The sequence below is a fragment of the Coregonus clupeaformis genome, chromosome 24, assembly GCF_020615455.1.
Source record: "Coregonus clupeaformis isolate EN_2021a chromosome 24, ASM2061545v1, whole genome shotgun sequence".
NCBI classification, from domain to species: Eukaryota; Metazoa; Chordata; class Actinopteri; order Salmoniformes; family Salmonidae; genus Coregonus; species Coregonus clupeaformis.
Genome location: NC_059215.1, coordinates 33804936 through 33949114, shown reverse-complemented (window position 1 = coordinate 33949114; position 144179 = coordinate 33804936). Strand labels below are relative to the sequence as shown.

General features: G+C 43.2%; 2 protein-coding genes across 3 annotated transcripts; both read right to left on the bottom strand.

Moving 5' to 3' along the window:
• Window positions 1–52121: 52121 nt before the first annotated feature.
• Window positions 52122–85358, bottom strand: LOC121538268 (EF-hand domain-containing protein D2). Its single transcript, XM_041846130.2, has 4 exons — window positions 84808–85358; window positions 56029–56176; window positions 55579–55713; window positions 52122–55284 (listed from the first exon to the last, which is right to left on the bottom strand). The coding sequence occupies exons 1-4, from the start codon at window positions 85101–85103 to the stop codon at window positions 55153–55155; spliced, it is 711 nt and encodes a 236-aa protein (XP_041702064.2). The 5' UTR covers window positions 85104–85358; the 3' UTR covers window positions 52122–55152.
• Window positions 85359–94688: 9330 nt separating this feature from the next.
• On the bottom strand, window positions 94689–143673 carry fhad1 (forkhead-associated (FHA) phosphopeptide binding domain 1). Of its 2 annotated transcripts, none has more exons than XM_041870349.2 (29): window positions 143566–143673; window positions 143079–143180; window positions 142522–142728; window positions 142029–142296; window positions 141729–141826; window positions 136643–136870; window positions 126101–126224; window positions 125870–126000; window positions 124738–124809; window positions 124522–124626; window positions 124013–124102; window positions 123760–123846; window positions 123287–123439; window positions 122820–123015; window positions 122431–122501; window positions 121827–121925; window positions 121545–121631; window positions 120793–121075; window positions 108138–108252; window positions 106627–106733; window positions 105762–105921; window positions 105265–105391; window positions 103175–103325; window positions 102718–102797; window positions 101527–101622; window positions 100804–101030; window positions 98510–98678; window positions 97487–97567; window positions 94689–96329 (listed from the first exon to the last, which is right to left on the bottom strand). In XM_041870349.2, the coding sequence occupies exons 2-29, from the start codon at window positions 143172–143174 to the stop codon at window positions 96156–96158; spliced, it is 3882 nt and encodes a 1293-aa protein (XP_041726283.2). In that variant the 5' UTR covers window positions 143175–143180; window positions 143566–143673; the 3' UTR covers window positions 94689–96155. The 2 variants fall into 2 exon arrangements, with proteins under 2 accessions (XP_041726283.2, XP_041726284.2); XM_041870350.2 differs by having other exon boundaries at window positions 122820–123003.
• Between the last annotated feature and the right edge of the window lie 506 nt (window positions 143674–144179).

Genomic DNA, 144179 nt, shown 5'->3' with positions numbered 1-144179 from the left:
GTCTGACATTTTCCGCATGCACTGTATGTGAGCCATTGCGTCGGCTGACCAATAAAGATGTGCTGTGGGCATGGCTTCCTCAACATGATGCTGCATTGGAGCGAATCAAGAAATTGGTAAGCAACCAACCAATACTGATGCTATCAAACTCATTCACCAGAGGACAAGACTTCTCGAATGCTTCAGTCTTATATCCGAAGAGGCTGGCCGGACACAAGAAAGAGTACGCCCATCCTGGTGAGGGACTACTGGACATACATAGACTAACTCACAATGCAGGAAGAGGTTGTCTACAAAGGCGACAGGGTGGTAGTGCGAAACTCTACGCCTGATGATTCTCTCTCGTATCCATGCAGGGCACTCAGGGGTCGAAGCCAGTCTCAGGAAAGCCAGAGACTCTGTATTTTGGCCCAACATGACCCAAGAAATGAAACAGATGTGTGGCAAGCCATTTTGGCGTGGAGAAATACTCCCACAGAGGGCTTCGGCAGCAGACCTGTACAGCGCTTAATGTCTAGACGCACTCACTCTCTGTTGCCAACCACTCCCAAGCTCCTCGCACCAAAAGTCATTAGGGATGTTCAGGCACACAAGCGTGCACGTCAGGACAAGTCAAAACATTACTATGACCAGCATGCAAAAAATCTGCTTGTAATAAAACAAGGCCAAGCTGTCAGAGTGATCCTGTCACCTCAAGCCAGGGATGCCACATGGAGTCTTGGCACATGCATAGGGCACATCAGCACAATGTCATATGAAGTGGAAGTAAAGGGCCAAAAGTATCAAAGGAACATACGCCCAGTTCAGGAGAGCATAGGGCACAGGAGGGCTACAAGGGAAGACTGTGAATATCTTCTGGATGGTGTGGGCAGGACACATAATGAGGAGACGGGGAAGACCCCACCAGGGCAGTTATCTCTGCCGACCGTGCCTCCACAATTTCACAATGTCCCAGAGGTGCCAGGAGAGGCCCTGAGGATTCCAGAGGTGCCCAACATCCCAGAGGTGCCCAACGTCCCAGAGGTGCCCAATATGCTACTAGTGTGACACACTAGGACAAGGTCTAACATAAGACCGCCACTGTGGTACGGGGACAATGTCCCTTAAGAGATGGACATTGAATTTTTGTATCTCATAAAAAAATAAGAACAATAATGTTGATAATGTAAATAGGTATTTTCACTGTGGTATAAAAATGGTATGGTATGTAGGTCCCCTGTAGCTCAGTTGGTAGAGCATGGCGCTTGCAACGCCAGGGTTGTGGGTTCGTTTACCACGGGGGTGGCCAGTATGAAAAATGTATGCACTCACTAACTGTAAGTCGCTCTGGATAAGAGCGTCTGCTAAATGACTAAAATGTATGAAGTGCTCGAGCTAATTCTATATGAAAAGGAAGATGTTGAGATAATGGGCATAATGCCAACCCAGAGATGGCGCTAGTGGGGCACCTATCTAGGATAGATAAACAGGTGCATTATGAGTGTCTGATTAGGATGTCGTGACCTGTAACATGTAATACCTGAGTAAAGGATTATGCTTGCATTTTACCAAACTCTCCGACGTGAGTTATGGACATACGCATATTAACACACGTTCCCTCAAAACTTGAGATATCTGTGGCATTGTGTTGTGTGACAAAACTGCACATTTTAGAGTGGCCTTTTATTGTCCCCAGCACAAGGTGCACCTATGTAATGATCATACTGTTTAATCAGCTTCTTGATATGCCACACCTGTCAGGTGGATGGATTATCTTGGCAAATCAGAAATGCTCACAAACAGGAATGTAAACAAATATGTGCACAACATTTTAAAGAAATACGCTTTTTGTGCATATGGAACATTTCTGGGATCTTTTATTTCAGCTCATGAAAAATGGGACCAACACTTTACATGTTACGTTTATATTTTTGTTCAGTGTATGATGTGGCTGTGTAACGTATACACTAGGAGTCAGGAAGCAGGTGCAGAAGGTGAGTTTAATAATGAGAATAAGCAGATAAAGAAAACAGGAGAAGCATACTGAACGTAAACAAAACCAATACTGCCTGAAGACTGAGGCTACTAAGGACTAAATAAAGGGGAAGTAATCAATGTAATGATGAAGTCCTAGTGTGCATAACAATGAGGAGCAGGTGTGCGTAATGATGGTTGCCAGCTGTGCGTAATGTGGGTTGCCAGGTGTGCGTAATGTGAGTTGCCAGGACCGGTGGTTAATAGACAGGCGCCGGAGAGTGGGAACGGGAGTAGGTGTGACAGTGGTAGGTAGACCAGAGCGAGGGATAAAACTGCAAGATTTAGAGAATCTGTTAACAACGACCATAATAGTGGTAAAACCATCAGATCAGTAACAAGTCTATGAACAAATGTGACCAAGGCCACTAAGGCATGGGAAGGTTAAGTCGTTTCCCTGCTGGAGCGTGCCGGGGAGATTTGGATTGGATACATACGGTGCATGAGTTGACATAGTGGGCGATGTCCTGCGCCAAGGTGGGTCATCAGTATTTATCGGAGAGGGATTGGATGGTGTAGGTGATAACTGGGTGTCCAGTGGTGTGGGGCGTGTGCCCAGGTCAACAGCCGATCTCTCACCCCCGTGGGGATGTAGATGCGCTCTGGAGGGCAGGTAGCATGAGCGGGTTCCTTCTCCAGAGCCTGGCGGATGTCCACATCTATGTCCCAACACACAGGGCCAACGATACGAGAGGACAGATTGATAGGCTGGAGGGCACTCACAGGACCCTCCACCAATGTGGAACCACAGGGTGCGGGAAAGCAGAAAGAGGGAACTGGAGTAGGCATGACAGGCTGACCATGCTACTGATTTCTGTGTGTGTGTGCGTGCTTGCAAGTACAAAAAAACATGTTGACTCACCCTACTTGTAGAGAACCACCAATGCCATCCTCTTCTTTCATATTGCCGAAACGGTCTATGAATCAGTCATACAGTAGCCTATACTCTTTTAATTTTTGTTGTCATAGGCTCCTGGCTAAAATGCTTGATCACTAGCCTAACTTCCTTTCAGGGGCAACAATGAGCCAGCTAGTTAACATTAGCCTACTACATCTAGCTACATATTGAACTTCCGTCCTCTCAGGCAAGGGGCACAATGTATGAATTTATGGTTGGATCAGAATCAACGTTATAATCATTGATTGGCCAGTACGGAGAATTAAGTAAAACCACAAGTGGGAAACTCGACTATCATCCCTCAGCTCTGACTTCTCCCACATGCTGACCTCTGACGTCATCTACTAAGGCAGGGGTGTCTAGAAAAATTACAACATTGTATTCAAGTCAATTATTAAATCTTCGGTCGTTGTGGGAAAGACGCATCCTTAAAACATTTGTAACAACTGCTTGTAGTTCTGAGCCAACCTGGATACTAAGGAGATCCTGAGGGAAATCGACGAGTATCAACAGCTTTATGCCTTGGAGGAACAACATATTCCATCGTGGAAAGATCCGGCTACCTCACAAAATAACTCTAACCCGACAAAAAAAAGAAAGACAGATTAATCTACAGACACGGACGATTTACTAACCATTGAAGTAGAGGATAGTGCTCTTGCTGGAATCCATGCAACACTTGAAAAGTTGTGTGAGGAGGTAGCAGGGCTGAGGGGGAGCTTGGAATTTAGTCAGAGTGAAATTCTCACGCTCCAAGGAGAGAACAAGGCACTCACAGCCAAGGCAAAAACCCTCGATTCCAACATGGATTGTCTACTCAGGGAAAACAGGGTGATGAGGGAGTCGCTACTAGACATACAAACACGAAGCGTGCATGAAAATCTAATATTTTCTGGTATTCCTGAGGACACATCCAATAACCAGAGGGGGCGATCAGAGTTCATGCAATCTGCCTTGAAACTTCCTCTTGAGACTGTAAACAAGGTGGCTTTCCACCAAGTGTACAGACTTGGAGTTCGGAGCGACAAGACCAAGGGTTCCTGACCTATCATCGCAAAATTCTAACACTACCAACAAAAGGAGCTGATCAAGCAGGGGAAGGGAGCTTAAAGGGACCAAATTCGGTCTCAATTACCAATTTCCCCGGGAGATAAACGAATGTCGCAAGAGGCTGCATCCTGTACAGAGGCAACAGAGGGAGAGGGGTAAGCGTGCCTTTCTCATTGTGGACAAACTCTTTATAGACGGACAGCTCTTCAGAGACAGCTCCATAACACGATGGCTGTACTAAATTCTACGGGGACGTCAGGTTACAGTAAAAAATTATGGGGACTGTAAAAATATCTGAACACTATGAAGTTGATATGCGCACACACGCACTCAAGTACACACTCGCTTACACATACGGACGCATACACACACACACATTTGATCTCTCTCTCTTTCTCTTCTCTTCTCTCCCTCTCTCCTCTTTCTCTCTATTGTCAAGAACCTTTCTATAATTTGTATATGTTTTTTGTTTGTCTATCTTTTGTATGTCTTTGTTTACAACAAGCAATGGGAAGATATCAGAACAAGGACATTGAGGAATAATAACATATTGTACGGGATACATTTGTACTGTAGTGAAGCCATCTCTATAGTAATGCAAGGTCTCTTTCATAATCATGTGAAACGTCAATTGCTATGGAAATGCTGGGATGCGTTTTTCTATGAAAATGATGTTTAATGTAATTATGATGCAACTATGATGGTGATACGATATGGATTACAATTATCATCTGGAATATTAAGGCTATACTCACGTCATGTTACACACAGACACAACCATGCAAATTGGCTGGGTTATTATTTATTTAGACATTGCACATTGCTCACAGGCAGACAGGCAAGGGAATAAAACAAATGTTGCTAGAACCTGTTTCTTGATTTCTAAACATCAGACATTTGAAATCTCAAATTTTGACCATCATAGTACCTCTTATGGCAGTAACTTTACAAGCACTAATTATGGTCAATTTGACTGAGAATAGTATCTAGTTATGGTAAGGCGTGAAATAAGTATAGACAGTTATAATTGTAACAGGTTAGCAGATTATAAAAAAAGAAGATCAGTCTTTACGGGGCTAAAAGAAAAGGAATATAACATATACTGTTTACAGGAAACTCACTCTACATCCTTAGATTAAGTTTTGTGGAAAAGGAATGGGGTTGTGAAATAATTTTCTGTCATAGACAAAGGAACTCAAAAGGTGTGATGATATTTAAAAAAAATCGATCTGAATGTGCAAATACTCAGGAATGATTCACAAGGAAGGTGGATCCTTTTGAATATGAAAGTGGATGAAAAACAGATTTGGCTCATGAATCTATATGGTCCAAATCAGGATGATATTTATAACAATTTATTGAACTTACAGGCAACAAACGATCAAATCATTATGGTGGGAGACTATAAAACAGTGTTAAGTAACTAAAGTGTGTAGCGGTAGGACGGAGTCAGGCGCAGGACACAGAGCTAGTAAACAATGTACTTTACTCGTGAAAATAAATGAACATAATCTCCACGTAGGGAGTACAAATCCCGCTCACCAGTCGATGACATCAAACATAGAACAAACACGCACACAACACAGTGGGAGCCAGAGGGTTAAATAAGGAACAAATCATGAACATAATGGGAACCAGGTGTGTATAATAAAGACAAAACAAGTAGAACACAGAAACATAGATCGGTGGCAGCTAGTACTCCGGTGACGACGAACGACGAACGCCGAAGCCTGCCCGAGCAAGGAGGAGGGGCAGCCTCGGCTGAATTCGTGACAGTACCCCCCCTTGACGCGCGGCTCCAGCCGTGCGCCAACACCGGCCTCGGGGATGGCCAGGAGGATGCGGAGCAGGGTGAGTCGGATGACGACGGTGGAAATCCCTCAACATGGAGGGATTGAGGATGTCCCTACTAGGGACCCAGCACCGTTCCTCCAGTGCGTACCCCTCCCACTCCACGAGATACTGCAGGCCCCCCACCAGACGCCTCGAATCCAAGATGGAACGGACCGAGTACGCCGGTGCCCCCTCGATGTCCAGTGGAGGAGGAACCTCCCGTACCTCAGACTCCAGGAGTGGACCAGCTACCACCGGCCTGAGGAGAGACACATGGAACGAGGGGTTAATACGGTAATCAGGAGGAAGCTATAACCTATAACAAACCTCGTTCAATCTCCTCAGGACTTTAAATGGCCCCACAAACCGCCGACCCAGCTTCCGGCAGGGCAGGCGAAGGGGAAGGTTTCGGGTCGAGAGCCAGACCCGGTCCCCCGGTGCATACACTGGGGCCTCACTGCGGTGGCGGTCGGCGCTCACCTTCTGTCGCCTGATAGCCCGTTGCAGGCGTACATGGGCAGCGTTCCAGGTCTCCTCCGAGCGCCGAAACCATTCAGCCACCGCAGGTGCCTCGATCTGGCTCTGATGCCATGGTGCCAGGACCGGCTGATAACCTAATACACACTGAAATGGAGAAAGGTTAGTGGAGGAGTGGCGGAGGGAGTTTTGGGCCATCTCTGCCCAGGGGATGAAAACCGACCACTCCCCCAGCCGGTCCTGGCAATAGGACCGCAGAAACCTACCCTCATCCTGGTTTACTCTCTCCACCTGCCCATTACTCTCGGGGTGAAACCCTGAGGTCAGGCTGACCGAGACCCCCAGACGTTCCATGAACGCCCTCCAGACCCTTGAGGTGAACTGGGAACCCCGATCAGACATTATATCCTCAGGTATCCCGTAGTGCCGGAAGACGTGTGTAAATAGGGCCTCCGCAGTCTGTAGGGCCGTAGGGAGACCGGGCAAAGGAATGAGATGGCAGGACTTAGAAAACCGATCCACAATGACCAGGATCGTGGTGTTCCCTTGTGACGGGGGAAGGTCTGTAACGAAATCCACCGATAGGTGTGACCACGGCCGTTGTGGAACATGTAGGGGTTGTAATTTCCCTCTGGGCAGGTGTCTAGGTGCCTTGCACTGGGCGCACACCGAGCAGGAGGAAACATAAACCCTCACGTCCTTAGCTAAAGTGGGCCACCAGTACTTCCCACTAAGACAGTGCACTGTCCGACCGATGCCAGGATGACCAGAGGAGGGTGACGTGTGAGCCCAATAGATCAATCGATCGCGGACATCTAACGGAATGTACATACGACCCTCTAGACACTGGGGGGGAGTGGGCTCCGTACGTAACGCCCGCTCGATGTCCGCGTCAACCTCCCATACCACCGGTGTCACCAGACAAGAAGCCGGAAGTATGGGAGTGGGCTCCATGGACCTCTCCTCTGTGTCATACAGCAGGGACAAAGCGTCTGCCTTAACATTCTGGGAACCTGGTCTGTAAGAAAGGGTGAACACAAAACGGTTGAAAAACATGGCCCACCTTGCCTGGCGAGGGTTCAGTCTCCTCGCCGCCCGGATGTACTCCAGATTGCGGTGGTCAGTCAAAATGAGGAAAGGGTGTTTAGCCCCCTCAAGCCAATGCCTCCACGCTTTCAGAGCCTGGACAACAGCTAACAGCTCCCGGTCCCCCACATCATAGTTGCGCTCCGCCTGGCTGAGCTTCTTCAAAAAGAAAGCACAGGGGCGGAGCTTTGGTGGCGTACCCGAGCGCTGAGACAGTACAGCTCCTATCCCAGCCTCGGACGCATCCACCTCTACTGTGAATGCCAAGGAGGGATCCGGACAAGCCAGCACAGGAGCTGAGGTAAACAGGGCCTTCAGGTGACCAAAAGCCCTTTCCGCCTCAGCTGACTACTGCAGTCGCACCGGTCCCCCCTTCAGCAAGGAGGTAATGGGAGCCGCTACCTGACCAAAGCCCCGGATAAACCTCCGGTAGTAGTTGGCAAACCCTAAGAATCGCTGCACCTCCTTAACCATGGTTGGAGTCGGCCAATTACGCACGGCCGAAATGCGGTCATTCTCCATCTCCACCCCTGACGCGAACAGGTGGTACCCTAGGAAGGAGACGGACTGTTGAACAGACATTTCTCCGCCTTGACGTACAGGTCATGTTCCAACAGTCGACCAAGCACCTTGCGCACCAGGGACACATGCTCGGCTTGTGTAGCGGAGTATATGAGAATGTCATCTATATACACCACTGCACCCTGTCCGTACAGGTCCCTGAAAATCTAATCGACAAAGGATTGGAAGACTGATGGAGCATTCATCAACCCGTACGGCATGACAAGGTACTCATAGTGCCCAGATGTGGTACTAAATGCCGTCTTCCACTCATTCCCCTCCCGGATACGCACCAGGTTGTACGTGCTCCTGAGATCCAATTTGGTGAAGAAGCGCACCCCGTACAATGACTCCGTCACACTAGCAATGAGAGGTAGTGGATAACTGTACTTAACAGTGATCTGATTGAGACCGCGGTAGTCAATGCACGGGCGTAAACCTCCATCCTTCTTCTTCACAAAAAAGAAACTTGAGGAGGCAGGTGAAGTGGAAGGCCGAATGTATACCTGTCCCAGAGATTCGGAGACATATGTTTCCATAGCAGCCATCTTCTCCTGTGACAGAGGATACACATGACTCCGGGGAAGTGCAGCGCCTATCTGGAGATTTATCGCACAATCCCCCTGTCGATGGGGTGGTAATTGAGAGCCAAATTGGCATATTCGGGGGGAATGTGCGTAGTGGAGACCTGGTTTGGACTTTCCACCATAGTTGCACCTATGGAAACACCTACACACCTCCCCGAGCACTGACGTGACCATCCCTTGAGAGCCCTCTGTTGCCATGAAATAGTGGGGTCATGAGAGGTTAACCAGGGAACCCCCAACACCACTGGAAGCGCAGGAGAATCGATCAGAAAGAGACTAATTGTCTCCTCATGACCCTTCTGCGTTTTCATCCAGAGTGGAGCTGTGACCTCCCTAATCAGGCCTGACCCTAAAGGGTGACTATCTAAGGCATGTACAGGGAAGGGCACATCAACAGGAACAATAGGAATCCCTAATCTACGGGCAAATATACGATCAATAAAGTTCCCAGCTGCGCCTGAATCTACGAGCGCCTTATCCTGGGAATGCGGGGAAAACTCAGGAAATTCTATGTCAATACACGTGCGCAACAGGGAGCTCTGGGTGAGTCGGGTGCCTACTCACCTGGGAAGGTCCACCAGTGCTCTGCCTGCTGCCTTGACTCCCTGAGGACCCTCCCCAGGACCCTTCCCAGCACCGACCCTCTGCGGCCACAGTTGGTGCAGGAAACGGCCCCCCTTCCGGTCTCCCTGAGAGCAGCACCTCCGAGCTCCATCGGTGTAGGGTCGGTGGTGCTGGGGGATGGAATGGACGGACCCCGATCCGGACGTCCGCGGGTGGCCAACAGGTTCTCCAGCCTTATCGACAAATCCACCAGCTGGTCCAGGTTAAGGTTGGTGTCCCTGCAGGCCAACTCCCGACGAATGTACTCCCGTAGGCTGCATTGGTAGTGGTCAATCAGGGCCCTCTCATTCCATCCCACACTGGCTGCCAGGGTCCTGAAGTCCAGTGCGAAGTCCTGAGCGCTCCTCTTCCCCTGTCTGAGGTGGAACAGATGTTCCCCCGCTGCTCTCCCCTCCGGTGGATGATCAAATACCGCCCGGAAACGGCGGGTGAAATCTAAATAGCGCACAGACGCCGCGTCTATTCCTCCCCACTCGGCGTTGGCCCACTCGCCGCAAACACGCACACAACACAGTAGGAGCCAGAGGGTTAAATAGGGAACAAATCTGCGCATGCTCTGAGGACTCGGCTAGGGATGCCATCTGGGCTTAAATGTCTTACTCACATCGGCCACGGAGAAGGAGAAACCACAGTCCTTGGTAGCGGGCCGCGTCGGTGGCACTGTATTATCCTCAAAGCGGAAGAAGAAGGTGTTTAGCTTGTCCGGAAGCAAGACGTCGGTGTCTACGATGTGGCTGGTTTTCCTTTTGTAGTCCGTGATTGTCTGTAGACCCTGCCACATACGTCTCATGTCTGAGCCGTTGAATTGCGACTCCACTTTGTCCCTATACTGACGTTTTGCCTGTTTTTTATTAATTTGCGGAGGGAATAACTACACTGTTTGTATTCTGCCATATTCCCAGTCACCTTGCCATGGTTAAATGTGGTGGTTCGCACTTTCAGTTTTGCGCGACTGCTGCCATCGATCCACGGTTTCCGGTTACGGTAGGTTTTAATAGTCAGTGGGTACAACATTTTCTATACACTTCCTGATAAACTCAGTCACCGTATCAGTATATATACGTCAATATTATTCTCTGTAGCTACCCGGAACATATCCCAGTCCGCGTGATCAAAACAATCTTGAAGCGTGGATTCCGATTGGTCAGACCAGCGTTGAATAGTCCTTAGCACGGGTACTTCCTGTTTGAGTTTCTGCCTATAGGAAGGGAGGAGCAAAATGGAATCGTGGTCAGATTTTGCGAAAGGAGGGCGGAAGTGGGCCTTGTATGCATCCCGGAAGTTGGAGTAGTTTTGGTCGAGTGTTTTAGCAGCGCGAGTACTACAGTCGATGTGTTGATAGAACTTCGGCAGCCTTTTCCTCAAATATGCTTTGTTAAAAGCCCCAGCTACAATAAATGCAGCCTCAGGATATGTGGTTTCCAGTTTTCATAAAGTCTAGTGAAGTTCTTTGAGGGCCGTCCTGGTATCGGCTTGAGGGGGGATATACATGGGCATGACTATAACTGAAGAAAATTATCTTGGGAGATTATGCGGTCTGCATTTGATTGTGAGGTATTCTAGGTTGGGTGAACAAAAGGACTTGAGTTCCTGTATGTTATCACAATTACACCATGAGTCGTTAATCATAAAACATACACCTCCACCCTTCTGCTTCCCGGAGAAATATTTATTCCAGTCTGCGCGATGAACTGAGAACCCAACTGGCTGGCCCGACTCGGACAGTATATCCCAAGAGAGCCATGTTTCCGTGAAACAGAGTATGTTACAATCCCTGATGTCTCTCTCGAAAGAAACCCTCGCCCTGAGCTTGTCAACTTTATTATCCAGAGACTGAACATTAGCGAGTAATATACTCAGAAGCGGTGGGTGGTGTGCACACCTAAGTCAGACTAGAAGACCGCTCCGAGTACCTCTCCTCCGGCGTTGTTTTTGGTTGGCCTCTGGAATCAGTTAAATTGCCCTGGGGGGTGCGAACAAAGGATCCGCTTTGGGATAGTCGTATTCTTGGTCGTAATGCTGGTAGTGCTGGTGAGTTACCGCCGCTCTGATATCCAATAGTTCTTCCCGGCTGTACGTAATAACACAAACAATTTTCTGGGCTAATAACGTAAGAAATAATACATAAAAAACAAAATACTGCAAAGTTTCCTAAGAGCTAGAAGCAAGGCAGCCCTCTCTGTTGGTGCCATTTTAAAGAACCGCAGCCCTCTCTGTCAGCGCCATTTTAGTCAAAGTCTACTGGACGACAATGGATGGAATATGGAGAAAAATGCACTAAATTCTTCCTGAATCTCCAACACAGGAACGCTACCAAAAATAATTTGTAGAAACTTGTTACTAAAGACAGTCATCTATGATTCTCAAAATTATATTTAAAAGAGGAAGCTAAATATTTTAAGCAGATGTTTTCTTTTCCGTCTCATCCTCACCCTTTGAATGACAATTACTGTAAGGAATTCTTTCCAAATAATAAAAAAAATGGAAAATTAACAAATGTACGAAAAGATCAGTGTGAAGGCCAAATTACAGAGGAATAACTTTTTGAGGCTATTCAATCCTTTCAGCTTGGAAAAACCCAAGGGCTTGATGGTATGCCGGTAGAGGTATATCAAGCCTTTTTTGATATACTCAAAGCTCCCCCTAACTGGCCCCCTCCCAGTTAGGGGGAGTGACGAGCTCTACAGCAGAGTCTCAGCACTCAATCGCTGGTTGAAAACTGTTTTCTGCCCCTCCCAAAAGATAGAATTTGTAGATAATTGGCCCTCTTTCTGGGACTCACCCACAAACAGGACCAAGCCTGACCTGCTGAGGAGTGACGGACTCCATCCTAGCTGGAGGGGTGCTCTCATCTTATCTACCAACATAGATAGGGCTCTAACTCCTCTAGCCCCACAGTGAAATAGGGTGCAGGCCAGGCAGCAGGCTGTTAGCCAACCTGCCAGCTTAGTGGAGTCTGCCAATAGCACAGTCAGTGTAGTCAGCTCAGCCATACCCATTGAGACTGTGTCTGTGCCTCGACCTAGGTTGGGCAAAACTAAACATGGCGGTGTTCGCCTTAGCAATCTTATTAGGATAAAGACCTCCTCCATTCCTGCCATTATTGAAAGAGATCGTGATACCTCACATCTCAAAATAGGGTTACTTAATGTTAGATCCCTCACTTCAAAGGCAGTCATAGTCAATGAACTAATCACTGATCATAATCTTGATGTGATTGGCCTGACTGAAACATGGCTTAAGCCTGATGAATTTACTGTGTTAAATGAGGCCTCACCTCCTGGTTACACTAGTGACCATATTCCCCGTGCATCCCGCAAAGGCGGAGGTGTTGCTAACATTTACGATAGCAAATTTCAATTTACAAAAAAAAATGGCGTTTTCGTCTTTTGAGCTTCTAGTCATGAAATCTATGCAGCCTACTCAATCACTTTTTATAGCTACTGTTTACAGGCCTCCTGGGCCATATACAGCGTTCCTCTCTGAGTTTCCTGAATTCCTATCAGACCTTGTAGTCATAGCAGATCATATTCTAATTTTTGGTGATTTTAATATTCACATGGAGAAGTCCACAGACCCACTCCAAAAGTATTTCGGAGCCATCATCGACTCAGTGGGTTTTGTCCAACATGTCTCTGGACCTACTCACTGCCACAGTCATACTCTGGACCTAGTTTTGTCCCATGGAATAAATGTTGTAGATCTTAATGTTTTTCCACAAAATCCTGGACTATCGGACCACCATTTTATTACGTTTGCAATCGCAACAAATAATCTGCTCAGACCCCAACCAAGGAGCATCAAAAGTCGTGCTATAAATTCTCAGACAACACAAAAATTCCTTGATGCCCTTCCAGACTCCTTCTGCCTACCCAAGGACGTCAGAGGACAAAAATCAGTTAACCACTTAACTGAGGAACTCAATTTAACCTTGCGCAATACCCTAGATGCAGTTGCACCCCTAAAAACGAAAAACATTTGTCATAAGAAACTAGCTCCCTGGTATACAGAAAATACCCGAGCTTTGAAGCAAGCTTCCAGGAAATTGGAACGGAAATGGTGCCACACCAAACTGGAAGTCTTCCGACTAGCTTGGAAAGACAGTACCGTGCAGTACCGAAGAGCCCTCACTGCTGCTCGATCATCCTACTTTTCCAACTTAATCGAGGAAAATAAGAACAATCCAAAATTTCTTTTTGATACTGTTGCAAAGCTAACTAAAAAGCAGCATTCCCCAAGAGAGGATGGCTTTCACTTCAGCAGTAATAAATTCATGAACTTCTTTGAGGAAAAGATCATGACCATTAGAAAGCAAATTACGGACTCCTCTTTGAATCTGCGTATTCCTCCAGGGCTTAGCTGTCCTGGATCTGCACAGCTCTGCGAGGGCCTGGGATCGGGAGAGACACTTAAGTGTTTTAGTACTATATCTCTTGACACAATGATGAAAATAATCATGGCCTCTAAACCTTCAAGCTGCATACTGGATCCTATTCCTACTAAACTGCTGAAGGAGCTGCTTCCTGTGCTTGGCCCTCCTATGTTGAACATAGTACTCCTGAGTGGCGCAGTGGTCTAAGGCACTGCATCGCAGTGCTAACTGTGCCACTAGAGATCCTGGTTCGAATCCAGGCTCTGTCGCAGCCGGCCGCGACCGGGAGACTCATGGGCGGCGCACAATTGGCCCAGCGTAGGGGAGGGAATGGCCGGCAGGGATGTAGCTCAGTTGATAGAGCATGGCGTTTGCAACGCCAGGGTTGTGGGTTCGATTCCCACGGGGGGCCAGTATAAAAAGATATGTATTCACTAGATATGTATTCACTAACTGTAAGTCGCTCTGGATAAGAGCGCCTGCTAAATGACTAAAATGTAAATGTAAATGATAATAAACAGCTCTCTATCCACCGGATGTGTACCAAACTCACTAAAAGTGGCAGTGATAAAGCCTCTCTTGAAAAAGCCAAACCTTGACCCGGAAAATATAAAAAACTATCGGCCTATATCGAATCTTCCATTCCTCTCAAAAATTTTAGAAAAAGCTGTTGCGCAGCAACTCACTGCCTTTCTGAAGACAAACAATGTATACGAAATGCTTCAGTCTGGTTTTAGACCCCATCATAGCACTGAGACTGCACTTGTGAAGGTGGTAAATGACCTTTTAATGGCGTCAGACCGAGGCTCTGCATCTGTCCTCGTGCTACTAGACCTTAGTGCTGCCTTTGACACCATCGATCACCACATTCTTTTGGAGAGACTGGAAACCCAAATTGGTCTACACGGACAAGTTCTGGCCTGGTTTAGATCTTACCTGTCGGAAAGATATCAGTTTGTCTCTGTGAATGGTCTGTCCTCCGACAAATCAACTGTACATTTCGGTGTTCCTCAAGGTTCCGTTTTAGGACCACTATTGTTTTCACTATATATTTTACCTCTTGGGGATGTTATTCGAAAACATAATGTTAACTTTCACTGCTATGCGGATGACACACAGCTGTACATTTCAATGAAACATGGTGAAGCCTCAAAATTGCCCTCGCTAGAAGCCTGTGTTTCAGACATAAGGAAGTGGATGGCTGAAAACTTTCTACTTTTAAACTCGGACAAAACAGAGATGCTTGTTCTAGGTCCCAAGAAACAAAGAGATCTTCTGTTAAATCTGACAATTCATCTTGATGGTTGTAAAGTCGTCTCAAATAAAACTGTGAAGGACCTCGGCGTTACTCTTGACCCTGATCTCTCTTTTGACGAACATATCAAGACTGTTTCAAGGACAGCTTTTTTCCATCTACGTAACATTGCAAAAATCAGAAATTTTCTGTCCAAAAATGATGCAGAAAAATTAATCCATGCATTTGTTACTTCTAGGTTAGACTACTGCAATGCTCTACTTTCCGGCTACCCGGATAAAGCACTAAATAAACTTCAGTTAGTGCTAAATACGGCTGCTAGAATCCTGACTAGAACCAAGAAATTTGATCATATTACTCCAGTGCTAGCTTCCCTACACTGGCTTCCTGTTAAGGCAAGGGCTGATTTCAAGGTTTTACTGTTAACCTATAAAGCGTTACATGGGCTTGCTCCTACCTATCTTTCCGAGTTGGTCCTGCCGTACATACCAATACGTACGCTACGGTCACAAGACGCAGGCCTCCTAATTGTCCCTAGAATTTCTAAGCAAACAGCGGGAGGCAGGGCTTTCTCCTATAGATCTCCATTTTTATGGAACAGTCTGCCTACCCATGTGAGAGACGCAGACTCGGTCTCAACCTTTAAGTCTTTACTGAAGACTTATCTCTTCAGTAGGTCATATGATTGAGTGTAGTCTGGCCCAGGAGTGTGAAGGTGAACGGAAAGGCTCTGGAGCAACGAACAGCCCTTGCTGTCTCTGCCAGGCCGGTTCCCCTCTCTCCACTGGGGTTCTCTGCCTCTAACCCTGTTACAGGGGCTGAGTCACTGGCTTGCTGGTGCTCTTTCATGCCGTCCCTAGGAGGGGTGCGTCACTTGAGTGGGTTGAGTTACTGACGTGATCTTCCTGTCTGGGTTGGCGCCCCCCTTGGTTTGTGCTGTGGTGGAGACCTCTGTGGGCTATACTCGGCCTTGTCTCAGGATTGTAAGTTGGTGGTTGAGGATATCCCTCTAGTGGTGCGGGGGCTGTGCTTTGGCAGAGTGGGTGGGGTTATATCCTTCCTGTTTGGCCCTGTCCGGGGGTTTCTTCGGATGGGGCCACAGTGTCTCCGGACCGCTCCTGTCTCAGCCTCCAGTATTTATGCTGCAGTAGTTTATGTGTCGGGGGGCTGGGGTTAGTTGGTTATACCTGGAGTACTTCTCCTGTCTTATCCAGTGTCCTGTGTGAATTTAAGTATGCTCTCTCTAATTCTCTCGTTCTCTCTTTCTCTCTGAGAACCTGAGCCCTAGGACCATACGTCAGGACTACCGGGCATGCTGACACCTTGCTGTCCCCAGTCCGCCTGGCCTTGCTGCTATTCCAGTTTCAACTGTTCTGCCTGCGGTTACGAAACCCCTACCTGTCCCAGACCTGCTGTTTTCAACTCTTAATGATCGGCTATGAAAAGCCAACTGAGATTTATTCCTGATTATTATTTGACCATGCTTGTCACTTATGAACATTTTTGAACATCTTGGCATGGTTCTGTTATAATCTCCACCCGGCACAGCCAGAAGAGGACTGGCCACCCCTCATAGCCTGGTTCCTCTCTAGGTTTCTTCCTAGGTTTTGGCCTTTCTAGGGAGTTTTTCCTAGCCACCGTGCTTCTACACCTGCATTACTAGCTGTTTGGGGTTTTAGGCTGGGTTTCTGCACAGCACTTCGAGATATTAGCTGATGTACGAAGGGCTATATAAAATAAAATTGATTGATTGATTGATTGTTTTAACTACTCCTATGGAAATGGTAGTGTGTCAGGTACTCAGCAGGAAGGTATGATTTCACTATTATTAAAACAAGACCCAGATGGCAAATATACAGTTGAAGTCAGAAGTTTACATACACTTAGGTTGGAGTCATTAAAATACTTTTTCAACCACTCCACAAATGTCTTGTTAACAAACTATAGTTTTGGCAAGTCGGTTAGGACATCTACTTTGTGCATGATACAAGTCATTTTTCCAACAATTGTTTACAGACAGATTATTTCACTTATAATTCACTGTATCACAATTCCAGTGGGTCAGAAGTTTACATACACTAAGTTGACTGTGCCTTTAAACAGCTTGGAAAATTCCAGAAAATGATGTCATGGCTTTAGAAGCTTCTGATAGGATAATTGACATCATTTGAGTCAATTGGAGGTGTACCTGTGGATGTATTTCAAGGCCTACCTTCAAACTCAGTACCTCTTTGCTTGACATCATGGGAATATCAAAAGAAATCAGCCAAGACCTCAGAAAATAAATTGTAGATCTCCACAAGTCTGGTTCATCCTTGGGAGCAATTTCCAAACGCCTGAAGGTACCACATTCATCTGTACAAACAATAGTACGCAAGTATAAACACCATGGGACGACGCAGCCATCATACCGCTCAGGAAGGAGACGTTCTTTGGTGCGAAAGGTGCAAATCAATCCCAGAACAACAGCAAAGGACCTTGTGAAGATGCTGGAGGAAACAGGTACAAAAGTATCTGTATCCACAGTAAAACACGTCCTATATCGACATAACCTGAAAGGACGCTCAGCAAGGAAGAAGCCACTGCTCCAAAACCGCCATAAAAAAGCCAGACTACGGTTTGCAACTGCACATGGGGACAAAGATTGTACTTTTTTGGAGAAATGTCCTCTGGTCTGATGAAACAAAAATAGAACTGTTTGGCCATAATAACCATTGTTATGTTTGGAGGAAAAAGGGGTACGCTTGCAAGCCGAAAAACACCATCCCAACTGTGAAGCACGGGGGTGGCAGCATCATGCTGTGGGGGTGCTTTGCTGCAGGAGGGACTGGTGCACTTCACAAAATAGATGGCACCAAATGGACAATGACCCCAAGCATACTTCTAAAGTTGTGGTAAAATGGCTTAAGGACAACAAAGTCAAGGTATTGGAGTGGCCATCACAAAGCCCTGACATCAATCCTATAGAACATTTGTGGGCAGAACTGAAAAAGCATGTGCGAGCAAGGAGGCCTACAAACCTGACTCCGTTACACCAGCTCTGTCAGGAGGAATGGACCAAAATTCACCCAACTTATTGTGGGAAGCTTGTGGAAGGCTACCCAAAATGTTTGACCAAAGTTAAACAATTTAAAGGCAATGCTACCAAATACTAATTGAGTGTATGTAAACTTCTGACCCACTGGGAATGTGATGAAAGAAATAAAAGCTGAAATAAATAATTCTCTCTACTATTATTCTGACATTTCGCATTCTTAAAATAAAGTGGTGATCCTAACTGACCTAAGACAGGGAATTTTTACTAGGATTAAATGTCAGGAATTGTGAAAAACAGAGTTTAAATGTATTTGGCTAAGGTGTATGTACACTTCCGACTTCAACTGTAAAGATCCAGTCTATCTAAAAAACTGGATGCCTCTTACACTTCAATGTTGTGATGCAAGAATACTAGCAAAATGCAGCACACTCAGAATTAAAAAGGTTTTACCAGGTATTGTTCATCCTGTTCAGACAGGTTTTTTATATTGGAGATAATATACAGCAACTACTATAAATAATAGAACAACATGAAACATCTAAGAAGCCAGGCCCGGTATTTATAGTGGATTTTGAAACGCCTTTGATAAAGTAGGACTGGATTTTAGCTATATACAGCTAATATATGGCTAATTTAGGAAAGGGCCAATTTTAGCTACAGTGAGGGGAAAAGGTATTTGATCCCCTGCTGATTTTGTATGTTTGCCCACTGACAAAGAAATGATCAGTCTATAATTTTAATGGTAGGTTTACTTGAACAGTGAGAGACAGAATAACAACAAATAAATCCAGAAAAACATATGTCAAAAATGTTATAAATTGCATTTTAATGAGGGAAATAAGTATTTGACCCCCTCTCAATCAGAAAGATTTCTGGCTCCCATGTGTCTTTTATACAGGTAACGTGCTGAGATTAGGAGCACACTCTTAAAGGGAGTGCTCCTAATCTCAGTTTTTTACCTGTATAAAAGACACCTGTCCACAGAAGCAATCAATCAATCAAATTCCAATCTCTCCACCATGGCCAAGACCAAAGAGCTCTCCAAGGATGTCAGGGACAAGATTGTAGACCTACACAAGGCTGGAATGGGCTACAAGACCATCGCCAAGCAGCTTGGTGAGAAGGTCACAACAGTTGGTGCGATTAATCGCAAATGGAAGAAACACAAAATAATTGTCAATCTCCCTTGGCCTGGGGCTCCATGCAAGATCTCACCTCGTGGAGTTTCAATGATCATGAGAACGGTGAGGAATCTGCCCAGAACTACATGGGAGGATCTTGTCAATGATCTCAAGGCAGCTGGGACCATAGTCACGAAGAAAACAATTGGTAACACACTACGCTGTGAAGGACTGAAATCCTGCAGCTTCCGCAAGGTCCCCCTGCTCAAGAAAGCACATATACAGGCCCGTCTGAAGTTTGCCAATGAACATCTGAATGATTCAGAGGAGAACTGGGTGAAAGTGTTGTGGTCAGATGAGACCAAAATCGAACTCTTTGGCATCAACTCAACTCACCGTGTTTGGAGGAGGAGGAATGCTGCCTATGACCCCAAGAACGCCATCCCCACCGTCAAACATGGAGGTGGAAACATTTTGCTTTGGGGGTGTTTTTCTGCTAAGGGGACAGGACAACTTCACCGCATCAAAGGGACGATGGACGGGGCCATGTACCGTCAAATCTTGGATGAGAACCTCCTTCCCTCAACCAGGGCATTGAAAATGGGTCGTGGATGAGTATTACAACATGACAATGACCCAAAACACACGGCCAAGGCAATAAAGGAGTGGCTCAAGAAGAAGCACATTAAGGTCCTGGAGTGGCCTAGCCAGTCTCCAGACCTTAATCCCATAGAAAATCTGTGGAGGGAGCTGAAGGTTCGAGTTGCCAAACGTCAGGCTCGAAACCTTAATGACTTGGAGAAGTTCTGCAAAGAGGAGTGGGACAAAATCCCTCCTGAGATGTGTGCAAACCTCGTGGCCAACTATAAGAAACGTCTGACCTCTGTGATTGCCAACAGGGTTTTGCCACCAAGTACTAAGTCATGTTTTGCAAAGGAGTCAAATACTTATTTCCCTCATTAAAATGCAAATCAATTCATAACATTTTTGACATGCGTTTTTCTGGATTTTTTTGTTGCTATTCTGTCTCTTACTGTTCAAATAAACCTAACATTAAAATTATAGACTGATCATGTCTTTGTCAGTGGGCAAACATACAAAATCAGCAGGGGATCAAATACTTTTTTCCCTCATTGTATGCCTGGATTTAAAAAAATTCGGTGAGTCTCTTATAAAATTTGTAAAAGTAATGTATAGCAATCCCAGGTGTGAAATAGTAAATAGCTGCTACTTCTCAGAGAGTTTTGAATTGTCAAGAGGAGTTAAACAAGGGTGTCCGCTGTCACCATATCTATTCGTTATGGCCATCGAAATGCTAGCTATTAAAATCAGATCAAATAACATTTGAGGATTAGAAATCCAAGGCTTAAAAAGAAAGGTGTCTATGTAGGCCGATGACTCAAGTTTTATATTAAGTCCGCAAGCTAGATCCCTGCAATTTCTCATTGAAGATCTAGATAACTTTTCTGGGCTCTCTGGACTAAAACATAATTATGCTAAGTGTACAATATTACGTATTGGCTCTTAAAAAAATACAACTTTTACATTACCCTGCAGTTTACCGATAAAATGGGCTGACATTGAAGTAGACTTACTTGGTATTCACATCACAAAATATATAAATGAGCTCTCCACAATGAATTTCAATAGAAAACTAGTAAAAATAGACAATATCTTGCAACCATGGAGAGGCAAATACCTGTCTATTTATGGAAAAATTGCACTGATTAACGCCTAAGTCATTTCTCCGTTTAATCACTTAATTATGGAGCTGCCTACTCCTGGTTTCATTTTTCAAATCATACGAGCAAAAAATATTTAGCTTTATCTGGGATGCTAAACCAGACAGGATAAAGCGTGGCTATCTATATAATGAATATGAACTGGGTGGGTTGAGATTATTAAATATAAAAGCACTAAACCTCTCTCTAAAAGCTTCACTTATACAAAAAATTTACTTGAACCCTAAATGGTTCTCAAGTAGATTACTAAGAAAAGCTCATCCATTGTTTAAAAATTGCCTTTTTGCCTTTGTGCAGATTGCCATGTCTCATTTTCGATTAATTGTATCTGTCTTTCAAACAAGCATTGCAGAGCTGGTTACAATTTCAATTTCATCCCCATGAAAAGATAGAACAAATATTACAACAAATATTATGGCTGAACTAAAATGTGCTGGTTGGATGTTTGAGCATGGAAAATATGTTTGAAAAGGTTATTTTGTTTTTAAATGATATTGTAAATTGGAATGGTAGAGTTATGTCTTTCAAGGAGTTATCAGAATTGTATGGAAAGGTATGCTCAATCCAAGATTACAACCAATTGATTACAGCATCACCCAAAAAATGGAGGAGGAAGATGGCAGCAGAAGGAGGTAGGGAACTGGTCTGTCTGCCCAATATAAATGATCAAAACTGTAGGAGGAATACAAATAGCATAAATAGGAAAGTATACCAGTTTCATTTGAGGACCAGGATGTTGACAGCTGTGCCATACAGATTGCAAAATAGTTGGGAAGAGATTTTTGACGTACCGATTCCATGGTACAGGGTGTATGAGTTGATATATAAAGTGACGCAAGATTCAAGACTTCGTGCTTTTCAGCTAAAATTATTGTACATTTTGAATATTTGGGACATACAATCATCGCAGCTCTGTAGATTTTGTGGTGAGGATACAGAATCAATAGACCATTTGTTTTGGTATTGCCCTCAGGCAGCCTGTTTCTGGACTCACGTTCAGGAATGGCTGAAAAAGCATAACATTAATCTAAAATTGACCCTAGAAATAGCATTGTTGGGAGATCTGGAGAGACCTGGTCAGTCAATTACTAATACTCTTAGTCAAAGTATTTTTCTTCAACTCGCAATCTGTGGATTCTATTCGATTAGATAGATTAAAATGGTATGTTAAACAGCATAGTTGAAAGATATATGGTGTGTAGAAATCCGAAGAGGGTGGCCAGCGGGGTTTGGGATGTGGAATTGGAGACAAGTGGGAGTGGAGTTGCTGGGCGGGGGATAGAATGACGGTCAAAGATAAAAGTTAAAAAATAAAGTTAAAATAAAACAAAACAAAAAGTAAATTTGATGGAATTATTTTATATCTTATAAGGATTTATTTTTCTAGGGGGGGGAAGGGGGGTCGGATGGTTGAGGGTCAGCTCTCGGGGGAACTGTGGGAGGGATCTTGGAGGGCTGGCGGTTGGGAGCTTGGGCTGGTGGCTGATAGGTTGCTGGTTCGGGTCCCCGTTTTTTTGACCTTGTGGGTGATCTGTCGACGTGCCCTTGAGCAGGGTGTTGACCCTGGTTACTTCTGTGGGTCGCTCTGGATGGGAGTCTGTTAGATGACTTATGTAATGTTAATGTTGATTGTATGTTATAATATTCAATAAAAATCCCTATCTCCATCCAGGACTAATTTAGGAGAGGTCAACAACTCAATGAGATGCAACAATTCAAGTTTTTTTCTGTCAATGACATTTGGATTTTGTTGTGATGTGATTGGTGTGAAGCCAAATCCAAACTGGCTTCCCTTGAAACTTGTTTTGGGTGTGCCAGGACCATTCACAGTTGAGCTTGCTTAGTTTAGCTCAACGCTGATTGGCTATTATTTAATTAAATGTTTTATCAAGGAAAGCCAAATGCTCGCTGGCTTCCCTTGCATTCAATCGCAGCAACAATATCATACTATTTTTGACCAGACAGGATCAGATAGATGGGCTACACATACAGAGACAGAGGGGCACTGTTTCGCTCACTCGGATGCTTTCTCTTGTGAGATACATTCAGCCTCTTGTGAATTGAAGGAAAATTATGAAACACAGAGAGACAAAAGATACATGTGTATGTTTCTTTTTCTTTTGTTCTTGGAATTCTTACCTGTCCAGTACAAGCAGATGGTGAAACATCTTCATGATGACATGGGTCATGTTGGAACAGAGAGAGTCCTCAGTCTGGCACGAGCAAGGTTCTACTGGCCATTTATGAAGAGAGACATTGAGGAATATGTAACCAGACGCTGCCGCTGTATCAAGCAAAAGAAGCCAGTCACACAGAGTACCGATGGGCATCATCACCACAAGTTCACCCCTAGAGGTAGTCTCTATCGACTCCATACATCTGGAGGCCAGCAGAGGAGGCTTCGAGTACATACTGGTCGTAATAGACCATTTCACGAAGAAATCGCACAATTGATCCAACCAAGAACAAGTCTGGAAGAACAGCAGCTGAAAATATATTTACTTACTTCATCCCAAGGTTCGGATAATCTCCAAGTTGCACCACGATCAAGGTCAAGAGTTTGAGAATGAAATCTTCAAAACACTGCCGCAAATGACAGGATAGGGTCACTCAAGGACATCTCCCTATCACCCTCAGGGTAACCCGGCCAAAAGATTAAATAGGACCCTACTTCAGATGCTGAGAACGCTTGAGGAAAAGAAGGAGGACAGGTTGAAAGAGCATCCTCCACAAGTTGTACATGCCTACAACTGCACCAGACATGAAGCGACTGGATACTCACCTTTCTACTTACTGTATGGTCGCCAACTGCACCTACCTGTAGACTTGTTGTTTGGCCTGGCAACAGGAGAGGAGTCATGCACACCTAAGGTTATGCTGAAAAGTGGGCTGAAAGAATGACCGAAGCATACAGAATTGTGTCCGAGAACAGCAAACAGTCAAGTGCAAGAGGCAAAAAGTACTACGACCATCACTTGAGGGGAGTGGTTCTGCAACCCGGCGATAGAGTCCTCGTTTGAAACTTGAGCGAGAGAGGTGGTCCTGGAAAGTTAAGATCATACTGGGAAAGGACAATATATGTAATGAAAGAGCAAGAGTGACAACCCAGTGTACAAAGTCTGTCCAGAGACCGGTGGGAACAAGACCCGTGCCTTACACCGGAATCTCCTGCACCTAGTCAACAACTTAACTGTAGACTTACCGCCGCAGCCCACACAGACAAACCCACCTAAAGAGAAAAGGGGAAAAAGCATAAACAAAAGAGCTGAACAAGAGAGAGAGAGCTGACCCAAAACAGTGATACAACAGACTCAGACGACGAAGGCTCAGGAGCACATTACTGGCTGAGAATACCTGTAAGAAAAGAGCAAAGAATAGACAATGTGAGACTTACCTGTGATCCTCAGAGAAATCCAGCCCATGTAGGACCCACACAAGACACTGTACCTACCCGAGTTGTTGCAACCAAAATAGAAATCCGAAGACCAGAAGACTCTGAAGGAGAACAAGAAGAGGAATACTTACCTGCTGAACCAATACGGTCAGACACAGAAGATGGAACTGGACGAAGAACACCGGTAGAAGAGAGAAGACACATAGTGAGCCCCCAACTAGTTAACACTCCGGTTGAACAGGCTAAGAGGTTCACACGTGAGAGAAGGCCTGCACAGATGCTCACTTACCGGACGCTAGGTCAGCCATTCTACCAGCCACACACCTCAATCAACACTGTAGAGGTTTATGGGGTACCACCTACGACAGTCTGGGGAATTACACCTTACCACATTGCACAGCCCTACTAAACCCTACCTTACCCCACACTAGTACCTTACCATATTGCCACTTATGTATTAGGAAAGCAATAAATAATCTAAAGTGAAGCACTTATACTTGAGATGTAAATAAGGGTTAAACGTCAGGAGCCATTTTCTTTTTGTCAGGGAGCGTGTGACACACACATATATGTATGGTCATATTTTTTATGTTTTATTTTGTTTGTTATTTTATGGGGACATCCCTTGTAACCATTTCTAGGCCTTCCAGGTATTTGCATTTAAAGTAATGTATATGATTGCTGCCGCTAGGGGAGATGTGACGTCAATGGGGAGTGTTAGTTAGATTGTGAGGTCTTGGAGGTTTCTTCTTCAATCTTGGAGAATACCTACCACTGAACACTACTAACGTTTCTCCATCTCGTCATTTTACCCTGTTGATTCAGGTACAGTGGGGGAAAAAGTATTTAGTCAGCCACCAATTGTGCAAGTTCTCCCACTTAAAAAGATGAGAGAGGCCTGTAATTTTCATCATAGGTACACGTCAACTATGACAGACAAATTGAGAAAAAGAAATCCAGAAAATAACATTGTAGGATTTGTTATGAATTTATTTGCAAATTATGGTGAAAATAAGTATTTGGTCACCTACAAACAAGCAAGATTTCTGGCTCTCACAGACCTGTAACTTCTTCTTTAAGAGGCTCCTCTGTCCTCCACTCGTTACCTGTATTAATGGCACCTGTTTGAACTTGTTATCAGTATAAAAGACACCTGTCCACAACCTCAAACAGTCACACTCCAAACTCCACTATGGCCAAGACCAAAGAGCTGTCAAAGGACACCAGAAACAAAATTGTAGACCTGCACCAGGCTGGGAAGACTGAATCTGCAATAGATAAGCAGCTTGGTTTGAAGAAATCAACTGTGGGAGCAATTATTAGGAAATGGAAGACATACAAGACCACTGATAATCTCTCTCGATCTGGGGCTCCACGCAAGATCTCACCCGTGGGGTCAAAATGATCACAAGAACGGTGAGCAAAAATCCCAGAACCACACGGGGGGACCTAGTGAATGACCTGCAGAGAGCTGGGACCAAAGTAACAAAGCCTACCATCAGTAACACTACGCCGCCAGGGACTCAAATCCTGCAGTGCCAGACGTGTCCCCCCTGCTTAAGCCAGTAGATGTCCAGGCCCGTCTGAAGTTTGCTAGAGTGCATTTGGATGATCCAGAAGAGGATTGGGAGAATGTCATATGGTCAGATGAAACCAAAATATAACTTTTTGGTAAAAACTCAACTCTGTCGTGTTTGGAGGACAAAGAATGCTGAGTTGCATCCAATGAACACCATACCTACTGTGAAGCATGGGGGTGGAAACATCATGCTTTGGGGCTGTTTTTCTGCAAAGGGACCAGGACGACTGATCCGTGTAAAGGAAAAAATGAATGGGGCCATGTATCGTGAGATTTTGAGTGAAAACCTCCTTCCATCAGCAAGGGCATTGAAGATGAAATGTGGCTGGGTCTTTCAGCATGACAATGATCCCAAACACACCGCCCGGGCAACAAAGGAGTGGCTTCGTAAGAAGCATTTCAAGGTCCTGGAGTGGCCTAGCCAGTCTCCAGATCTCAACCCCATAGAAAATCTTTGGAGGGAGTTGAAAGTCCGTGTTGCCAAGCGACAGCCCCAAACCATCACTGCTCTAAAGGAGATCTGCATGGAGGAATGGGCCAAAATACCAGCAACAGTGTGTGAAAACCTTGTGAAGACTTACAGAAAACGTTTGACCTGTGTCATTGCCAACAAAGGGTATATAACAAAGTATTGAGAAACTTTTGTTATTGACCAAATACTTATTTTCCACCATAATTTGCAAATAAATTCATAAAAAATCCTACAATGTGATTTTCTGGAATTTTTTTCTCTTTTTGTCTGTCATAGTTGACGTGTACCTATGATGAAAATTACAGGCCTCTCTCATCTTTTTAAGTGGGAGAACTTGCACAATTGGTGGCTGACTAAATACTTTTTGATAACAAGTTCAAACAGGTGCCATTAATACAGGTAACGAGTGGAGGACAGAGGAGCCTCTTAAAGAAGAAGTTACAGGTCTGTGAGAGCCAGAAATCTTGCTTGTTTGTAGGTGACCAAATACTTATTTTCCACCATAATTTGCAAATAAATTCATAAAAAATCCTACAATGTGATTTTCTGGATTTTTTTCCCTCATTTTGTCTGTCATAGTTGACGTGTACCTATGATGAAAATTACACAATTGGTGGCTGACTAAATACTTTTTTTCCCCACTGTATTTGCATGAAAATAGCGTTTAACAGTTCGCAAGCTTGATGCTAACTAAATATAGCTTGGCTAAGCACTATTTAGGCTAGTTGGTTTCAGTCAATGTTATTTTACATGTCAGTGGTTTATAATGTAATGGTTGTAGCATTGTTTCACGCATTGTTTCACACAGGCCTCCAGTAATTTATAGATTTTTCAAAATTGACAGTGATAGTACGGTGAGTTATATACAGTGGGGAGAACAAGTATTTGATACACTGCCGATTTTTCAGGTTTTCCTACTTACAAAGCATGTAGAGGTCTGTAATTTTTATCATAAGTACACTTCAACTGCGAGAGACGGAATCTAAAACAAAAATCCAGAAAATCACATTGTATGATTTTTAAGTAATTCATTTGCATTTTATTGCATGGCATAAGTATTTGATACATCAGAAAAGCAGAACTTAATATTTGGTACAGAAACCATTGTTTGCAATTACAGAGATCATACGTTTCCTGTAGGTCTTGACCAGGTTTGCACACACTGCAGCAGGGATTTTGGCCCACTCCTCCATACAGACCTTCTCCAGATCCTTCAGGTTTCGGGGCTGTCGCTGGGCAATACGGACTTTCAGCTCCCTCCAAAGATTTTCTATTGGGTTCAGGTCTGGAGACTGGCTAGGCCACTTCAGGACCTTGAGATGCTTCTTACGGAGCCACTCCTTAGTTGCCCTGGCTGTGTGTTTCGGGTTGTTGTCATGCTGGAAGACCCAGCCACGACCCATCTTCAATGCTCTTACTGAGGGAAGGAGGTTGTTGGCCAAGATCTCGCGATACATGGCCCCATCCATCCTCCCCTCAATACGGTACAGTCGTCCTGTCCCCTTTGCAGAAAAGCATCCCCAAAGAATGATGTTTCCACCTCCATGATTCACGGTTGGGATGGTGTTCTTGGGGTTGTACTCATCCTTCTTCTTCCTCCAAACACGGCGTGTGGAGTTTAGACCAAAAAGCTATATTTTTCTCATCAGACCACATTACCTTCTCCCATTCCTCCTCTGGATCATCCAGATGGTCATTGGCAAACTTCAGACGGGACATGCGCTGGCTTGAGCAGGGGGACCTTGCGTGCGCTGAAGGATTTTAATCCATGACCGCGTAGTGTGTTACTAATGGTTTTCTTTGAGACTGTGGTCCCAGCTCTCTTCAGGTCATTGACCAGGTCCTGCCGTGTAGTTCTGGGCTGATCCCTCAACTTCCTCATGATCATTGATGCCCCACGAGGTGAGATCTTGCATGGAGCCCCAGACCGAGGGTGATTGACCGTCATCTTGAACTTCTTCCATTTTCTAATAATTGCGCCAACAGTTGTTGCCTTCTCACCAAGCTGCTTGCTTGTTGTCCTGTAGCCCATCCCAGCCTTGTGCAGGTCTACAATTGTATCCCTGATGTCCTTACAAAGCTCTCTGGTCTTGGCCATTGTGGAGAGGTTGGAGTCTGTTTGATTGAGTGTGTGGACAGGTGTCTTTTATACAGGTAACGAGTTCAAACAGGTGCAGTTAATACAGGTAATGAGTGGAGAACAGGAGGGCTTCTTAAAGAAAAACTAACAGGTCTGTGAGAGACGGAATTCTTACTGGTTGGTAGGTGATCAAATACTTATGTCATGCAATAAAATGCACATTAATGACTTAAAAATCATACAATGTGATTTTCTGGATTTTTGTTTTAGATTCCGTCTCTCACAGTTGAAGTTTACCTATGATACAAATGACAGACCTCTACATGCTTTGTAAGTAGGAAAACCTGGAAAATCGGCAGTGTATCAAATACTTGTTCTCCCCACTGTATAATGTGAATGTGTAGAAGTACGGTGATAGTTTTTGAACCTGAGACTTTTTAATTTTTTTTATACTGGAATATGAAATGTGAAGATGAAATACTACGATAGAGTTGTAATGGATAATTGATTTTGACAACAAAAAAAAGATGAACAAAAGTGAACAATATTTTAATACATCTTGGAGAATGCCTACTACTGAACACTACTAACGTTTCTCCGTCTCATCATTTTACCCTGTTAATTCAGGTATATTATCTGCTGACCACGTCTCAGTCCGAGGCGTGTAACATCAACGCTGGTTGGCTATTTTTTAAATACTTTTTTTGTCAAGGGAGGCCTGATGCTCTCTCGCTCGGCTGCTTTCTCCTGTGAGATACATTTAGTCTCTTGCGAATTGAAGGAAAATTATCAAACTAAAGATAAATTATTTAATAAAACAAATATATATATTGGTAAATTTTTTTGGGGGAAGCCTGGCTTCCCTTGGCATACATGAATACACACCACTGAACATGGTGAGATTGTAGACTCCTAAATTGATAGTGCAGTTTGTTTAGCCGATTTTACTGCTAACTAGCAACTTTACATGCTGATAGTGTCTTTGGTATTATTGTGTGTCGCTACACATAGAGAGAGCATAGCATTGTAGATTTTGTAGTTGAGTGGAGCTACAACAGATTTCCACAACGATTTTCCATGTTGCTACCAACCTTATTATAACGCCAAAATGAAACATTTGTTCACAACAAAATGTGGTTCTCACATTAGTGTTATTTAACACTATAAATGAAAGGAATTAGTTGTTTAGGGTGGAATTTTCCTTTAATAATAAAGCACAATTGCCTGAAAATAGCCTAACATTAGTTTTTTGAAGTTCGTCCAAGGCTTTCTTGCACAGAGACTGAGATCCTCTGTCCAGCTTTCATCACTCAAACTCTCCTGTGGGATATATCTATAGTTATGCGCAAACAGTATTTATTTACAATTATAAACTGGGTGGTTTGAGCCCTGAATGCTGATTGGTTGAATGCTGTGGTATATCAGACTGTATACCACGGGTATGACAAAAAATGACTTTTTACTGTTCTAATTACGTTGGTAACCAGTTTATAATAGCAATAAGGCACCTCAGGGGTTTGTGGTATACAGTATGGCCAATATACCACGGCTAAGGGCTGTGTCCTAAGAACAGCCCGTAGCCATGGTATATTCGCCATATACCACACCTCCTTGGGCATTATTGCTTAATCATAGCAGTAAAAAATCGACATCCATTGATGGAAAATGATCTGGTGAGTTTAATAAGGGCAAATTATATTTTCTCTTGCGACATATTAATTATTGATGGAAAACCAAATTTTGCTTCATAGCTTACGTCGTTACAAATTACGTCGATATTCCCTCTTAATTCGCTCAATAATGTTATGGAAAACAGGTTTATTGAATACATGTGGCAACTTATCCCTTGCTGCAATTTTTTTGGGGGGAAAGTTTTCAGGCCTTGTGGGCGGATTTTGAGAGATCATTGGGCTAGAAATTTTAGCAAGACCTGGCAACTCTGCCATTCACTACCAAATAGGTGATGAGAGGAAGCCCAGTGGCAGGCAAGTGGGAGAAGATGGCGCAAGATGGATTTTGGCCAACATTCTGCACATTTTCTCATCTATGAAACATTTCATCTCAGGTCAGGGAGGTGACCAAGAACCCGATGGTCATTCTGACAGAGCTCTAGAGTTCCTCTGTGGAGATGGAAGAACCTTCCAGAAGGACAACAATCTCTGCAGCACTCCACCAATCAGGCCTTTATGGTAGAGTGGCCAGACAGAAGACACTCCTCAGTAAAAGGCACATGATAGCCCACTTGGAGATTGCCAAAAGGCACCTGAAGACTCTCAGACCATGAGAAACAAGATTCTCTGGTCTGATGAAACCAAGACTGAACTCTTTGGCTTGAATGCCAAGTGTCACATCTGGAGGAAACCTGGCACCATCCCTATGGTGAAGCATGGTGGTGGCAGCATCATCCTGTGGGGATGTTTTCAGAGGCAGGGACTGGGAGACTTGTCAGGATTGAGGCAAAGATGAATGGAGCAAAGTACAGAGAGATCCTTGATGAAAACCTGCTCCAAAGCGCTCAGGACCTCAGACTGGGGCGAAGGTTCACCTTCCAACAGGACAACGACCCTAAGCACACAGCCAAGACAACGCAGGAGTGGCTTCGGGACAAGTCTCTGAATGTCCTTGAGTGGCCCAGCCAGAGCCCAGACTTCAACATGATCAAACATCTCTGGAGAGACCTGAAAATAGCTGTGCAGCAACGCCCCAATCCAACCTGACAGCGCTTGAGAGGATCTTCAGAGAAGAATGGGAGAAACTCCCCAAATACAGGTGTGCCAAGCTTGTAGCGTCATACCCAAGATGACTCGAGGCTGTAATCACTGCCAAAGGTGCTTCAACAAAGTACTGAGTAAAAGGGTCTGAATACTTATGTAAATGTCATATTTCCGTTTTTTATTTGTAATACATTTTCAAAAATTGATAAAACCCAGTTTTTGCTTTGTCATTATGGGGTATTGTGTGTAGATTGATGAGGAGAAAAAACGATTTAATCAATTTTAGAATAAGGCTGTAACGTAACAAAATGTGGTCAAGAGGTCTGAATACTTTCCGAATGCACTGTATATAATCATTAACCAGATTACCTCAGATACCAGACTTAGATGATTGATATCTCAGTTCTAGAATGTTGTCATTGATGAAAATTAACCTACAAATCCATTGATATTCAGAATTTACTTTGTTTAGACATCCAGCCAGTATTGTAGTTGCATGACCAGAGACAAATCTTCAAAGGCACAGTATTTATTTATTCGGAATGGTACATGCATTCACACAGTCTTGATTTATAGGATCCTTCCCACTATATGATTAATATGTCAAGTGATAAAATCCCAAGTTATCAATTAAAAGTTTATGGAAAAACTGCACTTGTCCTCATATGAAAATTACAATTGATTAAATATTCTACAGCTGTAATATCATCAATCAAATCCAACTTTATTTATATAGCACATTTCTTACAACAAATGCATTTCAAGGTGTTCAAAGTCATGCATTGAAAGGCATGTGGCACTTCACATCCTTCCTCTTGGCAGATCTCAATAGGTGACCAGCAGTGGCGGTCGGTGTCGTTTAAGATGAGGGAGGACGATTATTCTTATTATGAGCATGGCCTTATTTCTATTACAGCATATTGGATGACTGTCATTCATATTCCATTCACCCAGTTCAATGTAACATCGATAGGTTTAGACTACTACATGATACTCAAATTTTCCCAATACTCATCACGAGGTTGCTACATCCTAGCCTATGAATGAAAGTTTACAACGTAGGTGCACACAGGTCGAGAGACACATTTGAGGTGACAGACAGTGACATTCAATACCGCCTTGCACACTCTTGCCTGCATCTAGCTGATATATGGTGTAATCATTAGTCCAACAGTTACAAACGAGAGTTTCTTTTGGACAAATTCAGGTATGTTTATCCCTGTTTTGTTCCGTTTGCTTACGTTTAAGAATCGTTTTAACAGAATCGGTGTAATGATCACACATAAACACAGTTCACTTTCATAGCAGCCACGTTGTATTCCTTCTCGCATCTGCACACTCTCCTCCTCTCACCTTTTCCCTTCACTTGTGGACTTCAATGCACAACACATCAGCTGTCTGTGACCAGGCGAAAACAACTTTCCAAGCCAAACCATATAATAACCGCTAACCGCTACACACAGCCTACATTGTAGTCACCATATTAGCTAAAGTAACGTCATAGTCAACATAGCTAATAGAACTAACACGTTAGTAAACCCACTACAATCATGCAGTACAGTGAGTCAGTAAACAGTTTAGCAGTTAGATCCGCGGGCCCCGGTGGCAATAAAAGTAAAACCAAAAGCTTACCTTGACCTGGAAGAGTTCCAGTGTTGGATAGTCATAACCAGCTAGCTAACATAGCATCCCTCTGTTTGAGCTGGGTGTTTGAGTAGGCTAAACTAGCTAGCTGCAGTTGCTAGCAAATTGAAAGTGAAAAAATCTGACGAAATATAGCTCTCTCTCTTGCTTCTCATTTTTGAAGAAATTAATTTGTTCAGAACAGTTCAACTATTGTCTTTCTCTCTCTCTCTCTTTGAGTCAACTGCTCATCCTTTGATTGGGTGGACAACGTGTCAGTTCATGCTGCAAGAGCTCTGATAGGTTGGAGGACGTCCTCTGGAAGTCATAATTACTGTGTAAGTCTATGGAAGGGGGAGAGAACCATGAGCCTCCTAGGTTTTGTATTGAAGTCAATGTACCCAGCTACACCATGGTGCTACCCTACAGAGTGCTGTTGAGGCTACTGTAGACCTTCATTGCAAAACAGTGTGTTTTAATCAATTATTTGGTGACGTGAATATATACAGTTGAAGTCGGAAGTTTACATACACCTTAGCCAAATACATTTAAACTCTGTTTTTCACAATTCCTGACATTTAATCCTAGTAAAAATTCCCTGTCTTAGGTCAGTTAGGATCACCACTTTATTTTAAGAATGTGAAATGTCAGAATAATAGTAGAGAGAATGATTTATTTCAGCTTTTATTTCTTTCATCACATTCCCAGTGGATCAGAAGTTTACATACACTCAATTAGTATTTGGTAGCATTGCCTATAAATTGTTTAACTTGGGTCAAACATTTCAGGTAGCCTTCCACTATCTTCCCACAATAAGTTGGGTGAATTTTGGCCCATTCCTCCTGACAGAGCTGGTGTAACTAAGTCAGGTTTGTAGGCCTTCTTTCTCGCACACGCTTTTTCAGTTCTGCCAACAAATGTTCTATAGGATTGAGGTCAGGGCTTTGTGGCCACTCCAATACCTTGACTTTGTTGTCCTTAAGCCATTTTGCCACAACTTTAGAAGTATGCTTGGGGTCATTGTCCATTTGGAAGACCCATTTGCGACCAAGCTTTAATTTCCTGACTGATGTCTTGATGTTGCTTTAATATATCCACATAATGTTCCTTCCTCATGATGCCATATATTTTGTGAAGTGCACCAGTCCCTCCTGCAGCAAAGCACCCCCACAGCATGATGCTGTCACCCCCTTTCTTCACGGTTGAGATGGTGTTCTTCGGCTTGCAAGCGACCCCCTTTTTCCTCCAAACATAACGATGGTCATTATGGCCAAACAGTTCTATTGTTGTTTCATCAGACCAGAGGACATTCCTCCAAAAAGTACGATCTTTGTCCCCAAGTGCAGTTGCAAACCGTAGTCTGTCTTTTTTTTATGGCGGTTTTGGAGCAGTGGCTTCTTCCTTGCTGAGCGGCCTTTCAGGTTATGTCGATATAGGACTTGTTTTACTGTGGATATTGATACTTTTGTACCTGTTTCCTCCAGCATCTTCACAAGGTCCTTTGCTGTTGTTCTGGGATTGATTTGCACTTTTCGCACCAAAGTACGTTCATCTCTAGGAGACAGAACGCGTCTCCTTCCTGAGCGTTATGACGGCTGCGTGGTCCCATGGTGTTTATAATTGCGTACTGTTGTTTGTTTAGATGAACGTGCTACCTTCAGGCCTTTTGGAATTGCTCCCGAGGATGAACCAGACTTGTGGAGGTCTACAATTTCTTTTCTGAGGTCTTGGCTGATTTCTTTTGATTTTCCCATGATGTCAAGCAAAGAGGCACTGAGTGTTAAGGTAGGCCTTGAAATCCACAGGTACACCTCCAATTGACTCAAATGATGTCAATTATCCTATCAGAAGCTTCTAAAGCCATGACATCATTTTCTGGAATTTTCCAAGCTGTTTAAAGGCACAGTCAACTTAGTGTATGTAAACTTCTGACCCACTGGAATTGTGATACAGTGAATTATAAGTGAAATAATCTGTCTGTAAACAATTGATGGAAAAATTACTTGTGTCATGCACAAAGTAGATGTCCTAACCGACTTGCCAAAACTATAGTTTGTTAACAAGAAATATGTGGAGTGGTTGAAAAACGAGTTTTAATTACTCTAACCTAAGTGTATGTAAACTTCCGACTTCAACTGTATATATTTAACTTTTTTAATGTTTCACTATTTTTATGAAATTCACTGAGGATGATGGTCCCCCACTTCCTCCTCTGAGGAGCCTCCACTTGTTGATAGGTGAAAAGCAACTTGACAGGTGAAAAGCAATATGGTGGAAACCTACCCAGGCCCTGTCACTAATGTGATCATCCAGGCCAGGAGAAGAGAAGGGCTGGGTGTATTAAGTAGGAACCAAACGGAAGCAAACTGAAGCCAACAAAACAGGAAGGGTCCTACGGTCCTACCAAAAATGATTGTTTCCGTTGCAAAAAGTAAATGGTTTTTCTATGGTGTATGACTAACAAATACACCCCTGGGTGAAGGGTACTCACCTTCCAAGCTACAGAAAGTAACGATAAACACACAATAAGCACACAGCTAGAGAGGAAGAGAGCTGGGAGACATTAAAGGAAGGAGACAACACTAACAAGATGCACAAAGCTAGTTGGACATAAAGAGCCCAAGACAAGGAACACACACAGCTAGAGAAAAAGGAGACACAATGCCATCAGTTGAAGATGCATTTACTAAAATGAAAAGGAAACATCCTATTTTCCTGGAATAATGCTGATGACACACACAGCCAACATGAAAAGAGGAACATCAATGCTAAGCCTGCAAGACAAAAGCGTCCTCATAGAGCAGGGTTCCCCAACTGGCGGCGCGTGGGTGGTATTATTTGGCCCCCCAAGTTTTCTGAGCAAGAAAACCCACCCACTTATATTTATTTTATTTTATTTTATTGTTGGACATAAAAGACTGTAAAAATACCAAGAAATCAGCTCCAAGTGATTTTCATTTTGGAAATCTGTTCCCAAGTATTCCCACGCATAATAGACATATCTGATCATATACAAATGTAAGCAAGGTTTGAAATTATTTATGTTTTAATCAAATATGTTATCTGTTTGGGCTTCTTACGTTTAATTTGCAGTCTACAAATTATTGTAATTCTGTTCAAGAAAAAATCTGCCTGCGGCTGAATCTAGTTGATGATCCCTGTCAGAGAACAGCGGACATGTGTGTACCCATACCACAGTGTGTATGTTTAGTTATTTGCACTCATTCAGGATAACCCTTAGGAAAAGTATGGTGTATGACTGGTTAATCAAAACATCACGCACACACACAACACACTGCACTGAAATAGGAGAGGTATTACTGAGGTGAGATGTTCCAATCCTATCCTGCAACATACCATTTTTCAGGCCCTTTTTTTCACAGCTAACCCCCACACACACTTTGTTTAGTGGTTGCTGTATATTATCTGTACGTTTAGGTCTGATTACTTTAGTAAACTGCTATATATTTTAGCAAGCACACTCATGAAAAACTTAGGCTGAACTATGCCTCTGAAAAATAAACTGTGCCTCAAACTCGGCCGGGACATACTTTCAATGGTGCTATCCCACTTCTGATACCGTTGTAGTTAATTGGGTGGTATGCCGACCGGGACTCAAACCCTGGTCCCTGTGACTGCCATTCCAAAACCTTAGCCATTATACCAAGAGTTAAGCCAACATTATTAAAAGGCTAAAAGCTCCTTGGGGGTAAAAAAAATAATTCCTGCTCGCTTGCCTCAATTTTCAAGAAATTAAATCCGTTAGTAAATCAACTTTGTATTGCTTCAGTGTATATAACAAGTTGGTGACGGTGGTAACATTTACTGTATTTGTTGACGGTGGTAACATTTACTGTATATAACATGTTTTTGACATGGTGGTGACATGTACATAACTTCTTGGTCACAGTGGTGACATGAAGATCAGTGGCGTTTAAGATGAGGAAGGATGATTTTTTTTTATGACCAGGCAAAAAAAACATTCCAAGCCAAACCGCTACACACAGCCTACATCGTTGTCACCATATTAGCTAAAGTAACGTCATAGTCAGCATAGCTAATAGAACTAACGCGTTAGGAAACCCGTTACAATCATGCAGTAACATTACAGTGTACAGTCAGTAAGCAGTTACACCGGTGGCCCCCAGGGGCAATAAATTAGTAAAACCAAAAGCTTACCTTGACTTGGAAGAGTTACAGTGTTGTGTTGGATAGTCATAGCCAGCTAGCTAACATAACATCCATCTGATTGAGCAGGGTGTTTCAGTAGGGTAAACTAGCTAGCTGCATTTGCTAGCTAAGTAAGTGAAACTGAAAAAAAAAATGAAATCTCTCTCTCTATTTCTCTCTTGCTTCTGTGATGGAACATTTTTATGTTGGTGCTTTTCTATTTTATACATTTCTGTGTTCTATGTTTGTGCTTTTCTAATAACCGTTTTCTGTGTTCATGCAAGTGAGTGATTCAACGAACCCTCACTATCAGTATCTGCAATTTAGCAGTATGCCCAGACCCTTGTTTTGATATCTCAGTTTCAAGGTCTCAGCTTAGAGAAGAAACCTTGTGAGGTATTGGTCTGTCACATGCATGACCCAGTATTGGTCGGTCACATGAATGAAGCAAACGTTAATGATGAATGAGTTATGAATAAGCTAAATCATGCAAATATGACTTGTCTGCAGTATATAAGATAACTAATGGGACTGCCTGTTAGAGCTTCTGACAGATGTTCACTATGGTGCATTAAGTTTGTTGGAACCTCTCCACCGCACTGACAATAAACAATTATTCATTTAAGATTGCCTTCAAGTGTCCCTGTGCAAGAATTTCCACTACATTTCTCCTTCATTTTGGAAGAAATTCATTTGTTAAACTACTGTCTTTCTCTCTCTTTGAGTCAACTACTCACCACATTTTATGCACTGCAGTGCTAGCTAGCTGTAGCTTATGCTTTCAGTACTAGATATATTTTCTGATCCTTTGATTGGGTGGACAACATGTCAGTTCATGCTACAAGAGCTCTGATAGGTTGGAGGACATCCTCCAGAAGTTGTCATAATTACTGTGTAAGTCTATGGAAGGGGGTGAGAACCATGAGCCTCCTAGGTTTTGTATTGAAGTCAATGTACCCAGAGGAGGACGGAAGCTAGCTGTCCTCCGGCTATACCATGGAGCTACCCTACAGAGTGCTGTTGAGGCTACTGTAGACCTTCTTTGCAAAATAGTGTGTTTTAATCAATTATTTGGTGATGTGATTATATTTAGTATAGTTTTATCTAAAAATTGTATTTTTATGAAATTCACTGAGGAGGATGGTCCTCCCCATCCTACTCTGAGGAGCCTCCACTGAGTGAGAGACAGTTCATCACTTCCAGCAGATCTCCTTGCTGAGGGTGGCGTTGATCATGCACTGCTTCTCGTGGGGTGTCTAAAACATGGGGAAAAGGGGACATAAAGTAAACATTTCAATGCAGCTACAAATTCAATGTTGTACACTATATTGTATCATATTTGATGAGTTACTAACCTGTCAGTCCACAGACTCGATGTGCTGTAGTCTCCACAACTGGACGCTCATGCTCGGATCACACTGGCACAGGATGTCCATGCACCTGATTGTCTGAGGGATGCACTCCTGTTGGACTGGAAAACAAAGAGACATTTGGTCAGTGGTAGGTATTTTTCAATGCTGTATCACCATCTTTATCTGGACAGAAAACTCATTGTTTATCATAACACAAACACACCTTGGACAATGTGACAAGTGGTCCCTCAACACCCAGTCTTAAGTCATGAGAACCATACACAAATATGGCAAAAATACTGTGCAGATATATCTACAAATTCATTGTTGAATCACATTTGATAAGTTACTGACCTGTCCTTCCACAGGCTTGATCTGCTGTAGTCTCTACAACTGGACGCTTGCGCTCGGATCACACTGGCACAGGATGTCCATGCACCGATGGCCTGAGGGATGCACTCCTGTTGGACTGGAAAACAAAGACACATTTGTTCAATGCCGTATCAACATCTTTATCTGGACATTGTTTATCATAACACAAACCCACCTTGGACAATGTGACAAGTGGTCCCTCAACACCCAATCCTCATACCTCATTGTTTGTTCTTGTTTCCCAATCAACAGTCTGAATCTACCTCTTCTGTCATGGTGGATGAGCTACCTTTTCTGTTAAATACAAGGCCATTTCTCTTTCCCACTGGAAAATGGCAGTTGTAGAGCCAAGTGTTGTCACTGGGTTTCCAGTCTGCCCATCTGAAAGACAAAAAAAAAGTTCCTTTTACTAGCTAGCTAAGTTGATTACTAAAATGGTAACATTTATATTAAAATACCATAACTCACAGACTTGACTATAGTAACGGTAAAATAGACTGGGTTTTGGTCTATCTGCACATCTAAAATCCTACTATGTGGAAGGGACATTTCTGCTGGGATGGAGGAATTATCTAGAACTACATGATCGGGACAGTCTAGGGTACTATTTGCCCGAAGAGGTGAAGTATCGCGATGAGCTATATGACTGTACTTCTGATTCTAATTCTCAAGAGGAAAGTTAAAACCCTCAGCCATGAGGTCACTGAGGAGGACCAACAGTGATAGGGGGATCGTCTTAAAGGGACTGACATGCAGGGATGGAACATAAGGATTTGGGGTACTGGCCAGCAGACCAGGATTTCTACTAGCCCGGTAAACATTCAGGTCCTAAATCTTTGCCATGCGATGTTTTTAATGGCAACATTTCACTGCTGTGTCAGGCTAGTTTGGCACATTTTTTACTAGCAATTTCACTGCTGTGTCAGGCTAGTTTGGCACATTGTCTACTAGCCCAGTCTGAAAAGTACTAGCCTCGGGCTAGCTTAATTACCATCCCTGCTGACATGTACAATATGTATAGGTGTAAGGTCACAAGGTATCAGCATGTATGATAAACAGAGTAGCAGCAGCGTAAATGAAGATTGTATGTGTGTGCGTGTATGTATGTAGACTCAGTATAAATGTGTGTTCATGTTATGTGTGTGTTGGAGTGTCAGTGTGCGTGAGTGTGTAGAGTCCTGTGTGTGTGCATGAATAAAAAATAAATACAAGGGTCAACTCAGATAGTCCATGTAGCCATTTTGTTAGCTATTTAGCAGTCTTATGGCTTCAGGATAGAAACGGTTCAGGAGCCTGCTGGTGTCAGACTTTATGCACCAGCACCGCTTGCCGTGCGGAAGCAGAGAGAACGGTCTATGGCGTAGGTGGCTGGAGTCTTTAACAATTTTCCGGGGCTTCCTTTCACACTACCTGATATAGAGATACTGGATGTCAGGGAGCTCGGCCCCAGTGATGTACTGGAATGTCCGCACCACCCTCTGTAGCGCCATGTGATGGAGGGCAGTGCAGTTGCCATACCAAGCAGTGATGCAGCCAGTCAAGATGCTCTCAATAGTGCAGCTGTAGAACGTTTTGAGGATTTGAGGGCCCATGCCAAACTTTTTCAACCTCCTGAGGGGGAAGAGGCGCTGTCAACTGTGCGCGTGTGGACCATTTTAAGTCCTTAGTGATTTGGACCCCGAGGAACCCGCTCCATGCAGCCCCGTCGATGTGGATGCGCCTGCGCCCTGGAATACCGTCCGGCCCCGTGGCCTTGCAAGTGTTGACCTGATTAAAGACCTTACTCATGTTGGCCTCGGAGAGCAAAATGGATCACCCAGTCCTCTAGTTCAGTGGGGGCCCTCACGCATGGTATGGTGTTGTTATTGTTGTAGCGTGCATAAAATGCGTTGAGTTCATCTGGCAAAGGCATCATTAGGCAGACCACATTTTTTACATTTTAGTCATTTAGCAGACACTCTTATCCAGAGCGACTTACAGTTAGTGAGTGCATACATTTTCATACTGGCCCCCCATGGGAATCGAACCCACAACCCTGGCGTTGCAAGCGCCATGCTCTACCAACTGAGCTACACGGGACCGCCACGGCTGGGTCTTCCTTTGTAATCCGTAATGGACTGTAGCCCCTGCCACATGCGACTGTGTAATATGATTCCACTTTATTCCTATATTGTCCTTTTGTTCGTTTGATGACTCTGCGGAGGCCATAGCTGGACTTCTTGTATTTGTTCCTGTCCTCAGACGTAGCCTCAGGGTTGTCTGCCCTGTAATAACATGTTCAGTTACTTAAGACATTGGCACGAACCTAGGTTGTGCATTTAGCTTTCGAGAAAATGAAAGCTGTGATATGTAACTTTTTCGGCGCCCAACCAAATTCACATAGTGAGTTATAGATCTGTCATTCGCATTGAAAGCAAGTCTAGGAAGCGGTAGATATGTTCTATGTGCGCTATTTCTATTCATCCTGTTTAGTTTTTTTAGTGTTTTACTTTCGGTTTGGTACACCAGCTTCAAACAGCTGAAAATACAATATTTTTGGTTATGGAAAATATATTTCACAAAGGGTTAGATGGTACAATGATTATTTAAGCTATACTTGCTTCTTTTGTCACATAAATGTAAATTATGCAAACTCCTATAATTTTTGCAACCAGGAAATGGCGGAGCGATTTCTGCATATTGCACCTTTGAGTAGACTGGAACTGACCATAAAAAAAAAAAGGTAAACGGCCAGTGTGAACTGTCTTCATTTATCCTCCATATTTGTCTGCTTCACAAGCGTTCTAAGAAGTCTCTGTGTTGCACCTCTGGGTTTAGAAACTTTTATAGTAGGCCTAGGCTAAACCAATAACATCAGCATATCCCCCCCAAAGTCTGATAATGGACATTATGTTTGGTAAACCTGCCTTCCTATTCTGTAGCCACCACCATTATGGTATGACAAATAACATTTGAAGGCATAACATTATCCAGGCAGCATACATGGCATTGAAAATCAGCATTTAACTATGAATAAAGAAAGGCTACTCAATGCATCAAGGAGCTTAGTTCCTACAGTCTAAATTTCAATGACTTCTAACTAATACAAACTTGTATCTTTATTTATTTAGCTTACAAGGTATGTCTATTGTCTACAGTATCAAATGCCAACACACTGTATACTGTAATTGCAATGCTTTAGAAACATCAGATGCATAACTACAGGGCTATTCAAAAGCATTAAAAACACTGTTATGTACTGTAGAATAAGTGAACACAGTTCATTATTCATTTGAATAAAGAAACACAAAATATACCATTATTTAGAGTTTTAGATTAAACATTTTAGGAACATAAGTTACATAATTCATTAACTTATGCATAATATAGCACCTGCCGTGCTTTACAACAACATTTTCATTTGTCTGACATGGGAAAAAGCTAACAGCCCCAGTTTTTTCCCCATCTGACTGAAAAAGACTGATAGAGACACTTGCCTAAACTCACAATACTGACATTGGCTAATTTGAGCTCCACAGCAAAAAGACAAGAAAAGGGTATTGTATACATGATCAAACTCAAAGGACAACATCTACAACTGTCTTTTTTCTACTGCATTTTCCTCCATTCTAAAGTACCCTTTTATATCCACAATTGACTGAATACTGTCCTGAGTCCTAACATCACAACCATAGATCCAGACCCTTTTGACTGACCCATTGAACAGCAATATAGTTTTTTTATTCCCCCACTGCTAGTTCAAATGAGAACATTTGTCAATGTTTGTCCTTGGTTTAAAATATTTCCATGTTCATGGTATCCTTATGCCTTCAAATCGAACCAGTGATATTGTTTGAGTTTCTGACTCTGCACACAAACGCAATATTGTCAATGTGTGGGACATTAGACGTGGAAGGAAGCCATTTTGGAGAAGTTGGGAGAGAGTCAATGCTGATTCATGTCCTTTCCCAGGCAACATACAGTACAACAGTCTATTCTGTGTCTGTCAGTCTATTCCAAGTCCATCCACACAACTAACTCAAGAGTTTGTGGCCTTGTGGAAAGCCTGGATCTTCTTCAGGTTCTGTCGGACTCTGACAAACTCCAAAAGCTGGGCCTCCTCCTGCACTCTCTCCCCTTCGTGCTTCTCCCTCTGTCAGACAGGATAAATGGAAACAGCACCGGTATAGCATATCAATTCAAACTTTATTTAAAGTTGTCCATAGCATTTTACTGAAAGATCGAGACAAGATGCATTTTGTGTCCGTTTTGTGTTATGAACTATGTTAGACATGAGTTGGAAGTTGTGTCAGGCTCGTGTTCATCAGGGCACACAACGGAAAACGTTTGACATTTTTTGCAATGTGTTACGAAACCAATAACTAGCCTACTGACTTAGCTGCACTCGTTATGTTTAGGGGTCTTAGGCATGGTCTGCATGGTCTGTAACCTGATTTGATGTGTGCATAAAGGTGAAAAGTAAGCATATGCTACCAGGTGTTGAAAGCAGTGGAGGCTACTGAGGGGAGGACGGCTCAGAATAATGGCTGTAACGGAGCAAATGGAATGGAATCAAACACATGGAAACCATGCGTTTGATGTATTTGAGACCATTCCACTTATTCCGGGCCAGCTCAGTCATGACTCCCATGGTCGGCCAGTCCAAGCAGAGTATTATTTGTTCAGATGGTGACAAAACATAAATATGTACAAAAAGGAAAAAACACTAGAGGCATGCCAAAAACTAAAGGTAATGCAAAAACAAATAGAGGCAGGCTGAGAGGCTTCCTGCCACCTCTCTCACACTGAGTCACAATCGCCTTGATTGGCCCCACCTGTTGTGCTTATGAAGGCTTCCTGGCAGAGCACAGCCCTTGACCTGGTTGGTGCTGGGATGGAGTTTGGAAGTGTATCCTGGTAGTGTTTTGCCTACCTGTGTGCTAAAATTAAACTACCCCCCATACCATAACAAATGGAAAATTAATGTTTCTTATTGGACAAGTACATGTAGTCCTTCCCTGTTTCAGTCTGCTTTCTTCCATTTGTTTATTAATGAACATGACCCAGGTGTGGGCTGTGTGAGATGGGATAGGCTACCGTAGCGTTCCCCACTCACCTCAGTGTTTTTCTGCTGGCGTTTCAGAAGCACTTCCTCCAGCGGAGTCCTGGCCTGGTCTCCCTCCTCTTTCTGAGTCTGCTCCTTCTTACGCCTCTCAAGCACCTGCTGCAGCTCAGGCTTACTGCACAGGGCCTTACCCCTGGGCCCATAGACGGAGAGAGGGGGAGGGAGCGAAGGAGGTGGGGAGAAAAGGAGAGAGAGGAAGGGGAGAGGGAAGGGAAAGGAGGAGGAGATAGGGAAAAGGAGGTGACGTTTTAATAACGTTTGAAGGCTAGGTTTTATGGGCATTATGACACCTCCACTGTCGGGCTCTATTGTCCCTTTTCAGTCAAAACAGGTAACCTAGGAAGAATTAAGTGGGTGTACCCAGAGTCCTTAATACACATAATGTATATTAGTGGCTTGGGGTGTACCTAATGGGTTCATTTTGGAGTATTAAATACAGTAGTATGTGGCTAGGTACATCATCAAGTGCTTGACTTGAGGATTTGCTAGGCCTATTGGCAATGGTGGAAAAATTATCCAATGGTCATACAGTGCGGTGAAAAAGTATTTAACCCGTTCTGATTTTCTCTATTTTTGCATATTTCTTACACTGAATGTTATCAAATCTTCAACTTAAACCTAATATTAGATCAAGGGAACCTGAGTGAAAAAATAACACAACATTTGGATACTTACATGTCTTTCATTTATTGAATAAACAAAGTTATGCCCCCTTACACTCAATAACTGATTGTGCCACCTTTAGCTGCAATGACAGCAACCAAACGCTTCCTGTAGTTGTTGATCAGTCTCACATCACTGTGGAGGAAGTTTGGCCCACTCTTCCATGTAGAACTGCTTTAACTCAGCGATATTTGTGGGTTTTCGAGCATGAACTGCTCGTTTCAGGTCCTGCTTGAGGCAGAATTCATGGTTTCTTCAATGATGGAAAGTCACCCAGGTCCTGAGGCAGCAAAGCATCGCCTAACCATAAACTACCACCACCACGCGACCGGGAGACTCATGGACGGCGCACAATTGGCCCAGCGTCGTCCAGGGTAGGGGAGGGAATGGCCGGCAGGGATGTAGCTCAGTTGATAGAGCATGGCGTTTGCAACGGCAGGGTTGTGGGTTCGATTCCCACGGGGGGCCAGTATAAAAAAAAAAAATGTATTCACTAACTGTAAGTCGCTCTGGATAAGAGCGTCTGCTAAATGACTAAAATGTAAATGTAATGCTTGACAGTTGGTAGGAGGTTCTTACTGCAAAATGCAGTGTTTGGGTTTCATCAGACATAACGGGACCCATGTCGTCCAAAAAGTAGACTCAAGACTCCTGGAAGAATCTTCTATATACAGATGAGTCAAAAGTGGAACTTTTTGGACGACATGGGTCCCATTATGTCTGGCAAAAAACAAACACTGCATTCCGCAGTAAGAATCTAATACCAATGGTCAAGCAAGGTGGTGACAGTGTGATGCTTTAGGGATGCTTTGCTGCCTCAGGACCTGGATGACTTGCCATCTTTGAAGAAACCATGAATTCTGCTCTGTATCAGATCATTTTAAAGGAGAATGTCAGGCAATCTGTGCGTGAACTGAAGCTGAAGCGCAGCTGGGTCATGCAGAAAGAAGATAATCCAAAACACACAAGCAAGTCTATATCAGAAGGGCTGAAAAGCAACACATTTTAAGTTTTGTAATGGCCGAGGCAAAGTCCAGACCTAAACCCGTTTGAGATGTTGTGGCAGGACCTGAAATGAGCAGTTCTGCATGGAAGAAAAATTCCTCCACAGCGATGTGAGAGACTGATCAACAACTACAGGAAGCATTTGGTTGCAGTCATTGCAGCTAAAGGTGGCACAACCAGTTGAGTGTAAGGGGGCAATTACTTTTTCACACAGGGGCATTGGGTGTTGCATAACTTTGTTTATAAAATAAATGAAATAATTATCAAAATGTTGTGCTATTTGTTCACTCAGGTTCCCTTTATCAAATATTAGGTATTGTTTGAAGATAAAAAAAATATTCAGTGTCAAAAATATGCAAAAACAGAGAAAGTCAGAAAGGGGCAAATACTTTTTTACGGCACTGCACTTGAGTAAAAGTAAAGATACCTTAATCGAAAATGTAAAAGTGAAAGTCACCCAGTAAAATACTACTTGAGTAAATACGCTTAAAGATGCACTATGCAGAAATCACTCCGCCATTTCCAGGTTGCTAAAATTCTAATAGTTCACCTGATTTCAGTTTATGTGACAAAACAAACAAGTATAGTGCAGAGAATCATTGTACCTTCTAAACCGCTGTGAAATATATTTTCCATAACCAAAAATATTGTATTTCCAGCTGTTTGAAGCTAGTGTACAAAATCAAAAGTAAAAGACGCAAAAATGAAACTTAAGAACTGTCACGCCCTGACTCTGGGGACTCGTATTTGTTGAGTCAGGGTGTGTATTTTTCTGTGTGGTATGTTCTATGTTGCATTTTCTATGTTTAGATCTAGATCGTGTAGATCTAGGTTGGCCGGTGTGGTTCCCAATCAGAGGCAGCTGTAGCTCGTTGTCTCTGATTGGGGACCATACTTAGGTAGCCTATTGGCACTAGTGGGTTGTGGGATCTTGTTCCGTGTGAGGTATGTTGTTTGTCTACCTTGGACTTCACGTTTCGTTTCATTTATTGTTTTGTCGTGGCGTTTATTCAATATAAATAAACATGTATGCATATCACGCTGCGCCTTGGTCCGTCCCGTCTGTAAACGAACGTGACAGAAGATCCCACCAGACCTGGACCAAGCAGTGTGCCGAGGAGGAGCAGAGAGGATGGACTTGGCAGGAGATGAGAGAGGATCTGGCAAGAAAGAGGGAGGCCCTGATCAGGGTGGATAGGCAATCCCCAAAAAATTTTTTGGGGGGGCACACGGTGTGGACGACGAGGCAGCAGGAGGCCGCGACAGGGAGGATCCGCTGGTTAGTAGAGGAGGCCACCAGATTACGGGGGCCATTGGTTCAGAGGGAGCAGAAGGAAAGTGTAGAGGCACGGCGAGAGGAGCTGGTTAGGCAGCAGAAGGAGGTGGTGCGTGTCGCCAGTCCGGTCCGGCCCGTTCCTGCTCCCCGCACTAAGCCAGTGGTGCGGGTTCCAAGTACGGCCCGGCCCGTTCCTGCCCCTCGCACCAAGCCAGTGGTGCGCGTCGCCAGCCCGGCCCGGCCTGTTCCTGCCCCTCGCACCAAGCCAGTGGTGCGCGTCGCCAGCCTGGCCCGGCCTGTTCCTGCCCCTCGCACCAAGCCAGTGGTGCGCGTCGCCAGCCCGGCCCGGCCTGTTCCTGCCCCTCGCACCAAGCCAGTGGTGCGCGTCGCCAGCCCAGCCCGGCCTGTTCCTGCCCCTCGCACCAAGCCAGTGGTGCGCGTCGCCAGCCCGGCCCGGCCTGTTCCTGCTCCCCGCAAAAGGCCAGTGGTGCGCGTCGCCAGTCCAGTATGGCCCGTTCCTGCTCCCCGCACCAAGCCAGTGGTGCGTGTGTCCAGTCCGGCACGGCCCGTGCCTGTTCCACCGGTGCCTGGTCCGGCACCGGTCAGCTGCTCCACTCCGGAGCCAGAGCAGTCCGCTCCACCGGGTTCTAGTTCAGATCCGGTCAGCGGCTCCACTCCGGAGCCAGAGCAGTCCGCTCCACCGGTGCCCAGTCCAGCTCCGGTCAGCGGCTCCAGTCCGGAGCCTGTGTAGTCCGCTCCACCGGTGCCCGGTCCAGCTCCGGTCAGCGGCTCCAGTCCAGACCCAGACGTCAGCCCCTCTTCAGGTTCGGGGTCTCCCACACCAGGGTCCAGACAGGGCTTGGTACTTCGTGGGAGGAAGGAGAGGAGAAGCAGCGCGCCGAGGTCCAGACCAGACCAGGGGCGCAACAGGGAGGCGGAGAGTAAGTGGTCGTCACGCCCTGAGCCGGATCCGCCTCCGAGGCGGAATGCCCACCCGGCCCCTACCCTGTTATGTTTATGTTGTGCGGTCGGAGTCCGCACCTTTGCGGGGGGGGGGTACTGTCACGCCCTGACTCTGGGGACTCGTATTTGTTGAGTCAGGGTGTGTATTTTTCTGTGTGGTATGTTCTATGTTGCATTTTCTATGTTTAGATCTAGATTGTGTAGATCTATGTTGGCCGGTGTGGTTCCCAATCAGAGGCAGCTGTAGCTCGTTGTCTCTGATTGGGGACCATACTTAGGTAGCCTATTGGCACTAGTGGGTTGTGGGATCTTGTTCCGTGTGAGGTATGTTGTTTGTCTACCTTGGACTTCACGTTTCGTTTCATTTGTTGTTTTGTCATGGTGTTTATTCAATATAAATAAACATGTATGCATATCACGCTGCGCCTTGGTCCGTCCCGTCTGTAAACGAGCGTGACAAGAACGGGAAGCATAGAAATATTGCACATAGAACAGATATACCGCTTCTTAGACATGCTTTCAATGAGAATGACAGATCTATAACATATCTATGTGAATTTGTTCGGGTCGCCCAAAAAGTAACATATTGCAGCTTTAAGTATCAAAACTAAAAGTAAATGCTATAAATCATTTCAAATTCTTTATATTAAGCGAACCAGACGGCACAATTTTCTAGTTTTCTTTTTAATTTACGGATAGCCAGGGGCACACTCCAACACTCAGACATCATTTACAAATGAAATATTTGTGTTTAGTGGGTCCGCCAGATCAGAGGCAGTTGGGATAAGTGTGTGAATTGGACCATTTTCCTGTTATGCTAAGCATTCGAAATGTAATGAGTACTTTTGGGTGTCAGGAAAAAATTATGGGAGTAAAAAGTACATCATGTATTTAGGAATGTAGTGGATTAAAAGTCAATGTTGTCAAAAATATAAATAAAGTATTTTTACTAAGGTACTTTACACCACTGCCTATTAGTGATGTAAAAACAGTGGAGAGGTTTGAGGTACACTCAGAAATAGGAACAAGAGTTTTCATGACCAAATAACCTAACCTTTTGATGCTTCAAATGTATGTAGCAAACAATTGTTACTCATGGCGATTAAGGTTTCACTTTCACAAATCATTCGCACCAATGGCACAGTGACTGATTCAAGCTTTACAGTATTTGATATCAAGATGGTCACGTTGGGTGGGGTCAGGTCAGCCATTGTTTAAGACAATATCACTTTACTCTGGTTTGGGCTCCCCGTGGCCTAGAAAGAAACAGAGCACCATAGAGGGTATACTATTGCAGTCTGTGAGATTCCGTCATTCATATTTGATGAATCAACCATGGGAGAAGGGATACTCAGGTGAAAGGTAGTGTAGCTCTGCTTTCTAGAGGTTACCGAATAAGGCACCAAATGGAAGAAAATAGAGTGAAACAGGGAGGGACTATTACCTGAACTTGTCCAATAAGAAACGGTTGTTTTCATTTTCTGTTCCAAAGCTTTTTGCTACAGTGTGCCCTAATGACAGTTTGTATTTTTGATTTTTTTCAACCTTTATTTAACTAGGCAAGTCAGTTAAGAACAAATTCTTATTTACAATGATGGCCTACACTGGCCAAACCCGGATGACGCTGGGCCAATTGTGCGCCGCCCTATGGGACTCCCAATCACGGCCGGTTGTGATTTAGCCTGGAATCAAACCAGGGGGTCTATAGTGACACCTCAAGCACTGAGATGCAGTGCCTTCGACCGCTGCGCCACTCGGGAGCCCGAGTATAAGGAAGGGGCTTATGAACTCCCCTCATATCTATGGTGGTCCCTACTTTTTGTGGGCTAGCAGCAGTTCCTTATGCAGCTCATGATGGGTCCTGGAGGCTTTGATAGGGTTGGCCTGTGGCCCCGAGGGGCCCTCGGCAGAGCTGCTGCGGTTGAACTCTGCTTTGACGCCATTATCTGGAAAATACAGTACAGACAATGTCAACATCCATTCATTTCTGACTAAACTATGACCATATCATGTGCTCTGCTGAAGAGGCAGGGGAAATTGAATTAATGGAATGGAATCAAACGTGGTTTCCATTTGTTTGATGTGTTTGATACCGTTCCATTGATTCCATTCCAGCAATTACAATGAGCTAGTCTTACTATAGCTCCTCCCACCAGCCTCCAATGGTGCCCTGTTATAGTATACCTGTTGAAATGTAAATGTTCAATAGAAATACATGCACATGTGCTGTTTGTATACACATGTACAGTAGCAAGATTGTGTGAAGCAGAAACATTTCACTGATGTGTGATGTACAACCTGAGTATATTTCCGATACAGCTTTGAGTTTGTAGAATCCAAACAAAAGATGTAGAAATAGTATAGGGAAAAACTGACCTCTGTTGTTGTGGTAGTGGGTGTGTGAATGGGCGTTGTGGTTCAGCGTTCTGGTCCTGAGGCCAAGGTTGGGCGTTCTCGGAAGGGCCGGGGGGTGGGGGGGCACGTTGTGGCTATTGCGGTGAGACGGGGCGCTGTTGGACATCTTGGCCGGAGGGCTTTGGTGCAGGTCAGCAGCTCTGGCGGGGCAATGGGGGTCGGGGCTCACAGGGTGGGGCGTGTCTGTGGACACGGCTCTCAGGGCGCGCACAGGCTTGAGGGAGGACAGCACCTGAGATTTTGCTCGCAGCCACAGCTCCTGCTGCATTCTGGTACCCTGCGGGAGGTCTGTTTGGGGGAGGGGTGATGATAGGTGGATACAGAGAGGAGAGACAGATTGAAATGATAGCGGGGGAGAGGAGATAGGGTATCCCTAAAGCGTAAATCAATAATTCATTCAATCCAGGGGGCAAATGCATTACCCATTCAAATGGATGGTTAGGAAAGAAGGAAAACAGTGGCACTGAGATGACTCTGATGAATGAGATATGATGACAATATTGGCATCAACTGATTATAAAAGGAGAAGAGCGTGAAAGGGAGAGGATAAAATCTGAGGTAGTCCACTGGGCAAAAACTTGTTGAATCAACATTGTTTCCACGTCATAATAAAAATAAAAATAAATCTATGTGATGCGTTGAATCAACGTGGAAAACTGATTGGATTCGCTGAAGACATTTATATTGGGTCTTGAGTCTGATAATTATCTGTACAAAACAGTTCATCTGATAATACCTGTGGAATATAAAAATACTTGCTTGATATGTTTTCCAGTTTCTTGAAATACTTATTCCTTTTCCATTTTAGTAGATGCTCTTATCCAGAGCACCTTATGGTAGTGAGTGCATACATATTCATACTTTTTCGTACTGGTCCCCCATGGGAATCAAACCCACAACCCTAGCATTGCAAGCGCCACGCTCTATCAACTGAGGCACATCATCACATCAGATCATCACAAACCACTTGATGTCTCTTACAATTCCAACTATTGAATCCTGCAAGATACTGTTCTTAATTATACAACTACCTTTTTTTGCCAAAGCAGATGCTATATCGGCCGCTAATACTAGTAAAGGCCCAGTGCACAACTTGTGTTCTTTTTTTCCTTCTGATTTTTCCAGGGGTGCTGCAGCACCCTCAGCACCCTTACATCCAGCGGATATGCATTTTCTGTTTTCACTTTAGTGAATCTAAACTAGATGTTGAAATGTGATCTGTGCCCAGTGGGATAAATCAAATCTATTGAGTCAGGTGAGTGAGGATTTAGATCTATTTACACAACTATTTTAAATTAATTGTAAAAATACATTAAAAAAAAAAAAATATTCTAAGCCTGATCACAACTGGCTGCCAACATCAACAACATCTCAATTCAAACACAAGGACAGTTGTCTATAGTACAATGCATTGTGCAATGCATACACAAACGTATACATTTGTCAAACCTGCATGAATTTTTGTTGTATAGATCTAACAATTGTAGATATTTTGGTAAACATTCCGAACATAGCAACAGAGTAATCACTCAGTAAGTAAATTATTTATTTTGTATACAAAGGTAAAGTAATGGGTTATAACAAAATACTATTCACAAACGTGACTTTCAACCCATTGCAGGACTGCTTTTTCAACACTTGCTAGTTCTAACAATTTGTTGCATCCTTGGCCATTTTTAGCATTTGCTTGAATTTACAACAACCTTGATTACACACCAATGATTTACCAACAAAAACAAAAACAGACCAGAACTTGTGCACAAGTTCCTAGAACTAACTACTCTAGAAAGAGGCTGAATAGTTAATTCCCACCTACCTGAACTGTGCCACTGCTTCATGAAGAAGCTCTCGTCTGAAAACAGTAACCATCACCTCTACCTGATTGACAACGATACTATCGAGTGTGCAGTCACCCGAGAGCAGTGAACATGCTACTCTCATTTACCAAACTGCCCTCAAACTGCACATCCTCATTGTCGACACGCGAGGGCACTGTTTCACTCAAGCTTTGGTTAGAACGGTGTAATTAAACAATGACAGACAATTAATTTGGAAGGATAAAGGCTGTGACATGACAGGTGTTTAAGTATACAAGTATGAAGCATTTTTACTGTGGAAATACAAAGTTGGTCCACTCTAAAATCCACTGTAACAGAGAGGATAGATGGCAGATCATATGGTGTTGAATAAAATGTCAAATTCAAAAAGGTTAGTTCAATCTCACTGGATTAGAGAATAGCAAGTCCTACACTAACCACAAAGTGAAAATAACACACAAGTAACCACGTTTCAAATGTGTTTTTTTTATTGCCACAAGAATAATCATACATTTTAGTAAGAAAATCTAAAATAAAAGGTGTATTATAGAATAGCCACATATTTTATCATCATCAGTCTACAAGACAATGTAATAACTCTCATCACAATGTAAAACAGATTAATTTTGATGATGCCTGCAAGTAAAATCACAAACAAAGGATCTGGAAAAATTTAACCTTGAAAAAAGTAGGACAGATCTAAGCGACAGACAAAAACCTGGTGAAAGATATTCAAATATCCAAACTCCTCCAACTTTTGTCTGCTTGACCCCTTATAATGATAACTTTTCAAACCGAGTCTGGGTCTTAACATGAAGCCTTTGAAGACTGCCATTTAAAGTCAGAGACACAGAAGCATGTGGATGTTTCCCAGCCCTACTGTTACCTCACAGCTGCTGTATTATCATTACAGCCCAACAGAGAGGAGCTAACGTATGGTACAATGTAGCATTACTTTACTATATTGTACCCTGAGCATCACCAGTTCATCATGCTAAATCTAAATCTCCTATTACATGGTCAATAGACTGATTTCCTCAAATGTAATAAAGACAACATTTAAATCCCTGACTTGACAGTGGAATGGTAGGTAGACAACATAAACATTTGGCACTATTTCCCCTGGTAATGATGAAGAAGACAGAAGAAATCAAGACGTGGGAGAAAAAGAAAAAAGAAGAGGAATGACAATAGAGAGAATGACAGAAACAAGTGTGGTCTCCACCGTGTTTCCACTGCACCCTGGCTTGGTCCCAGAACTGTTTAAAAGTGTATTAGGCAACTCCTATTGTGAAGGTTATCCAGCTCATGCTTATCTGGGACCAGGCTTGTTCCACCCCACTTTTTCACTCCGTCAGAACAGGGTGAAGGTACATCCGAAGAGGAGGAGTGACGTAGTGCGAGAATGCCTCATGGAATCACATCTCTAGTCTAGTTCACAGGACAGAATAGGACACAGAGCATGGACAAAACTGCATGTCCAATGAACTGTGGAAGAAACCTACAGGTTTTCACTATTGACAACATCTAAAGACATTTGACACAATCACTGTTCACAAACTAGTCTCCACATCGGAAAATAAACCCTTTTCTTAAATCACTCACAGAATTACAACTGGCCAAACGCCCATCACCAGGAAGTGGAGTAACCAGTGGATACACCATTTTTATTTATTTTTACCAGGAGACCCCCTTGTGGACAACACCCATAATGCAGAACATGTCACAGAACCCCTCACCATACAAAACTAAAAGCATTTTTGTAAATGTATATTGTCATGAAAAAATATTGTATTCTTTATGTACAACCTCTCAGTTGTACTGTGATGTGCTGCCAGATATCACCCGTTAATACCCCTTTATTAACACTACATTGGAAGCTCGCAAACGTATGCTGAAAACGTACAACCATTTCCCTCATTTTATGTTAAACTCTCATTCTGCTCCTTTTTAAAGTAGCTAGGTTGAGTTAAAATGCATTACATTTCCTGGACGGGGGCTAACATGAATGATATGACCAAATAGACTACTTTCTACCACTGTCCAATAAATCGATTAATACATTTGAATTTAGTCTACAGCTGCATTTGCATTAAACAAGGTTTAATTGAAGCATATCAAAGCTCTGTTTTAAGTCAACCCTTTGAAAAGGCCAAATTGATTGCATATCTCAAACTATATTCCAAAACGATAATAGATAGCCATTTACTATACTACAGAGCATTAGAGTGCCACACACTTCATATTGCAACCTCAGTCTATAGTTCAAAGGTGAAGTTATGCATCACTACAGAAAGCATATTTTCACCTCAGAGTTTTGCCATGTGCTCAAAGGGTTGGGGTCTAGTTGACAGCTTGTTGCTTTGAGCAAACGTTTATTTGATGTCAAGTGCATGAATTTACTTAGTTCCATATGCAAAGCTTTGACAATATGGGATTGCTGGATACCGACTGGTCACACATTCGGTTTTACAGCAGGAGCTGGGTGTGAGCAGGGGTGAGTGGTCGACCATTGTTTCAGAAACCCTGTCCTCTAGTATCCCCCTGTATGTGTTGGTTTTGCAAGAAAACTAACTCGACCATCAATTGTCCTAAAAAACCAGACTAAACAGCAGAATGAACAAACATACACAGGAGTACCCCAGGACCAGGTAAATAAAAAGGTTCTCCGCCACCATTTGCCTCCCCCCGCATCTACTCTTCTAGAATGGGATCGAGTGTCTGGAAAGAAGTGTGCACAGATGGATTTTCTCTTACACCATAGGTACAACTTTTGTGTCTTTGAGAAAGCGCTTCCTACAGGAAATTACATGTATAGCGCAAAATTGTCACTGGTACCAAGTAACACAATGGATTGGATAAGACCACTTCAGAACACACGTTCACAATTCAGATTCACTGGAATCAACAATAAGTAAATAACGTTCTGTTAAAATGCAATCCTAATTGTTCACAACATCACATTACTAAAAATGCATTCCTAGTTTCATTCACATTCCCCCAGTCACAACAGAAAACACAGAGCTAAAATCAAGACTGACGCTAGTGTGGCACATAACCGTATAATCTACAGGAGAGACATTGCATCACAGATCTATTCTCATCATGTGTCTCCAGCATGTATCCAATCCATTGTATCACAGTTTCTGGCATGGCTATGGCCTAAAATCAGTGCCGGACTGAGAAAGGAACAATGGAATAATAGTCTACTCAACATGACAAGAACAGTAAAACGGTCTCTGCACAACCCTGAATGTGTAGTTCTTTGTTACTTGTCAGGTCAAATCAATGGGGAAATCAGCAGAATAGAACTGCTCCTCTCTCAGGGACAGGGACTAACCCTAGACAGACTACCAGCAACTTGCATATTATGACCAGATTTCAAAATGGAGGCAGAAAAATCACTGGGACACTGACAAAGGGACAGACGGACAAACAGACAGACGGACAGTGGAGGTGGGACAGTTGGGGCTGTAGGAGAGCTGAGGAAGAGGTGGTTATTTGAAGGCCGACTGGAGGTTCTTGAAGGCAGCTTGCCGCTGCTTCTTCTCCTCTGCCTGCTTCTTCTTCTCCTCCTGCTCCTGCCGGATCTCCGCCTCGAATTGGCTGCCTGCATTGACGGCCGCCACCTGTGGAAGGGAGATTTATTACTACTGCTTCATTGTTATCATTTTTGGTTTTGCCTACCCTTCATTTAATCTTATAGGCCTACAAACATCACTAATAAACCAACGTATCAAGTCAATTCAATAAAGTGGTTGTATTTCTTCTTGTTTATTTATTGAAAAGGATCAACATGAATGAAAGGGCAGATAGAAGGGAAACAGTGTAGAAGAGCCATGAGAATGGGATTCTATCTCATGCTTGTGCTGAGGGCGGCGCACAACCAACCTCGGACATGGAGGAACAGAACTTGAACTCACTTTGGCTTCAAAGAAGGTCTTGGCTCCCTTTACTCCCTCAGTGGACACATCAATCTCTGATAGCCGAGCCAGAACACTGAGACCGCTGTCCTCTGCTAGCTCCCCTGCTGCCGACTTCCTGAAGATCAGGAGGAACTGGAGGGAGAGAGGGTAGAGGGAGAGGGAGAGCGAGAGAGGACTGTCAGTGGAGTCAGACAAGAATCCATACAGGTTCTCTTTTTGTGATCACTGATCAATATTATTTTTTATATACATATACAAGCAGCAAAATGGATTGCATAAAAAACCCATAGAACAAAAGCAACATCACTAAACTTCATAAAACTTGACAGAGCTTGCACCACTCACTCATCTTCCACACAAATACAGGTGTTACAAGTTATAAGATACAGTAGGAAGGGCGAGTGCTTGGTGCCATGTCGTTTCATTCTCGTCTCTGTTTTGTCTCACCTCTCTGAAGCTCAGCTTGTTGTCCAGGTCCTCGTCCACCTCCTTGATCATGTTCTTCAGGCCCAGGTGGGTCTGTGGTGCCTCCAGCTTCTCCATCATTAGCTTCAGCTCCATCAGGTCTATGAAGCCGTCCTTCCCCGCGTCATACCTGAACACATGCACAGAGAGAAAGACGGGTTAGCCTTAAAGCAGTTAGCCCGGCGTAGGTTAAATATGTGTTAAAGGTTTTGTATGATTTCAGCTAGTAGTTTTGAAAGTAGCGCTCACGAGCCAAAACGGGTCCCCCAAAATTGTGCACAATTGTGTACAACGTCATCAATTTCATGTGTTACATCTGTTTTATTTTTTTGCAATTCGTATGATATGTTACGAATTTCTAAGTACTTAAGATCCTGTTCAATCTCTTTAATTGACTTCACGTTAATTGACTTCACTTAATTGAAGCACGTTAACATGTTTAGTATTATGCACTGAAATTGGAGTGGTCGATTCCAAATGGCTGTCAATGGACTCAAATAGGTATTCATGGTTGAGCGTCATGCTATTGATGACCACTCGAGGGGGATAGAGCATAATAAAACAGAGCCTTTCATCTCAATCTGACCGCTTCCTTCTCCTGAGCAGTGCTTGCCTCGTCACTGTTCCTCTGAAGTTTCCCCATTTGTCAAATAGTGTTAGCCAAGCTACATGATAACAGAATCATCCTTGGGTGAGTTGCATCTGTTGGGAGGCAGACCGTCTTAAAAGGGGCATCTGCAGCTCAAACAACAACGAAGCAGTCAGGCCCGCCATCTTTTTGGGTAAACAGCTTAGGGATGGGCCTGGAGAAATGTAACCAGTTTCGAATTCATAGACAGGGCTATGGATGCAAGGACTGACCGTCCATGATAGTTAAAACTATGATTTGAAGCTATGCAGTGTGTTTACAAACACTAGAGTTAGAGAGTTGAAATAAACTCATGGAGGCATTTATAAATTAAATTCTTCATGAATTAATTTTGAAATCCAAAAATTGATGTAGCAACTTCAGATTGCTCCTTTAAAAGAATGCATTTGACTTGGAAATCGTTTTTTGGGTAAAGCCCTAACTGAATATCCTTAAAATCAATAACAAAAAAAAGGATTATCTACTGGCTAATCGCATATATATGCAGATCTTGGCTACATTGTTAAAATCATATTTCAACTGTGTGTTAGTGGCCAGTGGTCAGCTGTGTCATTGGAGTAGCCAGCAGATCAGACCTGCTTGCTTAAAGCTGCACTAGGGTCGGACAGCATTCCTGTGTATGTTAAGACACCGCGGAGCCGGGGCAAGATATGGCTCGGAAAACATACCTCAATCCAGGGATGAGAAATGAGTTGTACTCCGAATTGTCCCGTTATCCCAACTGCTACACTGAGAAGATCGAATGACTGCTAGTTGTTCACACGTATCTGCCCTCTCATTGGCTAGAATGGTCCCAACTGATCTCGCCACCTCCTTCCATCTTTGAGGACACATATTTCCATTGTTCTTGTCAACATAATACAAAATCTAACCTCGAAATCGAAAAAGAAAAACCAAAGCCAACATAGGTTTGGTTTGCTGATAGCAGAATTCGGCTAGGCGAAGTGAACGTATGTGCTCACATACTCCCTTAAAATACCTTCGCTTGAAAAACGAGAAATATTACAGTTTGTCCCTCGAGACGCTGTAGTAATAAGTACACTTCCTCAAAATTGTCCGAATTAATCTAAGATAACTCAAGAAATCTGTAATAAATTGACGTGTTGCAGAGGTCTTAGTCGCACAATTTTAATGGTTGCAGTATTTCTCAAGTGTAAAAATGTGCCTGAAACGTAGTTCTGTCGTTGAATGACAACAAACACCATTGAAGAATCTCTAGTTGACCAATCACCGACGAAGGAGCGTATACGTCGGCTACTGGACTTTGGACTTAAGGAAAAAAATAGTGTGCTCGAACAGCCCCCCAGAAAACGACCGAACCCCAAAAACGTTACAATTTCATCATAAAATATACAGTACCAGTCAAAGGTTTGGACACCTACTCATTCAAGGGATTTTCTTTGTTTTTACTATTTTCTACATTGTCGAATAATAGTGAAGACATCAAAACTATGAAATAACACATATGGAATCATGTAGTAACCAAAAAAGTGTTAAACAAATATATTTTATTACTTGAGATTCTTCAAATAGCCATCCTTTGCCTTGATGACAGCTTTGCACACATGGCATTCTCTCAACCAGCTTCACCTGGAATGCTTTTCCAACAGTCTTGAAGGAGTTCCCACATATGCTGAGCACTTGTTGGCTGTTTTTCCTTCACTCTGCGGTCCGACTCATCCCAAACCATCTCAATTGGGTTGAGGTCAGGGGATTGTGGAGGCTAGGTCATCTGATGCAGCACTCAATCACTCTCCTTCATAAAATAGCCCTTACACAGCCTGGAGGTGTGTTGGGTTATTGTCCTGTTGAAAAACAAATGATAGTCCCACTAAGCCCAAACCAGATGGGATGGCGTATCGCTGCAGAATGCTGTGGTAGCCATGCTGGTTAAGTGTGCCTTGAATTCTAAATAAAATCACAGAGTGTCACCAGCAAAGCACCACCACATCATAACACCTCCTCCTACATGCTTTACGGTGGGAACTACACATGCAGTTTCACAAAGACACGGCGGTTTGAACCAAAAATCTCAAATTTGGACTCCAGACCAAAGGACAAATTTCCACCGGTCTAACGTCCATTGCGCGTGTTTCTTGGCCCAAGAAAGCTTATTCTTCTTCTTATTGGTGTCCTTTAGTAGTGGTTTCTTTGCAGCAATTCGACCATGAAGGCCTGCTTCACACAGTCCATTCTGAACAATTGATGTTAAGATGTCTGTTACTTGAACTCTATGAAGCATTTATTTGGGATGCAATTTCTGAGGTTGGTAACTCTAATGAACTTATCCTCTGCAGCAGAGGTAACGCTGGGTCTTCCATTCCTGTGGCGGTCCTCATGAGAGCCAGTTTCATCATAGCGCTTGATGGTTTTTGCAACTGCACTTGAAGAAACTTTCAAAGTTCTTGAAATGTTCCGTATTGACTGACCTTCATGTCTTAAAGTAATGATGGACTGTCGTTTCTCTTTGCTTATTTGAGCGGTTCTTGCCATAATATGGACTTGGTCTTTTACCAAATAGGGCTATCTTCTGTATACACCCCAACCTTGTCACAACACAACTGATTGGCTCAAACGCATTAAGGAAAGAAATTCAACAAATAAACTTTTAAGAAGGTTAATTGAAATGCATTCCAGGTGACTACCTCATGAAGCTGGTTGAGAGAATGCCAAGAGAGTGCAAAGCTGTCATCAAGGCAAAGGGTGGCTATTTAAAGAATCTCAAATACAAAATATTTTGATTTGTTGAACACTTTTTTGGTTACTACATTATTCCATGTGTTATTTCATAGTTTTGATGTCTTCACTATTGTTCTACAAATGTAAAAAATAGTAAAAATAAAGAAAAACCCTTGAATGAGTAGGTGTGTCCAAACTTTTGACTGGTAGTGTACGTGAACTCTTTAGACTGGGAAGCATACGGTAAGCTTTACAGTCACCATGCACACACTTTCAGTCTGCTGTCCGGTGATTTAGACCATGTTGAGTCACACTTTTACAGGAAGCGGTTCAACTAAGGAGGGGTGGGGTTGGTAATCTTACTCATACACATTTAAGACTAGACAAAGTATACCAACGTTTCCCCACAAATAGGTCAGCCTATACAGCATATCAACCTCTGTGCAACAGAAAGAGCACCTGCTAAATTTTACCACTCCACCTGACCTTTTACCTTGTCTATGTAGGCTATGCAATCTTGTCTTATCATACCCTGCTGGCCTCTGCTGTGAGTTGTTATAGACAAGAGCAATTGCACAATGAGGAAATTGACAATTGAGACATGCTGCCAACTAAAAGTGCATTCTAACTAGATTTCAACTGTTAGATGACACACACAGAAAGAGACAGAAAGAGCTCGGACTAAACCAGCCTCCAAACAAAAAGGGGAGTTGGACAGGAGCTAGCTGTGTGTTTATCAGTACAGACAGCCTGGTACTGGCAGCCCCTCTGACCCAACGGCCCGAGAGAGGGGGGCCAGTGTACACTGCTGGGGAAACTCTGGGTCCAAGCCAAGACAGGGTGGGGATTGGCTGTGTGTGTGTGTGTGTGTGTCTAGGGGTGTGGGGTATGCGTGCAGTACAGTGTGTGTATGCGTGCAGTGTGCGAATCTGTGCTTTTTTGTATGTGAAGCCAGCAGCATACCACCTTGCATCCCACTGCTGGCTTGCCTCTGAAGCTAAGCAGGGTCGGTCCTGGTCAGACCAGATACTGCTGCTGGAAGTGGTGTTGGAGGGCCAGTAGGAGGCACTCTTCCTTCTGGTCTACAGAGATCCCAATGCCCCAGGGCAGTGAAGGGGGTATTGCCCTGCGTAGGATGCCGTCTTTCGGATGAGACTTTCAACGGGTGTCCTGAATCTGTTTTTATTAAAAATCCCATTGCACTAGGGGTGGTAACCTCAGTGTCCTGTAGTGATGTGCAGTTCACGAACGATTCGTTCTTTTTAAAACAACTATTTTTACTGACTCGAGAGTCATGATTCGTTTTTTTGAGTGACTCGTTCGTTTGACCTGCTAGTGCTGGCCGCAATGAGTCCTACAGCAGGATTAATCCTGCGTTCAAAACAACTGGGAAATCGCTGACTTCCGACTTAAGTACGTTCGAGAAAACGATCTCCGACTGGCAAAAATCGATGAACGGTCATCCAACTCGGAATTCCAAGTTGGGAACTCGGGCCTCTTTGTAGAGCTCCGACTTTCCGACCTAAAGATAAGGGATGTCATGATTTGATCATTTTTTTCAGAGTAACCAGTTGTCTTGAAAGCACCATAATATACGCTCCTCTGGCTCCAGAGACGTGCTCCGACCACCAAGCACCAACTGTCTGTCATATGCGCGCAAGAAAATAGACCATGAGCATAGAGACGTCAAATACATGTTTAGAACTGATCATTGATTGCATGGTGCAAGAATTAATGCAATTCATTGAATATTGAATGTTATGATGGACACAGCTTTGTAGAATCAAAACATACACAGCCTCTGCTCAACAAACTCAAACTTGAGAACGAATCGTTTGGGGGGCTGCAGTTCGAACGACATTGTGCTCATCACCCTCACAGCAGTCAAGCAATGCATTCCGCCAAGAGATGTTCACAATCTAGTCCGGTTGCGGCCACAACTAGACCTAATTTCAAATGTGTCAAGAAATACATTTATTTGTAGGCCTAGCAATCAAATTTACATTTTTAAAGCACACATTTACAAGTCTCAGTCACAAATGGCAGCTCCAATAAGCCCCCTATGGTTCAAAACATCTGAACGAGAGGCTTTTATAATCATGACTCAAGTTTTCAGTTAATCTTTTGCCGGTAGGGGATTCTGCATGCTCTGGGCATTACAGACTCAAATTAACGAAATGGGTTGAAAGATTTGTTCTTTTGACTGAACAAGTCAAAGATCTGAGTCAGTAAAAAGAGCCAAACTTCCCATCACTAGTGTCCTGGCTAAATTCCTAACCTGGCCCCTTTCAAATCATGGCCACCTAAATCAACCCGATTCCCAATTGACATATCTCACTCCTCACCTCTCCACCATGAAAGCTTTTGTGTGGTGAGCATTCTGGCACAAAATGGTTGCCGTGCATCACCTAAGTAGGTGCTACACATTGGTGGTGGAAGAGGTGAGTTAGTATATCACTCTGTAAATATGTAAAAGCATTCTGAGCATCTACTGTAGGTGGAAAGGTGCTATATAAATGCAATCAATGCTGTGTGGACGTGTGTGTATATGTATGTGATTGTGTGTGTGCTTTGGGGAGCAGAGTGATGGAGGAAGCACTTCGGCTAAAGGATTGGCTTCCCGTTTCCCCTCGGTCATTATGTCTGAAACCACCTTCTCTACTCTCTCATGCTGAAATGGTGTCACCATGGCAACGGCACCTTTTATTGAAGACCACAGCGGTCTGGGGTGAGGCCCTTGCAAACAAGTCATGCTTTATTTCTCCTTCCTCCTCCTCTTCCCCGCTCCTTCTGTAGCGTTAGCACCAACCCGCTAACTGCACATGAGAACAGTCATTGACAGAACTGCATTCATGTCTTTGGCTAACTGGGAGTCCTTCATTTCCATCATTCTTGGACTGTAGTGTAGACTACAATGTGAGTCGTGTCAGCAAATATTGATGACAGTTAGCCAATAGAGTCCCTCCAGAGTCGAAGATAACCTGGCTGCCTCATACAGCCGGTGAAGTGGAGGAAAGAGTGGCTTTACAGCAAAGACCCCCCCATCTCTCCAAGTGTTCACAGCCAGGACTGAAGTCCTGGGCCCGTATTCACAATGTGTCTCAGAGTGGAGTGCTGATCTAGGATACATTTTGCCTTATAATTCATAATAAGGTAGGCGGAGCCTGATCCTAGATCAGCACTCCTACTCTTAGACGCTTTGTGAATGGGCTCTGAAGTTAAGGTCTAACCACTGTTTTAATCCCGCATTCCATTGCAGCTCTGAACATTGGTGGGAAATGTCTTGAACACTACGGCAGTGATTTCAGAAACCAACGTCAGTGGCAGGACGTGCACAGCATGCAAACGCTTAACCCGGCCTGGATTCCATTCCTATTCTCATTAACAGGGTGTGTACCATGACAAGTTCCATTAAATAGCTGTGAGGCTGGTTAATGGGGTGTTTACTGTCATAGTTTACATTGATGAGGAAGCTGAAATGTGTAATTCTGTCGTAGAGGAACTAGTCTGTCGTAACTGCAGGCAGAGGTGAAAGAAGTCGGGGAGTACACAGATAGATACAAAGATAGATGATATCAGCCTCTTATTTCCTGTGACACCCCGCCCCTAACAGCTTGAATTATGGTCTTATTCTCAGAGAGAAAAATATCAAAACGCTTTCACGTTTGTGACTTTCCTCCTGAGAAAAGCACTTACAATTCTGCCTACGAGAGAGAGATGGTGTATTATAAATGGATAATTGTCTATTACTAGGTCAGGATGGGTGTAGCAGCATTGCACAGTACTGTAATTGGCACTGTTTAATCATTATCTCAAAATGACTGGGTTGTGGGAGTTCTACTATAGGCCTTGCACCTGTCAAGGAGGATAGCAATGGATGAAGGGAGTATTTGAACAGCACTATACAGTAGATTCCCCTTGTACAGATGTCCTATTATGGGGATTGGGGTTCGTTCAAAGGCCACTCTCATTAACTGACTGTGTAATAACTACCTTATTGCTATGTGCCTTATTGAGAAGACAGTCACAGACTGAGCTACGGGCTGACTTCTAGAGCCCTGGGAAGCATAGTCTGTCAAACTACATTTGTACCGATTTGAAGACCAAGGGCATCATCATTGCTCTGTCCGTACAGTATGATGTAATGACCTCTATACATAAGGGAAGGTCCATTTGGATCAGACAAAATGGCTCATCACTTGGAAGTTTTAGCTAACGGCAAGGACTTGAGTTGCTAGTACTGTTTTTGGGCCTGATTGTAGGGATTTGAAAGCATTATTTTCAGCTCACCGGAGACTAGCCTTGTTTGTGCCATGTAGTCAGGAATGTAAACAAAGATGTCTGCAGCTCACCTATAAATAATACTGCTATGAGCGAACAGACATTTCACTGCTCATTTTAGGACCTAATTGGATCACAAACTGCAGGGTAGCCTAAATAATTGGGGAAACCTAAAAGATATACCCGTTAGTACCTTGAAGGATGCACAAAGAGAACAATCGTCTCGTTCTTCTATCCCTTATCTCTGCCCTTTGCGCTCGGTTACATCATACTCCCTCCCTCTGTTTCCTCCCTCTCGTCCACTCAAGGCAAAATCTGGCCCATCTTCATGGCACAGGAAACTTTCAGCATATTCTGTTACTCCCCTAAGGGGTGGCCCCAGTGAAAGCTAAACACTCGCTTATTACGCTCATCTCCAGAGACCCATTGCCTGTATTCACGCGAAATTACTGTATAGGCTAACATTTCAGGTTTTTACATGTCCAGGTCTACTGCTTTCCCTCAACTCATCTGAACAGACATGTTCAGGTCCTTAACATTCCATACATGTCCATGCTTGTCCATCCTGTGTGAAACCTGCATCTAGCTAATTTATGAAAGTAGAGTAGACAGATGGGCTTAGATTACTCCTTCAGTCAAAGTAAAGCCACGTTTAATTTTGGGTGTAGGTTTGCTATTCGAGTTTCTTTGCTTAACAAAAGGATGAGGAGAGAATAAAAAGGTTGCTTGAGGTACAAAAATCCCAGTGAAACTAGAGGACTTTCCCCAACTCCCCACGGGAAATGGACTTCCTTTTGTCAGCAGGAGTTATCCTCTGAACTGTAGCCCAAGTTATGCATCTTCCATGATAAGTGAATCAGTCAAAATTCATTGAATGAGAACTTATTGGTCCAAATAGAACTTGGACTTTTGCCAATGCAAGCTGAGGAAACACCAGTAAAGGTGTGATGATGATGATGATGAGGTGGTTGAAGTATCATATGCTGATGATTTAAGCAATGAGCATCAACTTTCACTTGAATCTCAGGCCATGGCCTCTAATAAGACGTGTCTGAGCATTCAGGAAGGAACAATGTCCTTAGCAAAAGAGGAAGTGCAAATGGACCCAACTTCCTTAATCGCAGTGGTGTATCTGGCAAATGTAGAAGCAGGAGGTAAGAATATCCCTATTTGGTCATGACGGACTCCCTCGTCTGCACTTGCAAACGTCAAAAGGTTAAGCCAACACCAGGGCTTCACAAAATGTCCACATTCCACCATTACCTTTCAGAGCTAAAAAATGACTAACAGAAGTTTACTACAGTGGGTACTATACTGTAGATGCCTCCAATAGAAATCTCAGCCTATACATCTACACTCTTCTTATAGTTAGTTTTTATCTACACAGTTTACAACACAGAAACCTGAATTGCAGTGGAGCTTACATGAGATAAGAACATGAACGTTGGTCTCCAACTCAACCAAAGAAAGTTACACACCAATGACTTTATTGAGTTGAAAGTTTGCACCAAAAATGTGAGGCTGTGAACACTGATGAGTTCATATGATTAGGTGTGTGACAAGAATGAGAAGTAAATAAGGGTGAACTGCACTGTGTCATTTACAATATGTGTGTTACACATTGACCCGTGAGAGACCTGTAAGTCTCAGTGAAAGGGAAACGCTTTGGCGTGAGCTTGACACACTTAACACCCCTACTCCAATGAGTTGTGACAAACAGGGAAGCAGTAATCTCTTGGGTAAATCCAGGAAAATCCACAGAACCTGGGGAATGTTAATGTGTTGTTTCAACTCTTACTGCACTTGTTGGTTTAGATACAGAGAAAAAAATTGGCAAATTACATGAATGTTTCTTGCACCAGACAATAGCACATTGATGGCATAGGACCTATTCCTGGAAATGATAAAGCCATGTACATCTACAATAAGAAGGCCAAGTATCGCGTTGAGACTACACTCTAGCTGCTGCCACCTATGACATTCCCTTCTGATAGAGATTACAAGTAAAGCCTCTATCCACCATCTATCCAGGAAATATGCCTGTTCCTGAAGGTAGAGAAGTAGTGGCCAAATGAGTCACAGTAAAAGGTGAGTATGAATTAGGGAAAGTTGCACAACTGAATGGATTCAACCAAAATGTGTCTTCAGCATTCAACCCAACCCCTCTGAAACAGAGAGGTGAGGGGGGATGCCTTAAATCGACGTTCACGGCGTCGGCTTCTGGGGAGCAGTTGTTGTGGGGGTTAACTGCCGTGCTCAAGGGCAGGCTCGGGGATACGAAAGAGCAACCTTTCAGTTACTGTCCCAACGCTTTAACCGCTAGGCTACCTGCTGCCCCTGGATAAGGCATGTCAGAGATATAAGTGTAGATGGAGCGGTGTGTGTGTGTTTGCATGGAGTAAGGTGGCGGCTTGTCTGGTAGTGTGAGGTGTGTGTGTCTGGGACTCTAATAAACCATGTTAACCTGGTTTAGGGGTCCTGCTCAGCCGGGCACTGGAGTGGGGTGGGGTTAAACCCTGGGTGAGCTGTGTAGGACAGATCGGCTGTCAGGGAGCCCACGGTAATCAACACGGCACACTCTCTTAGGAGAGGGGGGCCCAGGCCCATAAGACAGAACAGAGCCAAAGAGATACCAGTCAATCACAATGAACAAAACAGAGCTATTCAGACAAAAGATACCAGTTTGAATGAGCAGAGGCCAAAAAAAGCTTTAAAAGACAAGACTTTGAGCAGATATAGAGTTGTAATCTTGTGGTCTCCAGTCTCGAGAACACTCAAGACCATACAAAATGGGTGAAAGTCTGGATCTGGGCCTTGTTCAAATTCTAAATAACGTTGGACATTCTGGAGTAGAAGTTCTACAATCTACTTTTAAAAGGTACAGTAGCACTAATGCTTGCAACTTGGCATAAAACTAATCTGGAGAATTTTGTGGACAAAAACCAAAATAAACCCTTGTTAAGAGGGATTTGTTCTTTGTAAGGTTGTGAGATATGGGGCTTTCTAATTAAACCGTCATAACACAGCAAATCAACCGGTCAGACACAGACGAATGCCAATGAAGAAACATAATAATCTCCAATCTTCTGCAAAACCATGGCCAAAATAATACAAGCCGCTTACAACTATCGGGCTACATAACAATCCAGTCACAAGTTTACCTTCTAAAACTTTATTACGCCTTCCTACAAGTTCAGTCTGATTAGGTGAAGATATGCTGTACAGTATCGCACATTAGGAATGTGACAAAAATAGCTTTTTACCACCTGAGGAACATTGCCAAGGTGCGGCCGTTTCTCTCTCAGGCTGATACAGAGAGACTCATCCATGTTTTTATTACAAGCAGGCTTGACTACTGTAATGCTCTCCTGTCTGGTCAACCCAAGAAAGCCATTGGGCAACTGCAAACCATACAGAATGCTGCAGCATGGGTACTGACCAAGACCAGACGGAGAGTACACATTACACCGGTTTTAAGGTCTCTGCACTGGCTGCCTGTGAGTTTTAGAATTCATTTTAAGATTCTTCTATTGTTTTTAAATCAATCCACAATTGTGCACCCCAATACATGTCAGACATGCTTTTAGGTCCCTCAGGTCCTCTGGCACAGGCCTTTTAACTATCCCAAAGCCTAGGACCAAGAGGCATGGAGAGGCAGCCTTTAGTTATTATGCCCCCAGCCTCTGGAATAGCTGCCAGAGAACCTAAGGGGGGGAGGGGGGAGAAACTGTGGACATATTTAAAAGAGATCTTAAAACGCATATTTTTTTCCTTTTCCTTAGGGTGCTTTTTAGTCACCCAGTTTGTCATTCTTTTTTTAAATCTTATGTTTGTTGTGTAGTAAATATTTCACCTTTTATTTTCATTGTTAGTTGTTTTCCTGTGAAGCACATTGCGTTGCATTCCATGTCAGAAATGTGCTGTATAAATAAAACTTGATTTGATCTGTATAAATAAAGCTTGATTTGATCTGTATGAATAAAGCTTGAAGCAAGTAGTCTATGTACTTGCCTGCAAATAATTTATAATGAAGCCAAAGCAGCCTTGTATTTTTCTACTGAAACTGGCTTTCGATATCAATACTGTAGTCACAGTAAACCCATGTTCCCTGTGGCTAACCTACCTCAGTGTTATTCTGAAAATAACCAGTTCACCCACATCCTCCAAATATAGCCTCAATTAAATGCACACGTAGCAAAATGGAATGCCATAAATGGAATGAATTAGGCTTCCAATGAAATGAACTTCAATATAGTGACGATACATGGCCCATTTCTCTGGGGATATATACCCATGGTTGCAAACCAACTATTTTGCTCATGCAAAACCTTGGAATGCATGAAACACCTAAACCAAAATACATTGTAGGCCTAGTTTAAAAGGGTTGATTTGACTTTCAAGTGAGGAGCTTAGCTAGACCGTAAAGACTACAACATTGTGAGTTGATACAACACAAAACAAAAACTGAAACATACGGTGCAAGTCAAAACATAACTGTTACATGCTTCACTACGCCTAAACCAGCAGTTTACAGAGATCTACTTCATTCCAGGCCACTCCCTCCCTCTGTCTTCTCTCTGCCAATCTTCTTGAATCCTCTGGGCTTAGTCCCAGTTATGTTGCTAGACAACAGCTAACCGGAGCAGGCTTGGGGAAAAGCCTCTCACGCCACACTACAAGCCCAGTTATGACAGCACACGGCATGTCTGATTGACTAAGTGTGTATGCGTGTTAGAGCCCTGTACGGGAATTAATTTTAAGCCCTACCCATGCCCGCGACGTTCAGGCCAGATTGCTTCTGCCAAATTTAAAGATGAACTGATATGTAAAAAAAAAAGTTATGATTTTGATAACAAAATCTGACTACTGTGTGCCGCCATCTTGATAACGTGTCACTTGAATGGTTTGTCTGACAGGCAGCCCAGATTACAATGCATGTTAGTAGTTATCATTGAGAAGGTTCATTTTTAGAACAATAAATAAATAAAAGTAAGAAGAAAGAATGATAAAATGACAAAAAAAAAAGATAACTGTGAAAGGTCGGCTAGCTAGCCAGCTAGTCCAAAACCATAGCAAGCTCAGCTATCATTGATGGATATTTAGCTAGCTACTGTAGGCTGATGAAGATTATCTCATAGAATCAAATAACATTTTATTGGTCGCATACACATATTTAACAGATGTTATTGCAGGTGTAGCGAAATGCTTGTGTTCCTAGCTCCAACAGTGCAGTAATATCTAATAATTAACAACAATACACACAAATCTAAAAAAGTTAAAGAATGGAATTAAGAAATATATAAATATAAGGAGTCCGGAGTGTGTGATATATCTAAATACATAATGGGATGTATAGACATTATGTAGAGATTACATACATACATACATACACATACATACATACACATATATATACACACACACACACATTTCAGATCATCAAACAAATTTAAAATATTAGTCAAAGATAACAAGTAAAACACAAAATGCAGTTTTGAAATGAAGGTTGTTATTATTAAGGGAAAACAAAACCCAAACCCACATGGCCCTGTGTGAAAAAGTGATTGCCCCCTACAACATAATAACTGGTTGGGCCACCCTTAGCAGCAACAACTGCAATCAAGCGTTTGCGATAACCTACAGCGCTGTGGAGGAATTTTGGCCCACTCATCTTTGCAGAATTGTTGTAATTCAGCCACATTGGAGGGTTTTCGAGCATGAACTGCATTTTTAAAGGTCATGCCACAGCATCTCAATAGGATTCAGGTCAGGACTTTGACTAGGCCACTCCAAAGTCTTCATTTTGTTTTTCTTCAGCCATTCAGAGGTGGACTTGCTGGTGTGTTTTGGATCATTGTCCTGCTGCAGAACCCAAGTTCTTCCAGGTCCTGACGCCGCAAAACAGGCCCAGACCATCACACTACCACCACCATATTTTACTGTTGATATGATGTTCTTTTTCTGAAATGCGGTGTTACTTTTACGCCAGATGTAAAATGGGACACACACACCTTCCAAAAAGTTTAACTTTTGTCTCGTCAGTCCACAGAGTACTTTCCCAAAGGTCTTGGGGATCATCAAGATGTTTTCTGGCAAAAATGAGATGAGCCTTAATGTTCTTTTTGCTCAGCAGTGGTTTTCATCTTGGAACTCTGCCATGCAGGCCATTTTTGCCCAGTCTCTTTCTTATGGTGGAGTCATGAACACTGACCTTAACTGAGGCAAGTGAGGTCTGCAGCTCTTTGGACGTTGTTGTGGGGTCTTTTGTGACCTCTTGGATGAGTCGTCGCTGCGCTCTTGGGGTAATTTTGGGTCGGCCGGCCACTCCTGGGAAGGTTCACCACTGTTCCATGTTTTCGCCATTTGTGGATAATGGCTCTCACTGTGGTTCGCTGGAGTCCCAAAGCTTTAGAAATGGCTTTATAACCTTTTCCAGACTGATGGATCTCAAATACTTTCTTTCTCATTTGTTCCTGAATTTCTTTGGATCTCAGCATGATGTCTAGCTTTTGAGGATCTTTTGGTCTACTTCACTTTGTCAGGCAGGTCCTATTTAAGTGATTCCTTGATTGAGAACAGGTGTGGCAGTAATCAGGCCTGGGTGTGGCTAGAGGAATTGAACTCAGGTGTGATAAACCACAGTTGAGTTGTGTTATAACAGGGGGGGCAAACACTTTTTAACACAGGGCCATGTAGGTTTGGATTTTGTTTTCCCTTAATAATAACAACCTTCATTTCAAAACTGCATTTTGTGTTTACTTGTGTTATCTTTGACTAATATTTAAATTTGTTTGATGATCTGAAACATTTAAGTGTGACAAACATGCAAACAAATAACAAATCAGGAAGGGGGCAAACACTTTTTCACACCACTGTATATACACATCAATATTTGAACACGATGGCATTGACTACAATACACTATAATATACATATGAAATGAATAAAACAGTATGTAAACATTAACAAAACTTATAAGATCTCTTAAGCCTGTGTTTACCACAGACCTTATTGTCTGCGTTTATCCAAACGCTGCACTAATTTTCCTCATCGGTATTGTCCAACGAACCATGGTGGATTTAGTGCCTACAAAAAGACGCCATTAACATTTCTCTATTAGCTGCTCGTCTGTCTGGCTCTCGCTGCTCACGCTGCTGCATGCGCTCTGTGCATGGTACTGCTTGTGTGAGTATCAATAGCAACACCTCTGCTTGCTCTTCTGCTCAATGACGAGACAGAGTCCCCATATTGTTATTTATTTTGCTAATTTGCACCCCAGTATCTCTATTTGCACATCATCTTCTGCACATCTATCACTCCAGTGGTAATACTAAATTGTAATTATTTTGATCACTATGGCCTATTTATTGCATTACCTCCATAACTTACTACATTTGCACACACTGTATATAGATTTTCTATTGTGTTTTTGACTGTACGTTTTGTTTATCCCATATGTAACTGTGTTAATAATAATAATAATAATAATAATAATAATAGTGTTGTTTTTAAAATCGCACTGCTTTGCTTTATCTTGGCCAGGTCGCAGTTGTAAATGAGAACATGTTCTCAACTGGCTTACCTGGTTAAAATAGGTGAAATAAAATAAAAAATAAAAGTTAGCTGTAAACAAGCTACTTTTCGTCACTTTAAACTTTTTTCTGTAAAATAATCTCTCCTGTGGACTCGGACAATGCTAGTCTTTATTTGACGAGTTTGAAGCACTTTTGACACCATGATATGTACTGTGCAGAAGAGCACAAGCAAATGACTCAGCTTCAAAATGTTAATGATCAATTTAGTGATACCCGAGCCCTACCTGTACCCTAGTTATTGATGAAAAAAAAAAACAGGCCCTACCTGGCCCTAACCCAGTGAGGGAAAAAAGTATTTGATCCCCTGCTGATTTTGTACGTTTGCCCACTGACAAAGAAATGATCAGTCTATAATTATAATGGTAGGTTTATTTGAACAGTGAGAGACAGAATAACAACAACAAAAAAATCCAGAAAAACAAAAATGTTTGGCTCCCACAAAGATTTCTGGCTCCCAGGTGTCTTTTATACAGGTAACGAGCTGAGATTAGGAGCACAGTCTTAAAAGGGAATGCTCCTAATCTCAGTTTGTTACCTGTATAAAAGATACCTGTCCACAGAAGCAATCAATCAGATTCCAAACTCTCCACCATGGCCAAGACCAAAGAGCTCTCCAAGGATGTCAGGGACAAGATTGTAGACCTACACAAGGCTGGAATGGGCTACAAGACCATCGCCAAGCAGCTTGGTGAGAAGGTGACAACAGTTGGTGCGATTATTCGCAAATAGAAGAAACACAAAATAACTGTCAATCTCCCTCGGCCTGGGGCTCCATGCAAGATCTCACCTCGTGGAGTTGCAATGATCATGAGAACGGTAAGGAATCAGCCCAGAACTACACGGGAGGATCTTGTCAATGATCTCAAGGCAGCTGGGACCATAGTCACCAAGAAAACAATTGGTAACACACTACGCCGTGAAGGACTGAAATCCTGCAGCGCCCGCAAGGTCCCCCTGCTCAAGAAAGCACATATACAGGCCCGTCTGAAGTTTGCCAATGAACATCTGAATGATTCAGAGGAGAACTGAGTGAAAGTGTTGTGGTCAGATGAGACCAAAATCGAGCTCTTTGGCATCAACTCAACTCGCCGTGTTTAGAGGAGGAGGAATGCTGCCTATGACCCCAAGAACACCATCCCCACCGTCAAACATGGAGGTGGAAACATTTACATTCACGTCATTTAGCAGACACTCTTATCCAGAGCGACTTACAAATTGGTGCATTCACCCTATAGCCAGTGGGATAACCACTTTACAATTTTTTTTTTTTTTTTTTTTTTTGGGGGGTGGGTGGAAGGATTACTTTATCCTATCCCAGGTATTCCTTAAAGAGGTGGGGTTTCAAATGTCTCCGGAAGGTGGTGAGTGACTCCGCTGTCCTGGCGTCGCGAGGGAGCTTGTTCCACCATTGGGGTGCCAGAGCAGCGAACAGTTTTGACTGGGCTGAGCGGGGTCTATGCTTCCGCAGAGGAAGGGGAGCCAGCAGGCCAGAGGTGGATGAACGCAATGCCCTCGTTTGGGTGTAGGGACTGATCAGAGCCTGAAGGTACGGAGGTGCCGTTCCCCTCACAGCTCCATAGGCAAGCGCCATGGTCTTGTAACAGATGCGAGCTTCAACTGGAAGCCAGTGGAGTGTGCGGAGGAGCGGGGTGACGTGAGAGAACTTGGGAAGGTTGAACACCAGACGGGCTGCGGCATTCTGGATGAGTTGTAGGGGTTTAATGGCACAGGCAGGGAGCCCAGCCAACAGCGAGTTGCAGTAATCCAGACGGGAGATGACAAGTGCCTGGATTAGGACCTGTGCCGCTTCCTGTGTAAGGCAGGGTCGTACTCTCCGAATGTTTATGCTTTGGGGGTGTTTTTCTGCTAAGGGGACAGGACAACTTCAACGCATCAAAGGGACGATGGACAGGGCCATGTACCGTCAAATCTTGGGTGAGAACCTCCTTCCCTCAGCCAGGGCATTGAAAATGGGTCGTGGATGGGTATCCAGCATGACAATGACCCAAAACACACGGCCAAGCCAACAAAGGAGTGGCTCAAGAAGAAGCACATTAAGGTCCTGGCGTGGCCTAGCCAGTCTCCAGACCTTAATCCCATAGAAAATATGTGGAGGGAGCAGAAGGTTTGAATTGCCAAACGTCAGCCTCGAAACCTTAATGACTTGGAGAAGATCTGCAAAGAGGAGTGGAACAAAATCCCTCCTGAGATGTGTGCAAACCTGGTGGCCAACTACAAGAAACGTCTGACCTCTGATTGCCAACAAGGGTTTTGCCACAAAGTACTAAGTCATGTTTTGCAGAGGGGTCAAATACTTATTTCCCTCATTAAAATGCAAATCAATTTATAACATTTTTGACATGCGTTTTTCTGGATTTTTTTGTTGTTATTCTGTCTCTCACTGTTCAAATAAGACTGATCATGTCTTTGTCAGTGGGCAAACATACAAAATCAGCAGGGGATCAAATACTTTTTTCCCCTCACTGTATAATGTAGGGGCCCATCGAGCTTGGGTCGGATAGCAGAGCTCTAATGCGTGTGAGAGGGAGCTGCTGCAGTCCGTGGAGAATTATGTAGAGTGGATTAACCTGAAACATAGCCCCATTGAACAAAAAAGCATGTGAAGCGATGACTTCACTAAGCCAGATTGTTATTGTCATGCTATTGGCTCCTAGTAGGATACAGTAAGGAGAAAAAAAACACATCAGCCATAATCTTGGTCTCAAATCTGTACTATTGACTTGGAATGTAGAATAATGACTTTTGCTAAACAGCCTTGAGCATAACTGAAGGACGGTACATTTTTTGCCAGGTTTCTTCATGACAATCACGCTCCAACAACTCTATTTGACAAAACCAACCACAGCGGATGGAGAATTGAATTAACAAAAAACACTGAAATAACAGCACCATGTTGTCAGCTAATATTTTGGAAGCTATACAAAATGCATTTATTAATGTCTACATTTGTTTTGGCCACGTTTATTCTATTACAGACACCTTAATGCAAACTTCTAAAGTATATTATGTGAGCTAAACATAAAAAATACTAAAATCCTTCAAGTATAATTTAAATGCATGTCATTTTGTCCTTGAAACATTTAAATGAAATAGTGTAGAGTGCCAATATGGCCGACCGGTGGCTTCAAAGGCTCTCATTGGCCAATACATAACATCAGCAATACAGGGTTTATCTACATTATTGTGCGGTGCCCACAGCTGCCAAGAAAGTCTCATACATTACCCATAGCCCTCAGGCTATGAGGCAACTGGGCCAGGTGATCAACATGCCAACTGTGAGGCCTTGAGTGCTCCACATTTTAAATGTTTTACATTTTAGTCATTTAGCAGACGCTCTTATCCAGAGCGACTTACAGTTAGTGCATACATTTTTCATACTGGCCCCCCGTGGGAAACGAACCCACAACCCTGGCGTTGCAAGCGCCATGCTCTACCAACATGACCAACATGACATCACATCCCCCTCAATGACATCATGAAGCACATTAAAACATTGTATGATCCACAAAATATTTACTGTAGCTGCATTTTCATCTAAAAAGGCACAAGACTGGCTAAGAGAAGTCTAAGTGGGGTTTTCGCCATACTGCTTTCACTTAGCCAGCCCTTTAAGAAGATCCACAAAGAGGGGAACTCGACAAGGGAATAGATTACGTTTTTTGATTTAATTTCAGTGTTCTCTGTATCGCAGAGACCCTCTTTCGAGTGTCAAGTGACAGTGGGACTTCCGGCCAGATGCAAGCTCGGACGATAGTAGTAGGCTGGGTCAGGGTCATGGGAAACTGGAGAGCCCAGCTTAGCTTTGGCCTCCACTCTGCAGCAGCAGCAGCATCTGCTTTGAGTTCAACGAGGCAGTGCTCAGTCAGCCTCTAGTGTGACATGACGGGTGAAATGGAGCTGAAAAACAAACTGGGAAGTAGAGCAAGTGGCTCTTTATGGTTGGAGTTGAGACAAATGACTTGTAGTATTTTAGGTTTAGGCCTTGGAGGCTCTGTGAGACGGACATCCTTCACACCTTGATTTCGTAGCCAAGATAAAAACAATGTATTGAGGGAGGTTGATCATTAGCCAAGTTAAAATATTAAGGCATTCCTACACTGATAATACACTATTACACTGATAATAGGGCTGCCTTCATAACACGGACTCAGAGCATCACTACGGTGCGTTTTATCCAGTGTGGGTGGTGTAAGCACTGCACTGGTCCTGGATGAGTTTGGCATCCACTTCATAATGGTTAATGGTGGAATTAGAGTTGGGAACCTGATACGTCACCTGTTTCATACAGAATCGCCACCATGAACGTCAAAAGGCAGTACGAGACAGAGGTTTCTGGCTCCGATTCCCTTGGTGACAGATGTTCCATGTCACATCTGGAAATCGGATACGGGACAATCCATTTAGGGCAAGGGAGAATGTGTTTGGGTAATACGCTGGGAATGGCACATTCCTTTCTGGTACCGCCACTACCAGCTCTCCCCTCTCTGCCGGTTGTCAGGGGATTAATGACCAGGTGACTAATTGTGTTGCTGTTAAGCACACCGATTGGATCAGCCCCGACGTGGTTACAGATAGATAATGTGAGAGTGGTTATTTTTAGCATGGGCAATGAAAGCGTAAGTAACATTGGCCTTTGGGATGGTATTGTGATGGTGGTGGCCAGGGCTGGACAGTTAGGAGCTGTGGGCATTGCACTTAGGATGCCATCAATCAACTATCTATCTTGCAGGGTACTCGGAGGGGGTATAGGAATGGCTAACCACCAAACCCTCTCCATCGTGTGAGACAGGGCAGAGTTTACATTGCCGTTGACAGGTTACGCCATTAATCATCTATGTGATAGTGTATAAGTGGGAGTATAGCTTCTAAAATAAAAATAAATGTTATGCTGATAAAAGCAAGAATTCTTCAACAACTAACTACCATGTTAAAAGGAAAGCAAGAGGCAGGGATAAAAATAAACAGTGGTCATGGAGAAGTACTGAAAATAAATAGGCCTATATCCCTAGACTCAAAAATAAGACATTTTGCTCCTCTGGATTGAAATAGGGTATATAGTTCCCAACTCCCATCAGCCAGACAAATGCTGCACTCCTTAACATCAATGGAAGTCTGGCTGTGGCACTTCAGGGTAGATAAGACCTGAAAATCCTGACAGCCTAACCCTAACCCAATAACCTGCCAGCAAACCCCCTAACTGGGTTGTGTTCATTAGGGCATGGAAACGACAATGTTTTAAAATGTTTTCCAACAGAAAACGAAAATGAAGTCCTGGTAGTCCCTCCCCGTTTCAGTCAGTTTTCTTTGGTTTGGTGCGCAATGAACATGACCCTGGTGATTTTACTTCAGAGTGCTATACTACGTACGTGGTTTGAGGAGTTAGCGAGGTAACTTTGGTCAACTCAGAGTTCAACTCGGAATAACCGGTACCATGAAAGTGGCTCACTTTTTAGCCAGGTAAATATATCTGGCAATGAGAACTAACCTGCTCTGGGGCAGGCTAACTCAGGACTAACTCCACTTATCTTGAATGAAATGTCTGAACTGCGAGTTGAGAACCAATGAAATCTGACTCCTTCCCTCTCGCAAAGACTTGAGGAAGAAGACTGATTAAATATTTTATTAATCAAATGTTTTTTTGTTTGTTAGTCATGTTACAATACCTATTACATTACACATTTAGTAATGACAGAATGCATTTGAAACTTCACGCACAGTAAAACGTAATACAATTATTTTATCAATAGGAGTGAATGCAATGCACACCAAAGACGGCACTTCAACAAGCCTATTTCACATCATAGCCTGCTGAATTTGCAAGATAACTTTTTTCATTTTGATTTCGGCACAAATAAAAATGTGGCACTGACTCGCCCATGGATTGATGTTTCAGAATTGTCTCAGCGTTCAGCATTCGACTAGACACGTGCGACATGCACGCACAGTTACAAGCCTGCTAGAGTTAGCGGTAGCCGGTCAAGCAATATCCACCATCGTAGTACGGATGAAGCCTGAGCAGGAATGTGAAGAGAACTGAAGCTGGCTAGCTTTAGAAAACCCTGAGTAGATCTAGATTTGATCGTAGTATACCCCTCAGGTAGGCTGTGAGTGAAGATGGGCTACATGAGTAGGGAGGGAATTTGGTGAAGGGGTAGTATAAATAAACAGCATTAAGTGGAAAACAGTATTGAGCTAATCTCTCTGGGGAGTTGGGAGGGACCCCCACTTAATGACGGGGGATAGAACCAGCAGGCCCTCTCCGAAAAGACAATAAGCTCCTCTTGTCTCATATGTGGCCACAGCAGGGGTACAGGACGAGACTCTATTAGACGAGCAAGAAGGTAACGCCAGCTAGACTCTTGTGATACAGTCCTGAGGCACAAAATGAAATGGTGATCCGATGCCAATGCAATGGATCATTAAGCAAGCAGCTTTCGTCCTCACCCCGCTCCTCCGCACACTCCACTGGCTTCCAGTTGAGGCTCGCATCTACTACAAGACCATGGTGCTTGCCTACGGAGCTGTGAGGGGAACGGCACCTCCTTACCTTCAGGCTCTGATCAGACCCTACACCCAAACGAGGGCGTTCATCCACCTCTGGCCTGCTAGCTCCCCTACCTCTACGGGAGCACAGTTCCCGCTCAGCCCAGTCAAAGCTATTCGCTGCTCTGGCACCCCAATGGTGGAACAGGTTCCCCCACAACGCCAGGACAGCGGAGTCACCGACCACCTTCCGGAGACACTTGAAACCCTACCTCTTTCAGGAATACCTGGAATAGTATAAAGTAATCCTTCTTCCCCCACCCCCCATAAAAAAAAGAAAAAAAAAAGTGGTTGTCCCACTGGCTATCATAAGTTGAATGCACCAATTTGTAAGTCGCTCTGGATAAGAGCGTCTGCTAAATAATGTAAATGTTTTGATTCGACAGTAGCTCGTCATGTGTCAACTGATTTTCTTTTTAAAAAGTAGACAGGCTTGGGAGGTTGCCTTTGGGTTATATTGCTCCCCACTAGAAAAGGCCCCTAGGTGAAAAACTAGAAAGCTTTTTGGTTTGTCCAAATCTTGAAGCTTTGCACACTCATGGTATTCTCTCAACCAGCTTCATGAGGTAGTCACCTGGAATGCATTTCAATTAACAGGTGTGCCTTCTTAAAAGTTAATTTGTGGAATTAATGAGTTTGAGCCAATCAGTTGTGTTGTGACAAGGAAGGGAAGGGTATACAGAAGATAGCCCTATTTGGTAAAAGACCAAGTCCATATTATGTCAAGAACAGCTCAAATAAGCAAAGAGAAACGACAGTCCATCATTACTTTAAGACATGAAGGTCAGTCAATCCGGAAAATGTCTAGATCTTTGAAAGTTTCTTCAAGTGCAGTTGCAAAAAAAAATCAAGGGCTATGCTGAAACTGGCTCTCATGAAGACCGCCACAGGAATGGAAGACCCAGCGTTATCTCTGCTGCAGAGGATAAGTTCATTAGTCACCAGCCTCAGAAATTGCAGCCCAAATAAATGCTTCATAGAGTTAAAGTAACAGACACATCTTAACATTAACTGTTCAGAAGGGACTGTGTGAATCAGGCCTTCATGGTTGAATTGCTGCAAAGAAACCACTACTAAAGGACACCAATAAGAAGGGACCTGCTTGGGCCAAGAAACACGCGCAATGGACATTAGACCGGTGGAAATCTGTCCTTTGGTCTGGAGTTCAAATTTGAGATTTTTGGTTACAACCGCCGTGTCTTTGTGAGACACGGTGTGGATGAACGGATGATCTCCGCATGTGTAGTTCCCACGGTAAAGCATGGCGGAGGAGGTGTTATGGTGTGGGGGTGCTTTGCTGGTGACACTGTCTGTGATTTATTTAGAATTCAAGGCACACTTAGCAAGCATGGCTACCACAGCATTTTGCAGTGATATGCCATCCCATCTGGTTTGGGCTTAGTGGGAGTATCATTTGTTTTTCAACAGGACAATGACCCAACACACCTCCAGACTGTGTAAGGGCTATTTTACCAAGAAGGAGAGTGATGGAGTGCTGCATCAGATGACCTGGTCTCCACAATCCCCCTACCTCAACCCAATTGAGATGGTTTGGGATGAGTTGGAAAGCAGAGTGAAGGAAATGCAGCCAACAAGTGCTCAGCATGTGGGAACTCCTTCAAGACTGTTGGAAAAGCATTCCAGGTGAAGCTGGTTGAGAGAATGCCAAGAGTGTGCAAAGCTGTCATCAAGGCAAAGGGTGGCTATTTGAAGAATCTCAAATATATTTTGATTTGTTTAACACTTTTTTGGTTACTACACGATTCCATGTGTTATTTTATAGTGTTGATGTCTTCACTATTATTCTACAATGTAGAAAATAGTAAAAATAAAGAAAAACCCTTGAATGAGTAGGTGTGTCCAAACTTTTGACCTTGTACTGTATATTGCTACAGCATTCTGACATATCTAACCATACCACCCATTGTTTCAGTACATTAGCTTCTCTACTGATATAACAGACAGTCTGCCAGACAGTATTTTTGCTGCCTGGCCATCTTTATCTGCTTACTCTCTGCTAGACAGGGAAGGGGGTTTAATACCATCTATCAATCTAGCGACCAGCCCAGCGTCATCTCCATAATCCCTACCAGATATGTGGACAGAACAGCAGCTCAGGGGTGTATTGAGGGACGTATAATACTCTGAATGTTTCATATAGAAATACCATGAATAGAGCTGATACGAGTCACTATTCTATCTGACAATAATTTATGTTCTACACAATACATTTCCATCTGAACATTGTGTATGCTAACGTTATGTCCATCTGAACAGACCCGAGGTCTCTGAGGCAGGTCCAGTGCTGGTTGGCTGTACTTTGACCACTGGTAGCCAATTCCCTGGATTGGTTGCTGGGCGATATCAAAGTAATTATCACTGCTAAATAAGGTTGAGTTGATGCAACATAGGGTAGCCCAACAGTAGTAGGCTAAAAGGAAATGTAAGCTTATACCTTGCAACATTGTAGTTGATACAATGTGTTCCTGAGATTGTACAATGAACTGGTACTGTAGGCCAGTGAAAGCCTGCCTACTTTACAATACAATTAAGGTAAAAAGCCTGCAGGCTCAATAAAAAAAACAAAAAAAATTCACTGGTGATTAAACATTTATCATGTGAGAATCAATAATGAATATGATTCAAAACAAAGGATATTAATTGTGTGTTTCGAGATGGATACCAATTATGTTGTTGTCACACTTAAAAGCACAGGAAATACAATCACAGGTGTCGACTCCACCTGATAGGTAAGAAATTATAAGCTTTGTTTTGGCAAAGCTCTTGGAGTCAGTATAATCGTAACCTAGGGAACTCAGAACAGCAGAGGGGCAATTCCACCGTAACAGAGTGATGCTGAGACTGATTGCAAAGTTAAACAAACCATACTCCTCTATGCACAAGGACTACTTTTAACAATTTCCACAGATAATTTACAAAAACACATTTCCTTGAAGAACAGTGCAGAGCAAAGTTTGTTAACAGAATGACTGTCTGTGCTGTTGGTGCCGTCATTCTGTTAGTAAACTTTGCATCTGAGTCTCTGAATCACTCCGCTATCGTGGAATTTCCCTGAGACATTTTACATGACAGACATGAAAGGAGAACCGCTATAAAAATCACCTGCATTGAGCGCTGTAGGCCGTATAGAAAAACAGGAACTCAATTGAAGCCGTGAGTTGCATATACATGTTCTGTTCCTAACACTATCATTATCCCATCACAAAGGTTTATTGTTGTATATTGTCGATCAGATCATAATAAGGAGTGAAAAACAGACATTGTTCATTTCTATCTGAAATGTCAGCTGTTTGGCTACCACAAGAGAAGGCTTGGAAATAGTGATTGATGACGAATCAACAAAAAGGTTATCAATAGGGTCTTACAATACCACATAGGCCTAACTATATTGCAAGTACCAAGCAACACATACATTCTCATGTCATTCTAGTTCAGGTATCACCATGCTTGAGGCAACAATGTCAATTCCTGCACTATCAAAAAGTAACCATGTGTAATTAAGTCGAAGAGTTGTGTTAAAAGCTTAATATTTCAAAAGGTCCTATTAAGTTTGAATCAAAGGTACGTGTGTACCTCGTCCAAGTGTTTTATCAGTCTTTTAAGGTCAAGGACAATGAAGTGGAATACAGGCAAATGTAGATAATGAGGGTGAATATAACCTATTGTACTGTATACAGCAACCACTGAGAGTGACAGCACACTGAGGACGTAAGAAGAATATCAGGTAGACATTGTATTGATTGGACTGAAAATACTGAGTACGTAATGAGTAGCTTACACTGAGTATTGGGTATCAAAGTGGTAAGTGCAAAGCATGTGACCTCTTAAAAGAGGTCAGGGCAGTATGCCAGGACTGAGTGAGTGTGCGTGTACCCCATGCTATCCAATGGATTCCCATACTGTCCCCCCTATAATACAATATCCTTTCTGCTCTCTAATATGCTGACAAGCCATAAGGTACAGTAACAATGTTATGGGCTCAATTATTTGCAAGTAGCTGTAAGTAACCCGAGTCTCTTAGAATTTAGAGTTTTGATTTACAGACCAATTCAATGGTGTCTGAAATGTAAACAAATAGGTGCTGGCCCAGCTCCATTGTAGCTATTAAGTCCTGACAGATCTTGTCAAGCACTGCTTAACCACACACACGTGCACAGACACACACGTGCACAGACACACACGCGAGCAGATACACACGCGAGCAGACAAGCAGAAACGCATGTACATGTGTGGAAGCCATTAGGATACAATGAAACATCAATAACAGGTATCATACAAAACCAGTTACTTTAATGTTTTGAGTAACAAATTAATGCCATTGACAGACCTGTGGCAGAGCTGTGAATTTGTTTTGCTGATTCAGCAGTAAGCAATGGCAACTATGCATGAGGGCATTTCCATGTTAAAGGACCCCATGAGCACCAATGTGAAGTTCATAGGAACTTGTCAAATCTAGTGTCAAATGAAAGCAAAGAGTTATTTATTTATTTATTAAGGCATATAAACATGTTTCAACCATTTATCCTAAATATTTGGAATAAGCAAAACTTTGATTTCTGGTCAAACATGGAAAATGGGTATTGATAACATCTACCAGAAAAAGTCTTAAAAAGGCATTAGAATTTAGAAATACATAAACACACAATAATGTTGAGGTAAAGACCCCTGCCAACTAATAAACAAATTTAATTTGGGGGAATGTATTTGCCTTCTGTAAGTTTAAGAAATATTTCCTAGTGGCTTGTCATTCTGTTACCAAAAATCTACATAATTTCTCTCCCTCATGAGGAGGGAGGGTTATGAAAGTTCACAGAATTAACAAGTAAAGGTAGACCTACCAATTAGTTAGTGTTTTTACTGATCCTTTTGTTTAGGAATTAATAGTAGTCACAAACCACAGTAGAGTACAGTACAGTAAAGAAAAGTAGAGTATAGTTCAGTACACATGAGTAGAGTACAGTATTGAGTAATATACTCTACTGTACGCTACTTTTCTTTACTGAGCTCTACTGGGCTGTACTGTGATGTCCAAACTTGTGAAAACAGACGTCTATGATTGGTACAGATTTGGTCCGTTCCAGACCAACCAAATTTGGTCTTGTTTGGGGGCAGAGACATTAGAATAATAGCAAGTGTGTAGAATAATACCCAAAAATACAAAAGAGGATATTACATTTTTCTACCTTTGTGTACCTATTCAGGATACATCACCATGAAGATAATGATATTCCTAATTATGCATTTCTGTATAGTACAGATCAGGGACCCATGTTATTATGTTCCTGTCATTAAGTCAAGGTGTCATAATAGCTGACACCCCATTCTTTCTTCAGACATCTTTTAATCTTAATTCCGAGTAGATATTTAACAGAGTTTCTGGAAAACGTGGCCACAAACGGAGGGAGATTTTACTGTTACCTAACTTTGCGTATGCACTGTTCCTCAAGTAAATGTGTTTTAGTAACATTTTCAGTGGTATTTGTTCAAAGTAGACTTCTGCATGTAGGTGTATGGTTTGTTAAACTTTGAAATCAATGGTTTATGTTTGGCATTAATTTAAATGTGAAAAAAGTATTTGCGTAATTACGTTCCCGTGGAATTGCCCATGGTCTGGTCCACTGTATTTTCCACAATAAGCCTACTACAGATTCCTGGGATAATACATTTGTAATCATGTCAATGGCATGAGTGACAGCATTGAGTGATGAGACGGATTTTTCAGGTCCGATCTGACACTCATATCTCTTGACCAAGTTCTATTCTTGGAACAAGTTCTTCTTTCATCGCTGCTCATTTAACAAAGCGGCTGTTGTTGGTGTGGCCATGGGGAAGCAGAACTAAGTAGTGTGGGACGCTTCCTCTCCCCAAGTTCCCCCTGACTAGTGCACCAGCAACCCCTCTCCCAGACTGCCTAGTCTTTGTAAAGGACAATCTGTCATCGGGTTGGCACTGGGAAGTGGGAACCATCGCTTGAACAAGGGACTTTGGGCACCAACCCCAGAATGGCTTTGACCAAAATCCCCCTTGCCCGCCCTCCCCCTTTCAGCTCGCAACTCTCGGTTGGACATTTGTGTGTTTTTCTATTGGAATTAGTCTGACATAATTGGCGCGGCCACAACAGTACCAAGTACAACAGGGCTGAGAGGAAGGACTGTGTGTGTGTCAGCTCCATACTGCTTTGTGACAAACCCTTACTTACCCTTGTGACAATAAGAGGTATAGTAGAAATGCATGAGTAACCTTGTATCATAAAGGTATGTATATGATCATGTACAAGGTTATGCTATATATTGGCTTGATGCAAAGGTGTCAGATGGCATGTTTATACAGGTTTTTCACAATGTAAGGTTCATGCATGAACCAAAGTATGCTGATTGTTGAGACTAAATTAGTTAGCATGAGAAATAATGATACTATCACAATGACATCCTATACTATATGCTTAGGCTGAGAGAGAGAGAGAGAGAGAGAGAGAGAGAGAGAGAGAGAGAGAGAGAGAGAGAGAGAGAGAGAGAGAGAGAGAGAGAGAGAGAGAGAGAGAGAGAGAGAGAGAGAGAGAGAGAGAGAGAGAGAGAGAGAGAGAGAGAGAGAGAGACTGGGTGGGGCAGCATTGACACAGCTCTATGAATTCATGAAACCTGTTCACATACACTTGTTCAGAGAATCATAGCTTGAGCTGTTTTAGAGTTTGGGTCACAAGATAACCTCTATATTTAACATAATCAAATTTGATTACATTAAATAGTATATTAAATAAAGACATTCAAGGGGAATTACCAATTGAACAGTGCATCGCTCAACAAGTGTCATGCTTGATTTGCCAATCAACATCTCATACCTGATTGGGAAAGTAATTGAGAGTGATTGATACACCATCATCCTTTGCCCATAAACTATAAATGCCATGACTCTCCCCTATGAACTCATCCTCAAGACAGTGCACTTCCAACATGCTACTAAACATGAACTCACTGTTTGAACATTCTCTCCATATCTTTGATTTGCTTCCTGGAGAATTCCTTGAACTCAGTGTAGGGATTGAAGACCTTCATGCTCGGCTGATGGTGTTCACCCACTCCGTCGTTCAACTCCCCACGCCGCATGAGTTTAGCGCCCAACTCAGAGTCTGCGTTCGCTGTGGCCGCCTTCTCCTCACCCGCACCGTTCTCATGTCCCTGATCACACTCATCAACCGCCACGGGTTCCTCGGCACCGTCTTCTATTTGCAGCCGACGGCTGAGCTTTGACGACAGCTCGTCTGTGGCCATTTTAATGTGTATTTCAAAAGCTGTTGTATTTAACTACAAAACAGATGAGACACCGAGAGAGCATACACCACGGCAATATCTGCGGTCCATAGGCATGCGTCTGTCTCCTGCGTGTTTATTCCTGTGCAGACAGTCAAAATGATGAACGATTCTGGAATGCAAATTATCGTGGAAAATATTAGAATCCTCTTCCAGCAAGCAAGGACAGTGCGCGATTGTACAGCGTCAGCGAGGCGCACGAATATCTCCACTGAGATACGCTGACAGCTAACTACGTATGTTGGCTTTCAACCCCGTCACCACGCCTTTTAAAGGGACGCGCATCACAAAAGTTTCAACGTCACCAAACGTAGATTTTTGCAAATGTATTGCATATTTCTGAGATATGTATCAAAAGCTCTTTACCGTTCACAGGGGTTTTCACCGTTTTGCCATAGTAGGCTATGATGACGGTGCGCCTACAAATAGAATTCCAGGACCCAATAAATATAAATATAGCCCATGCATTGGGTTAAGACCATAATCTTTACAATAATTATATTTTGTGCCAGGCAAGAACAGAATGGTTCACTTCAGACAGCCTACATTACTCACAATGTGTGTCCTAAATTCAGTTATACCTGTCCCACACAGGTGTTCAGAAAAATGTTTAATATGGGAACATTGTCTGACGCTTTACATGTACAGTTGAAGTCGGACGTGTACATACACCTTAGCCAAATACATTTAAACTCAGTTTTTCACAATTCCTGACTTTTAATCCCAGTAAATATTCCCTGTCTTAGGTCAGTAAGAATCACCATTTTATTTTAAGAATGTGAAATGTCAGAATAATAGTAGAGGGAATGATTTATTTCAGCTTTTATTCTTTAATCACATTCCCAGTGGGTCAGAAGTTTACATACACTCAATTAGTATTTGGTAGCATTGCCTTGAAATTGTTTAACTTGGGTCAAACGTTTCGGGTAGCCTTCCACAAGCTTCCCACAATAAGTTGGGTGAATTTTGGCCCATTCCTGCTGACAGAGCTGGTGTAACTGAGTCAGGTTTGTAGGCCTCCTTGCTCGCACACGCTTTTTCAGTTCTGCCCACAAATGTTCTATAGGATTGAGGTCAGGGCTTTGTGATAGCCACTCCAATACCTTGACTTTGTTGTCCTTAAGTCATTTTGCCACAACTTTGGAAGTATGCTTGGGGTCATTGTCCATTTGGAAGACCCATTTGCGACAAAGCTTTAACTTCCTGACTGATATCTTGAGATGTTGCTTCAATATATCCACATAATTTTCCTTCCTCATGATGCCATCTATGTTGTGAAGTGCACCTGTCCCTCCTGCAGCAAAGCACCCCCACAGCATGATGCTGCCACCCCGTGCTTCACGGTTGGGATGGTGTTCTTCAGCTTGCAAGCCACCCCCTTTTCCTCCAAACATTACATTGGTCATTATGGCCAAACAGTTCTATTTTTGTTTCATCAGACCAGAGGACATTTCTCCAAAAAGTACGATCTTTGTCCGCATGTGCAGTTGCAAACCATAGTCTGGCTTTTTTACGGCGGTTTTGGAGCAATGGCTTCTTCCTTGCTGAGCGGCCTTTCAGGTTATGTCGATATAGGACTCGTTTTACTGTGGATATAGATACTTTTCTACCTGTTTCCTCCAGCATCTTCACAAGGTCCTTTGCTGTTGTTCTAGGATTGATTTGCACTTTTCGCACCAAAGTACGTTCATCTCCAGGAGACAGAATGCGTCTCCTTCATGAGCGGTATGATGGCTGCGTGGTCCCATGGTGTTTATACTTGCGTACTATTGTTTGTACAGATGAACGTGGTACCTTCAGGCGTTTGGAAATTGCTCCCAAGGATGAACCAGAGGTCTACAATTATTTTTCAGAGGCCTTGGCTGATTTATTTGGATTTTCCCATGATGTCAAGTAAAGAGGCACTAAGTTTGAGGGTAGGCCTTGAAATACATCCACAAGTACACCTCCAATTGACTCAAATTATGTCAATTAGCCTATCAGAAGCTTCTAAAGCCATGACATTATTTTCTTGAATTTTCCAAGCTGTTTAAAGGCACAGTCAACTTAGTGTATGTAAACTTCTGACCCACTGGAATTGTGATACAGTGAATTATAAGTGAAATAATCTGTCTGTAAACAATTTTTGGAAAAATGACTTGTTTCATGCACAAAGTAGATGTCCTAACAGACTTGCCAAAACTATAGTTTGTTAACAAGAAATTTGTGGAGTGGTTGAAAAACGAGTTTTAATGACTCCAACTTAAGTGTATGTAAACTTCCGACTTCAACTGTAGGTTGTATAGGTTATACATTTGAATTGTGTCATGGAATCACGACACCAGATTACTCTACTCTGTCTACTCTATTCATAAATGGCCAGCCAAAATGATCACTTAGTTTGAATACACTCACTTTTAGTAGTGTGCAAAACTCACTGCCCATAAACGTTCAAAGGTATACTTTTGAAATACTGCATAAAAATATAAACGCAACATGCAACAATTTCAACAATTTTACTGAGTTATAGTTCATATAAGCAAATCAGTCAATTGAAATAAATAAATTAGGCCTTAATCTATCAATTTCACATGACTGGGCAGGGATGCAGCCATGGGTGGGCCTGGGAGGGCATAGGCCCACCCACTTTGGAGCCAGGCCCACCCTCTGGGGAGCCAGGCACAGCCAATCAGAATTCGTTGTTCCCCACAAAAGGGCTTTATTACAGACAGAAATATTCCTCAGTTTCATCAGCTGTCCGTTTGGCTGGTCTCAGACGATCCCACAGGTGAAGAAGCCAGATGTGGAAGTCTTGGGCTGGCGTGGTTACACGTGGTCTGCGGTTGTGAGACCAGTTGGACGTACTGCCAAATTTTCTAAAACTACGTTGGAGGCGGCTTATAGTAGAGAAAATAACATTAAATTCTCTGGCAATAGCTCTGGTGGACATTCCTGCAGTCAACATGTTGGGGGGTTGGGGGGTGTAACAGATTAAAGAGTTAGCTGCACTGCCAACATGTGGGGGTATTGTAAATCTGTCTTTGAGGTTATAGTCAAAACTCTGTCTGGCAAGCATATTTAAATGACTCAATTACTTCCCCTCACTCCTTTCAAATAGTAGCCTAGATCTGCTACTCAGTAGCTCTGTACACAGAAAATCTGGTCTACATTTGTGCTCACAAGTGGAATTACGCATTTTAATAATTCAGCAGATGTGGTGTTTTGTGCAGGTAACTAATTGAAACCCATAATTAGACTGAGGTCACATTCCCCTGCTCAGACGTTGCATCCATCAACCAATGGTTGCATGCCACTTCATCAACTGTGTCGTTAACTGACATGTTGCTATAACATATGATGTGGTTAGCTGATACAATGTCTGGATAGGTATTTTAAGTAAGTTCTGTCAGGCGTCAGCCACGTCTGAGCAGAGGAACGCGCCCTGAGTCATGTGCTATGACTCACACATGGGAGGCTTGGCAGCTCTGACTCTCCTCTGTTTTCTATGAGGGAGGGGCTGCCTCAGCCAGCAACGCCCACTCTACCTGAGTCATACCATATATGGAGCGAGACGGGAGAGAATAGAGTTGTATTGCATTAGTGGAAACCAAGACTGTTCTCTGGGCAGGTCTGCCGGTTTTGACTAGCAGAAGTGACTTTTCGTAGTAGGTTAGGAGAATTAGCGTGGCAGGTTAGGAGAATTTGGTTAAGGTTAGGAAAAGGATTACGCTTAGCTAAAATGCAAAAATTGTCCCTGAACCGACTCGAACATATCTAGCTACATCCTGCCCTGAGAACGGTCTTGGTTTCAACTAATGCAATGCTGCAAGAAATAGAGAGGATTTCCGACAGAAGAAGGGGAGGTGGGAGGAAAGGTCAAAGCTCATCATACCATGGTATCAAAATCACTGTCGGATGAAAAAGGAATTTAGCCATTATGACCAAAAAGCAAGGAAGTTTTGAAATGTCTTTATTATAATATATTTATTAACAGCTTATAACATATTTAATCAAATTACAGTGATTGTCATTTAAACAATCTCTAAGTGCATCACAAAGAGATTAACAAACAAGTATAAGTACTGATTAAGCAAACAGGGATGAATACTATCAATAAATTGCGATAATAATCGTGATAATAAACGGGAAAACGATAATCATAAATCAACTGAATGAAAAAATTGATCCAAGTACCACAAGCAAATAGAATGAATACTGTATTCTCCATGACCCAGTGCAATAACAAACCTTATTTAATTTAAAACAGTAAAATAAAAACTAGACACAGTGATTAATGAACACAAAAGGCTGTGCATGTTCCTATATCTTTCCTCTAACAAAGCCTTTTCCATTCCTTCTGTCCAGCAACACTGCACTGGCACTCCCCAAAATCAATAATATCAAGGCACAGAGGAGCAACATGTTCAAAAAGATTAATGTAGGAGATTAATTTCTGCAGAGTACATTACACTCTTAGAAGTAAAGAAGCCTGGAAAAACATTTTGGGGTTCTACAAATTGGCACACAGAGGCAACCTTTACAGTTCAAATATGTTATTTGAGTAACCCCTGTGTAAAGGTTCAAACCAGAACCTTTTTGTGATGGGAGGGGTTACATTTTGTACCTTTTTACACTGAACAAAAATATAAATGCAACATGCAACAATTTCAAAGATTTTACTGAGTTACAGTTCATATAAGGAAATGAGGCCCTAATCTATGGATTTCACATGACTGGGAATACAGATACACTACCGTTCAAAAGTTTGGGGTCACTTAGAAATGTCCTTGTTTTCATTAAAATAACATAAAATTGATCAGACATACAGTGTAGACATTGTTAATGTTGTAAATGGCTATTGTAGCTGGAAATGGCTGATTTCTAATGGAATATCTACATAGGCGTACAGAGGCCCATTATCAGCAACCATCAGTCCTGTGTTCCAATGGCATGTTGTGTTTGCTAATCCAAGTTTATCATTTTAAAAGGCTAATTGATCATTAGAAAACCCTTTTGCAATTATGTTAGCACAGCTGAAAACTGTTGTGCTGATTAAAGAAGCAATACAACTGGCCTTCTTGAGACTAGTTGAGTATCTGGAGCATCAGCAATTGTGGGTTCGATAACATGCTTCAAAATGGCCAGAAACAAATAACTTTCTTCTGAAACTCATCAGTCTATTCTTGTTCTGAGAAATGGAGGCTATTCCATGTGAGAAATTGCCAAGAAACGGGAGATCTCGTACAATGCTCTGTACTACTCCCTTCACAGAACAGCGCAAACTGGCTCTAACCAGAATAGAAAGAGGAGTGGGAGGCCCCGGTGCACAACTGAGCAAGAGGAAAAATACATTAGAATGTCTAGTTTGAGAAACAGACGCCTCACAGGTCAACTGGCAGCTTCATTAAATAGTACCCGCAAAACACCAGTCTCAACGTCAACAGTGAAGAGGCGACTCCGGGATACTGACCTTCTAGGCAGAGTTGCAAAGAAGTCCAGTGTCTGTGTTCTTTTGCCCATCTTAATCTTTATTTTTTATTGGCCAGTCTGAGGTATGGCTTTTTCTTTGCAACTTTGGCCACTAAGAAGTACGGAAATGTAATTCCTGTTCATCATGTTAAGTTTGTACACTGCAAATTTGTATTTTCCTTGAATATTTATGCATATTACATATTCAAATATAATATTAATAATATTAACATTGCTGATTACATATAGTAATAAAGTGGTAACTATTCCAGCTTTGGGATTTGCATAGGCTCGAGGAACTCATACACCTCTGTAAGCCTAATTGAAGCTACAAAACTGTTAGTGTTCAACCTTAACATTTGATGACAATACAACAGGACACATGAACAGAAATGACATTTACTCCCACGGATGGCCTAAAAATATCTATCTGAAAGCCACACCCCTACTTAGCCACGCTTCCAGTACAGGGTTCCTCCAAGAACATTCTGCTACATTTAAACATGAAAGGTTCCTCCAAGAACCCCTCAACAAACCAAAGGTGCAAATATGAACCTTTGACTAGCAATGGTTCCTTGAGTATCTCTAGGGTTCTTTGAGTCAGCACTAATTAAATGGATAATAATAATATCCTAATTCAATGAAGATACAAATATATTGCTAATCATATCCTAATTCATTCATATTAGAAGAAATTACAGAAATGTTGGGTAATTTGGTGAATCTGATCAAATATCATGTAATTAAACCCTTATTACTAACATGAAATAAGACAATGTGGACACTATGCTGTTCGCTTTTTAAATGATATTTTCTCTAAAATATTTGTGTACTATAAACAAACAAAAGTGAACATGGATGTCCACTTGTCCTAACATAACACCTCACTTCTAACACACTCAGCAATGCAGACTGAAAACAGGAATAAGGGTCTGTACCTGTAGTATGCAGCAGTCTGGAAAGATACAGTAGCTGGTTCCCAAATGTTTTTGTATTGTGATGCATATACAGTAAAGTATTTAGAATGTCTCTTGACCAACCACAGTAATATTTCTAGCCAGCGCCCCTGACAGGTATACTGTCATATGTATACTTTATACTTATTTATACTGTCAGATGTACAGTTGAAGTCGGAAGTTTACATACACCTTACATACGCCAAATACATTTAAACTCAGTTTTTCACAATTCCTGACATTTAATCCTAGTAAAAATTCCCTCTCTTAGGTCAGTTAGTATCACCATTTTATATATTAAGAATGTGAAATGTCAGAATAATAGTAGAGAGAATTATTTATTTCAGCTTTTATTTATTTCATCACATTCCCAGTGGGTCAGAAGTTTACATACACTCAATTAGTATTTGGTAGCATTGTCTTTAAATTGTTTAACTTCGGTCAAACGTGGGGTAGCCTTCCACAAGCTTCCCACAATAAGTTGGGTGAATTTTGGCCCATTCCTCCTGACAGAGCTGGTGTAACGGAGTCAGGTTTGTAGGCCTCCTTCCTCGCACACGCTTTTTCAGTTCTGCCCACAAATGTTCTATAGGACTGATGTCAGGGTTTTGTGATGGCCACTCCAATACCTTGACTTTGTTGTCCTTAAGCCATTTTGCCACAACTTTGGAAGTATGCTTGGGGTCATTGTCCATTTGGAAGACCCATTTGCGACCAAGCTTTAACTTCCTGACTGATGTCTTCATGATGCCATCTATTTTTTGAAGTGCACCAGTCCATCCTGCAGCAAAGCCCTCCCACAGCATAATGCTGCCACCCCCTGCTTCACGATTGGGATGGTGTTCTTCGGCTTGCAAGCATTCCCCTTTTTCCTCCAAACATAACGATGGTCATTATGGCCAAACAGTTATATTTCTGTTTCATCAGACCAGAGGACATTTCTCCAAAAGGTACGATCTTTGTCCCCATGTGCAGTTGCAAACCGTAGTCTGGCTTTTTTATGGCGGTTTTGGAGCAGTGGCTTCTTCCTTGCTGAGCGGCCTTTCAGGTTATGTCGACATAGGACTCGTTTTACTGTGGATATAGATACTTTTGTACCTGTTTCCTCCAGCATCTTCACAAGGTCCTTTGCTTTTGTTCTGGGATTGATTTGCACTTTTCGCACCAAAGTATGTTCATCTCTAGGAGACAGAACGTGTCTCCTTCCTGAGCGGTATGACGGCTGTGTGGTCCCATGGCGTTTATACTTGCGTACTATTGTTTGTACAGATGAACGTGGTACCTTCAGGCGTTTGGAAATTGCTCCCAAGGATGAATCAGACTTGTGGAGGACTACAATTTTTTTTCTGAGGTCTTGGCTGATTTCTTTTGATTTTCCCATGATGTCAAGTAAAGAGGCACTGAGTTTGAAGGTAGGCCTTGAAATACATCCACAGGTACACCTCCAGTTGACTGAAATTATTTAAATTACACCTCCCGAAAGGGCGCAGTGGTCTAAGGCAGTGGTCTAAGGCACTGCATCGCAGTCCTAGCTGTGCCACTAGAGATCCTGGTTCGAATCCAGGCTCTGTCGTAGCCGGCCGCGACCGGGAGAACCATGTGGCAGCGCACAATTCGTCCAGGGTAGGGGAGGGAATGGCCGGCAGGGATGTAGCTCAGTTGGTAGAGCATGGCGTTTGCAACGCCAGGGTTGTGGGTTCGATTCCCATGAGGGGCCAGTATGAAAAATAATGTATGCACTCACTTAATGTAAGTCGCTCTGGATAAGAGCGTCTGCTAAAAAAATAAAATTAGCCTATCAGAAGCTTCTAAAGCCATGACATCATTTTCTGGAACTTTCCAAGCTGTTTAAAGGCACAGTCAACTTAGTGTATGTAAACTTCTGACCCACTGGAATTGTGATACAGTGAATTATAAATGAAATAATCTGTCTGTAAACAATTGTTGGAAAAATTCCTTGTGTCACGCACAACTTGCCAAAACTATAGTTTGTTAACAAGAAATGTGTGGAGTGGTTGAAAAACAACTTTTAATGACTCCAACCTAACTGTATGTAAACTTCAGACTTCAACTGTAATTCAACTAAACCTCAATGCTTTTACAAACTCTGTGTGAATGAATATCCTACATTATAATAAAACATAACAGAATATTCCCGAGTGGCGCAGCGGTCTAAGGCACTGCATCTCAGTGCTTGAGGCGTCACTACAGACCCCCACTACAGACTCCCGTGATTGGGAGTCCCATAGGGCGGCGCACAATTGGCCCAGCGTCGTCCGGGTCTGGCCGGTGTAGGCCGTCATTGTAAATAAGAAATTGTTCTTAACTGACTTGCCTAGTTAAATTAAAATAAAAAGTAAATGAGCAGTGAGGAGAGCTCCAGCTTGACTCAGCACTGCTAATGGAAGCCACCGATACTGTGGGCGAGCTAGCTGTTTGCCAAAGCAATAGTGCAAACCAGGGGCACTCTGCTGATTATAAAAAGATTAAAGCCACAATCTGGTGTTTAGTTTCAGCCCAGATTGTGCCTTTAGGGGAACACACTGGAATCTGCACAGGGCCAATTAGCTGGTTGTGTCCACTCAGAAGGGGCTGACTGAGGAGGAACAGTAATTGCTGAGGTCAACTCATATAATTAGCAACAACTCAACACAGCACTGTGGACTGCCAGCTGAAATCAAAGGCATACCAATGCCAGTGAGTGACATACTCATGTTAAAAACAGACAGAATTGATCCTGATTAATGAAAGCAGACAAACTATAATGGCTTCTGGAGATGAATCAGTGTTTTTTCTGTAATGGTCCAGACAATAAAAACAAAAGTGCATAGAGTGACAAACATGTCTGAAAATCGTACCATCTGTTTGTATGCACTAAAATACAAAATCTAGGTCAGTGAGTGAGGAAGACAACAAGCTTTTTTAAGAGTAGCTCTCATTACCTCTTATGGCAGGGATCATCAACTAGATTCAGCCGTGGGCCAATTTTTTATTGAGCGGACGGTCAGGGGGCCGGAACATGATTAGAAATCATTTGTAGACTGCAAATTGACCGCAAGAAGCCCAAACAGATATTTCACGAAAGCATAATAATTTCAAACCTTGCTTACATTTGTATACGATCACATATATATCTCTCTATTATGCGTGGGATTTCCTATATTAAAATCAATTAGAGCTGATTTGCTGGTGTTTTTACAGTCTTTAATGTTCAACAATAAAAAATAAAAATAAACCTTTTTTATTTTTATTGCTCAGAAAACCTGGGGGGCCAAATAACATCACTTGGGGGGCCGCCAGTTTGGGAACCCTGCCTTATGGGAATTTAGTCAAACAAATATAGAGCGAAACCAAACCATATACTGGCTCTATTATCTGTGGCATCTGCTTTATGTAGAACAATAATTAATTAATATCCTGAATAATAGATTTTGCATATGCTCACATACACAATCCCATGCACAGAGACAGACTCACACATAGGCCTACTCACTCACACACAAACACGGACACTGCCATACGTCACAAACACGCACTCAAAACAACACACTGACGTGCATGCTCGCTCACGCTTGACCCTTTCACACCTTCCCACATACACATACGCACGTATACACACAAACCACTCTCTCATCCTATGCTCACGTGACTGTGTTTGTGACGGTGTGTGCTGCTGTAAGCAAGAGAAGACTCTGATGATGAATAAATGAATCAGCTTTTCTCTCTGCCCACTGCGATAATGGACCGCAATAACCTCGAGGCATAGCGAGGAGGGAGGGAGGGAGGGGGGAGGTCTACTGCAGATAGGAGGAATAACACACTCCTTTTCCTTTGTATCCGCGGTTCAGGGGCATATTCCTGTTGTTAGTGTAGCACTCACACTCCCGAAATAGCCACTCAAATGGACGCCTTGGCCATTTTGTAATTGCTGAGATATCGCAATGACGTGTCAACCAAAATATTATACTGTATCGGCAGAAAAGTCTGTAGAAGAACGCAGAAACGTATTTGTATTGTTGTGCATAAAGACTGCCTCATTTGCCGTGGTGAATGGATGATCAAGAGTGGTGAAGTGATCTGACTAAAAGAATATAGCTGAGGCAGATATAGCCCAACATACTTTTTACATTCAAAGCTCAGAGGGAAGCTGAGAAAAGCTGCCTTTGAAACACACATCATTAACACCCACATGCTCATACATTGACTATTCCATCATCTCTACAGGGGCATTCACTCATTACGATGTGGTGCAGAGCTATACAGTATGTAGAATATATGGCTCTGAGGTGTAATAATATGCAGCCACCAGCAGAAACTTCATCATGGCCAGCAGCAGCGGTACAGTATGCGTGATGCAATGAAATAGAATGACTTGAATGGGAACGTCAGTTCTAGTAATTCTAATTCTATGGTGTGATGCACACTAGCTGTGTTCGCTAGTCTCGTAGTGATGAGTGTCCTCTGCCGAGGTGCGGAAAAGCTCAACAGTGAGTGTCACTGTATTTGTAACAAAGAACGGTTGGATGTTCAAGTCAAAAGGACCCTTGAGCCAGTCTCCTTGCCCCTGGTGTTCAGTCACTCCAGTGTAGCGGGGCAGGAGCACAGTACATTAGGAGGGCTCTGTCAGTGGTGAGGCCTGTTGAGGCTGCTGCTGTACAATGGCCAGCTCCAGCTTGGAGGCCATCTTGCTAAACTCCTTCTTCCCCAGCTGCCTCTTCAGGGTCTCCACCTCGTACTCCCTCTTCTTCAGCCTCTCCAGCAGGCTGGACGTCTTCGCTGCCGCCTGTTCAGAAGAAGAATATTTAATTATCCATTTTTCTTACAGTCCATGGAAATGTGTCTTTGGCATTGGAAGACAGGGGCCCTGTTGGAATACCTTCAAAATGTAGCCTTCTTTTCTCATTAATTTGATTGGATAAGTGAAGGTATGGTTTCCACCCTCCTGATTTCTCCAATCCAACCATTTCAGATCGGCCATAAGACACTCAGTACTTTATGCTGTCATAAGTTTCAGATTCAGATTCAGAGCATGACGTTATGGTTGTCCCAGACAGCCATTCCAATTAAGGTCACACCGGGGGTTCCTCCTCCTACCAAGGTACAATGTTTTATAGCTAATCTCATGCTATTCTATACATTTTGCCATGAGGCTGAGAGAACATTTCGCAGTTTTAAAGCTAATCTCCTGCTATTCTACACATTTTGCCCTGAGGCTGAGAGAAAATGTTGCAGTTTTAAAGCTAATAACAGGGGCTGCGGGGGTGTGTGCTACGCCTCTGTGTGTGTGTGAATTATTAATAGGTGACAGTGAGATTTCTATTGATCTTCAGTGTGGTTGACGGAACTCACACAGCCAGTGGTTGAGGTAATGAGGATCATCAAAAGAGATACAGCCTACTGGAGGTACAGTTCGATGGTTACGTTTACTTTAAACAATAAACTCAGAGTGATTTTTAGCTGCAAGTCAGAACCACCAATAATGTTTTGGGGTAGGACTGGATAGTAGAGACAATATAGGATGACTACAACTATGTTAAATAATCATTCATTAAATATCACAAAGTTCATCTGAAAGCCACTTCCTTGGAACAGAACCAAGCAGACAACATACGCTAGTAAATTGTAAATCTAGGATGTTTACGGTTTGTGGATTGAATCATGCATGACTAAAACAGTGACATCACTGCGTGTAGAGTGAGGGTGGGTATGTTGGGTGGAACAGTATCTGTCAGGAGAAGGATAGGAGCCCAGAATACAGCTAGGGCTTTATAACACCACTGGGTTTCATCTAATGGGTTTTCACAAAGTTACACAATGCAAACGTGTGTGGCTGTATTGTGTTTATATTGTCAAATTAAAAATCAAATTAAAAAATCAGTTGACACGAGTAGCAGAAGAATAGTGTGTCTGTTTGTCTATCCAGCTATGGCTCTGGCTCACCGTGTCGCCGGCCTCAGTACGGACACAGCTGTGAGAGGCTGTCTTCCCACTCCTCCTCTGGATTCTCTCCACACTCACTGCCTGTGGAGGGAAGAGAGAGAGGAGAGGGAGGTATGAGAGGGAGGGAAGTTAAGATGGAATGAGGGAATAGAGGAGAAGAGAGGGGAGGGAGAAAAGGGAGGAGAGAAAACAAAGGCTGTGTTTAGACAGGCAGCCCAACTCTGATCATTTTTTCCACTAATTGGTTTTTGGACCAATCAGATCAGATCTTTTCACATCAGCTCTTTTTCAGCGCTGATCTGATTGGTCAAAAGACCAATTTATGAAACAAATATCAGAATTGGGCTGTCTGTCTAAATGCAGCCTTAATGACATGCCATAAAGATAGTGCTGTTAATATGAAGCTTATTAAGCTTATGCTGAATACTAGCTATATTATGCTGAAAACATGTTGCTCATACCAATCCTCACCCTGATTCATAGTGACACATTAAGATGAGTCCATCTTACTCATGGATATGGGATATTAAGCTTAAACACAAAGTGAGACCGAGGGGCCACAGTGTACCTTTTGATTACTGATCTGTTTACTTACAGTATATTTACATTAACTGTACTATGCTAACAAATAACCAGAGAATGGCCACTATGATGACTGGAATCAAAATAGTTATTATTAACATGTTTGGCCACTCTAAAATCCACTTTAAAAGCATATTGCCTTTTGGCACATACAGTATATGCTGTTGAATAAAATGGCAGTTTTAAAATGTTAGTTCACAATCACACTGGATTAGGCCATGTCCCATACTACTCATACACAGAGTATAAAGACTTTTTAAAGTGTAAAGTTATGACTCCGTTCTACTAGGCTACTTCCTATACCTTACGGCTCTTTACGGCCCTGGTGTTAAGGCCTATCTCCTGGTCCAGCCTATTGTACGTCAAGGTGAATATGTGTTAAAAAACAAATCGTCCCCTGGGTTTGTTGAGTGTTTCACTCTGCTCTACTACTTCCTATACCTTACGGCTCTTTACGGCCCTGGTGTTTAGGTCTATCTCCTGTTCCAGACGGCTCTGGGTGCGGCGCAAGGCCTCGCGGAGCAGGGAGCTCTCCTGGCTCTCCGTCTCCAGCTCGGCCCTCAGCGTATCCAGACTGGCCTGGAGTTGCTGGCCCTCTGCCTGGCTCTCCCTGGGCGGGGGAGGGGAGGGAAGCAGAGGGGGAGGACAGATGTAATATAGACACTTATCAATGATCAAATAACCCTAACTACAATCCCGTTTCAAGTCACTTGAGGCAGGTGGGTTTTCTACTCAAATGAGTCAACACATTACGTAAACTCCAACCAATAAAAGTAGGTCAAATAAATAGTTGAATCTTTGTGTTGCTCCTACAGTAGCATTGCTCTTATAACTTAGTAACTACAGTTGAAGTCGGAAGTTTACATACACTTAGGTTGGAGTCATTAAAACTCATTTTTCAACCACTCCACAAATTTCTTGTTAACAAACTATAGTTTTGGCAAGTCGGTTAGGACATCTACTTTGTGCATGACACAAGTAATTTTTCCAACAATTGTTTACAGAAAGATTATTTCACTTAGAATTCACTGTATCACAATTCCAGTGGGTCAGAAGTTTACATACACTAAGTTGACTGTGTCTTTAAACAGCTTGGAAAATTCCAGAAAATGATGTCATGGCTTTAGAAGCTTCTGATAGGCTAATTGACATCATTTTAGTCAATTGGAGGTGTACCTGTGGATGTATTTCAAGGCCTACCTTCAAACTCAGTGCCTCTTTGCTTGACATCATGGGAAAATCAAAAGAAATCAGCCAAGACCGCAGAAAGATAATTGTAGTCCTCCACAAGTCTGGTTCATCCTTGGGAGCAATTTCCAAACACCTGAAGGTACCACGTTCATCTGTACAAACAATAGTACGCAAGTATAAACACCATGGGACCACGCAGCCGTCATACCGCTCAGGAAGGAGACTCGTTCTGTCTCCTAGAGATTAACGTACTTTGGTGCGAAAAGTGCAAATCAATCCCAGAACTACAGCAAAAGACCTTGTGAAGGTGTTGGAGTAAAATTATCTATATCCACAGTAAAACGAGTCCTATATCGACATAACCTGAAAGGCCGCTCAGCAAGGAAGAAGCCACTGCTCCAAAACCGCCATAAAAAAGACAGACTACAGTTTGCAACTGCACATTGGGACAAAGATCGTACTTTTTGGAGAAATGTCCTGTGGTCAGATGAAACAAAAATCTGTTTGGCCATAATGACCAATGTTATGTTTGGAGGAAAAGGGGGTGGCTTGCAAGCTGAAGAACACCATCCCAACCGTGAAGCACGGGGTGGCAGCATCATGCTGTGGGGGTGCTTTGCTGCAGGAGGGACAGGTGCACTTCACAACATAGATGGCATCATGAGGAAGGAAAATAATGTGGATATATTGAAGCAACATCTCAAGACATCAGTCAGGAAGTTAAAGCTTTGTCGCAAATGGGTCTTCCAAATGGACAATGACCCCAAGCATACTTCCAAAGTTGTGGCAAAATGGCTTAAGGAGAACAAAGTCAAGGTATTGGAGTGGCCATCACAAAGCCCTGACCTCAATCCTATAGAAAATTTGTGGGCAGAACTGAAAAAGCGTGTGCGAGCAAGGAGGCCTGTAAACCTGACTCAGTTACACCAGCTCTGTCAGGAGGAATGGGCCAAAATTCACCCAACCTATTGTGGGAAGCTTGTGGAAGGCTACCTGAAACATTTGACCCAAGTTAAACAATTTCAAGGCAATGCTACCAAATACTAATTGAGTGTATGTAAACTTCTGACCCACTGGGAATGTGATGAAAGAAATAAAAGCTGAAATAAATAATTCTCTTTACAATTATTCTGACATTTCACATTCTTAAAATAAAGTGGTGATCCTAACTAACCTAAGATAGGACATTTTGTATTATGATTAAATGTCAGGAATTGTGAAAAAAATAGTTTAAATGTATTTGGCTAAGGTGTATGTAAACTTCCGACTTCAACTGTATTTAAGCAGATAGTGGGTGACTGACACTGGTCCTCCTGTGTGTAGCTCAGTTGGTTAGAGCGTGGTGCTAGCAATGCCAAGTTCTTGGGTAAAGATTCTGTAGGGATTACATACACATTATAAAAATGTATGCACTCACTATACTATAAATTGCTTTGGATAAAAGCGTCTGCAAAGTGGCACATTTGTAGTAATGTCATGAAAATTCACTATTGAGGAAAGGGATCTATTTCAAGGCCCTGTATTCCCTTGGTTTACCTCCCTACCTGAGAGTAGTCATTTCTCTGTGTTGCTGCTGCAGTAGGGATTCCCTTCGCTGGGCCTGGCTGTGCTGTAGGGCCATGCGGCTCCGGAGCAGCTCCAAGTCTGCGTGACGCAAAGAATACAGACTGGCCCTCTCCTCCTGGGGCAGGTGCTGCAGCGACACACACCCCTGCAGCTGGCCCTCACTCAACTCCAGAGCCTCGCACAGCGCCCGTGCCAGATCCAGGTACTGAGTGCGAGAAAGAGAGAAAGAGAAAGAGAAAGAGAAAGAGAAAGAGAAAGAGAAAGAGAAAGAAAGAAAGAAAGCAAGAAAGAAAGAAAGCAAGAAAGCAAGAAAGCAAGAAAGCAAGAAAGCAAGAAAGCAAGAAAGAAAGCAAGAAAGAAAGAAAGAAAGCAAGAAAGCAAGAAAGCAAGAAAGAAAGAAAGAAAGAAAGAAAGAAAGAAAGAAAGAAAGAAAGAAAGAAAGAAAGAAAGAAAGAAAGAAAGAAAGAAAGAAAGAGACAGGGAGACAAAGACAGAATGAGAGGAGTAATTGATGATTAGTTGAATCAAGTAGGTGCTGGGCTAAGACAATAGCCTGCACACCCAGTAGCTCTCTAGGATTAGAATTGAAGAACACTGCAGCCCAGTCACCCATAGATGGCAATGGGGATACATTATGCTAAATGTCATATAGCTGTCATAGCCACCCACACTCCCCCCCCTGAAAGCATCCTTCCACTCACTGTCCTCTCGCTGAGGTCCAGGGCGTCTGATAGGTCCAGTCTGGCTGTGCGCTCCAGGGTCTCTTCCCCCAATGCTCCAGGGAGCGGCCAGCCACTCTAGATTGAAATGATCATATAACATATGACATTACACAATACTACGTTGATAATCATAGTCATCAACATTAAGAGGAATTTCGCAGCAGAGTGAGTATTGGGACGTGTTCATTGAGTGCATTTAACAAAAAAACGTTTTAATATGTTTTGCAATGGAAAAAGAAAATGAGCATTTCTTATTCGACAAGATCAGGTAGTCCCTTCCTGTTTTCATTGTGTTTTCTTCCATTTGGTGCCTAATGAACATAACCCTGGAGTATGGTTATGCAGGCTAATACAGGTGGTTAGTGTCTTACTGTAGATGTGGCCAGGCAACCTGATCTCAGAGCATTTCGTATTATTCGGTACGTAAATCCGACACTCGATTCAGGATGATATGTTACGTTTCATATGGCATGTATTAATTTGTGGGTGTCCATCACCCATTTCGTATGATATGTTACGAATTACAATTCATATTATATGTTAAGAATTTGCAAAACATACAATATGTCACGAATTTGAGAAACATTCAATACGTTAAGAATTCTAGCTAGGAGGCTAACGTTACCTAGCTGGCTAATGTTAGCTGGATAAGGGGTTATGGTTAAGTTTAGGAGTTAGGTTAAAGGGTTAAGGTTAGGGTTAGGGGAAGGGTTAGCTAAAAGAGTTAAGGTTAGGGGAAGGGTTAGCTAACATGTAGTTGCAAAGGGATGTAGCTCAGTTGGTAGAGCATGGCGTTTGCAACGCCAGGGTTGTGGGTTCGATTCCCACGGGGGGCCAGTATGAAAAAAAAAAAAGAATGTATGCACTAACTGTAAGTCGCTCTGGATAAGAGCGTCTGCTAAATGACTAAAAATGTAAATGTAAAAATGTAAGTAGCTAAAAAGTAGTAAGTAGTTGAAAAGTTGCTAATTAACTAAAATGCTAACGTTGTCCGTGATGCGATTCAAACTCGCAGCCTTTGGGTTGCTAGACATTCGCAATTTTGCCTTAAGTAACCATATTTCTTATGTAACCATACCAAACGTAACATCTCATACTAATATGAGTTCCCGGATGTACCTTTACTATGTTACGTTTAGTCTATGAGACCAGGCTGGGCCAGGTGCTTACCACTGCAGACTTCTGGGTGCTGAGTTTGCCCGCCTCATTCCCTGCTTGTTTCTTAGGTGCACCCTGCTGGGTGAAGCACTCTGAGGGAACAAACACTTACCCAAATCTCAGAGAAGAGGAACACTTTGGAGGACACAAAGTGTTATAATGTCTCCTAACTCATTAAATACATATAGAGAGAATGTACAGTGACATTGACCAAGGCATAGAGATAGGGAGCAGCACAAAAACGGCATATTTGAAAAAAATGATTTTCAAAGTGTTAGTCTTATCCCTACTTTTTCAGGGACCCCCTGAATGTTATCTGAGATAATCTGATATGGGGTCTTAGGGCCCCTGGTCACTGCCCTAATTGATCCTGCAATAGCCTTTGTCATGTTCAATTATATCACATGGGAGCAAAACATGCTGTTTGCAGGCTTTCTTTCTATATTCATAGAGTTTTGACCTTGCTTACTCAGGGGCCATGTTTGCTCCAAGGCTCCTATCCTGGCCCTCATCTCTGACAGAGCCTCCCTCTGATGCTGAATCACCTCCTCGTGTCGATAACCTCTGCACTTTGACCCCTGCTTGGCAAGCTCCCCAGGAGCGGTGACAGTGGCCATATCCTGGACACAAAGGGAAGAAAATGACGTTTGAATCATATTCATAACTCATGACAGGCACTTGAGTTTTTCCTCTGAGGGGTCTCGCTCAGGATATCACAGCTCGAAGGTAGAGGTGGGGGACAACACTAAGTGGACTCTGGGTGTAGTCAAAAAAGTCCATTGCCAGGAAGGAAGAGCTGGACGCATCACCAAATGATGGAGTATGTGTATAATGCTGAAGAGTGGTAAGTACAAAGTAGGAGGACGAGTTGAGCCCCTCACTCTGAAGAGAAGACCCCAAAGGTTCAGAATGCAGCTGGACTACGACAGTTGGGAGGTGTCCTTCTATGACTCCAAAGATATGACACCCATCTACACCCTGTTACAATTGATCACTCGTTTTTAGATAAAGCGATTCACACACAGGTGGCGACCGCATCTCACTAACAAATTATTCATTAAGAAAAATATCAATTTATATTTGTATCATGGCTATACATCCACAAATATTCCTTTATGCAATTAAGGTTTCAAATTTGTGTTTTGCACTCTTTATGCGCAAATCATTTGACTGCTGGCGTCTTGCAGGTTGAGATTATTTTTGGCTGTGCTTTATGAAAAGATTGAAGCTGTTACTAGACTATTACTTATGATTTCTTTATGATGCTTTGAGTGAAATCGAAGGAAATTATGTTGACTTGTCAAAATGCATAGAAATGCACCTCCATTGAGTTAAATGACTCAGTAGGTGTGTGACTTGAGCTCCATTCCAGCCAAGTGTCTTTGACTGCAGATCTGTGGTTGATCGTATGAAGCACACTCAGGGACACAACGCCTGTCATTGTGGTCTGTTGTGTGAGTCAGCAAGTTGGAATGCATCCCCTACTGACACAATGCAATGTTCACGATCCTCACTTCACTGTAGTGGGCCTATTGATTATAACACGGGTACTATAACAAGAGTCTGAATGGCTATGTTGTAGGTGTGAGTGAGTGAGTGACACACACACACACACACCACACACACACAGCGGTTGTGTAACAAACACAAGCCTAAATCATGTCTGGGCAGTATGAAGCTGTTGAGGCCCTCTATTTTCCATTTAGAGAGACAAACAGCAGATAAATGAGTGCCTTGGGGAATACAGAGGAGTTGTGCCATGTTGTACTGTACTGTTGTTACGGTTTACGACAAGGCGTTGCTTTACATGCGAGTGTGTTGTCAGGATGCGAGGCACATGTCATTAAACATTAGGATGTACAATGTCATATAATGTATCTCCTGCTTCTACAGTGTCCTGATAGGAGGGGGAACAGGAGATGGTCTCTTCCTCTAAAAATTGATTGTACTGAGTTAGAGGCGTGGTACCACAGCACGAGATCATTATCAGCAGAACCTGTTCAAACTGGCTTGTCTCTGAGGAAACAGAGGCAGCCGCCAGCATTTACTGAACCAGACAACTAAATATCAGACCTCTGTTTTTCAGTAACGTATTCAAGTGTATGTGTGGTGAATTTATGATGCTGCAGATTCATTTTATTCCTCCCTTGCTTTCAGTTGATCAATGTGGCTGGAGAGTGCAATACTCTTAATCTGGTCCCAGATCTGTTTGTCCTTTATAGGGTAGTCAACTCCTATGGTTGTTGTCTGGCATGATAACCACCGTATGAGTTGGCGAAACAGCACATACACATCTGGGACCAGGTTACAAACACCTGGTGTCCCTGGTCTAAATCTAAATCAGCCAGTTCACCAAAAGCCAGCAGACACAGCGGACCTCGAGGACCAGAGCCGTAAAGCACTGGCCCTGTATTCCTAAACATCTCAGAGTAGGGAGTACTAGGATCAGGTTCCCCCTTGTATTCACTCATTATAATCTAAAAGGCAAAACTGATCCTAAATCAGCACTCCTACTCTGAGACTCTTTGTGAATATGGGCCTTTATGTTATTCCACTCACCTTTGTGTGTGGTGGTATACAGGTGACAACAGAGTAGTGGACAGGCTGGGTCTGCTCTGGGTTTGTCCTCTGTTCCTTCATCTCTCGCTTTGCCCTGAGACGCTTCTCCAGGTCCACCTGACAAAGCCTGGTAGAACACAACACATTAGATAAAATCAAATCATAAAATGTACGATAGGATACAATGCATCAGCCCTTCGCTACATGCTGGCTGGCTGCTTGCTATCTTATTAATGACCCTAATACAGCTACTACAATATATTTAGTAATTATTTTGTACTTATGTAATTTCAAGGTAAATATATTATTTTAGCAAACATTTCATTATATCGTGGAGAGAAACCATGAGAGAGTTTAAATGTATTGGTACTTCACATTTGTACACATATTATATTACATTTGAGGATTCCACATTACAAATCCAATGTAACCGATGGGGATTGGTAACCTCACTCCTCAGCTTCAAATGTCTCCCCCCGCACCTACCTCAGACCTACCTCAATTCATCCCTCACTTTCTCAAGCTCCTCCCCTTTCTGCTCCACGAGTTGTGACATCAGCATTAGCTTCTGAGTGAGCGTGCTCAGTTGGACCCTCTGATCGACAACCAGAGCCTTAAGCTGCTCCAACTCTAGTTTCTGCTGCTCACTCAGTTCCCCTGCAGAATACACATAGTTAGGCATTCACACACACACACACACACACACACACACGCACACAATGCGAGACTGCTATATTATCAGACAAAAATGTGCTTCCGCTGAATGTGATCTGACATATACAGGTAACTGCCAAAATAAAGGAAACACCAACATAAAATGTTGGGCCACCACGAGCCAGAACAGCTTCAATGCACCTTGGCATAGATTCTACAAGTGTCTGTGACTCTATTGGAGGGATGCGACACCATTCTTCCACAAGAAATTCCATAAGTGGGTGTTTTGTTGATGGTGGTGGAAAATGCTGTCTCAGGAGCCGCTCCAGAATCTCCCATAAGCGTTCAATTGGGTTGAGATCTGGTGACTGAGACAGCCATAGCATATGGTTTACATTGTTTTCATGCTCATCAAACCATTCAGTGACCACTCGTGTCCATTGTCATCCTATGGGGGCATAGCCATGATAGCCGATGTAATGGCCATAATAGTGGCCGGCACAGCCTTTTTATTCATGACCCTAAGCATGATGAGATCTTCATTGCTTAATTAACTAAGGAACCACACCTGTGTGGAAGCACCTGCTTTCAATACACTTTGTATCCCTCATTTACTCAAGTGTTTCCATTATTTTGGCAGTTACCTGTATGTAATAAATGAGAAAACCATAATATACTGAAGGGATGGATCAACATGTGAGATTGCACCTGTCATGTCTGTTATCCTGGCATTGGCTGCAGCCAGGTCATGACTCAAAGCCACGATGAGGTCACCCTGGCTACATGTTTCCAGCTGAGACTGGGCCAAGTCTGCCCTGGAGATGAAAACAAGGAAAACTAGAGGAGGCTATTTTAGCTAACAAACTAGGTATTTGGAATGCTTGAACAAAAGTTAAATCTGCACACTGGTATAATGCTCCCTTAGTGTTTACTAGGACGTTCCGACCCCAAAATTCAGTAGAATGTTTGACCATGTTTAGCCTGATTAATCCACTTACTCATAATTCCACAGCTTCACTACGGACGCATGCACATGCACCCGCACACACACGCACACATACACAGTCTTGTACTGTCCTATCCTATTTTCCCTAACCCTAAACCTAACCCACACCCTTACCCTAACCCAAACCTGAAAACCTAACCTTAACCCTAACCCAAAACCTAACCCTAGCTCCTAACCCTAACCCTAAAACTAAACGTAGTTCCTAACCCTAAACCTAACACCAATTCTAACCTTAACCCTAAACCCCCTAGAGATAGCCTTTGACCTTGTGGGGACTAACAAAATGTACCCAGTTGGTCAAATTTTTGTTTGTTTACTATTCTTTTGGGGACTTCTGGTCCCCACAAGTATAGTTAAACACGTCCACGCATGAACGCACGTACACACACACAGAAACAAGGCATTCTATCACCATATTTGAAAGAGATAACTTTCTCTGTGCACACGTTCTTATGATGTAAATTCCTACTTCTAGAGAACTACATTGAATCAGGAGATATTTGACTGTGGTAATATGACCTTTTAAATTAGCTGTAAAAAAATAAGTCTGCATGATCATTAATCTAAGATTTAGAAGACACATGCTGTGCTGTAACTGTCCTATACTGTGTGTTCAGAAATTGACACCAGGGACTCTCATAGGCTTATCTTTAGCTGGAATGCAGTGGCACACATGGGATGGGATAAGAAGACCTCAGATTACATTTAGGAATCAGTGCCTGGGCCTTCAGAAGTCATCCTCTGCTTGGTTTGAGACAAGAGGGTAGTTTCACAGACTGATCCCTATATGGATCATATATATGAGAGTCATTATATAAGAAAAGCATGAGTCATATATTTCTGGCCTCATGAATTATTCATGAGTAAAGCACAGTGTGAGTATGGGGATGTTTGCTGAGTGATGATGTCACTCCTTTGTGCAGGATGGAAACAGTGCTTGTTTAAGATGGCAAGAAATACCATGGTGTGAATACACTGAGACAACATCTAAAGTGAATAACCTTACATGAAGAAATGTGGAGGTTGCATAAATTATGATTTACAATCCAAACTGTTGATGTATTGCATCAAACTTACTATATAATGTGGTAAGGTCCCTCTAGTTAAATGTCAGTAATAGTCTGTGCCTATTGGCGAATGTTTCCACTATTTAGTCTCATCAATATTGAGGCCATCTAATTAGTTGAAAGAAACTCCAAAAAACCTTCTTTACCTGAGTGAAGTGATAATACCCTCCAGGGCTGCTACCTCTGGGGCCTGTTTAGTCTGTGTCTCCAGGGGACTGGTACTCCTCACGGGCCTACTACTCTCCAGACTCCCCTCCAACGCTGTGGAGAGTTATAATACATTATAAAGACTCATACATGGTTAAAACAAGTTATAAAGCATTACATCTGCATCCTGTAAGTATTTAAGTATCAGATTCTCTGGGTCTTTCCTGAAAAATAGACACCAGCTGGTCAGATTCAACGTTCACTGCAGCTCATCCAGAACCATCTGTACAGGATCACCACAAGGCTCGGTCATCTCGCCTGTGCTATTCACCCTGTACACAGACGACTGTAGGAGCTCGGACCCAGATATTATGTTCATGACACAGTAATAATGAACACAGGCAATCCAGAGGGGCGCCTCCAGGCTGAAATCGACAGGTTTCACTGTGGTGTAGTAGCCAGAACTACCTGGACCTCAATGCAACCAAAACCAAAGACCTGGTCATTGACTTCAGAAGAGACCAACCTACCATCCCAGCGCTGGAGGTTAACGGACAGATAATTAAACAAGGGGACGACTACAAATACCTAGGAACCATCATCGACAACAAGCTCTTCTTTAAAAGTAACACTGAACAAATTCCCTCAAAATGTCAACAACGCCTGTTCTTTCTACAGAAATTGAGGAAGTTTAATGTACATCAATCAATCCTCCAAGCATTTTATAATGCTTTAAAAAATCTATCCCAGCTTTTAATATTGTGGGGTGGTTTGGTGCTCTAGGGAACACAAGTCAGAACCCACTGAACAGGATAATACGAATCAGTGGGAAGGTCATTGGAGCAAGCCAGGAACCCCTCAGTGACATTTATAAAAAACGAGTGAGGAAGAAGGGGGAACAAATAGCCTTTGACATGACACACACACCATGACCAGTATAGCCCCCTACCCTCCGGGCACAGGTGTAGAGCTCTCCCATACAAACCCGAAGAGAGCAGCTTCTAGTTTTGTGCCAACATCCATCAAACTCCTCACCCCTCTCATTTTTCTTTGTATCTATGTGTATGTATAGCCTGTGATTGCATAGAATGCCTCTGATCCTTTATACAGCCTACCAGTTTTTGTGTTCTATGTTGTTATGTGTCCAGTAGCAGTGTGTGGGCAAAATAACTGGGGAAGCCAGAAAAAAAGCTGTGTGTTGTGATAATTGTGCTGTTTGCTCTATAACGTGTTAGTTCATATGCCTTGACACCGTGATATATAGCCCTAAGGCCCGAGACAATAAGAAGACACAGTGGCAGAATAAATTCAATCACACCTTTGTTTCATCACAAAACCGGAGAGCAACCTCTGTCTGGTGAAGTCAACAAAGCATATTGCATGTAACAAACAGTTACATGACCTACAGCATGGTCAAGCAAGTTAATGTTGACGACATTTTCGGACCACTAAACAACTATTGATTTAGAACCACGGAGAGTTTTCGCGAGTCGCAAAGAAAACAGGTGCTGCCTCCTCTATTTCAGCACCATTTCAACTTCAACATCATCAAATCACCTATACTTAGTCTAATACAGTGACAACTAAAAGATACCAAAAACAATTTAGTCCAATCAACGTAAGCTAAATATGATGTGGCTGTCCATGGTTCTGATTTCTGTGTGCCTGTGTGCGTGCACATTTGTGCAAGTAGAAAAAACATGTTGACTCACCAATGCCATCCTCCTCTCTTTCATGTTGACGAAACGGTCTATCACTCTTTTTTGTTGTCCAAGGCTACCTGGCTAAAATGCTTGCTCACTAGCTTAACTTCCATTCATGGGCAATGTTAGCTAGTTAACATTAGCCTTCTAAATCTAGCTACACATTGAACTTCCATCCTCTCAGGCCAGGGGCACAATGTATGAATTAATGGTTGGATCAGAATCGTTGTTATAATAATTGGCCAGTACGGAGAATTAAGTCAAACCACTAGTCCAAATCCCTATCTCCATCCATTTAATTTAGGAAAGGGCCAATTTTAGCTAGCTAGCTAGCCACCGGAGAACAACAACACAACAAGATGCAACAATTCAAGTTGTTTCTGTCAGTGATGAATGCTCTCAATGCAATTTGATAGGAGTGAAGCCAAATCCAAAACTGGCTTCCCTTGACACCTTTTCTGGTGCGCCAGGACCATTCACAGTTGTGCTCACTCAGTTTAGCTCAATGCTGATTGGCTATTATTTTTATTTTTTTATGTATCAATGGAGGCCAAATGCTCGCTGGCTTCCCTTGTATTCAATGCTACGGGCGGCAACAATGTCATACTCTTTTGGACCAGACAGAATCAGATAGATGGCCTACACATAAGGGCGCTGTTTCGCTCGCTTGGATGCTTTCTCAAGTGAGATACATTCAGCTTCTTGCGAATTGAAGGAAAATTATGAAACACAGAGAGACAAAATATATATATATATATTTTTTTTATATGATTTGGGGAAGCCTGGCTTCCCCTGGCATCCATGAATACACACCACTGTATGTGTCTTGTATGTACCAATTCATCACCACACATGAAGCTCCCTTCCAGGAAATAAAAGTTATTTGCATAGAATTTTGAATAAGTAAAGTGTTACTGAGTTTATTTCACACCCAGTAACACCAAGTATGACTATGCATTGATCATACACTCTCTGGCATTTGAATATCTGTAACTGAGGAAAAGATGTGCTTCTAGCATTGCATTATATGTGACTGTCATCTAGTGACATACAATAGCACTACATTGCATTAAGCACACTACTGTGTCCAGTGCTGTTTAATTTAGACTAAACAGCACTGGGAATTGACCAACAGTGCCTTCAGAAAGTATTCATACCCCTTGACTTATTCCACATTTTGTTGTGTTACAGCCTGAATTCATATTTGATTCAATTGATTATTTTCTCACCCATCTACACACCATACCCCATAATGACAACGTGAATTTGTTTAGCAAATTTATAGAAAATTAAATACAGAAATATCTCATTTGCATACAGTACCAGTCAAAAGTTTGGACACACCTACTTATTACAGGGTTTTTCTTTATTTTTACTATTTTCTACATTGTAGAATAATAGTGAAGACATCGAAACTATGAAATAACACATATGGAATCATGTAGTAACCAAAAAAGTGTTAAACAAATCAAAATATATTTTATATTTGAGATTCTTCAAATAGCCACCCATTGCCTTGATGACAGCTTTGCACACTCTTGGCATTCTCTCAACCAGCTTCATGAGGTCTCCCGAGTGGCGCAGTGGTCTAAGGCACTGCATCGCAATGCTAGCTGTGCCACTAGAGATCCTGGTTCGAATCCAGGCTCTGTCGTAGCCGGCCGCGACCGGGAGACCCATGGGGCGGCGCGCAATTGGCCCAGCGTCGTCCAGGGTAGGGGAGGGAATGGCCGGCAGGGATGTAGCTCAGTTGATAGAGCATGGCGTTTGCAACGCCAGGGTTGTGGGTTCGATTCCCACAGGGGGTATAAAAAAAAAAGATTTAAAAAAAGTATAATAATAATGTGACTAAACTGTAAGTCGCTCTGGATAAGAGCGTCTGCTAAATGACTTAAATGTAATGAGGTAGTCACCTGGAATGAATTTCAATTAACAGGTGTGCCTTCTTAAAAGTTAATTTGTGGAATTTCTTTCCTTCTTAATGCATTTGAGCCAATCAGACTGAACAGGTTTTCAAGTAGTATTTTGCCTGTTGCTTAGCTCTATTCCGTTTATTTTTATCCCCAAAAAACTCCCAAGTCCTTGCCAATGACAAGCATAACATGATGCAGGCACCACCATGCCTGAAAATGTAAAGAGTGGTACTCAGTGATGTGTTGTGTTGGATTTGCCCCAAACATAATGTTTTGTATTCATGACATAAAGTTCATTTCTTAGCCATATTTTTCGCAATTTACTTTAGTGCTTTATTGCAAACCGGATGCATGTTTTGGAATATTTGTATTCTGTACAGGCTTCCTTCTTTTCACTCTGTCATTTAGCTAATAATTGTGGAGTAACTACAATGTTGTTGATCCATCCTCAGTTTTCTCCTATCACAGCCATTAAACTCTGCAACTGTTTTAAAGTCACCATTGGCCTCATGTTGAATTCCCTGAGTGGTTTCCTTTCTGTCCGGCAACTGAGTTAGGAAGGACGCCTGTATCTTTGTAGTGACTGGGTGTATTGATACCCCAGCCAAAGTGTAATTAATACAGTGAGGGAAAAAAGTATTTGATCCCCTGCTGATTTTGTACATTTGCTCACTGACAAAGAAATGATCATTCTATAATTTTAATGGTAGGTTTATTTGAAAAGTGAGAGACAGAATAACAACTAAAAAAATCCAGAAAAACGCATTTCACAAATGTTATAAATTGATTTGCATTTTAATGAGGGAAATAAGTATTTGACCCCCTCTCAATCAGAAAGATTTCTGGCTCCCAGGTGTCTTTTATACAGGTAACGAGCTGAGATTAGGAGCACACTCTTAAAGGGAATGCTCCTAATCTCAGATTGTTACCTGTATAAAAGACACCTGTCCACAGAAGCAAACAATCAATCAGATTCCAAACTCTCCACCATGGCCAAGACCAAAGAGCTCTCCAAGGATGTCAGGGACAAGATTGTAGACCTACACAAGGCTGGAATGGGCTACAAGACCATCGCCAAGCAGCTTGGTGAGAAGGTGACAACAGTTGGTGCGATTATTCGCAAATGGAAGAAACACAAAAGAACTGTCAATCTCCCTCGGCCTGGGGCTCCATGCAAGATCTCACCTCGTGGAGTTGCAACGATCATGAGAACGGTGAGGAATCAGCCCAGAACTACACGGGAGGATCTTGTCAATGATTTCAAGGCAGCTGGGACCATAGTCACCAAGAAAACAATTGGTAACACACTACGCCGTGAAGGACTGAAATCCTGCAGCGCCCGCAAGGTCCCCCTGCTCAAGAAAGCACATATACAGGCCCGTCTGAAGTTTGCTGAACTGGGTGAAAGTGTTGTGGTCAGATGACACCAAAATGGAGCTCTTTGGCATCAACTCAACTCGCCGTGTCTGGAGGAGGAGGAATGCTGCCTATGACCCCAAGAACACCATCCCCACCGTCAAACATGGAGGTGGAAACATTATGCTAAGGGGACAGCACAACTTCACCGCATCAAAGGGACGATGGACATGTACCGTCAAATCTTGGGTGAGAACCTCCTTCCCTCAGCCAGAGCATTGAAAATGGGTCGTGGATGGGTATTCCAGCATGACAATGACCCAAAACACACGGCCAAGGTAACAAAGGAGTGGCTCAAGAAGAAGCACATTAAGGTCCTGGAGTGGCCTAGCCAGTCTCCAGACCTTAATCCCATAGAAAATCTGTGGAGGGAGTTGAAGGTTCGAGTTGCCAAACGTCAGCCCCGAAACCTTAATGACTTGGAGAAGATCTGCAAAAAGGAGTGGGACAAAATCCCTCCTGAGATGTGTGCAAACCTGGTGGCCAACTACAAGAAACGTCTGACCTCTGTGATTGCCAACAAGGGTTTTGCCACCAAGTACTAAGTCATGTTTTGCAGAGGGGTTGAATATTTAGCAGCTTTACATTTTTAATTAATTTGTAAACATTTCTAAAAACATAATTCCACTTTGACATTATGGGGTATTGTGTAGGTCAGTGACACAAAATCTCAGCTGTAACACAACAAAATGGAAAAAGTCAAGGGGTGTGAATACTTTCTGAAGGCACTGTATATGGATAGGGCTAAAACATTACATTGTGTCACGTCTCCTCCCGTTGCTCCCCTCCGGCGCTCTGATTCGCCGGTCTACTAAGCCACCGGTCTGAGCGCACCAACTCGGCAACACCGAAATGGAAACCCAACGCACCCTAATCACAATTTACATTTTTACATTTACATTTACGTAATTTGGCAGACGCTCTTATCCAGAGCGACTTACAAATTGGTCTCACAAACCATTCAGTGACCACTCGTGCCCTGTGGATGGGGGCATTGTCATCCTATGGCGCACCTGCACCTCATCATCTCATCACCAACCCTATATAGCCCTGGACTGTTCAGTGTTGTGTTGTGTGTGATTGTTAGTGTCATGTCGTGTACTCGCTCTTGGTTGTTCTCTTGCTCAGTGTTAAGTAAACCTTTACATTGTTGATTCCTGTGTCTGCATCCTGCCTCTTCGTATCCTCAGTACTCGTCACAGAATCACACACCAATCACGAAGATGGATGCAGCAGGTAATCCTCCTGGAGTTTCCCAGCACCTCGACCAGCACCAGCAGCAGATTGCCCAGCTGAACGCCGCCGTGCAGGAAGTGCTCCAAACGCTGCATAAACTGACCATCGCTCTGGTTCCACCTCAGGGAGCGGTGAGTGCACCCAGTCCACCTCCTCCCGTGCTATCACCAACGTCTGAGGGACCCCTCGCCCTGCCGGAGCGCTATGACGGGAAAACAACAAAATGTAGAGGCTTCCTGCTACAGGTCTCACTGTATCTGGTGCATCAGCGTGGGGCATCTCCATCAGACCAAGCCAGGATAGCGCTGGTGATTTCGCTACTGAAGGGAAAGGCGCTGGATTGGGCCATGGCGATCTGGGAAGGAGGTGAGGCCGCTGCGCTTCCCTACTCCACCTCCCTCGCTCGGTTCAGGGCGGTATTCGATCATCCCACGGAGGGAAAGGACGGGCCCCTCGGAACGCCCCGGCAGGCAAACTAGTTCCTCTCCCAGTGCCTTAGCGACCTTGGTCACACCTGTCCATAGACTCCCACGTTCTGACGGCTTCACCACAGTCCTGGTGGTCGTAGATCGGTTCTCCAAATCATGCTGTTTTTTGCCACTAACTGGTCTTCCTTCTGCTCTCCAGGTCGCTGAGGTCCTGTTCCAACAGGTCTTCCGGTATTATGGACTTCCGGAGGACATAGTCTCGGACTGTGGCCCCCAATTCACCTCCTGAGTGTGGAAGGCTTTCCTGGAGAAGATCGGGGCCACAGCCAGCCTCACTTCCGGGTATAGGCCTCAGTCGAATGGGCAGGTGGAGCGCATGAACCAGGAGCTGGGGAGGTTTCTTCGTTTCCACTATCAGGACCGGCAGGGTGAGTGGGCGAGGTTTCTTCCCTGGGCAGAATATGCCCAGAACTCCCTCGTTCACTCCTCCATGGGGCTCACTCCCTTCTAGTGCGTCCTTGGACACCCAGCCAGGGCCGGACAGGTCTGGGACGCCGCCCATGTCCATCTCCAGAGGGCCATTTGTCGGCAGAAGGACCAAGCCGACCGCCACCACAGTGAGGCCCCCGTATTCCAGCCTGGGGATCGTGTCTGGCTGTCCACTAAAAACCTCCCTCTCCGCCTGCCCTGCAAGAAACAGAGCCCCCGGTTTGTGGGGCCGTTTAAAGGTCCCCCGGCGGATAAATGAGGTATCGTACCGGCTGCTCCTTCCCCCTCACTACCGTGTCTCACCCACTTTTCATAAGTCTCTCCTCAGGCCGGTGGTTCCTGGTCCTCTGGTGGATGCCGTCCCCCGGGGTACACCCCCGCCCCTGGACATTGACGGGAGTCCGGCGTATGCGGTGAGGGACCTGCTGGACTCCAGGTTCCGTGGGGGATGGCTCCGTTACCTGGTGGACTGGGAGGGGTATGGTCCTGAGGAGAGGAGCTGGGTTCCGGTTGGGGACGTTCTGGACCCCAACCTAATTTGGGACTTCCACCACCACCGCCGCCCTGACCGGCCCGCTCCTCGTCCTCGGGGTCGTCCTCCTGGTTGGTGATGTCCTGCGGCGGGAGCCGTTGCTCCCCTCCGGGACTCTGATTCACCGGACTACTGAGCCAAAAACATAATTCCACTTTGACATTATGGGGTATTGTGTAGGTCAGTGACACAAAATCTCAGCTGTAACACAACAAAATAGAAAAAGTCAAAGGGTGTGAATACTTTCTGAAGGCACTGTATATAGATAGGGCATTACACTGTATCACGTCTCCTCCCGTTGCCCCCCTCCGGCACTCTCATTCGCCGGTCTACTGAGCCACCGGTCTGAGTGCACCACCTCATCAACACCGGAATGGAAACCCAACGCACCCTAATCACCTCCAGTGCACCTGCACCTCATCATCTCATCACCACCCCTATATAGCCATGGACTGTTCAGTGTTGTGTTGTGTGTGATTGTTAGTGTCATGTTGTGTACTCGCTCTTTGTTGATCTCTTGCTCAGTGTTAAGTAAACCTTTACATTGTTGATTCCTGCGTCTGCGTCCTGCCTCTTTGTATCCTCAGTACTCGTCACACACTGGTGATTTTATGTAAAGTTGAAGTCGGAAGTTTAAATACACCTTAGCCAAATACATTTAAACTCAGTTTTTCACAATTCCTGACATTTAATCCTAGTACAAAATTCCCTGTCTTAGGTCAGTTAGGTCAGTTTAAGAATGTGAAATGTCAGAATAATAGTAGAGAGAATGATTTATTTCAGATTTGATTTATTTAATCACATTCCCAGTGGGTCAGAAGTTTACATACACTCAATTGGTATTTGGTAGCATTGTCTTTAAATTGTTTAACTTCGGTCAAACGTGGGGTAGCCTTCCACAAGCTTCCTACAATAAGTTGGGTGAATTTTGGCCCATTCCTCCTGACAGAGCTGGTGTAACTGAGTCAGGTTTGTAAGCCTCCTTGCTTGCACACGCTTTTTCAGTTCAAATTTTCTATAGGATTGAGGGCTTTGTGATGGCCACTCCATTACCTTAACTTTGTTGTCCTTAAGCCATTTTGCCACAACTTTGGACGTATGCTTGGGGTCATTGTCCATTTGGAAGACGCATTTCTGACCAAGCTTTAACTTCCTGACTGATGTCTTGAGATGTTGCTTCAATATATCCACATAATTTTCCTTCCTCATGATGCCATCTATTTTGTGAAGTGCACCAGTCCCTCCTGCAGCAAAGCACCCCCACAGCATGATGCTGCCACCCCTGTGGTTCACGGTTGGGATGGTGTTCTTCGGCTTGCAAGCCTTCCCCTTTTTCCTCCAAACATAACGATGGTCATTATGGCCAAACAGTTCTATTTTTGTGTCATCAGACCAGAGGACATTTCTCCAAAAAGTACGATCTTTGTCCCCATGTGCAGTTGCAAACCGTAGTCTGCCTTTTTAATGGCGGTTTTGGAGCAGTGGCTTCTTCCTTGCTGAGCGGCCTTTCAGGTTATGTTGATATCGGACTCGTTTTACTGTGGATATAGATACTTCTGTACCGGTTTCCTCCAGCATCTTCAGAAGGTCCTTTGCTGTTCTGGGATTGATTTGCACTTTTCGCACCAAAGTACGTTCATCTCTAGGAGACAGAACGCGTCTCCTTCCTGAGCGGTTGTCACGCCCTGGCTCTGGGGACTCTTAAATGTTGAGCCAGTGTGTGGATTTTTCTATATTAGTTTTTCTATGTTTTCGTTCTAGATCGTTTTGATCTATGTTGGCCGGGGTGGTTCCCAATCAGAGGCAGCTGTAGCTCGTTGTCTCTGATTGGGGTCCATATTTAGGCAGACTGTTTTGCACTAGTCTTTGTTGGATCTTGTTCCGTAAGGTTTGTTTTGGTGTTAACCTAGGACTTCACGTATCGTTTGGTTTGTTGTTTTGATCGTGTGTTGAGTACAAATAAAATGTACGCTTATCACGCTGCGCCTTGGTCCGTGTCTTCAGTCGACGACCGCGACAGAAGATCCCACCATAAGAGGACCAAGCAGCGTGCCCAGGAGGAGAAGATGGCGATGTCGCAGGTGGGCAAATGGTGGTCTTGGGAGGAGATCTTCGCGGGCAGAGGGCCATGGGCAAAGGTAAATGCCCAGGCCGACGACGGACACGCGAGAGGCAACCCCAAGAAAATGTTTTGGGGGGGCACACGGCGTGGATGAGGGGGCAGCAGGAGGCAGCTACAGGGCGAATCTGCGGACTAGGATAGGAGGCCACCAGGTTACGGGGGCTATTGGTCATGAGGGAGATGGAGAGTGTAGAGAAACGGCGAGAGGAACTGGATAGGCAGCAGAGGGAGCGGAGGTTTAGAAGGAAACCCAGTCCCGCTCCTCGCACCAAGCAAGTGGTGTGTGTCACCAGTCCGGTCCGGCCCGTTCCTGATTCCCGCACAAGGCCAGTGGTGTGTGTTCCCAGTACGGTCCGGCCCGTTCCTGCTCCCCGCACTAAGCCAGTGGTGCGCGTCGCCAGCCCGGTCCGGCCCGTTCCTGCTCCCCGCACCAAGCCAGTGGTGCGCGTCGTCAGCCCGGTCCGGCCCGTTCCTGCTCCCCGCACCAAGCCAGTGGTGCGCGTGCGTCAGCCCGTCCGCCCGTTCTGCTCCCCGCACCATGCCAGTGGTGCGCGTCGTCAGCCCAGTCCGGCCCGTTCCTGCTCCCCGCACCAAGCCAGTGGTGCGCGTCGTCAGCCCAGTCCGGCCCGTTCCTGCTCCCCGCACCAAGCCAGTGGTGCGTGTGTCCAGTCCGGCACGGCCTGTGCCTGTTCCACCGGTGCCTGTTCCACCGGTGCCTGGCCAGAGCAATCCGCTCCACCGGTGTCCAGTCCAGCTCCGGCCAGCGGGACCAGATCAGGGGCGCAACGGGGGGGTGTAGAGAGAGTGGTGGTCACGCCCGGAGCCGGATCCGCCTCCGAGGCGGAATGCCCACCCGGCCCCTACCCTCTTGTGTTTGTGTGGCGCGGTCGCAGTCCGCGCCTTTGGGTGGGGGGTACTGTCACGCCCTGGCTCTGGGGACTCTTAAATGTTGAGCCAGGGTGTGGATTTTTCTATGTTTAGTTTTTCTATGTTTTCGTTCTAGATCGTTTTGGTCTATGTTGGCCGGGGTGGTTCCCAATCAGAGGCAGCTGTAGCTCGTTGTCTCTGATTGGGGTCCATATTTAGGCAGCCTGTTTTGCATTAGTCTTTGTGGGATCTTGTTCCATAAGGTTTGTTTTGGTGTTAACCTAGGACTTCACGTATCGTTTTGTTTGTTGTTTTGATCGTGTGTTGAGTACACATAAAATGTACGCTTTTCACGCTGCGCCTTGGTTCCACGAGTCTTCCTGTAACGATCGTGACAGCGGTATGATGGCTGCGTGGTCCCATGGTGTTCATTCTTGCGTACTATTGTTTGTACAGATGAACGTGGTACCTTCAGGCATTTGGAAATTGCTCGAAAGGATGAACCAGACTTGTGGAGGTCTACAATTGTTTTTCTGAGGTCTTGGCTGATTTCTTTTGATTTTCCCATGATGTCAAGCAAAGAGGCACTGAGTTCAAGGTAGGCCATGAAATACATCCACAGGTACACCTCCAATTGACTAAAATGATGTCAATTAGCCTATCAGAAGCTTCTAAAGCCATGACATAATTTTCTGGAATTTTCCAAGCTGTTTAAAGACACAGTCAACTTAGTGTATGTAAACTTCTGACCCACTGGAATTGTGATACAGTGAATTATAAGTGAAATAACCTGTCTGCAAACATTGTTGGAAAAATTACTTGTGTCATGCACAAAGTAATGTCCTAACCGACTTGCCAAAACTATAGTTTGTTAACAAGAAATTTGTGGAGTGGTTGAAAAATGAGTTTTAATGACTCCAACCTAAGTGTATGTAAACTTCCGACTTCAACTGTACTTTATGCCGCATTTGTTGATAACGAAATCTGAAAATACTCTGGATACATTCAGTAACATGATACGAATAATCCTGGAAAATGTGGAGTAGGTGCAACGTAAGACAAAACAATTACTATGGGTTTGAGTGAGAGGACTAACTGGTGTCTCCAAGTGGCCACACACCTCTCCAAAGTGTGCACAGTTCCTAAGCAATTTCAATGCACTTTTATACTCAAAGATGTGTCTTCAACTAAAAGCACACTTGTAGTTGTTTTGTTTGGAACACAGCCCTGCATCCCCGCCATCACACAATTACTGTTGTTGTTTACACAATCCAAAAATGGCCCATTATAAATCACAGTCTGGGTCAGGTGGGCATAATTTAAAAGCTTGTTCTATTGTCAACATCACGAGCTAAGTTATAAAATACAATCTTACAGTGCTAGACTTTCACAGGACAATTCAGAGAAACAGATCGTAATTTTGGTGTGCATAGAAAGGAGTCATGCGCGCATTCTTGCGTGTTCAGCGGCAAATTTGCTTTACTATACACAAACATAGGCTCATTCTGTTCAGAACAACCCAGGGTATGAGGCCATGTCATCTTGTAGCTGTACATCAAAACATAGTGATCATAAACGTTGACACTGTATATGACATGAGTTTTGTGATATGGAAATGTGAAGTGCACATTTGGACTCGGGTGTTTGGCTTGCTTGTATGACATCAAAGAGGTATTTATTATAATCCTCAACGTCGCATCTTTCAAAATACATTTAGTCCTCTTAATTTACAGCATTTCCTTCACTCAGAATTTTTTTGGGGTGCAAAAGTTGCCCAATTATCTGTTGTTAAAGCACAGAGATGCCCTGTATCCAGATGCCAATTTTTTTTGCCAGGCTTCTAGGGTTCTCCTATTCCAATGCCTGTGGGAACAAGACCAGCCAGACGGACAGACGGCCAGACAACCAGAGAGCCAGACAGTCCACTCCTGTGACCCCCCCTCCTCACCTCTCAGCTGTCCAATCAGCACTTCCCTCTCCTCCTCCACCTCCTGGGCTCTCTGTCTGCTCTGGACCCAGCGCTGCTCCAAGGCCACGATGGTGTGCGCATGCTGCCGCACCTGCTCCCTGTACTCAGCCTCCCAGACCCCGTAGCGCTCCCTCTCCTCCTCTGCTCCCTTCTCCAAGGCTTCCTTCACCTTATCCTGCCACTCCTCCTCCCTCCTGCCTGCCTCCTCCAGCCTGGTGCAGCACTCGGCCTCCTGGGTCTGCGCCTCCTGCTGCAGTGTAGTCTGGGAAATGAGAGAAATACGTAGAAAGAAAGGAGGATTGTAACATCTGTTTCCTGGTGGACCACTGTGTATGCTAGTTTTCAGTTTCAGTTGTTCTCCTAGTAGATTTATCTTTATGTATCTTTAGCACCAGCTAGTTGTTGTATTACTTGACTGCTTTAAGGGTGAATCCTTTGACAGCTTAATAACACACTGAGTTACAAAACAAACAGACTGATGGAACCAGCATCCACAGTGTTCTCGAAGGACCTGTATTTTATTGTGTTACTTTTTATTTAATTTTTTACTTTATTTTGTAAATATTTTCTTAACTCTATTTCTTGAACTGCATTGTTGGTTAAGGACTTGTAAGTAAGTATTTCACGGTATGGTTGTATTCGGTACTGTTGTATTCGGCGCATGTGACAAATACAATTTGATTTGACTAGGAAAAATGTGTCAAAACCATCCCAGCACCTGGCCCCCTCACCTGGGCTTGTCTGAGTGCCTCCAACTCCCCATTCAGCTCCTCCAACTCCTTTTGCCTGGCCTCTTCTTCATGCTGTGCCACAGTCATCTACAATGGAAGTAAGGGGACATAAAGATGTACATCTTTTCCTGGATGTCAACAAAGTGTTGCTATTAAATCCACTTTCCCAGTCATGTACATGCATTTTTATGTCAGTTGTTAATATATATGGAGTGTGTGTGTGTATATGTGTGCAAGTGTGTGTGAGTGCCCGCAAACGTGCATGTGTGTGTGGGAGCCAACCTGCTGTCTCTGCTGCACCAGCTCCTCTCTGGTAATGCTCAGAATCTCCTGCAGCTCTCTGGACTTTGCATCTCTCTCCTGGAGCTCCTCCAGGTCTACCTGCACCCCAGAAAAGACACAGTGACCATATGACCACTAAACAACCCTATCAGCCACATCATATTTGCAATCTTTCTATACATCACATTAAAACCACTGATGAGCAAATTAGGCCTTAAATAGGAAAACCAACCAATCAAACTCACTGGAAGTTTATTGATAATGAGAGTGATCTTCCATTGGGTTACACATACATCAATGATTGTCCCATTTGTATGAGGGTTCTGGGCCTATTTTCAAAAGTCTCAGAGTAGGAGTGCTGATATAAGATCCGTTGTGCCTTTCAAGATTACATGTAAGCTTATACGTACAGGGATAACCTGATCCCAGAGCTTCGCTCATACTCTGAGATGCTTTGTGTATACGGGGCCTGATGTCTGTTCTTACTGCATTTCCTTTTTTGAACATCTACTCCTGTTCTGTGTATGTGGCTTACAGAGCTGAACGTTCAGTGCAAAAAAAATGTCAGTACAGAGCAAAGTGATAGGGCACTAATTCTACCTACCTTCAGACGTTGAAGCTCCACTTTGTATCCCTGGTGCTCATTGACCAGGGTTCTGATGCCACTCAGGACTCCTGTGGGATACAAAAGGATATTAGATCATATGGACCCCTTTGTGATTTTAACCCATATATGGACCATAGTAGTACTCTAGTCCCCTAGTACCCATGTGTGTGTGTTAGTTAGTTCTCCCTTTAATAATTATCTCCTAATTTAAGATATGGATACGACTTTGCAATATTCCATTATTACAGTGTTTTTCATGCCTTGTCCTGCGACTTTCCAGGAACACTGGAACACTGCTTTACCACATAAATACATAATTGACTACGTAAAGATGTACAAATACAACAAACTAAACAAAATGTGAACAGCTAGATTTTTTAAATCACCTTCAGTGGGATGTGAAGCATCTATCCCAGCTTCCAGTAGGGCCTGGGTGGCACTATGAAGCAGTGGGAGCTGGGTAGCCATTATGGAGAGGACTGAAGCCTGGACCCAGGCCAGAGCTGGAGACACACTCTCCTCCTGTAGTGAGGTCATGGACTTCTCCAGGGCATTTGCCGAGCATGCCTCCTGTAATTGACTCTGATTGAGTGGACAAGTGTGTGTGTGTGCTATTTAGGATGTTTGGGTGAAAGTATCAAAGCAGCATCTCAATTTGCTAGGGGAACACTTGAGACAGACACGTTTCTTGACTGTCTGGTTGAGAGTTGACTTGTGTCACATTGTTGGCTATGCGTTGCATGTACCCTAATTTGTAAGCCACTCCGGATTTCAGCATCTTATAATTGACACATACACACTGTATGACTGTATATCCAAATGTAGGAGTATGCAAATGTGAGGGAGTGAATACCTGACAGGTCTCCAGCCTACTCTTCAGCCTCTCTGTGTCCTCTGCTGCCCTCTCCTGTTCAGTCCTGACCTCCTTCAGTTGTCCTTCCAGCTCCTCTACCTTACTCATCAGGCTCTCTCTCTCTCCTAGCAGCTCTGCCACCTGCTCTAATACCTACAAGGAGCAAAGGTCACAGCCAGTGGCTAAATTATGGATGACCACATTCCTTTGGCTAGCATAGCCATATAACACCCCAAGTAATTTGCGGATCTGTTTCCCCACATTTCTGGTCATCACAAACCATCATGGCCCAACCCAATGTTTTTCAATAAGACGAAAATGGAATTGGAATTCCAGTTTACTTCCTTGACTGAATTGAAATGTACCCCAACCCTGCAAATCTTCACAATATGTAGCTCTCTGGGACATTTTATATACTTTTATGTTATCAATCAGTGTCTTTTCTATACTGTCAACAGAGAGGTCCCACTAACCTGCTGGTCTGACAAGGCATCATGGGAAATGGAGTCAGAGGGTTCAGTGGGTAACATCATCAGCAGCTGGTCACGAAGGTGCTCAATCTGAGACAAAAAACACTATTTCACTCCCTCACTTCTCGCCATTTCAGTTTAAGTCAATCATACTCATGAAATCACACTTTAATTTCTATGAGGAAGGATATTTAAATTGATTTGCGTAATTATCTGGAACTAGAATTAGAGAGGCACTAGAATTATTTGATCTTACCTGTGCCTGCACCAGCTCCAGCTCAGCTTTGCTCTTCTCTTGCTGTGTGTGCCTCTCTGCCTCAGACTCCGCTAACATAGAAGCTTGCTCCTAGAGCACACCATGATAGGAGTCAACCTAGAGCTTTGGAACTACAGTGTATTCACATTTCCCAAAAACTATCCCACTAGATCTAACTGCATCATTTCCTCCCAATAATATGTTATATGTATCCAATCAATGTTCCTCGAAAAGGGACAAATCCTCACTTGAGATATGTACGCATAACTCAAAAGTCACACCGACACATCAACATGATATACTGTATGTGAAACTTTAAATTACACGCACAGATCTCACGTTAGGATTTGTCCCTGTAAAAGCATTATATTTCTATACACTCTTATAAAAAAGGGTTCCAACTAGAACAATAGAAGCTTCTTCTCCTCTGCAAAGAACCCTCAAAATCCCATTCCACCTCACGATGCCGTAATTTTCCTAAACATAAAACCTTGACATGAAGTTCTAACCCCAATCTTCTTCTCCAGTCTGTTTTTTAGTGAGTCCCTCTCTGTTGTTTGGTGCTCCAGGAGCCTCTGCTTATCCCTCAAAGTAACCTCCAACCTCTCATTATTCTGCAGATAACATGAGAGGAGTAGGGAGGAAACAGAGTGAAATAGGGAGGTATGCATTCTTTATCTATTTACTTTGAAGAATCAAACATGGTCAGAGAAATGGATATCTACCTTCTTCAGTGTTATCACCTCATGTTCATGGTTGAGCAACTCCTCCTGGTGCTTCTTAATTATTTTGGAGAACTAGGGGACAGAAAGACAGAGAGAGAGGAGAGAAAAGCTGAAATGGGCAACAAAGGGCAAGTGGTTGATAGGAAAAGTGGTTAACAGGAAACCTTGAGGCAGATGGATGTCTGTGGCTTAAATATGGCAGACAGAACAGCAACACCTGCATAGCTATAGCACCCCTTATTTCCTTCAACTAGCAAAAGCTAATATGGTGGTAATGTATTTACAGTATTTCTCAGTTCAAGTAATGGGGCCTCACAAAAGATTCTGGTTTCGACACTAAATCATCTCTGCAATCATTCTCAAAGGACACGGATATCATTCAGCCATAGTAAAGTCTGTGGGGATCTAGATGTGATGACTAGCTTAGAAGGAATGCATTAATGATGAAACATAATGGGTTTGTACTGTACTGATATAAATTGTTTCACATAACAAGCTGTGATTCATGTGAGGAACGTTAGGGGGTAGGATGAGATAAGACTTGTATTTCTCACAGACACGAACACTGCCTCTTTGTGATCTGTGAACCGTCCAAGGACGTAGGTTCAGGGGAACAGTGTCTATGGGTGATGACTCTACAGGTTGTGATGATAACAAACTTATGCCTGGCAACAGTGTGCAACAGTGGAGCGCCAAGGGCCTGGGACCAGCCTGTGCGCCAACGATTGGCTGAGTAAGTCTAAACCACGCTCAGTCTCTACTCTGATTGGCCAGCAGGGAGCGGGAACTATCTCTGTCAGAGTATTTTAAGAAGAACTCATAACAATGGCTTAGTTCCCTGAGTGCCCTGCGTGGTATTTCAGTGGACCCGTATATACGAACATCATATTTACCATTGAAGGTTTTGCATTAATTAAAATACTAGTCTATTTTAGAAGACGTGTATTGACCTCTTTTGTTCCTAATACCAGATTTGAATTGACGCAACTTAACAAGTCTTAAAATAATTGTAGTCTATAAAAGTTATTACATTTAATTACTTTAAAGTCAAAGGAAAATTAAGAATCTGGACAGAAATAACTGATAATATGAGATTCTGAGAAATATACTCAAAAACAAAAATAAGGGGGACCTTGGTGGCAGTAGCCCCCAGTTGGATGTCCTTGTGTCGGATGTCCTGCCGGAGTCTGTCCACCTCAGACGCCAGTTTCAGAGCCTGCTTCTCCCTCGAACTCAGGTCTCTCTGTAAGCTTCTTACCAGACCTAAATGGATACCACTTAGTCAGACTGACACTGAAATCCATGGGCACACAGGCATGCACATGCCACAAGCGCGTACACACACACACACACACACACCAACCTGAGGCAGTGCTGCTTTCCCTCTTCAGTCTCTCCATCTGACCTCTTAGGTTGGACATCTTCAGGTCTCGCTCAGTGACAGTGTGCCTAAACACCTCACTGGAGCCCCTCTGCAGCTCTACCATCTAAACAAAGAATAGGTTATAATCAAACAGACAGTCACTATTACAAACTCTCTATACCTCAATGATAACATTGTGGGAAAACTATTTTAGAATTGCACTTTAAGGCACTCCCAGAAACATTAAAAAATCATGTGACATTGTCTGGTGTTGCGGCGAGTACAGAGTTTGAAAATAAATGGCAAAAGGAACATTATTTCCTAGAAACAGAGAGATTTTTAAAGTGAGACTTCGACAGAAAATGCCACAAATCTCCCAAATTCACATACCAGAATACTGTTTGTCTGTCTGGGGCATGGGCTCAGGGAGAGAGTGGAAGGGTCAGAGAGAACGACATCACTCAACATGGTCACAGCGAAGGGCGCGAGAGCAGGGCCAGTGAGATCGAGATCGAGAGCCGAAGGACTGAAGCTACAGATACCACCTACAAACAGAAGAGTGGCCAGACCACCACCCCTGACATCTGGACTGAGCTGAAGGAGCTGAGAGACATGATGCACAACATGGGATCAAGCACTCGTGGTGGAACAGAAGACTGAACTGCAATGCTCTATCATACTATCCAGGTCTGTGCCCAAACAGTTTGAGCTTCTACTTCTAAAAATCCACCTTTCCAGAAATAAGTCTCTCACTGTTGCCGCTTGCTACAGACCCCCCTCAGCCCCCAGCTGTGCCCTGGACACCATATGTGAATTGATTGCCCCCCATTTATCCTCAGAGTTTGTACTGCTTGGTGACCTAAATTGGGATATGCTTAACACCCCGGCCATCCTACAATCCAAACTAGATGCCCTCAATCTCACACAAATTATCAAGGAACCTACCAGGTACAACCCTAAATCCGTAAACATGGGTACCCTCATAGATATCATCCTGACTAACATACCCTCTAAATACACCTCAGCTGTCTTCAACCAGGATCTCAGCGATCACTGCCTTATTGCCTGCGTCCGTAACGGGTCCGCGGTCAAACGACCACCCCTCATCACTGTCAAACGCTCCCTAAAACACTTTAGCGAGCAGGCCTTCCTAATTGACCTGGCCCAGGTATCCTGGATGGATATAGATCTCATTCCGTCAGTAGAGGATGCCTGGTTGTTCCTTAAAAGTAATTTCCTCTCAATCTTAAATAAACATGCCCCATTCAAAAAATACAGAACTAAGAACCGATATAGCCCCTGGTTCTCCTCAGACCTGACTGCCCTTGACCAGCACAAAAACATCCTGTGGCGTACTGCATTAGCATCAAATAGCCCCCGCGATATGCAACTTTTCAGGGAAGTTAGGAACCAATATACACAAGCAGTCAGGAAAGCAAAGGCTAACTTTTTCAAACAGAAATTTGCATCCTGTAGCACTAACTTCAAAAAGTTTTGGGACACTGTAAAGTCCATGGAGAATAAGAGCACTTCCTCCCAGTTGCCCACTGCACTGAGGCTAGGAAACACTATCACCACCGATAAATCTACAATAATCGAGAATTTCAACAAGCATTTTGCTACAGCTGGCCATGCTTTCCATCTGGCTACCACTACCCCAGCCACCAACTCTGCACCCTCCGCTGCAACTTGCCCATGCTCCCCCCGCTTCTCCTTCACACAAATTCAGACAGCTGATGTTCTGAAAGAGCTGCAAAATCTGGACCCCTACAAATCAGCTGGGCTAGACAATCTGGACCCTTTCTTTCTAAAACTAGCCGCCGAAATTGTCGCAACCCCTATTACTAGTCTGTTCAACCTCTCTTTCATAACGTCTGAGATCCCCAGAGATTGGAAAGCTGCCGCGGTCATCCCCCTCTTCAAAGGGGGTGACACTCTAGATCCAAACTGCTACAGACCTATATCCATCCTGCCCTGCCTTTCAAAGTATTTGAAAGCCAAGTTAACAAACAGATCACCGACCATTTCGAATACCACCGTACCTTCTCCGCTATGCAATCCGGTTTCCGAGCTGGTCATGGGTGCACTTCAGCCACACTCAAGGTCCTAAACGATATTATAACCGCGATTGATAATAGACAGTACTGTGCAGCCGTCTTCATCGACCTGGCCAAGGCTTTCGACTCTGTCAACCACCGCATTCTTATTGGCAGACTAAATAGCCTTGGTTTCTCAAATGACTGCCTCGCCAACTACTTCTCAGATAGAGTTCAGTGTGTCAAATCGGAGGGCCTGTTGTCTGGACCTATGGCAGTCTCTATGGGGGTGCCACAGGGTTCAATTCTTGGGCCGACACTTTTCTCTGTGTATATCAATGATGTCGCTCTTGCTGCTGGTGACTCTCAGATCCACCTCTACGCAGACGACACCATTTTGTATACATCTGGCCCTTCATTGGACACTGTGTTAACAAACCTCCAAACGAGCTTCAATGCCATACAACACTCCTTCAGTAGCCTCCAACTGCTCTTAAACACTAGTAAAACTAAATGCATGCTTTTCAATCGAACGCTGCTGGCACCCGCCCACCCGACTAGAATCACCACTCTCGACGGGTCTGACCTAGAGTATGTGGACAACTACAAATACCTAGGTGTCTGGTTAGACTGTAAACTCTCCTTCCAGACTCACATTAAGAATCTCCAATCCAAAGTTAAATCTAGAATCGGCTTCCCTATTTCGCAACAAAGCCTCCTTCACTCATGCTGCCAAACATGCCCTCGTAAAACTGACTATCCTACCGATCCTTGACTTCGGCGATGTCATTTACAAAATAGCCTCCAACACTCTACTCAGCAAACTGGATGTAGTCTATCACAGTGCCATCCGTTTTGTCTCCAAAGCCCCATACACTACCCACCACTGTGACCTGTACGCTCTTGTTGGCTGGTCCTCACTACATGTTCGTTGTCAAACCCACTGGCTCCAGGCCATCTATAAATCACTGCTAGGCAAATCCCTGCCTTATCTTAGCTCATTGGTCACCATAGCAGCACCCACCCGTAGTCTGCGCTCCAGCAGGTATATCTCACTGGTCATTCCCAAAGCCAACACCTCCTTTGGCCGCCATTCCTTCCAGTTCTCTGCTGCCAATGACTGGAACGAATTGCAAAAATCTCTGAAGCTGGAGACTCTTATCTCCCTCACTAACTTTAAGCATCAGTTGTCAGAGCACCTTACCGATCACTGCACCTGTACACAGCCCATCTGAAATTAGCCCACCCAACTACCTCATCCCTATATTGTTATTTATTTTGCTCTTTTGCACCCCAGTATCTCTATTTGCACATAATCTCTTGCACATCTAGCATTCCAGTGTTAATACTATTGTAATTATTTTGCACTATAGCCTATTTATTGCTTTACCTCCATAACTTGCTACATTTGCACCACTGTATATATATTTTCTGTTGTATTTTTGACTTCATGTTTTCTTACCCCATATGTAACTCTGTGTTGTTTTTATCGCACTGCTTTGCTTTATCTTGGCCAGGTCGCAGTTATAAATGAGAACTTGTTCTCAACTGGCTTACCTGGTTAAATAAAGGTGAAATAAATAAATTTAAAAATTTAAAAAATGCCAAAAAATACAAAGTAGACAAGCTAGAGAGAGAAAACGCAGGTAATGTCAGAAAATATGCCATTATGATCAATGAGAAAAATTGATGTAAACTGCATTTCTAAGTTTGTTAAGAGATACCAATAGTAATATTTATATTGATAGTTTAGACTGTTGAATGAACTGATGCTTCTTTCCTTCCATGTTATTTCAGGTCAGAGTGACAGCCAGTGAGAGTGGGAACACAGGTAATAAAAATAACACATTGATACAATAAACTTCTATCCTATATTATTTTTGAACTGACGCAAGCCTTCAGTTCCCAGTCAAGGTTATCATAACATGAGCCGTTTAACTCAATTAAAGTTTCTGTTACAACAGCTTTGGAGGACAGACTGAGTGCCAGTGAGAAGGAGGTGGAAGAACTGAAGAGAGAGAATGTAGGTAATGAAAAAATGACACCCAGCAGCCAAATGCACAATGTTACTTTAGGCCTAATCAATAGGTTGATATTCAGTATAATGCACAATTTTGTTGAACTAATATTGAATTCACTTTTATTTTCAGTTCAAATTAGCAACTTGATGAATGAGTGATGGTTTGTGATACGCTAATGCTGATCCAATATCCAGACATGAATATAATGTTGGGTGGTGCTCCCGTTAAAATGGAGATAGCCTTCCACGGCATTGCCCATGCTGTTACAGAATAGCTGGATCATTCCATGAATAGAGTACATTTTGGGTAGTGTAACTTGGTCAAAATAAAGTATTAATTTCACCTAATTTTAACATTCTGTCATAAAGAGCACATGTTCAACTTCATAAAAAACATGTTCTCCCATCTCAAGGTGTAAAAAAATGGCTATAGTAATGCCATTAAAGTAACAGGGTTGACCATAACAGGGTTGAGGTATTCATCTTAAGTCAACCATAAATCCCCATGTGTTAGGGGGAATGGAAGCTTGTTGGTGAGACAGGGAGGGGCAATTGAATGCAAGCTTGTCACTTTAGATTTATTGTTAAAATATTTCTAGCCTATCTATCTATGGGTAACATGGTTGACGTGTGATGCTCGACACGTTCAGTTTTCCACCACAAAACACCAGAAAATTGCCAAAAACAGTAGAACCAGCTCACCTGCGTTTACACTATGATTTGACTATTATATGTTCAATGTTTCTTTTGAAATAATATTTAAAAAGGAATAGTTTCACCATATTAAAATGAGAGTTCGGTTCACGTAACAGGGTTGACCTTAAAATGAGGAACGGACAGAAATTAATCACTAATCATAAATTAATAATAATCTTCAGAAATGACTGTCAAAGCAAGAACATAACTAGGGCTTTACAATGACGGTGAAAACTTGAAGAAATCTTGGGGGTAAGTGGGTTACAATCTCCCTATAATTTGGAAAAACTGGGGACTTTAACAAGTCTTGATTCATATTAAAAATCAGATTTATTGAATTTTGCATACGGTCTATATTAAAGGGCACTACATTTAATATAACAGGCTTTTGAAATTCAATATTGGTGCACAATTTCTACTAAAATATCAAAGGGACAAAAAATGTACTCTTCGTGTAATGACCCAGCCATCAAATGGCAAAGACAGGAGGTGTGCCCTCTAGCTTTTGTTACACTAGACAAAAAGTAGGCAAGCTACATTGTTTATTTTGTTTATGTTATTTACGTTTTCGACTTTCAAGTCTAGTAGCTAATTATTGTCTTTATGTTATTTCAGCCCTGGTGGCCAGAATGGCAGCCAGTGAGAGTGGGAAAAGAGGACGTTGATCTGGAATAACTCAACTGTTTTGTATCAGTGTGTCTTTTCATTCCATTTTAGCCTTGGAGGCCAGACTGAGTGCCAGTGAGAGGGAAGTGGAAGAGCTGAAGAGAGCGAATGCAGGTAAACAGCAGGGTTGCGGTCAATTCGGAATTTCATAATTTTATTCAATTAATCCCAACTCAAAGAAATTCAACTGAGACATGAAACATGAAAGTCTCATTCCTTTGACCCACTGGGCACAGACAACATTTATTTTTCGTCTAGTTTTGATTTACATTTGGGTGAGTTGTCAATTAACGTGAATTCAACATCAAATCAACAAAACATTTCACCATGTCATTGGATTTAGGTTAAAAGTTGTGTGAAAAAAATATGAAATTATTTTACGTTGATCATTTTTTTCAAATCCAATCAGTTTTCCACGTTGATTCAACGTCATCACATTGAATTGTTTGGTTGAAATGACGTGGAAACAATGTTGATTTAAACAGTTTTTGCCCAGTGGGAAATCAGCACAATCTACTTTTTCGGTTTTCCAGTATGAGGTATGGTGATATATGAATACATTTTGAGTTATCTGAGTTATCTCCCCTGTGTTCACAGACAGACCAAAGATGGCCTTCTCTGTTGGTTTGACTAGGACTGTAAGACCATTCAATTTATTTATTTATTTTTATTTATTTAACCTTTATTTAACCAGGTAGGCCAGTTGAGAACAAGTTCTCATTTACAACTGCGACCTGGCCAAGATAAAGCAGTGCGATAAAAACAACAACACAGAGTTACATATGGAGTAAAACAAAACATAAAGTCAAAAATACAACAGAAAAAATATATACAGTGTGTGCAAATGTAGCAAGTTATGGAGGTAAGGCAATAAATAGGCTATAGTGCAAAATAATTACAATTAGTATTAACACTGGAATGATAGATGTGCAAGAGATGATGTGCAAATAGAGATACTGGGGTGCAAATTAGCAAAATAAATAACAATATGGGGATGAGGTAGTTGTGTGGGCTAATACTGACACTACACTGGTCTACAATACAATCATCACCATCATTGGCACAGCCTACAACCCAACTACAGGAACTGACCATGCTAATAAACATTGAATCAAGCTACAGTCCAGCATTACTAGTAGTATCTATGAGAGACGAAAAGTGCTGATCTCTCCCTGCTTCCCCTCTGATGCAGGTATCTTCACAGCACCAGTGAGAGGGGTCTACTACTTCAGATTCACTGCCTTTGACTACCGCTCTGATTACAACATGAGTGTTTACCTTTACCACAACGACCAGAAACAGATGAATAACTTTGATCAAAATGATGTGTGTCAAAGTTACATATCTAATGCATTGTCTCTAGAGCTGGAGCAGGGTGGTGTGGTCTACATGCATCTTCCCTCAGGGTGTGGGCTCTATGAAGGTACTATTTATAATCTTCACACCTTCAGTGAGGATGTCATTGCATCTGAGTCAGCACTGTCCCTAATAGATAGTCTACATCCTATTCTCACATATGCACCTTCATAATTCAGATGCTTGTTAAATGGTTTACGCAATACATTATATCTAAAATATATTTATCTAGCTACAGTACCAGCTGATCGGGGATTTCATTATTTAGATGATATTTTAATGGTTCAGCTTCACCGTCAGAAATAGATTCAAAACCTTGTTTCAAAACGAGCAACAGCAATCCTTTCAAGCAGCATGTGCATGGATACAGTCTCACTCTGTAGCAGTCAGAACTATTTTGGTTATTTTAGAAGAGGTATTAGTTACACTGAGCACATCAGAACTGTGTTTAATTGAATGTGGAATAATAGCCTGTCATTAGCTAGAAGTATAAAAAATCATCACATTTTTTCAATGCATGTTTTCAGAAAGGTCGCAGCAGAATCAAACTATTATTACCAGGGTACAGTGGCTTTCGAAAGTATTCACCCCCCTTGGCATTTTTCCTATTTTGTTGCCTTACAATCTGGAATTAAAATAGATTTTTGTGGGGTTTGTATCATTTGATTTACACAACATGCCTACCACTTTGAAGATGCAAAATATTTTTTATTGTGAAACAAACAAGAAATAAGACAAAAACTAAAAACTTGAGCGTGCATAACTATGTCTCTATAAGCTTGGCACATCTAGCCACTGGGATTGTTGCCCATTCTTCAAGGCAAAACTGCTCCAGCTCCTTCAAGTTGGATGGGTTCCGCTGGTGTACAGCATTCTTTAAGTCATACCACAGATTCTCAATTGGATTGAGGTCTGGGCTTTGACTAGGCCATTCCAAGACATTTAAATGTTTCCCCTTAAACCACTCGAGTGTTGCTTTAGCAGTATGCTTAGGGTCATTGTCCTGCTGGAAGGCGAACCTCTATCCCAGTCTCAAATCTCTGCAAGACTGAAACAGGTTTCCCTCAAGAATTTCCCTGTATTTAGCGCCATCCATCGTTCCTTCAATTCTGACCAGTTTCCCAGTCCCTGCCGATGAAAAACATCCCCACAGCATGATGCTGCCACCACCATGCTTCACTGTGGTGAGAGGTGTTGAGTTTGCGCCAGACATAGTGTTTTCCTTGATGGCCAAAAAGCTCAATTTTAGTCTCATCTGACCAGAGTACCTTCTTCCATTTGTTTGGGGAGTCTCCCACATGCCTTTTGGCGAACACCAAACTTGTTTACTTATTTTTTTCTTTAAGCAATGGATTTTTGTCTGGCCACTCTTCAGTAAAGCCCAGCTCTGTGGAGTGTACGGCTTTAAGTGGTCCTATGGACAGATACTGCAATCTCAGCTGTGGAGCCTTGCAGCTCCTTCAGGGTTATCTTTTGTCTCTTTGTTGCCTCTCTGATTAATGCCCTCCTTGCCTGGTCCGTGAGTTTTGGTGGGCAGCCCTCTCTTGGTAGGTTTGTTGTGGTACCATATTCTTTCCATTTTTTAATAATGGATTTAATGGCGCTCCGTGGGATGTTCAAAGTTTAGATATTTTTTTTATAACCCAACCCTGATCTGTACTTCTCCATAACTTTGTCCCTGTTCTGTTTGGAGAGCTCCTTGTTCTTCATGGTGCCGCTTGCTTAGTGGTGTTGCAGACTCTGGGGCCTTTCAGAACAGGTGTATATATACTGAGATCATGTGACAGATCATGTGACACTTAGATTGCACACAGGTGGACTTTATTTAACTAATTATGTGACTGCTGAAGGTAATTGGTTGCACTAGATCTTATTTAGGGGCTTCATAGCAAAGGGGGTGAATACATATGCACGCACCACTTTTCCGTTATTTAGTTTTTATAAAAAAAATTAACAAGTTATTTATTTCATTTCACTTCACCAATTTGGACTATTTTGTGTATGTCCATTACATGAAATCCAAATAAAAATCAATTTAAAATTACAGGTTGTAATGCAACAAAATAGGAAAAACGCCAAGGGGGATGAATACTTTTGCAAGGCACTGTACACAACGAAAAATGAAAATGAGTGTTTCTTATTGGACAAGTCCAGGTTCTCCCTCCCTGTTTCAATTAATGTACTTTTGTTTGGTGCCTAATGAATACAGCCTTGGTATCAGTGTGCGGACAGTAGCTACAGTGCTTTCGGAAAGTATTCACACCCCTTAACTTTTCCCACATTTTGTTGTGTTACTGCCTGAATTTAAAATGGGATAAATTGAGATTTGTTGACACTGGCCTACACACAATACTCCATAATGTCAAAGTGGAATTATGTTTTTCGAAATGTTACAAATGATTTAAAAATGAAAAGCTCAAATGTATTGAGTCAATAAGTATTCAACCCCTTTGTTATGGCAAGCCTAAATAAGTTCAGGAGTAACAATGTGCTTAACAAGTCACATGATAAGATGCATGGACTCACTCTGTGTGCAATAATAGTGTTGAACATGATTTGTTAATGACTACCTCATCTCTGTACCCCACACATACAATTATCTCAGTCAAGCAGTGAATTTCAAGAACAGATTCAACCACAAAGACCAGGGAGGTTTTCCAATGGGGACACCTTTTGGTAGATGGGTAAAAAAAGCAGACATTGAATATCCCTTTGAGCATGGTGAAGTTATTAATTACACTTTGGATGGTGTATCAATAAACCCAGTCACTACAAAGATACAGGTGTCCTTCCTAACTCAGTTGCCAGAGAGGAAAGAAAGAGTTGAATGTATGTGATAGGGGAAAATTGAGGATGGATCAACAACATTATAGTTACTCCACAATACTAACCTAATTGACAAAGTGAAAAGAAGGAAGCCTGTTCAGGATAAAAATATTCAAAAACATGCATCCAATTTGCAACAAGGCACTAAAGTAATACTGCAAAACATTTGGCTAAGCAATTCACTTTTTGTCATGTATAAAAAGTGTTATGTTTGGGGCAAATCCAATACAACACATTACTAAGTACCACTCTCCATATTTTCAAGCATAGTGGTGGCTGCATCATGTCATAGGTATGCTTACAATTGTTAAGGACTGGGGAGTTTTTCAGGATAAAAAAGAAATGGAATGGAGCTAAGCATAGGCAAAATCCTAGCGGAAAACCTGGTTCAGTCTGCTTTCCACCGGACAGTGGGAGATTAATTCACGCTTCAGCAGGACAATAACCTAAAACACATGGCCAAATCTACATTGAAGTTGCTTACCAAGAAGACAGTGAATGTTCCTGACAAGCCGAGTTACAGTTTTGACTTAAATCTACTTGAAAATCTATGGCAAGACCTGGAAATGGTTGTCTAGCAATAATCAACAACCAATTTGACAGAGCTTGAAGAATTTTGAAAATAGTTATGAGCAAACGTTGCACAATCCAGGTGTGAAAAGCTCTACGAGACTTACCCAGAAAGCTGTAATTGCTGCCAAAGGCACTTCTACAAAGCATTGACTCATGGGTGTGAATACTTATGTAAATAAGATATTTCTGTAATTCATTTTCAATACATTTGCAAAGATGTTTTCACTTTCTCATTATGGGGTATTGTGTGTAGATTGTGTGTAGATGGGTAAGACAAAAAATTGATTTAATCCATTTGGAATTCAGGCTGTAACACAACAAAGTGTGGACTAAGTCAAATGGTGTGAATACTTTCTGAAGGCACTTTACCTGCTCCTTCAACCTTTCGATCTGCTCCCTCTTGTCATTGATGTCCCTCTCCAGACTGAGCAGCCTATGTTTGATCTCCTGGTCGGTCTGCTGGCTCTGGGTCAGCTGGTGTCTCAGAGCTGACGTCTCATCCCTCAGCCCTGCAATCACCCTGTCCTTCCTCTGGGACTCACTCTCAAACACAGCCAGCCTGCTGTTCTCGTCTCCCAGCCGAAGCAGCCTCTCCTCCTAGCCAGAGCACAAGGAAGGAAGAGAGTTGCTAGTGGGTAACCTGCTCTGGGTGTTCTTAACTTTTTTAACATAACGTCTCCACCATAATTTCCTATGACCGAACACGGCGCACACTGACACCAAGGCTTCTGGACATCAGAACAGCGGTCACTACCTCGATTTGCATGAAGATTTCTACTTCAACGAGTCAGCAGCTCTGGATATTCTGCTTACTCCGGATCAGGCCCTAATCCCCGGGACTCGAAAGAGGAAGCAGCGGCGAAAAAGAGGCAGGTATGGTAGCCTCCTAACGTGATTACGTCAGCCAACAAATATACCACAATTTTCCCCTGTTCTTTTGGCGAATGTGCAGCCACTGGAGAACCAACTAGATGAACTCCGTTCGAGACTATCCTATCAACGGGACCTGAAGAACTGTAATATTCTATGTTTCTCTGAGTCTTGGCTGAACAAGGACATGAATAATATACACTCACCGGACAGTTTATTAGGAACACCCATCTAGTACCGGGTCAGACCCCCCTTTGCCTCCAGAACAGCCTGAATTCTTCGGGGCATGGAAGTCAGAAACGTTCCACAGGGATGTTGGTCCATGCTGATGCAATGGCATCACGCAGTTGCTGCAGATTGGACAATGGTACACCACCGCCACCAGCCTGTATCATTGACACGAAGCAGGATGGGTCCATGGACTTATGTTGCTTATGCCAAATCCTAACTCTGCCATCAGCATGATGCAACAGGGACCAGGATTCGTCTGACAAGGCAATGTTTTTCCATCCCTCAATTGTCCAGTGTTGGTGATTGCGTGCCCACTGGTGCTGCAACGTTATTTGTCTGTTTGTGGCCTGCTTGTTGCACGATTCTCGTCATTCTCATTCGATCTCTCTCATCAATCAAATAACATTCAGCTCAGACACCCCACAAGAAATGCCATCAGGGGTCTCTTCACAGTCCCCAAGTCTAAAACGAATTCACGGCAACACAGAGTTTACACAGCCATGATCTCATGGAACTCCCTTCCATCTCCAATTACTGAAGCAAACAGCAAAATTGCCTTTTAAAAAACGGATAAAAAAACAACTAATGGAACGACGGGGACTGTGAGGGGACACACACACAAACAAATGCACACACAGACTCACACATTATTGTATTGTTTGTATATATTTTTTTTTGCATTGTTTGTATATCGTTGTATTTTAAATGTGTGTGACTTTCTTTGTCTATCAGTGTATCAGTGTTTTGTTACTTGTCATTTTTTGTGGATCCCAGGAAGAGTAGCTGCTGCTTCTGCAAAAGCTAATGGGGATCCATAAACAAATAAATAAACAAATAAGCTAAAGGCTAGAGCTGCCGCTTTCAAGGAGTGGGACACTAACCTGGACACTTATAAGAAATGCCGCTACAACCTCCGACGAGCCATCAAACAGGCAAAGCATCAATACAGGACTAAGATCGAATCCTACTATGCCGGTCAGATGTGGCAGGGATTGCAAACTATCACAGATTACAAAGGGAACCCAAACTGTGAGCTGCCCAGTGACGCCAGCCTACCAGACGTTCTAAATGCCTTCTATGCTCAGTTCGTTAGCAAGCAACACTGAACCATGCATGAGGGCACCAGCTGTTCAGGACGACTGTGTGATCTCACTCTCCATAGCCGATGTGAGTAAGATCTTTAAACAGGTTAGCTGGAGGTAGAAGCCTAAGTATTGTTGTCCTTTAGCTTACTCCAATTAAGGGAGGGGTGGTATGGTTAGGGGAGAATAATAAAGATACAGAGCAGAATTCATGGTTCCTTCTATTAAGGCAAGTCGTCCAGGTCCTGAGGCAGCAAAGCATCCCCAAACCATCACACCACCACCACCACGCTTGACCTTTGGTATGATGTTCTTACTGTGGAATGCAGTGTTTGGTTTTCGCCAGGCATAATGGGACCCATCTCGTCCAAAAAGTTGACTCAAGTTTGCCAAAAAGCACCTGGATGATCATCAAGACTCTTGGAAGAACGTTCTATGGACAGATGATTCAAAAGTATAACTTTTTGGACGACATGGTTCCAGTAATGCCTGGCGAAAACCAAACTCTGCATTCCACAGTAAGAACATCATACCAAAGGTCAAGCATGGTGGTGGTGGTGTGATGGTTAGGGGATGCTTTGCTGCCTCAGGACCTGGACGACTTGCCTTAATAGAAGGAACCATGAATTCTGCTCTGTATCAGAGAATTCTACAGGAGAATGTCAGACCATCCGTCTGTGAGCTGAAGCTGAAGCGCAGCTGGGTCATGCAGCAAGACAATGATCCAAAACACACAATCAAGTCTACATGAAAATTGCTAAAAAGCAACAAATTGGAAGTTTTGGAATGGCCTAGTCAAAGTCCAGACCTAATCCCAATTGAGATGTTGTGGCAGGACTTGAAATGAGCAGTTCATGCTTGAAAACCCACACGTCACGGAGTTAAAGCAGTTCTGCATGGAAGCGTGGGCCAAAATTCCTCCACAGCGACGTGAGAGACTGATCAACAACTACAGGAAGTATTTGGTTGGAGTCAATGCAGCTAAAGGTGGCACAACCAGTTATTGAGTGTAAGGGGGCAATTACTTTTTCACACAGGGGAATTGGGTGTTGCATAACTTTGTTTATGAAATAAATGAAATAAATATGTAATTGTTGTGTTATTTGTTCACTTATGTTCCCTTTATCTAATATTAGGTTTTGGTTGAAGATCTGATAACATTCAATATCACAAATATGCAAAAGTAGAGAAAATTAGAAAGGTGGCAAATACTTTTTCATAGCACTGTCTATATTGACAAAAAAAATATATGGGGGTTTGGAAATTATGTAGACAATTACATTTTTTATTTTATTTTACCTTTATTTAACTAGGCAAGTCAGTTAAGAACAAATTCATATTTACAATGATGGCCTACACCGGCCAAACCCGGACGACGCTAGGCCAATTGTGCGCCGCCCTATGGGACTCCCAATCACGGCCAGTTGTGATACAGCTTGGAATCGAACCAGGGGGTCTATAGTGACGCCTCACGCACTGAGATGCAGTGCCTTAGACCACTGCGCCACTCAGGAGCCCAACATTGATAGAAGCCACAATCTATCTGCAGTATTAAAGCTGATCTACCCCCTAATATATATATATATATATATATATATTTTTTTTAAGGTTAGCGGGGCCAGATGGATTACCAGGATGCGTACTCAGGGCATGCGCTGATCAGCCGGCAATTGTCTTCACTGACATTTTCAACCTCTCCCTGATCTTGTCTGTAATAGCTACATGTTTCAAGCAGAACACCATAGTCCCTGTGCCCAAGAACGGCAAGGCAACCTGTCTAAATGACTATCACCTCGTAGGACACATCTGTAGCCATGAAATGTTTTTAAAGGCTGGTCATGGCTCACATCAACACCATCATCCCAGACACCCTGGACCCACTCCAATTTGCATACCGCCCCAACAGATCCACAGATAACGCAGATGACGCAATCTCTATTTACTCCACACTGCCATCTCCTACCTGGATAAGAGGAACACCTATGTGAGAACGTTGTTCATTGACTACACCATAGTGCCCTCCAAGCTCATCACTAAGGCTTGAACACCTCCCTCTGCAACTGGATCCTGGACTGGTGGTGAGGGTAGGCAACAACACATCCACCACGCTGACCGTCAACACGAGGGCCCCTCAGGGGTGTGTGCTTAGTCTCCTCCTGTACTCCCTGTTCCCCCACGACTGCGTGGACATGCACGACTCCAACACTATCATTAAGTTTGCTGACGACACGATGGCGGGAGGCCTGATTACCGACGACAATGAGGCAGCCTATAGGGATGAGGTCAGTGACCTGGCTGTGTGGTGCCAGGACAACAACCTTTCCCTCAATGTCAGCAAGACAAAGGAGCTGATCATGGAATACATGAAATGGAGGGCTGAGCACGCCCCCATCCACATCGACAGGGCTGTAGTGGAGTGGGTCAAGCGCTTCAAGTTCCTCAGTGTCCACATCGCTAAGGAATTAACATGGTCCACACACACCAACACAGTCATGAAGAAGGCACGACAACGCCTCTCCCCCTCAGGAGACTGAAACGATTCGGCATGGGCCCTCAGATCCTCAAAAAGTTATACAGCTGCACCATTGAGAGCATCTTGACTGGCTGCATCACCGCTTGGTATGGCAACTATTTGGCATCCGACCGCAAGGCGCTACAGAGGGTAGTGCATCTGGCCCAGTACATTACTGGGGCTGAGCTCCCTGCCATCCAGGACCTCTATACCAGGCGGTGTCAGAGGAAGGCCCTAAAAATGGTCAAAGACTCCAGCCACCCAAGTCATAGACTGTTCTCTCTGCTACTGCACGGCAAGTGGTACCGATGCTTATACTCTATCATGTTGCCTAGTCACTTTACCCCTATCTATATGTACATATCTACCTCAATTACCTCGTACCCCAGCACATCGACTCGACCCCAGCACATCGACCCGTGTATAGCGAAGTTGTCGTTACTCATTGTGTATTTATGCCTTGTGTTATCTTTCTCTTATTTTTCCATTTTTCTCTCGTAAGCATTTCACTTATAGTCTACACCTGTTGTTTACAAAGCATCTGACAAATAACATTTGATTTGATTTTGTTAGTATGCTGTTTAGAGAGTTATTCAACATGTTTGGTAGTACAAGGCAAACAGGGAAAGGGCTGGATAAATGTAAACCAGAGACACATTTCTATTTTCACTGGGGGAACAAAGGCTTGGGTGAACTTCCACATTGGTATTTTATATAGTGGTTACACAATCACAAGACCACTAACAAGACAGATGCCCACCTTCTCCTGTAAGAGGTGCTGCATGGTCTGAGAACTTTGAGATGCCATTGCGCCGGTTCTCTGAGGGGGCCCGCTTCCTGTGTGTCCAGTCCAACTTCCTGCAAAAACCAAGAGTCTCATGTACAAGTGATGCATTTACACACACCTTCACCTATTGAAACCAACTCAAATGTAAACAGAGGTGCGTTCAATAAGGCATACTGTTCACAAACCTTAGCTAATATAGAGTATCTAACATGGCATCAAATGATTAGACCATGTACGTTGTGTGCTCAGTCAGATACAGTATAATTCAGTCACCTGGTCTGCATGAGGTTGTCCCTTGTTGTTCGGAGGGGTTGCTCTGCCCAGTCCGTTTGGCCCCCGCACTGGCTGGTCGAGCCCGGCTGGGGGGATGAGGGGTGACAGATGATCCCCCCCATACCCATGCAACAGGGACAGAAGTATTGCCAGGTAGTAGAGGGAGCTGGGAGGAGGGGGAGGAGGGAGACGGGGCGAGGGGGGGCTCCTCTTTCAGCTGCAGGGATTTCTGACAGGCTGTCCGGTTGTTCATGGGAGGGCAGGGGAGCTGGAGAGAGATAGAGAGATACATAGAGGCAGGTAGGCTGACACATACAACACCAATGAGGCCATGCAGTTTAACAACAGATTAACACCACTGACCAAATAGATAGGGAATAGTGATAGGTTTTAAAGCAAGCAAAGAGTGGATAACTTCTTACTGCAGCATTGGAAGATATCTAGTAGATAAGAAAGTATGGCCTATATGCACTACAGACTACATAAATCATACCATAGATGGGCTTTCTACAGCTAACTGGTAGGTGGAGCCTCCATAGCCAAAGTGCAGTTCATCGCCTGGGGTTAGACGCACGGCTGCATTGTGGATACGACAGTCGTTGACATAGGTACCATGGGCGGAGTTCAGGTCACTCAGGACAAAGCATGGCTCTGATTTGCTCCACTCGATAATGGCATGATGCTCCTCAACTCCTCCATTCTGTCAATCATGAGCATAAAGCAGTCAATATAATAGTAATTCTGTACAGAAGATCACATTTAAAAATTGATAAAGCCAGCACACGTATTCCAATACCAAGATAAGGACATATTTACTGTATTACTCAGTTCTATATTCTTCAATACAGATGACTATTATTATTATTATTATTACCAACATCAATACAGAGGGCTTTCCCACAATCAATCCAGTTTTGGCTGATAGGTGTGTGTCCCGGTAGCCTATCGTTATATTACATTATCGTTATATTATATAAAATAAAATAATAGCATTTTATGTTTTGTACAGACAGAAATTAGGAGTTTGAGGATGTAACATCATGACCTTACCTGTAAACATAAATCGCAATCCCTATGTGTTCCTACTGTAGTGGTTTCGGCCTGGAGTTTAAATACCCACCCCGTTGTTTTCAGGTAACCCCTCATATCCACCTGTAAAGCATTACCAAATGAATAATCTTACCACATATGCACGTAATAGCTCCCTAAAAAATGGACATGAGACGTGCACGTAATAGATCCCTAAAAAATGGACATGAGACGTGTCAGCAACTTCAACTTGGCAATGGGATATTTTGCTTGATAAGTACTGCGACTGTTTAACTTGACTTTGTTTTAAGATATGATTTGAATAAATGATACATTAACATGTTACAATATACAGTATTCTCCCATAAATTAAAGAGACAAACACGTTTTTGAGGCGTTTTTACAATCAAGTGTAAAGGTTTAAATGGAGTCCACCCAAAACAACGCGGGCAACAGTTCTATCCAACTTGAGAAAATATATTATTTTTGAGACACAATTTTTACTTTCCTTAAAACGAGGCAGACAGTCCGAAATGTATCCAATTCATTCAACAGTGGAGAACAAACATTGTAGCCTACAGGTTTGTACATAGAAATCAGCTTGACTTCGGATTGTATATCAGCGCCATGGAAACTATACTAGACTCCGCCCTTGGTCTATTTAACCATTTGTTGCATCTGATGGGTGACTTCGGGGAATCTTTAGTCTATGGAAAAAAACGAATTGCTGGAAAACATGTGGTTCATAAATCTATAATTCCTGGAGAAATGCATAGTAAAATGGTTGACAAAATCAATATTTGATAATTAAAGTAATACATATTTTATTCAAATACTGTAACATGAATCAAGAATATAAATATTTTTTTCAGTATGATTTATAATACATATATATTTTATAGTGCAGGGTTCCCCAACTGGCGGCTCACGGGACGAAAATGGTCTGCAGGTGATTTTATTTGGCCCCCAAAGTTTTGGACATAAAATACTGTAAAAACGCCAGAAAATCACCTCCAAATGATTTTTATTTCAAAATCTGTTCCAAAGTAATCCCACACATAATATGAGATCTTATAAAAATGTAAGCATATTATGTTTTAGTCCAAAATTATATCGGTTTAG

Excerpts from the sequence above, each read along its gene's own strand:
- LOC121538268 (XM_041846130.2), bottom strand. The coding sequence starts at position 85,103 with ATGGCCACAGACGAGCTGTCGTCAAAGCTCAGCCGTCGGCTGCAAATA. Across the intron at positions 56,177-84,807 it reads ATGGAGAGAATGTTCAAACA|GTATGACGCGGGGAAGGACG; the intron begins GTGAGTTCATGT and ends GCATGTGTTCAG. Across the intron at positions 55,285-55,578 it reads AGACCTTCTTTGAAGCCAAA|GTGGCGGCCGTCAATGCAGG; the intron begins GTGAGTTCAAGT and ends TCCCTTCCACAG.
- fhad1 (XM_041870349.2), bottom strand. The coding sequence starts at position 143,174 with ATGAGGGGTTACCTGAAAACAACGGGGTGGGTATTTAAACTCCAGGCC. Across the intron at positions 121,926-122,430 it reads TGGAGCTTCAACGTCTGAAG|GTAGACCTGGAGGAGCTCCA; the intron begins GTAGGTAGAATT and ends TCTGGGGTGCAG. Across the intron at positions 121,632-121,826 it reads TGGTGCAGCAGAGACAGCAG|ATGACTGTGGCACAGCATGA; the intron begins GTTGGCTCCCAC and ends CTTCCATTGTAG.